The 142457-nt window shown below is 50.7% G+C and overlaps 2 protein-coding genes across 2 annotated transcripts; one reads left to right on the top strand and one right to left on the bottom strand.

The window, feature by feature from the left end:
- The first annotated feature begins 32818 nt into the window (after positions 1–32818).
- On the top strand, positions 32819–115454 carry SAMHD1 (SAM and HD domain containing deoxynucleoside triphosphate triphosphohydrolase 1). The gene is made up of 16 exons (XM_065414910.1): positions 32819–33035; positions 39564–39630; positions 61858–61930; positions 62557–62717; positions 64004–64119; positions 66338–66408; positions 67326–67481; positions 69333–69433; positions 69562–69670; positions 85427–85518; positions 87109–87224; positions 99447–99586; positions 103929–104024; positions 111266–111370; positions 111714–111851; positions 114648–115454. Exons 1-16 carry the CDS (start codon positions 32819–32821, stop codon positions 114774–114776), a joined length of 1887 nt encoding a protein of 628 aa, XP_065270982.1. The 3' UTR covers positions 114777–115454.
- A 2992-nt stretch (positions 115455–118446) lies between these two features.
- TLDC2 (TBC/LysM-associated domain containing 2) lies at positions 118447–141040 on the bottom strand. The gene is made up of 6 exons (XM_065414949.1): positions 141008–141040; positions 134928–135092; positions 133160–133312; positions 126626–126721; positions 120473–120546; positions 118447–118582 (listed from the first exon to the last, which is right to left on the bottom strand). The coding sequence occupies exons 1-6, from the start codon at positions 141038–141040 to the stop codon at positions 118447–118449; spliced, it is 657 nt and encodes a 218-aa protein (XP_065271021.1).
- Positions 141041–142457: the final 1417 nt, after the last annotated feature.

Here is a 142457-nt window from a genome sequence, read left to right as displayed (position 1 = left end):
TTTACTACAGCAATGGAAAAACCCTTTCTGTCGACATAGTGTCTTCACTCACCTCCTACAGCTGCATACCTGCAGCGCTGCAGCTGTAGCGCTTGTAGTGTAGACACAACCTTAGTTGGGACTTCTGGTGCTATTGTAGAACAAAATCATGAGTGGTGCCCTTTTGCCAAATAGTAGCAGATTTGGGGGTCTTACAGGTCAGGTTTTGGAGAAGGAGAAATTAGTAATGCAAAGTCAAGGTAGTTACATACTGCACAGGCAGAAACTTCAGCTAAGGCACTGCTGCCTGACAATGTCACTATCATACAGTGACTGGCCTCTCAAGGGAAGATGGGTGCGCGCACCCCACTTTGGAGACCACTGTTTTATAGGACCGGGATCTGTAAAAGCTACGTAGAGATTGAGTAGAATCTAGAAGTCGCTGTTGTAGATTTTTAAGAATCAAGTCTGTGTAGTTTTTCAGTTGTCTTAACAAACACTTCTTGTCCTCTTCACTTAAGGATTCAATATAAATGCCTTAATTAGTCGACTTCTGGACCGAAGTCTTTGTTTCTTCCAGTACTTTTTCAATGGATAGCTCTCTGATTGATCCAAGTGTAGCTTCTATTGCTGAACAAAGATCTACTACTGTTGTAGCAGATGCCTGGATGACATTGTTTAATGACCCAAGAGGTTTCAAGAGTAGACTTACAAGGGAGAGAATGGCAATAGTCTTCTCTGAATGTAGTAGAAAAAGTAATCCACGAGCCTCACTACTTAGATCCATCCCATCTTGGTAGATACTTTCCAAAACCAGTAATAATAGTTGGAGTAATTTTAAGACAACAGCCAAGGATCGCTCATGAGAAAGCCAGAGGGTTTTCCCAGGTTGGACTAATTTGAACTTCAGTCCCAGTGTATCTTCTATATTTTCCAAGATATTCAGTCTTTTTGGACTCTTGCTGAAAAAAGAATATAATGAAGACATTAAATGTATAGCTTTTTTTAATGTCTTTTGAAGAGTCTGCAGCTTGTATGAGTGTTAGTTGGAGTAGATGGCCTCTGCAGTGTGTATAGGAGAGATTAGGGTTACACTTTTCTCTGAGCAAAGCTTGTACTCCACCATGTCTTCCAGAGAAGTTTGCAGCTCCATCAAATGCACAAGTAGCCATCTGTTTGGGGTCCAATTGACAAGCATTTAACTCTTCTAAGATGTGGGTTGTCACAGATGCAGCCGATGTGTCTTCTATAACTTGAATATCTAGAAATGCATCCACTGGCCTACCACCGACATCAAGATAACATACACAATGACTTATACTTGATGCCCATTTGCATCGGTGCATTCATCAGCCATGTATGCAAATTTTTTGAATGTGGTGAGAGAGTTCTTCACTTTTTCAACTATTGAGTCTTTAACTCTTGCACCACATGCTTCTAGCCAGTCAGTTGAGTTTCTTGCAGAAAGATAGTGAGCATTTGCTAGTCTTGTTCGGAACCAGTGTTCAACTTCAGGATGAACAAGTGACAGTGCACTTAACATTGGCCTCCAGTTTGTAGTGTGTGGTATCTCTTCTTAAATAGAAAGTATGATGCCACAGCCATGTTTGTTTGCATGAACTGTGTTGTGTCTCCAGCATTCTTAACAGCCTAATTAACACTCACCGGTGTTGTCCTTGGTCAGTGGAGACTCAGAATTCAGAGGTGCTTTCACTAGGGTTACCATATTCAAACATTTAAAAAAGAGGACACTCCAGGGGGCCCCGGTCCCGCCCCCGGCCCTGCCCCAACTCCGCCCCTTCCCCGCCCCCGGCCCCGCCCCAACCCCACCCCTTCTCCGCCCCCATTCCAACCCCTTCCCCAAAGTCCCTGCCCCAACTCTGCCCCCTCCTCTGAGCACCCCGCATTCCCCCTCCTCCCTCCCGCTCTGATCTTGGTTGGGGGTTGCTAAGTGCTTCCCTGCTCCCCACTCGCCCCCCCCCCCGCCCCTGCAGCCTCTGCGCCCCCTGCTCCCCACTCGCCCTGCAGCCTCTGCACCCCCTGCCTGCCCTGCTCCTCCTCGCCCTGCAGCCTCTGCACCCCCCCGCCCCTGCAGCCTCTGCGCCCCCTGCTCCTCCTCGCCCTGCAGCCTCTGCACCCCCCCGCCCCTGCAGCCTCTGCGCCCCCTGCTCCCCACTCGCCCTGCAGCCTCTGCACCCCCCGCCCCTGCAGCCTCTGCGCCCCCTGCTCCTCCTCGCCCTGCAGCCTCTGCACCCCCTGCCTGCCCTGCTCCTCCTCGCCCTGCAGCCTCTGCACCCCCCACCCCTGCAGCCTCTGTGCCCCCTGCTCCCCACTCGCCCTGCAGCCTCTGCACCCCCCCGCCCCTGCAGCCTCTGCGCCCCCTGCTCCTCCTCGCCCTGCAGCCTCTGCACCCCCCCGCCCCTGCAGCCTCTGCGCCCCCTGCTCCTCCTCGCCCTGCAGCCTCTGCACCCCCTGCCTGCCCTGCTCCTCCTCGCCCTGCAGCCTCTGCACCCCCCACCCCTGCAGCCTCTGTGCCCCCTGCTCCCCACTCGCCCTGCAGCCTCTGCACCCCCTGCCTGCCCTGCTCCTCCTCGCCCTGCAGCCTCTGCACCCCCCCGCCCCTGCAGCCTCTGCGCCCCCTGCTCCCCACTCGCCCTGCAGCCTCTGCACCCCCTGCCTGCCCTGCCCCTGCAGCCTCTGTGCCCCCTGCTCCCCACTCGCCCTGCAGCCTCTGCACCCCCTGCCTGCCCTGCCCCTGCAGCCTCTGCACCCCCCCGCCCCTGCAGCCTTTGTGCCCCCTGCTCCCCACTCGCCCTGCAGCCTCTGCACCCCCCCGCCCCTGCAGCCTCTGCACCCCCCCGCCCCTGCAGCCTCTGCACCCCCTGCTCCCCACTCGCCCTGCAGCCTCTGCGCCCCCTGCCCCTGCAGCCTCTGCGCCCCCCCCCACCGCCTGCCCTGCTCCCCCCGCTCACCCGGCAGAGGGAGAGCTGCGAGCTCTACGTGGACTCAAACTCTGCCAGCTGCTCTGTGGGGGAGGAGGGAGCGGGGGAGGGGGAGGGACTCTGGCTGCTAGAGGCCCTAGTGGCTGCGAGCGGCTTTCAATCAGGCCAGGCGTCCAATCAGCTGCGCTGCACTCCGCAGGAGGGGAAGGGGGAAATCCCGGACATTTCTTCTTGATTAGAAATCTCCCCCCGGACGGCCATTTAACACTGAAAAACCCGGACATGTCCGGGGAAACCCGGACGGATGGTAACCCTAGCTTTCACATGAGTTCATCTCCCAGGTGGAGGTCAAGAAGACACGTTGCTTGTTCCTCTAGCTGCTCACTGTTTGCTCTGGCCACTGTTGTTCATTGTGCCACCGTTCACTCCATTGCTCTGTTGCCAATGACCCTGTGCCATCACCTTCTTCTGTCACCTGCCACTGTGACCTCTGCAAGTTGGTCGCTTGAGGTTCCACCCAGCTCTCAGTGATTTCAGCTGAGCTCTCAGTGGGGGAACCTCGCTGCTAGTGCAGACTGGGCCGTCTTTTCCACAGAAACACTGTCCCACAGCAGGTCTAAGCACTTAGACCTGATTATCAGTGATTTCAGCTGTAGTGGTCACTTAACAAAACAAGTTTCAGAGTAGCAGCCGTGTTAGTCTGTATCCGCAAAAAGAACAGGAGTACTTGTGGCACCTTAGAGACTAAAGCAACAGATTTCTCCTCCCTTGGTGTTCACACCTCAACTGCTAGCAGAGCACCTCACCCTCCCTGATTGAACTAACCTCGTTATCTCCTCACTGACTTATACCTGCCTCTGGAAATTTCCATTAGTTTCGTCTGATGAAGTGGGCATTCACCCACGAAAGCTTACGCTCCAATACTTCTGTTAGTCTCAAAGGTGCCACAGGACCCTCTGTTGCTTTTTACAGATTCAGACTAACACGGCTACCCCTCTGATACTTAGAGACTAACAAATTTATTAGAGCATAAGCTGGGTTGTAGCCCACGAAAGCTTATGCTCTAATAAATTTGTTAGTCTCTAAGGTGCCACAAGTACTCCTGTTCTTTTAACAAAACAAAAGACTATCTATGGAGCCTAATCAGCTCTCTCTTTAAACAGTGGAGAGGGGCAGGTCAAATAGTACTTGTGACTCAGGCAGACCATCAAGCAAAACACCTGTCCCCACCCTCTCTCCTGATGCTCTCAATCAGCACTGGCTAAGTACAGTTCTACTGCCCTCTATTCATACAATAAGAATAACAACATTTCATTATCCCCTCCTCCCCCCCCCCCCCCCCGCATTCAAGTGATTTGTAACCCCACCCCAGTCAAAATCTATCACTTGGGCAACACAGCTCTGTTTGCTGAATACCTAGGTAGATTAGGTGTGAATGTAAATACAATCTGGTCCTGAAGCCTTTCCCCCCAGCTCATCACTAGGTGTCAGGGAGAGCTCATTTAGACTTTGCTTACAAATCATAAATTATTAGGTTGGCCAATGTCACTGAAATGAATGCACTGACATTGTCATAAAAAACAACAGCTGTATAAGGAAGCTAGTCTATGTTCATACTTTTCAAATCTATTATACTTTTTCAGATATACGTATTTTATCATACACTGTATATGCTTTTAAAGTGTGTAGTAATGTTTCAATTCAAATTTCCAAACAATCACAAAATTGGCAACACTGCATGTAACTAGTTCACAAAACTGGGGGGTGGGGTGTTGGGGAAATTCAGCGGGGAGGTGTGGGGAAATCCCTGGCTTGGAGGGAAACTGCAAGGGGGTACTTGTAGGACCACTAGGGGGTGTCCTGGGATGGCACCTGTCTTCAATCACACAGAAGGAGCTGTCTTCACTCCCTGTCTCGCACTGTTCCCTGTTCCTGCCTCAGTCCCTGGGCTTTACACCTGGGAAATTGCTAGTCCAAGGCCAATAAGATAGGAACACAGTGCTTTGAAAGGTGGCCTGGCCATTAGCTTTCTTTTTGTGCAGCTGCTCTGCATGACAAAGGAACTCTAGAGAAGTTTAACTGTCCATGCAGAGGGTGATTTAACACACACAGTCCCCTTAACAACTATCTGGTTGTGGTCACTGCATGGTATCTCTATAACTCTTTCTATGGACAGTTTCATCCTGAATGACTCAGTGACTCACAATGTGCATGACATTAGCGACTGTTGCTATAACAACAGCAGGAAACAATGGGAAAGATTATTGCTGATCTAATTGTAAAAAGTGTCCTCTATGCCTTGGGGAAATGACCAGAATAGCTATTGTGGAATAACTATTCTGGAGTAAGTGTCCACCTGGGGAGCTATGCTGTAATAGCTAGTGCACGCTAAGGCCTTGGCTACACTTGCAGATGTACAGCGCTGTGAGTTAAACCTGACTTTGTACAGCTGAGTAGGGAAAGCGCTGCAGTCTGTCCACACTGACAGCTGCCCAGCGCACTGTCGTGGCCACATTTGCAGCATTTGCTGCGCCATTGGGAGCAGTGCATTATGGGCAGCTATCCCACAGAGCACCTCTTCCCATTCTGGCGCCGTGGGTTGTAGGAAGGGGGCATGGGTGCGGGGCATTCTGGGTCCTGTCCCAACGCCCCGTGATGCATCGCTTTGCATCCCAGAAATCCCTTTGTTTCCATCCACCTTTGGCGCCATTTTTCAACGGTTTCTGTGCAGCGCGATCTGTTGTCTGCGGGAAATGGAGCCCAAACTGCTGAGGCGTATGCTGACTTATCTCGCCAGCACGTCACGTTTGGCTGTCGAACTATTCCTTAAGATCCAAAGTGACAGTGAGAGTGAGGAGTCCGACGATGCTATCGAGCCGCGTAACACGTACGACACAAAATTGCTTGTGGCATTCATGGACATGCTCAGCACTGTGGAACGCCGCTTTTGGGCTCGGGAAACAAGCACTGAGTGGTGGGATCACATTGTCATGGAAGTCTGGGATGACGAGCAGTGGCTGCAGAACTTTCGGATGAGAAAAGCCACTTTCATGGGACTGTGTGAGGAGCTCGCCCCCACCCTGTGGCGCAAGGACACGAGATTGAGAGCTGCCTTGGCAGTGGAGAAGCGGGTGGGTATTGCAATCTGGAAGCTGGCAACTCCAGACAGCTACCGGTCGGTCGCAAACCAGTTTGGAGTGGGAAAGTGGACCGTTGGAGTCGTGTTGATGCAAGTTTGCAGGGCCATTAATCGCATCCTACTCAGAAGAACCGTGACTCTGGGTAACGTGCAGGAAATAGTGGATGGCTTTGCACAAATGGGGTTCCCTAACTGTGGAGGGGCGATAGATGGGACGCACATTCCTATTCTGGCACCACCCCATCTAGGATCCGAGTACGTTAATCAGAAGGGGTATTTCTCTATGGTTCTCCAGGCGCTTGTGGATCACCGTGGGTGTTTCATTGACATTAACACAGGCTGACCCGGAAAGGTGCATGACGCACGCATCTTTCGGAACACTTGGCTGTTCAGGAAGATGCAGGCCGGGACTTTTTTCCCAGAGCGGAAGATCACGGTAGGGGAAGTTGAAATGCCCATTGTGATCCTTGGAGATCCCGCTTACCCGTTAATGCCATGGCTCATGAAACCCTAAACAGGGAGCCTTGACAGCAGCAAGGAACGGTTCAACTACAGGCTGAGCCAGTGCTGAATGACTGTGGAGTGTGCCTTTGGTCGTTTAAAGGGCCGCTGGCAATCTCTGTATGGGAAGCTGGACTTGGCCGAAAACAGCATCCCCGCGGTTATATCCGCGTGCTGTGCCCTCCATAATATTTGTGAAGGGAAGGGTGAAAGCTTCACTCAGGCATGGACCTCCGAGGTTGAACACCTGGAGGCTGAATTTGCACAGCCAGAGAGCAGGGCTATTACAGGGGCCCAGCCCGGGGCTGCAAGGATTAGGGATGCCTTGAGGGAGCAATTTGAGGCTGAAAACCAGCAGTGATATCTGGTGCCCTGCACGGGAGTGAAGTGCAGTAGTTCCAATCTTTAGGAACCAGTGTTTGCTAAGCAGACAAGCAGACTTGCAGTGCCTGTTTATTTCCTGGGCTAAGGAGTCTTTTACTTTATGCAATAATAAAGAATGTTTTCAAAGCCAAAAAATCCATTTATTGAAAAGAAAAAAAATTATTTATTGAAAAGAAACAAGGGGGTGGAGTGGGGAACGGTACAATCACAGATTCGCATATGTCCCCTCTGGGGTGCTGTGCAGTGAGTGCTGCACTTCAGGACAGCTATACTGCATGGTGATGGGGGTTGAGTGCAGAGGGTAAGGGTCGTGGTTTTCAGGGCTGGGTGGTGAAGATACTGGTGTTGGAGGCAGCAGGTGGCGTGAAGAACACGGAAGTTGGGGAAAGTGGGTTGGAAGTGACAGTGGGGCCCAATGGAAAGAGTTTTGGGACAAGGGCTGTAGGGGAGGGTGGTGTTTGCGCTTGCAGTATTGCTCCTTCTGCATGGCTACGAGCTCCTGGATAGCGTCTGCTTGGCACTCAAGGATGCTTATGAGCCGATCCGTGCTTTGCTGCCAGTGCTCCGTGCTTTGCCGCCGGTGCGCTGCATTTTCCTGGCGGATCCTGCTTTCTCTCTCCCTCTAGTTCTGTGCTTTCTCCTTCTCTTTAATAGATTGCCGCATCACTTCTTACAGCATGTCAGGGGGAGGGATAGCTCAGTGTTTTGAGCATTGGCCTGCTAAACCCAGGGTTGTGAGTTTAATCCTTGAGGGGGCCATTTAGGGATCTGGGGCAAAAATCTGTCTGGGGATTGGTCCTGCTTTGAGCAGGGGGTTGGACTAGATAACCTCCTGAGGTCCCTTCCAATCCTGATAGTCTATGATTCTTTGCTTTTTCACGGTCTCTTCCTGAGTCTTTGCAGTCTCTGAGCAGGCGATAAGAGGGACGGCTGAGGTCTCAAGGTTGATGCAGCTGTATAGGCAAAATGCAACATTTAACAGAGGCAGCATTGTTTATACCAGACAGAGTAATGATTCCCCCCGCACTTAAGGAGTAGAAAACACACAGGGTCTACACAATAGCATAATTTTCCCATCCGAAACAGAGCACACATTTCCCACGGGAGCCTCAAAATGGTGAGTAAGGGGGACTGATTGTTCCAGGGCTGCACTGTCCTCTGGGTTTCTGTGCCTTGGGGAGAGCCAACAGCTTCAGGGGGCACCTACACTGAACACTGTCCCAACATTTTCCACAGGAGTTCGTCCTGGACGATATCTCGCTGCTGAGGGTGACCTGGGAAGCAAGAGAGGGTCTTCTACTGCAATGCGGCTTCCGCTCTGGCCCATATGCAGCTTGCCTGTGTGCAGCAGTGGTCCCCCCGCCCCTCGCGGCACAGTGGTGCGGACATGTTAGCCTGGCTGGGACAAGGACCACGGTGGCTCTCCCGATAAACCTGCACAAGCGCATTGCACACGTTCTGGATGAGACATTTGAGGAGATTACCGAGGCCGATTACCGCGATGTGATAAACCATATCAATGCACTATTCCGCATCTAGGCATGCATGCCTAACCCTCCTCTCCCAAAGAGCCCACACCGAAAAAATTCCTTCCCGAAAAAAAACCCGCTTACCGGGAACCTGCTCTTCTGTTTGTCCTCCACCAAGTACCAGCCGCTGCGACTGGCTACCTTCCTCCTGGCTCGAGAAGAGCTCCTGGCTGCATGGCTCCAGGGATTCCGGGGTGTCTCCATCCGGCCCACCACCCTCACTCCCGTTTTCCTCCTCCTCCCCCCCCGCCCCACACCGGCTCTGAAGTGTCCATGGTAGTGCTCGGAGTGGAGGTGGGGTTAACCCCAAGTATCGCATCCAGCTCTTTGTAGAATCGGCAGGTCGTGGGAGGAGCACCTGAGCAGCCATTTGCGTCACGGGCTTTGCGGTTGGCACTCCGCAGCTCCTTCACTCTAATCCTGCACTGCAGGGCGTCCCGGTCATGGCCCCTTTCCATCATGTCCTTTGATATCTTCCTGAAGGTATCGTAATTCCTACAGCAGGAGCGCAGCTGGGACTGGACAGCTTCCTCCCCGCAAACACTGATGAGGTCCAGCAACTCGCCATTGCTCCATGCTGGGGCTTGCTTGGCGTGTGGAGGCATGGTCACCTGGAAAGATTCGCTGATAGCACTCCACGCCACGCCGGGCTGAGCAAACAGGAAGGGGATTTTTAAAATTCCCGGGGAATGTAAAGGGTGGGTCACATGGTTGGTTACCTGAGGGCAGGGCAGTAGAGTTTGAACTGATGACCAGAGTGGCTAGAACAGGCATTGTGGGATACTGCCGAATACTTCTGAAGGCCAGTCACAGCGCATTGGGCGGCCACCCTGGCGCCGCAGCGCTGCAGCGGCAGCGCAATACACGCTATTCCTCTCAGGGACGTGGAGTACATGCAGTGCTGCAACCATGGAGATACAGCGCTGCAAATGCCTTGCCAGTGTGGACGGGGAGTGAGTTACAGCGCTGGGGGCGGCTTTACAGCACTGCAACTCGCAAGTGTAGCCAAGGCCTAAATCTCACCCTGCCTAGTTAATCCGGAATAATTTTCCTATGTAGACAAGTCCTTAGCCAGCTCTGGAGGGAGGGTGGGAGGGAAACCATACTCCACAACTGATAGTTTTGATTACCTGAATTTTATTGTCAATGCACAAGAAGATATTCTCTTTCTTGATCCATAAAAACTGCAGTAGAAAGTAGCATAAATAAGCTGCTAAAGGAGAAAATACATTCTTTGCAAATCAGAGAGACTCCAAGCGTCTTGAGGTTTGTAGAAAATAATGGATCAAGTGTCTACTATCTGCTTCATGCCCTCTGTGACTTGGACTGTGCACCATGATTAAAGCACAACTGGACACCAAAGATGAGATAATGGAAACTTTAGACAAAACAATCAAGGTATTTGTGCATGCCCCATTCCCAGAATTGGCAAAAGTCTCTGCCAAGTGAGCTGAAGTGATTCTGCTTTCAGGAATTTTTTTGTTTTTGTTGTTGTTGCTAAAAGCAGAGAAAGAACCAAAGGAAATCTTAGAAACTACTGGGATGGATATAAACAGACTCTCCACAGAGTATAAAAAGGGGCAATGAACATTTAACATTAATTGTATATTTCTCAATTGGCCTGAGAAATTAAAAGACAAGGTCTTTTAAAAAAGACATTTCAGTGGAGTAACACATCAGACAACTTAAGCCTTCTTGCAGAGAGCTGAAGAAAAGATGATGAAGGACCTTATCATTTACGTGAATTTTTCCACTGCCTGTTTGAGAGGCAAAAAGTGGAATTTGTGAAGACAATAATACAATTCCAAGAAATAAATATCTGCCAAGGTTATATCAGTCTTGGCCTGCAGAGTGCTAGCCTTCAGTTTACAGTAAAGTACAAGTCACCTGATCCAGCATACAGCTGTCTAAAATCCCATCATATGCAAACCTTAGCATGGGGAATACAAAACCAAACATTATCTGATGACATGGAATAAGTCTCTATGAGATCCTTCTCTCATATACTTCTATCTTTCTCTAAGGTAAATGACAGGGCCATGGCCCCTGTGTGTTTCCTACCTCACCAAAACCTAATCTGCTTCTGGCCTAATGTTAAGGCCCAGGATGCTGCAAGGTTCTTGTGTTACCAGATTTGCCCATTACTTTGGGGTATGCTCATTTATTCGGGTTACTCTTCTGGGGAAGGGGATTCTGTAATTCTATCAATGTACTGCTTGTGTCACTTGTGCTTTCATATGGAGCTCTACTTCTCCCTTCTGCAAGTCCCCTCCCAGTGGAGCTATCCTGCAGGACCTAGGTTCCCTACGGCTGGGTTTCTCCAGCCCCAAAACCGGATGAACACACATCCGGTTAGTACTCCTGTTATTTTTACACACACACACACACACACACACACACACACACACACACACACACACACACACACAGAGTAACAGAGCAAGTCTGAGCGGACCAGGTCAATCAGCACTGTCAAGCTGACCCCTTATATGTCTCTGGACTCACTGGGCTGGATGAAGCAGCACTTTCAAGCTGACTCTCCTTATATGCCCCTGGGCTCCATGGACTGGGTCAAGCTGTTACCCTTATGCGTCCCACATTCAGCATGTCCCTATCCCCACTCTCACATCACAATTGTACTGGCAGTAACCTACTTGATGAGCAAACCCCACAGTATTTTGGGCACTGCAGGGATCTTTAGTTTAGGTAAAAGAAGCGTTGCTGTAGAGTGAACGGGGGAAGCTAAAAACACAGAAGAGTAAAGTTCAGCAAGAGAGAGAGAAGCAACCAACTTAACCATAAAAGTTATTTATTGAATAATAGTGATAACTACACAAGGAGGGCTAAACCAACATAACATATATTATTAAAGGTTAATACCTAAGGTAGAAAGGAAAACAGAGAGAGAGAAAGAGGGGGGATCTCACCCACTCCATGAGGCTTGAACTGGTTGGGGTTCCCAGGTGATGGTGGTAGCGGAGGGTCCTGAGAGCAGGAGACTGGCAGAGCCCCCAGCACGATCAGGCAGGAGAAGATGGAGTTCCAGTGGAACTGATGCATAGTTTGGATCTAAGCATCAGAACCCTGACTAGAGGGTGAGTAGGGGTTTTTGTAGAGAAAATACAATTGTTCAAGGGAGAACAATAGATTTGTTTATAGATAAGCTGATGACTCAAGGGTTTTCTTTAAACTAGACAATAGGAGCCGATCACTCTTGGCTATGGGTTGTGTTTTCTTCCAGGGAGCTCACAATGCAACTAGAGTGCTTCAGTATTTGGATCTCAATTAAGGATTCATTACTAGAATTGGTCTGATAATTGCTGAGCTGGGTATGTGCAGACATAGGTTCATTAGCATCTGGAGCAGAGATTCCCATGATGCAGTGCTTCCCTGCTTTTTCTGGTCCCAGAATTCAGTGTGGTTCTCTGTTCTCCCTTCTGTATGTAAATTGAGATGTCTTCCTGTCCCATCTTTCATGCAGATGAGGCTAGGGGAGTTGTCTCTGCTCTCCATTCTGTATGCTAATGGAGATGTCTTAATCTTGTCACCCTTGTCAGGAGGGATTTAGGTGTGTCTCCCAACGCCCTTCACTGCTCTCTGCAAGTTTTTTTCCCTCCGATGGGTTTTGGTTTAAGCAGAAGCTGGGGTGGGGAAGGGGGTGTCTTTCATGAGTCAGGCTGGATACTGCACCCTGGTTCCCCAAGAACACAGAGGTGTCTGGTATCACTTGGCACATCCACCAGTACCCTTGTCCTATTGGGCTGATGTCAGTGCACAGGTCTCTGTGAGGTCCCGGCCTCACCAGCATTGTCTTGCAGAGCTGATATGAGTTCACACAATTATGTGAGGTCATTTTCTTACCTGCCTCTCCCTTGCTACAGGGCTCAGAGCAAGACCTAGGCATGAGTGAGATCCCTGCTTGACCCATCTCTCCCTTTCTGTTGGTATGTTCATAGGACTTTTTAGGGCCTGGTTGTTGTGATGGGTTGCCCCCCCCCCCCAGGTGCCACCTGATGTACTGGGGAACCACTGATCCCCCCACCAGTCTGGGTTCCCTTACATTGCCCTGCTGAGCCAAGCCCTCAAGCCTCTGCTAGCACGCACGCTGGTAGGGCTACACCCAGCTGCAGAAAGACACAGACACGGAGATCAGCTCTGCATGGGAAGACTCAGCTTCTTAAGTGTACCCTTGCCCAGCACTTAAGTGTACACCCCTTCTGGAGTGTAAACCCAAAATCGAATTATCTTGCGCTGCACAGAAAACTGTACAGCGTAAGCTCATAAAATTCGCTCCCTTCCTCAATGTGGAGGAAGATATGCACAGCTTTTTGCCCCCCAGTTATGAAAACAAAAACAAGTTTATTAACTACAAAGGATAGATTATAAGGGATAGCAAACAGATCAAAGTAGATTACTGAGTAAATAAAGCAAACACACACATAGGCGCCGACTCTGTGGGTGCTCCTGGGCCTTAACATTAGGCTCCACTGCTGGAGCACCCACGGGGAAAAATTAGCAGATGCTGCGCACCTACCGGCAGCCAAGATTCCCTTCCCCCGAGCGCACCATGTCCCCGCTCCTCTCCCCCTCTCCCAGCACTTCCTGCCCTTCCACCATCTAACAGCTGTTTGGCAGCGCTTAGGACTTTCCGGGAGGATGGGGGAGGAGCGGGGATGCGGCGCGCTCAGGGGAGGAGGTGGAGAAGAGGCAGGGCAGGGGCGGGGACTTGGGGGAAGGGGGTGAAATGGGGGCAGGAAGGGGGTGGGGCTGGGGTGGAAAAAGACAGGGTGGGGCGGGGACTTAGGGGAAGGGGTGGAATGGGGGTGGGGTGAGGGCGGTGCAGGGGCAGGAAGAGGTGGTACAGGGGCGGAGCCAACTCCCCCCTTGCCCGCTGCATCCCTGCCTGAAAAAAAGCAGCGCGCCTCTCCCGTGCCTGCTTGTGCTGCCGGTGTAGCACATTTCTATGCGGAGTGGTATCCTACACTACACCAGCTCCCGGCATCAACTGCTGTCTGCTGCCCCAGGGTCCTAGTGTCCCCCAACCGCTAATGGCAGGGCAGGCTGCCCTTACCCTGCCCTTCCGCCCTAGCCCTGAACCTCTCCAACGCCCCAAACCCCTCAACCCCAGCCCCAGCCAGAGCCCTCATCCCCCCGCACCCTAATCCTCTGCCCCAGCCCTGAGCCCCCTCCTGCATCATGAACCCCTCATCCTCAGCCCCACAGCCCTCACCCCACACCCCAACCCTCTGCCCTAGCCCTGAGCCCCCTCCCACGCCCCAACCCCCTCATCCTCAGTCCCACATCCCTCACCCCTGCACCCCTCCTATCCCCAAACTCCCTCCCAGAGTGTGCACCCCCTCCCCCTTCGCACACACACCCTCCTGCCCCCAAACTCCCTCCCAGAACCTGCACCCCTCCCTCTGCACCCCCTCCCACTCCCAAACTCCCTCCCAGAGCCTGCACCCCTCACCCCCTCCTACGCCCCCACCCCCAACCCAGAGCCTGCACCCAAACTCCGTCCCAGAGCCTGTACCCCACACCCCCTCCTGCACACCCACCCCATGCCCCAGCCTGGAGCCTGCACCCAGTACCCAAACTCCATCCCAGAGCCTGCACCCCAGACCCTCTCCCCCACCCAAACTTCATCCCAGAGCCTGCACCCCTCCTGCACCCTAATCTCCAGCCCAGGACCTGCCCCCCGACCTCCTCCCCCCACCCAAACTCCCTCCCAGAGCCTTAGGCAGGTGGGGGGCGGAGTTTTGGGGGGGCGGGTTCTGGGCACCACCAAAATTTCTACAAACCTGCCACCCATGGAAGTCATGACTATACAATGCAGCTAAAGAAGCCTCCAGTTGCAACAGTCTGTGCCACTGGGCCAACCTTCAGCAGCTGAGAGAATGGGATTGTTCAGTGCAACGACTCTCCCATTTTAATCAACCTCATGCCCACATCATTCCCGCACATCTCTTTTCAAAAGTCCTGTGGTGATGGGGGAGTGGCAAAGCGACAGGTGAAGATGATTACTGGCAGTCATAGCCACAAGGATGCACGCAGGCAGCCTGGGACGTTGGTCGCCAATCCCTGACCCAAAGGCAGTGGGGAAGCTCGGCAACCCCCAGGAGACAGAGCAGCCCTTTTTAGGATTGCACTACTCTCCCTTTGTAAGGGAAGGGGCTGCAAGAGAAAAGCATTATACCACTGCTATTGCTACCAAGACACTCACCAATGACTTTATCTGCCCGATCTGCTCACGAGCATGCATGTCACGCTTTGGATTTCAGAGTCACTCCAGAATCCACAAAAAGAGACAGCATGAAAACGTCCTTGTCGAACCGACGGATTACACAATGATGAATTGGATGATATCCTGGCCACAGTGAAGTCAATGGCAAAACTCCCACTGACATGAGCAGGCAAGATTTCACCCACTGTGCCTAGGGTATTTGCATCTTTTACATTCTGGCAGAGCTAGTAAAGCAAGTGTGTATTGCTCCAAGTGTGTGCAATATAGCTCTTGCCACTTGTGGTACATGGTACCTGATGGAAGAGGTGACCGGTATGACTGCATTACAGCCACACCCGGAAGTAGAGGGATTGGGTACGCTATTCGGTCGTCTTTCACTCATTTCATATTGCAAGCCTCAAAGAATCATTTAGGCCAGAATTATTACAACAATCAGCAGGGTACCAGTGAGGGAGACCAGTGAGTGTCTCCCTCACTGGTACCCTGCTGGGCTGGTACCTACCATCTCTGATCCCATCTGAGACGTCAATACATACTTGGGGCAGGTAGCTCCTCCAGCCACTTGTAGTGCCTTGGCTAAACATCTATTTTTAGCATGCTGAATCAGAGCTAGTGCAGGTATGTCTTTCAGTTGGAAAGTACACCTCCAGCTCCAGTGTAGATATAGCCTTGCACTAAAGGAAGGAATCCTGCAGCATTTAAAATTTTCTGAAATAACAATATTTGTGTGCCCCTTGTTGTGACACTTCCTGAGGGTACCCAGGGCGGAGAAGCACCTCACTACCATCTGCCCTTAGTGCGAGGAAGACTTGGCTTTGCCTGCCAGAGGTCAGCTCCCTGACTACACCAGCTACAGGCAACACAAGCACTCCCCTCTCAGCATACTCAGACTCTGCTGTCCCTCTGCAGGTAAGCAATAGGCACATGCCAATCCCCAAATACTCCAAGCGTCCCTGTGGAGTGTCCAGCCCCTGTTCTACTGGACTTTCACAGAATTGACAAATCTGTTATTCCCAAAGGAGCAGTATGGCACAGCTTACCAGTTATACCTCAGATCACCACTCTGTTTAACACGGAGCAATTAGATAAGTTTATAGTGATAACAAGTAAAAGTTTATTTAACAAAATATAGAGATTTGAGTGACAGCAAGTAGAAGTATTGGAAAGAGGGTTACATATAAAATAGATCATAACACACATTCTAGAACCTAGATTTATTTAACTAGATACTTTTTTGTCTTATGGAGCAATGCTCAGCCGAATACCTTCTAGTGTCTTACAGCCAGACTTGGCTGTCATCTTCCCTTCATGAGATGCACATTGTCAGCTTGCCTCCTAATTGAAAGATGCAGAGTGTCTCTTGGTATCCATATATCAGGATAGTCCTTTGTTCTTTTTCATAAGCAGGACACCCACTGCTGATTATTTGTTTGGTTTTTTTTCCCTGTAGCCTTCCTCTCTGTTGATTTTTGCAGTTTTTCAGTCAGCATCTGGCTCTGTATGCAAGTAGCCTTACATTGTGAGACATACAACACACAATGACCAAATGGGGATAAGTGTCTGCTACCTCCTGCTTGAAAGAAACCTGATAAGTTACCTCTTGGTTATCTGCCTTAACGCCAAGGTTTTGAGAACATAATTTTCTGTAAAAACAACAAGGAGTCTGGTGGCACCTTAAAGACTAACAGATTTATTTGGGCATAAACTTTCGTGGGTAAAAACCCTCACTTCTTCAGATGCATAGAGTGAAAGTTACAGATGCAGGCATTATATAATGACACATGAAGAGAAGGGAGTTACCTCACAAGTGGAGAACCAGCGTTGACAGGGCCAATGTGATCAGGGTGGATGTAGTCGACTCCCAATAATAGATGAGGAGGGTACATTCACTCCCTTCTCTTCATGTGTTCCCCACCCCTGCACTATAGTGTAGACACTCACTACAGCAATAGGAAGGGTTCTCCCATCATTGTAGTTAATCCACCTCCCTGACAGGCAGTAGGTAGATCAATGGAAGAATTCTTCAGTCGACTTAGCACTGCTTACATCAGGGGTTAGGTCGGCTTAACTGTGTCACTCAGCTGGAACGACCTAACATTTAGTATAGGCCTCAGAAATGCTTATGACGATCAGTGGGCTACTGGCTCTTGATAGAAACCTTACCTGACATCCTTTGGTGAACTATTATACATATATCTGACCCAGGTGATTCCTAAAAAACTCTGTGAATCCCCTGTGCCCTCTGCCAGTTGGCATCAATAGGTTCCTGGGCCACACTCATTTAGGTTCTTTTGTCATACGTCTCTCACATTTGGGCCTTGGCAAACTGAGAGTTACAGATGTTGGGGGGCGTGTCTGTGAGGGTCATTGGTGTCTCTGTGGGCTCCAAGTGACAGGGGCATTGATATCTCTGTGTGTTTCAGTGTCTGTGGGGGCATCATATTGGGGGGTGTCAGTGTCCCTGGGGGCATCAACGTCTGCAGGGGGCTTGGAGTCCCTGAAGGCATGCATCAGGGGTGTTGGTTTTGCAGTGACAGTGTCTGTGAGGATGTCAGGAGTCTCAATATCTGTGTATGTGTCAGTGTCCCTCAGGGCACTAAAGGTGTCACTGTGGACATGTTAGTGTCAGTAGGGGGCTAGGGTTGCCAACAGTCCATATTATAAAGGGCATTCCTTACATAAATAAAAAATTGCCTGTCCTGTACTAAATCCGTATGGGATGCTTTTTATCCTATATTTCAACCAGGGATGAGGATGCTGCTCCTCGAGCGATCTGAAACATCTCTCCAGCATCTGAAATCCAAAAGGGAGCAGTGTGCTGGCACTTTGACAACTTGACCTGGCACATGGGGTCACAATGCCACTCAAATATGGCCCTGATGCCCTGCTGAAAGTTGCCCCTCCCACTGAAATCTGAAATGGCGCCCCTGCTGGTTGCAGTGATGCCTCCTCCAGCTGCTGCCTTCCTTCAGTGCACACCCCTTCTAACAGCCCCAACCCCTGGTGGCCCACAGTGCTGCAGCCGGCAGAGACCAGCAACTGCAGCCTCTGACTCCGATCCCCGCACCTGCATGGCACCTGAACAGTAGTCGCAGCGGCTGCCTGGCCCAGAGCCTGAGGTCCTGGTTTCCCTGCAGCACTCAGAACCGGAGAGAGAAAACCCCTAGGAAGGACAGGGGAGGAAAAAGGACTTACCCCCAGAGCCTTAATACAAGACTAGGACCATGTGATGTTTGTGCCATATTTTTGAAATACAATAATGGCAACCCTTGTGGGAGCATCAGGGTGTCAGTGCCTTTGGGGACTGGGGTGTCAGTGTTGGTATGGTGCCTTGCATTTTGTGGGGCTGGAGCTGAGTGTGTCGGTGGCAATATCAGTGACTATGTGATGTCATTAGGGGCGATTGCTGACTGAGGGGTGCTGGTTATTGAGGGGTGTCCTCAGGGCCGGCTTTAGCAAGTGCGGGGCCCGATTCCTGGGGCTGCACTTCCGATTGCCAGCTGGGGGAAGGGGAGCCGCGGGGCTTGCCGCGCTCCGGCCGGCGCTCCGGCTGGGGTCGCGGGGCTGCCGTGGTCCGGCCAGGGTCATGGGGCTGCCGCGGTCCGGCTGGGGTTGCGGGGCTGCCGCGCTCTGGCCGGAGGTCCGGCTGGGGCTGCGGGGCTGCCACGCTCCGGCCGGAGGTCCGGCCGGGGTCGCGGGGCTGCCGCGCTCCGCCGGAGCTCCAGCTGGGGTCGCGGGGCCACGGGGCTGCCGCGCTCCGGCTGGAGCTCCAGCCGGGAAGGCTGCAAAGCACATGTGCCTTCTCCCCTCCGCCCCCTTCCTGACCTGCAACAGCCCCCGCTGCCTCTGCCTCAGCCCTAGCCCTCTGCCGGCCAGCGTCTCTGGTTGCCTAGCAGCAACAGCTGCTGCTTCCGGGAGAGCTTCAGGCAGTAACGCTGCCTGATCTGTGCGGTGACCTCTTAGGCGCGGGGACCAATTCGGGGAAATCCGTGGAATCGGCCTAAAGCCGGCCCTGCAGGGGTTGGCAGGGCTGGAGACAGAGGAGTGCACGACTGGCTGGCTTCAGGCAGGGGGGTGCGGCAGGGGTTGGCTGGAGACAGGGCAGGGGGTGCGGGGCTGGCTACAGGCAGGGCAGGGGGTGCAGGGCTGGTACGGGCAGGGCAGGGGTGCAGGGCTGGTGCAGGCAGGGGTGTGTGTGGGGCTGGCTGGCTTCTGGCAGGGCCGCAGGGTGTGCGGCAGGGGTTGGCTGGAGACAGAGCAGAGGGTGCGGCAAGGGTTGGCTGTGGGCAGGGAGTGCAGGGCTGGCTGCAGGCAGGGCAGGGGGTGCGGGGCTGGTGCGGGCAGGACAGGGGGTACAGGGCTGGTGCGGGCAGGGGGTGCATCAGGGGCAGGCTGCGGGTAGGGGGTGCAGCAGAGGCAGCTGGAGCCCCGGCCCTTTAAATAGCCCCTGAGTCCCTGCTATCCCAGGGCTCTGGGGGCTATTTAAAGGGCCCAGGGCTCCCTTGCTTCTACTGCTCCGGCCCTTTAAATAGCCGCGGGAGCCCTGGGGAAGCGGCGGGGCTCCGGCAGCTATTTAAAGGACCGGGGCAGCAGAGGCAGCTGGAGCCCCGGCCCTTTAAATAGCCCCCGGAGCCCCCTGCTACCCCAGGGCTCTGGGGGCTATTTAAAGGGCCCAGGGCTCCCCTGCTTCTACCGCCCTGGCCCTTTAAATAGCCGAGGGAGACCTGGGGAAACGGCGGGGCTCCAGCGGCTATTTAAAGGGCCGGGGCAGTAGAGGCAGCGGGAGCCCCGGACTTTTTAAATAGCCCCCAGAGCCCCGCAGCCCTACACCAGGGCTCCAGCAGTGGGGCTCTGGGGGCCAGGGAGTGTCGGGAGGGGGGTGTCGGTGACTGAGGAGTGTGAGGCAGGGTGGGCAGGGAGTGTCAGGAGGGGGGTGTCGGTGACTGAGGAGTGTGAGGCAGGGTGGGCAGGGAGTGTCAGGAGGGGGATGTCGGTGACTGAGGAATGTCAGGAGGGGGGTGTCGGTGACTGAGGAGTGTGAGGCAGGGTGGGCAGGGAGTGTCAGGAGGGGGGTGTCGGTGACTGAGGAGTGTGAGGCAGGGTGGGCAGGGAGTGTCAGGAGGGGGGTGTCGGTGACTGAGGAGTGTGAGGCAGGGTGGCCAGGTACTGTCAGGAGGGGGGTGTCGGTGACTGAGGAGTGTGAGGCAGGGTGGCCAGGGAGTGTCGGGAGGGGGGTGTCGGTGACTGAGGAGTGTGAGGCAGTGTGGGCAGGGAGTGTCCGGACGGGGGGTGTCGGTGACTGAGGAGTGTGAGGCAGGGTGGCCAGGGAGTGTCAGGAGGGGGGTGTCGGCGACTGAGGAGTGTGAGGCAGGGTGGCCAGGGAGTGTCAGGAGGGGGGTGTCGGTGACTGAGGAGTGTGAGGCAGGGTGGCCAGGGAGTGTCAGGAGGGGGGTGTCGGTGACTGAGGAGTGTGAGGCAGGGTGCCCAGGGAGTGTCAGGAGGGGGGTGTCGGTGACTGAGGAGTGTGAGGCAGGGTGGCCAGGGAGTGTCAGGACGGGGGGTGTCGGGGACTGAGGAGTGTGAGGCAGGGTGGGCAGGGAGTGTCAGGAGGGGGGTGTCGGTGACTGAGGAGTGTGAGGCAGGGTGGGCAGGGAGTGTCAGGAGGGGGGTGTGGGTGACTGAGGAGTGTGAGGCAGGGTGGCCAGGGAGTGTCAGGAGGGGGATGTCGGTGACTGAGGAGTGTCAGGAGGGGGGTGTTGGTGACTGAGGAGTGTGAGGCAGGGTGGCCAGGTACTGTCAGGAGGGGGGTGTCGGTGACTGAGGAGTGTGAGGCAGGGTGGCCAGGGAGTGTCAGGAGGGGGATGTCGGTGACTGAGGAGTGTGAGGCAGGGTGGCCAGGGAGTGTCAGGAGGGGGGTGTCGGCGACTGAGGAGTGTGAGGCAGGGTGGGCAGGGAGTGTCAGGAGGGGGGTGTCGGCGACGGAGGAGTGTGAGGCAGGGTCGGCAGGTACTGTCAGGAGGGGGGTGTCAGTGACTGAGGAGTGTGAGGCAGGGTGGCCAGGGAGTGTCGGGAGGGGGGTGTCGGTGACTGAGGAGTGTGAGGCAGGGTGGGCAGGGAGTGTCAGGAGGGGGATGTCGGTGACTGAGGAGTGTGAGGCAGGGTGGCCAGCTACTGTCAGGAGGGGGGTGTCGGTGACTGAGGAGTGTGAGGCAGGGTGGCCAGGGAGTGTCAGGAGGGGGATGTCGGTGACTGAGGAGTGTGAGGCAGGGTGGCCAGGTACTGTCAGGAGAGGGGTGTCGGTGACTGAGGAGTGTGAGGCAGGGTGGCCAGGGAGTGTCAGGAGGGGGGTGTCGGTGACTGAGGAGTGTGAGGCAGGGTGGCCAGGGAGTGTCAGGAGGGAGGTGTCGGCGACTGAGGAGTGTGAGGCAGGGTGGCCAGGGAGTGTCAGGAGGGGGGTGTCAGCGACTGAGGAGTGTTAGGCAGGGTGGCCAGGGAGTGTCGGGAGGGGGGTGTCGGTGACTGAGGAGTGTGAGGCAGGGTGGGCAGGGAGTGTCAGGAGGGGGGGTGTCGGGGACTGAGGAGTGTGAGGCAGGGTGGGCAGGGAGTGTCAGGAGGGGGGTGTCGGTGACTGAGGAGTGTGAGGCAGGGTGGCCAGGGAGTGTCGGGAGGGGGGTGTCGGTGACTGAGGAGTGTGAGGCAGGGTGGGCAGGGAGTGTCAGGAGGGGGATGTCGGTGACTGAGGAGTGTGAGGCAGGGTGGCCAGGTACTGTCAGGAGGGGGGTGTCGGTGACTGAGGAGTGTGAGGCAGGGTGGGCAGGGAGTGTCAGGAGGGGGGTGTCGGTGACTGAGGAGTGTGAGGCAGGGTGGCCAGGGAGTGTCAGGACGGGGGGTGTCGGGGACTGAGGAGTGTGAGGCAGGGTGGCCAGGGAGTGTCAGGAGGGGGGTGTCGGTGACTGAGGAGTGTGAGGCAGGGTGGGCAGGGAGTGTCAGGACGGGGGGTGTCGGGGACTGAGGAGTGTGAGGCAGGGTGGGCAGGGAGTGTCAGGAGGGGGGTGTCGGTGACTGAGGAGTGTGAGGCAGGGTGGCCAGGGAGTGTCAGGACGGAGGGTGTCGGGGACTGAGGAGTGTGAGGCAGGGTGGGCAGGGAGTGTCAGGAGGGGGGTGTCGGTGACTGAGGAGTGTGAGGCAGGGTGGCCAGGGAGTGTCAGGACGGGGGGTGTCGGGGACTGAGGAGTGTGAGGCAGGGTGGGCAGGGAGTGTCAGGAGGGGGGTGTCGGTGACTGAGGAGTGTGAGGCAGGGTGGGCAGGGAGTGTCAGGAGGGGGTTGTCGGTGACTGAGGAGTGTGAGGCAGGGTGGCCAGGGAGTGTCAGGAGGGGGATGTCGGTGACTGAGGAGTGTCAGGAGGGGGGTGTTGGTGACTGAGGAGTGTGAGGCAGGGTGGCCAGGTACTGTCAGGAGGGGGGTGTCGGTGACTGAGGAGTGTGAGGCAGGGTGGCCAGGGAGTGTCAGGAGGGGGGTGTCGGCGACTGAGGAGTGTGAGGCAGGGTGGCCAGGGAGTGTCAGGAGGGAGGTGTCGGCGACTGAGGAGTGTGAGGCAGGGTGGCCAGGGAGTGTCAGGAGGGGGGTGTCGGCGACTGAGGAGTGTGAGGCAGGGTGGCCAGGGAGTGTCAGGAGGGGGGTGTCGGCGACTGAGGAGTGTGAGGCAGGGTGGCCAGGGAGTGTCAGGAGGGAGGTGTCGGCGACTGAGGAGTGTGAGGCAGGGTGGCCAGGGAGTGTCAGGAGGGGGGTGTCGGCGACTGAGGAGTGTGAGGCAGGGTGGGCAGGGAGTGTCAGGAGGGGGATGTCGGCGACTGAGGAGTGTGAGGTAGGGTGGGCAGGGAGTGTCAGGAGGTGGGTGTCGGCGACTGAGGAGTGTGAGGCAGGGTGGCCAGGGAGTGTCAGGAGGGGGGTGTCGGCGACTGAGGAGTGTGAGGCAGGGTGGCCAGGTACTGTCAGGAGAGGGGTGTCGGTGACTGAGGAGTGTGAGGCAGGGTGGCCAGGGAGTGTCAGGAGGGGGGTGTCGGCGACTCAGGAGTGTGAGGCAGGGTGGCCAGGGAGTGTCAGGAGGGGGGTGTCGGCGACTGAGGAGTGTGAGGCAGGGTGGCCAGGGAGTGTCAGGAGGGGGGTGTCGGCGACTGAGGAGTGTGAGGCAGGGTGGCCAGGGAGTGTCAGGAGGGAGGTGTCGGCGACTGAGGAGTGTGAGGCAGGGTGGCCAGGGAGTGTCAGGAGGGGGGTGTCGGTGACTGAGGAGAGTGAGGCAGGGTGGGCAGGGAGTGTCAGGACGGGGGGTGTCGGGGACTGAGGAGTGTGAGGCAGGGTGGGCAGGGAGTGTCAGGAGGGGGGTGTCGGTGACTGAGGAGTGTGAGGCAGGGTGGCCAGGGAGTGTCAGGACGGAGGGTGTCGGGGACTGAGGAGTGTGAGTCAGGGTGGGCAGGGAGTGTCAGGAGGGGGGTGTCGGTGACTGAGGAGTGTGAGGCAGGGTGGCCAGGGAGTGTCAGGACGGGGGGTGTCGGGGACTGAGGAGTGTGAGGCAGGGTGGGCAGGGAGTGTCAGGAGGGGGGTGTCGGTGACTGAGGAGTGTGAGGCAGGGTGGCCAGGGAGTGTCAGGAGGGGGATATCGGTGACTGAGGAGTGTCAGGAGGGGGGTGTTGGTGACTGAGGACTGTGAGGCAGGGTGGCCAGGTACTGTCAGGAGGGGGGTGTCGGTGACTGAGGAGTGTGAGGCAGGGTGGCCAGGGAGTGTCAGGAGGGGGGTGTCGGCGACTGAGGAGTGTGAGGCAGGGTGGGCAGGGAGTGTCAGGAGGGGGATGTCGGTGACTGAGGAGTGTGAGGCAGGGTGGCCAGGGAGTGTCAGGAGGGGGGTGTCGGCGACTGAGGAGTGTGAGGCAGGGTGGGCAGGGAGTGTCAGGAGGGGGGTGTCGGCGACTGAGGAGTGTGAGGCAGGGTGGGCAGGTACTGTCAGGAGGGGGGTGTCAGTGACTGAGGAGTGTGAGGCAGGGTGGCCAGGGAGTGTCGGGAGGGGGGTGTCGGTGACTGAGGAGTGTGAGGCAGGGTGGGCAGGGAGTGTCAGGAGGGGGATGTCGGTGACTGAGGAGTGTGAGGCAGGGTGGCCAGCTACTGTCAGGAGGGGGGTGTCGGTGACTGAGGAGTGTGAGGCAGGGTGGCCAGGGAGTGTCAGGAGGGGGATGTCGGGGACTGAGGAGTGTGAGGCAGGGTGGCCAGGGAGTGTCAGGAGGGGGGTGTCGGCGACTGAGGAGTGTGAGGCAGGGTGGGCAGGGAGTGTCAGGAGGGGGATGTCGGTGACTGAGGAGTGTCAGGAGGGGGGTGTTGGTGACTGAGGAGTGTGAGGCAGGGTGGCCAGGTACTGTCAGGAGGGGGGTGTCGGTGACTGAGGAGTGTGAGGCAGGGTGGCCAGGGAGTGTCAGGAGGGGGGTGTCGGCGACTGAGGAGTGTGAGGCAGGGTGGCCAGGGAGTGTCAGGAGGGCGGTGTCGGCGACTGAGGAGTGTGAGGCAGGGTGGCCAGGGAGTGTCAGGAGGGGGGTGTCGGCGACTGAGGAGTGTGAGGCAGGGTGGCCAGGGAGTGTCAGGAGGGGGGTGTCGGTGACTGAGGAGTGTGAGGCAGGGTGGCCAGGGAGTGTCAGGAGGGAGGTGTCGGCGACTGAGGAGTGTGAGGCAGGGTGGCCAGGGAGTGTCAGGAGGGGGGTGTCGGCGACTGAGGAGTGTGAGGCAGGGTGGGCAGGGAGTGTCAGGAGGGGGATGTCGGTGACTGAGGAGTGTGAGGCAGGGTGGCCAGGGAGTGTCAGGAGGGGGGTGTCGGCGACTGAGGAGTGTGAGGCAGGGTGGCCAGGTACTGTCAGGAGGGGGGTGTCAGTGACTGAGGAGTGTGAGGCAGGGTGGCCAGGGAGTGTCGGGAGGGGGGTGTCGGTGACTGAGGAGTGTGAGGCAGGGTGGGCAGGGAGTGTCAGGAGGGGGATGTCGGTGACTGAGGAGTGTGAGGCAGGGTGGCCAGCTACTGTCAGGAGGGGGGTGTCGGTGACTGAGGAGTGTGAGGCAGGGTGGCCAGGGAGTGTCAGGAGGGGGATGTCGGTGACTGAGGAGTGTGAGGCAGGGTGGCCAGGTACTGTCAGGAGAGGGGTGTCGGTGACTGAGGAGTGTGAGGCAGGGTGGCCAGGGAGTGTCAGGAGGGGGGTGTCGGTGACTGAGGAGTGTGAGGCAGGGTGGCCAGGGAGTGTCAGGAGGGAGGTGTCGGCGACTGAGGAGTGTGAGGCAGGGTGGCCAGGGAGTGTCAGGAGGGGGGTGTCAGCGACTGAGGAGTGTTAGGCAGGGTGGCCAGGGAGTGTCGGGAGGGGGGTGTCGGTGACTGAGGAGTGTGAGGCAGGGTGGGCAGGGAGTGTCAGGAGGGGGGGTGTCGGGGACTGAGGAGTGTGAGGCAGGGTGGGCAGGGAGTGTCAGGAGGGGGGTGTCGGTGACTGAGGAGTGTGAGGCAGGGTGGCCAGGGAGTGTCGGGAGGGGGGTGTCGGTGACTGAGGAGTGTGAGGCAGGGTGGGCAGGGAGTGTCAGGAGGGGGATGTCGGTGACTGAGGAGTGTGAGGCAGGGTGGGCAGGTACTGTCAGGAGGGGGGTGTCGGTGACTGAGGAGTGTGAGGCAGGGTGGGCAGGTAATGTCAGGAGGGGGATGTCGGTGACTGAGGAGTGTGAGGCAGGGTGGCCAGGTACTGTCAGGACGGAGGGTGTCGGGGACTGAGGAGTGTGAGGCAGGGTGGGCAGGGAGTGTCAGGAGGGGGGTGTCGGTGACTGAGGAGTGTGAGGCAGGGTGGCCAGGGAGTGTCAGGACGGGGGGTGTCGGGGACTGAGGAGTGTGAGGCAGGGTGGCCAGGGAGTGTCAGGAGGGGGGTGTCGGGGACTGAGGAGTGTGAGGCAGGGTGGCCAGGGAGTGTCAGGAGGGGGGTGTCGGTGACTGAGGAGTGTGAGGCAGGGTGGGCAGGGAGTGTCAGGACGGGGGGTGTCGGGGACTGAGGAGTGTGAGGCAGGGTGGGCAGGGAGTGTCAGGAGGGGGGTGTCGGTGACTGAGGAGTGTGAGGCAGGGTGGCCAGGGAGTGTCAGGACGGAGGGTGTCGGGGACTGAGGAGTGTGAGGCAGGGTGGGCAGGGAGTGTCAGGAGGGGGGTGTCGGTGACTGAGGAGTGTGAGGCAGGGTGGCCAGGGAGTGTCAGGACGGGGGGTGTCGGGGACTGAGGAGTGTGAGGCAGGGTGGGCAGGGAGTGTCAGGAGGGGGGTGTCGGTGACTGAGGAGTGTGAGGCAGGGTGGGCAGGGAGTGTCAGGAGGGTGTTGTCGGTGACTGAGGAGTGTGAGGCAGGGTGGCCAGGGAGTGTCAGGAGGGGGATGTCGGTGACTGAGGAGTGTCAGGAGGGGGGTGTTGGTGACTGAGGAGTGTGAGGCAGGGTGGCCAGGTACTGTCAGGAGGGGGGTGTCGGTGACTGAGGAGTGTGAGGCAGGGTGGCCAGGGAGTGTCAGGAGGGGCGTGTCGGCGACTGAGGAGTGTGAGGCAGGGTGGCCAGGGAGTGTCAGGAGGGAGGTGTCGGCGACTGAGGAGTGTGAGGCAGGGTGGCCAGGGAGTGTCAGGAGGGGGGTGTCGGCGACTGAGGAGTGTGAGGCAGGGTGGCCAGGGAGTGTCAGGAGGGGGGTGTCGGCGACTGAGGAGTGTGAGGCAGGGTGGCCAGGGAGTGTCAGGAGGGAGGTGTCGGCGACTGAGGAGTGTGAGGCAGGGTGGCCAGGGAGTGTCAGGAGGGGGGTGTCGGCGACTGAGGAGTGTGAGGCAGGGTGGGCAGGGAGTGTCAGGAGGGGGATGTCGGTGACTGAGGAGTGTGAGGCAGGATGGCCAGGGAGTGTCAGGAGGGGGGTGTCGGCGACTGAGGAGTGTGAGGCAGGGTGGGCAGGGAGTGTCAGGAGGGGGGTGTCGGCGACTGAGGAGTGTGAGGCAGGGTGGGCAGGTACTGTCAGGAGGGGGGTGTCAGTGACTGAGGAGTGTGAGGCAGGGTGGCCAGGGAGTGTCAGGACGGAGGGTGTCGGCGACTGAGGAGTGTGAGGCAGGGTGGGCAGGGAGTGTCAGGACGGAGGGTGTCGGCGACTGAGGAGTGTGAGGCAGGGTGGGCAGGGAGTGTCAGGAGGGGGATGTCGGTGACTGAGGAGTGTGAGGCAGGGTGGCCAGGTACTGTCAGGAGGGGGGTGTCGGTGACTGAGGAGTGTGAGGCAGGGTGGGCAGGGAGTGTCAGGAGGGGGGTGTCGGCGACTGAGGAGTGTGAGGCAGGGTGGCCAGGGAGTGTCAGGAGGGGGGTGTCGGTGACTGAGGAGTGTGAGGCAGGGTGGCCAGGGAGTGTCAGGAGGGAGGTGTCGGCGACTGAGGAGTGTGAGGCAGGGTGGCCAGGGAGTGTCAGGAGGGGGGTGTCGGCGACTGAGGAGTGTGAGGCAGGGTGGGCAGGGAGTGTCAGGAGGGGGATGTCGGTGACTGAGGAGTGTGAGGCAGGGTGGCCAGGGAGTGTCAGGAGGGGGGTGTCGGCGACTGAGGAGTGTGAGGCAGGGTGGGCAGGGAGTGTCAGGAGGGGGATGTCGGCGACTGAGGAGTGTGAGGCAGGGTGGGCAGGTACTGTCAGGAGGGGGGTGTCAGTGACTGAGGAGTGTGAGGCAGGGTGGGCAGGGAGTGTCAGGAGGGGGATGTCGGTGACTGAGGAGTGTGAGGCAGGGTGGCCAGGTACTGTCAGGAGGGGGGTGTCGGTGACTGAGGAGTGTGAGGCAGGGTGGGCAGGGAGTGTCAGGAGAGGGGTGTCGGCGACTGAGGAGTGTGAGGCAGGGTGGCCAGGGAGTGTCGGGAGGGGGGTGTCGGTGACTGAGGAGTGTGAGGCAGGGTGGGCAGGGAGTGTCAGGAGGGGGATGTCGGTGACTGAGGAGTGTGAGGCAGGGTGGCCAGCTACTGTCAGGAGGGGGGTGTCGGTGACTGAGGAGTGTGAGGCAGGGTGGCCAGGGAGTGTCAGGAGGGGGATGTCGGTGACTGAGGAGTGTGAGGCAGGGTGGCCAGGTACTGTCAGGAGAGGGGTGTCGGTGACTGAGGAGTGTGAGGCAGGGTGGCCAGGGAGTGTCAGGAGGGGGGTGTCGGTGACTGAGGAGTGTGAGGCAGGGTGGCCAGGGAGTGTCAGGAGGGAGGTGTCGGCGACTGAGGAGTGTGAGGCAGGGTGGCCAGGGAGTGTCAGGAGGGGGGTGTCAGCGACTGAGGAGTGTTAGGCAGGGTGGGCAGGGAGTGTCAGGAGGGGGGGTGTCGGGGACTGAGGAGTGTGAGGCAGGGTGGGCAGGGAGTGTCAGGAGGGGGGTGTCGTTGACTGAGGAGTGTGAGGCAGGGTGGCCAGGGAGTGTCGGGAGGGGGGTGTTGGTGACTGAGGAGTGTGAGGCAGGGTGGGCAGGGAGTGTCAGGAGGGGGATGTCGGTGACTGAGGAGTGTGAGGCAGGGTGGCCAGCTACTGTCAGGAGGGGGGTGTCGGTGACTGAGGAGTGTGAGGCAGGGTGGGCAGGTAATGTCAGGAGGGGGATGTCGGTGACTGAGGAGTGTGAGGCAGGGTGGCCAGGTACTGTCAGGACGGAGGGTGTCGGGGACTGAGGAGTGTGAGGCAGGGAGGGCAGGGAGTGTCAGGAGGGGGGTGTCGGTGACTGAGGAGTGTGAGGCAGGGTGGCCAGGGAGTGTCAGGACGGGGGGTGTCGGGGACTGAGGAGTGTGAGGCAGGGTCGCCAGGGAGTGTCAGGAGGGGGGTGTCGGTGACTGAGGAGTGTGAGGCAGGGTGGGCAGGGAGTGTCAGGACGGGGGGTGTCGGGGACTGAGGAGTGTGAGGCAGGGTGGGCAGGTAATGTCAGGAGGGGGATGTCGGTGACTGAGGAGTGTGAGGCAGGGTGGCCAGGTACTGTCAGGACGGAGGGTGTCGGGGACTGAGGAGTGTGAGGCAGGGTGGGCAGGGAGTGTCAGGAGGGGGGTGTCGGTGACTGAGGAGTGTGAGGCAGGGTGGCCAGGGAGTGTCAGGACGGGGGGTGTCGGGGACTGAGGAGTGTGAGGCAGGGTGGCCAGGGAGTGTCAGGAGGGGGGTGTCGGTGACTGAGGAGTGTGAGGCAGGGTGGGCAGGGAGTGTCAGGACGGGGGGTGTCGGGGACTGAGGAGTGTGAGGCAGGGTGGGCAGGGAGTGTCAGGAGGGGGGTGTCGGTGACTGAGGAGTGTGAGGCAGGGTGGCCAGGGAGTGTCAGGACAGAGGGTGTCGGGGACTGAGGAGTGTGAGGCAGGGTGGGCAGGGAGTGTCAGGAGGGGGGTGTCGGTGACTGAGGAGTGTGAGGCAGGGTGGCCAGGGAGTGTCAGGACGGGGGGTGTCGGGGACTGAGGAGTGTGAGGCAGGGTGGGCAGGGAGTGTCAGGAGGGGGGTGTCGGTGACTGAGGAGTGTGAGGCAGGGTGGGCAGGGAGTGTCAGGAGGGGGTTGTCGGTGACTGAGGAGTGTGAGGCAGGGTGGCCAGGGAGTGTCAGGAGGGGGATGTCGGTGACTGAGGAGTGTCAGGAGGGGGGTGTTGGTGACTGAGGAGTGTGAGGCAGGGTGGCCAGGTACTGTCAGGAGGGGGGTGTCGGCGACTGAGGAGTGTGAGGCAGGGTGGCCAGGGAGTGTCAGGAGGGGGGTGTCGGCGACTGAGGAGTGTGAGGCAGGGTGGCCAGGGAGTGTCAGGAGGGAGGTGTCGGCGACTGAGGAGTGTGAGGCAGGGTGGCCAGGGAGTGTCAGGAGGGGGGTGTCGGCGACTGAGGAGTGTGAGGCAGGGTGGCCAGGGAGTGTCAGGAGGGGGGTGTCGGCGACTGAGGAGTGTGAGGCAGGGTGGCCAGGGAGTGTCAGGAGGGAGGTGTCGGCGACTGAGGAGTGTGAGGCAGGGTGGCCAGGGAGTGTCAGGAGGGGGGTGTCGGCGACTGAGGAGTGTGAGGCAGGGTGGCCAGGGAGTGTCAGGAGGGGGGTGTCGGCGACTGAGGAGTGTGAGGCAGGGTGGCCAGGGAGTGTCAGGAGGGAGGTGTCGGCGACTGAGGAGTGTGAGGCAGGGTGGCCAGGGAGTGTCAGGAGGGGGGTGTCGGCGACTGAGGAGTGTGAGGCAGGGTGGGCAGGGAGTGTCAGGAGGGGGATGTCGGTGACTGAGGAGTGTGAGGCAGGATGGCCAGGGAGTGTCAGGAGGGGGGTGTCGGCGACTGAGGAGTGTGAGGCAGGGTGGGCAGGGAGTGTCAGGAGGGGGGTGTCGGCGACTGAGGAGTGTGAGGCAGGGTGGGCAGGTACTGTCAGGAGGGGGGTGTCAGTGACTGAGGAGTGTGAGGCAGGGTGGGCAGGGAGTGTCAGGAGGGGGATGTCGGTGACTGAGGAGTGTGAGGCAGGGTGGCCAGGTACTGTCAGGAGGGGGGTGTCGGTGACTGAGGAGTGTGAGGCAGGGTGGGCAGGGAGTGTCAGGAGGGGGGTGTCGGCGACTGAGGAGTGTGAGGCAGTGTGGCCAGGGAGTGTCAGGAGGGGGGTGTCGGTGACTGAGGAGTGTGAGGCAGGGTGGCCAGGGAGTGTCAGGAGGGAGGTGTCGGCGACTGAGGAGTGTGAGGCAGGGTGGCCAGGGAGTGTCAGGAGGGGGGTGTCGGCGACTGAGGAGTGTGAGGCAGGGTGGGCAGGGAGTGTCAGGAGGGGGATGTCGGTGACTGAGGAGTGTGAGGCAGGGTGGCCAGGGAGTGTCAGGAGGGGGGTGTCGGCGACTGAGGAGTGTGAGGCAGGGTGGGCAGGGAGTGTCAGGAGGGGGGTGTCGGCGACTGAGGAGTGTGAGGCAGGGTGGGCAGGTACTGTCAGGAGGGGGGTGTCAGTGACTGAGGAGTGTGAGGCAGGGTGGGCAGGGAGTGTCAGGAGGGGGATGTCGGTGACTGAGGAGTGTGAGGCAGGGTGGCCAGGTACTGTCAGGAGGGGGGTGTCGGTGACTGAGGAGTGTGAGGCAGGGTGGCCAGGGAGTGTCAGGAGGGGGGTGTCGGCGACTGAGGAGTGTGAGGCAGGGTGGGCAGGGAGTGTCGGGAGGGGGGTGTCGGTGACTGAGGAGTGTGAGGCAGGGTGGGCAGGGAGTGTCAGGAGGGGGATGTCGGTGACTGAGGAGTGTGAGGCAGGGTGGCCAGCTACTGTCAGGAGGGGGGTGTCGGTGACTGAGGAGTGTGAGGCAGGGTGGGCAGGTAATGTCAGGAGGGGGATGTCGGTGACTGAGGAGTGTGAGGCAGGGTGGCCAGGTACTGTCAGGACGGAGGGTGTCGGGGACTGAGGAGTGTGAGGCAGGGTGGGCAGGGAGTGTCAGGAGGGGGGTGTCGGTGACTGAGGAGTGTGAGGCAGGGTGGCCAGGGAGTGTCAGGACGGGGGGTGTCGGGGACTGAGGAGTGTGAGGCAGGGTGGCCAGGGAGTGTCAGGAGGGGGGTGTCGGTGACTGAGGAGTGTGAGGCAGGGTGGGCAGGGAGTGTCAGGACGGGGGGTGTCGGGGACTGAGGAGTGTGAGGCAGGGTGGCCAGGGAGTGTCAGGACAGAGGGTGTCGGGGACTGAGGAGTGTGAGGCAGGGTGGGCAGGGAGTGTCAGGAGGGGGGTGTCGGTGACTGAGGAGTGTGAGGCCGGGTGGCCAGGGAGTGTCAGGACGGGGGGTGTCGGGGACTGAGGAGTGTGAGGCAGGGTGGGCAGGGAGTGTCAGGAGGGGGGTGTCGGTGACTGAGGAGTGTGAGGCAGGGTGGGCAGGGAGTGTCAGGAGGGGGTTGTCGGTGACTGAGGAGTGTGAGGCAGGGTGGCCAGGGAGTGTCAGGAGGGGGATGTCGGTGACTGAGGAGTGTCAGGAGGGGGGTGTTGGTGACTGAGGAGTGTGAGGCAGGGTGGCCAGGTACTGTCAGGAGGGGGGTGTCGGCGACTGAGGAGTGTGAGGCAGGGTGGCCAGGGAGTGTCAGGAGGGGGGTGTCGGCGACTGAGGAGTGTGAGGCAGGGTGGCCAGGGAGTGTCAGGAGGGAGGTGTCGGCGACTGAGGTGTGTGAGGCAGGGTGGCCAGGGAGTGTCAGGAGGGGGGTGTCGGCGACTGAGGAGTGTCAGGAGGGGGGTGTCGGTGACTGAGGAGTGTGAGGCAGGGTGGCCAGGTACTGTCAGGAGGGGGGTGTCGGTGACTGAGGAGTGTGAGGCAGGGTGGGCAGGGAGTGTCAGGAGGGGGGTGTCGGTGACTGAGGAGTCTGAGGCAGGGTGGCCAGGGAGTGTAGGGAGGGGGGTGTCGGCGACTGAGGAGTGTGAGGCAGGGTGGCCAGGGAGTGTCAGGAGGGGGGTGTCGGTGACTGAGGAGTGTGAGGCAGGGTGGGCAAGGAGTGTCAGGAGGGGGGTGTCGGTGACTGAGGAGTGTGAGGCAGGGTGGCCAGGGAGTGTCAGGAGGGGGATGTCGGTGACTGAGGAGTGTGAGGCAGGGTGGCCAGGAGTGTCAGGAGGGGGGTGTCGGCGACTGAGGAGTGTGAGGCAGGGTGGGCAGGGAGTGTCAGGAGGGGGGTGTCGGTGACTGAGGAGTGTGAGGCAGGGTGGGCAAGGAGTGTCAGGAGGGGGATGTCGGTGACTGAGGAGTGTGAGGCAGGGTGGGCAAGGAGTGTCAGGAGGGGGGTGTCAGTGACTGAGGAGTGTGAGGCAGGGTGGGCAGGGAGTGTCGGGAGGGGGGTGTCGGTGACTGAGGGGTGAAGGGGGTGTGAGTGACCGAGGGTGTCAGTGACTGAGGGGGTTGGGTGTCGTTGACGTGGGGACTGTCGGTGACGTCGGGGTGTCGATCGCTGCGACGACGAACGAGGCGGAGTCGAGCACAGCGCTCCCTGACGCCCCCCATTCCGAATGGTCCCGGCCGTGCTGGCGGCCTTGCCCCTCCCCCGGGCGGGGACAGGCGGAAGTCGCGACAATAGGCTGGGCCCGCCTGTCGGCCCTGGTGAGCGCGAGCGAGGGCGCCTTGCGCGCCTGCGCGGGGGGTAGTGGGGCTGGAGCCGGCGGCTGTGGCGATGAGCCGGAGCGGGGCTGCAGTGTCCGGAGGCGTCGCCAAGCGTGGTCGGCCCGCCAGCCCGCCCGATGGGTTCTGCACCCCCGAGAAGCGGGTCTGCGCCGGGTGGGCCATGGGCCCGGAGGGGCCCCACCCGCGGCACTGGGGCACCGAGCAGGTCTGCGACTTCCTCTGCCGCAACGGCTTTAGCGAGCCCGGCCTGCTGCGCTGCTTCCGAGGTACCGCCCGGGGCGGCAGGACCCTGGGGGAGGTCTGGGGGGGCCGCTCGGCTGGTGTTGCGGGCGGAGGGGCGCAGTGGACGCGGGGAGTTGGGCGGGCGCGGGGAGCCGCCAGCCCAGCTGGGCGGAGGGCGGCGCTGGGTGGAGCTCGCCGCGGCGTCTCCGCCTGAGCCCTTCGATTAGAAACCAGACAGCGCCGGCCGCGCTCCGTTCCCACCCAGGCAACGCTTGGCTCAGTGCTCCAAGCCTGTGTCCGGCCCTTTCTGACTTGTTACTTCTTACTGTGCTGGAGCTACAGGGAAACCCCCCAGAGAAAACAACCCGTACCAGATCTTCGCAAGCGCCGGGCTTTCTTTGCATGTTGCTATTACACACTATATCTATATCTATATCTATAGGGCTTGATGTTAGCCAGGAGTGGGCACGCTGATGGAGCTATACTGGGCTCCGTTCGTTTCTGTGTGGTTTAAACTGACGTTTAAAGTTGTCTAGGGCAAGTCCTATAGTACAAAATTAAGTCCACCTAAGTTATGTCGATGTCCAGCCACCACAGTAATTAAATGACTTTTGCATGCCCACACTGTGCTTCTTGTGTTGCTAGTGCTTGTCCTCACCAGGAGTGCTTGCACTAATTTAATGGTCAGTGTAAGGCATTGTGGGAAGGCTTCTGAAAGGCAGCAAGGGTGGATCTCAGCAATGCAGTATCTTCAGTGACACTGACCGGCCTAAGAAAAACCCAAGGAGTCCTTGTGGCACCTTAGAGACTAACAAATTTATTTGGGCATAAGCTTTCGTGGGCTAGAACCTACTTCATCAGACTCCAACGAGAGACTGCTGAATTGGAATTGATTTGCAAATTGGACACCATTGAATTAGGCTTGAATAAAGACTGGGAGTGGATGGGTCATTACACAAAGTAAAACTATTTCCCCATGTTTATTCTTCCCCTCTACTGTTTGTTCCTCACACCTTCTTGTCAATTGCTGGAAATGGGCCATTTTGGTTACCACTACAAAAAGTTTTTTTCCCCCTCCCCTGCTGGTAATAGCTCACCTTAACTGATCACTCTAGTGTGTATGGTAACACCCATTGTTTCATGTTCTCTCTCTGTGTGTGTATATATATCCTCCTACTGTATTTTCCACTGCATGCATCTGATGAAGTGGGTTTTAGCCCCAAAAAGCTTATGCTCAAATAAATTGGTTAGTCTTTAAGGTGCCACAAGTACTCCTGTTCTTTTTGCGGATACAGACTAACACAGCTGCTACTCTGAAACACTTCATCAGATGTATGAAGTAAAAGATACAGCAGCAGGTATAAATACATGAAAGGATGGGGGTTGCTTTACCAAGTATTAAGTCAGTCTAACAAGATAAATCAATTAACAGCAGGTTACCAAAGGAGGAGAAATAACTTTTGAAGTGGTAAGAGAGTGGCCCATTACAGACAGTTGACAAGAAGGTGTGAGTAACAGTAGGGAGAAATTAGTATTGGGGAAATTAAGTTTAGGTTTTGTATTGACCCAACCACTCCTATTCTTTATTCAGGCCTAATCTGATGGTATCTAGTCTGCAAATTAATTCCTGTTCTCCCGCTTCACATTGGAGTCTGTTTTGGAAGTTTTTTTGTTGAAGAATTGCCACTTTAAGGTCTGTTATTGCGTGACCAGAGAGATTGAAGTCAAGTATCAGGGGGTAGCCGTGTTAGTCTGTATCTACAAAAACAACAAGGAGTCTGGTGGCACCTTAAAGACTAACAGATTTATTTGGGCATAAGCTTTCGTGGGTAAAAACCTCACTTCTTCAGATGCAATCTGAAGAAGTGAGGTTTTTACTCACAAGAGATTGAAGTGTTCTATTGGTTTTTGAATGTTAGGATTCCTGATATCAGATTTGTGTCCATTTATTCTTTTGCGTAGAGACTGTCCGGTTTGGCCAATGTACGCCATCATGTGCCAGCAATGCCCTTCTGCCTCTTGCAGAGATGGAGTTATTAAGTCAGCATAGTGGGTGAGTTACGTTGGTGGGAGCTACATTTTAGTGTAGATGCTTACAGAGTTAGGTCGATGTAAACTGCCTTATGTTGACCTAACTCTGTAGTGTAGATCAGGCCTTAGTAAAATCTTCCAAATGCAGCTAAAGAATTGTTTTCCTTCTGAATCTGTAGGCAGCCTGAGGCAATAGCCTTGAGAAATGTGAACTCCTCCAGTTTTTTTGTGGGGGTATTAAGCCCAATATCAATTTAAATAACTAACGATTTTTTTTTTTTTTTACACTTAAAACGCTACACAGGTGCAGCTGTGCCACTTTAGTGCTTCAGTGTAGAGACTACACATGCTGATGGGAGGGGTTCTGCTGGTGGCATAGGTAATTCGCCTCCCTGAGAAACGGTAGCTAGGTCAGTGGAAGAATTATTCGGGCAACCAAGTGCTGTCTGACATGGATTTGTCAGCTTAACTATGTCATTCATGGGTGCGGGTTTTTCACACCCCTGAGTGACATGGTTATGACCTAATTTTCTAGTGTAGACCAGACCTTTTACTGATGATAACTTTAAGAGAAATATCCAGTTACCCTGAGTTTGTAGTTTGAGTAGAGTATCTGCATTTTCTTTCTAAATTGAAGCTCTCTCTTCACTAGAAATGCTGCAGCCCTAAAGCTGTAGCACTTCAGTGTAGACACTTACTACAGCAGTGGGTCTCAAACTTTTTTACTGGCGACCCCTTTCACATTGCAAGCCTAATAAATTAAACACCCGTTTTTAATATATTTAACACCATTATAAATGCTGGAGGCAAGCGGGGTTTGGGGTGGAGGTTGACAGCTCACGACCCCCCTTGTAATGACGTCGCAACTCCCTGATGTGTCCCGACCCCCAGTTTGAGAACCCCTGTACTACAGCAAGGGTCACTGTAATTAATCTCCCTTCTCAAGAAGTGGTAACTCGGTCGATGGAAGAATTCGTCCATCGACCTACCCCCGTCTACACCAGGATTTAAATCAGTTTAACTACATCACTTGGGGTACGTCTACACTTACCGGAGGGTCCGGCGGCAGGCAATCGATGTTCTGGGATCGATTTATCGCGTCTGGTTTAGACGCGATAAATCGATCCCGGAAGTGCTCGCCGTCGACGCCGGTACTCCAGCTCGGCGAGAGGAGTACGCGGCATCGACAGAGGAGCCTCCCTGCCGCGTCTGGACCCGCGGTAAGTTCGGACTAAGGTACTTCGAATTCAGCTACGTTATTAACGTAGCTGAATTTGCGTACCTTAGTCCGAAGTGGGGGGGTTAGTGGGGACCAGGCCTTGGAGGTGGATTTTTCTCTCTCTTGAGCGATGTAGCTGAGTTGATCTAAATTCCTGGCCTGAGGCAATGTCTACACTAGGAAGTTGTACCACTTTAACTTCACAGTTATAGTTAAAGTTGTACCCCCCCCCGGTCTTGGTACAGATATCGATGGTAAAGTATTTTATCCCAGTATAGTTATTCCAGTACAGGAAGATGAATAAGTTATACCAGTATAACAGCGTCTGCACTAAGGGCTTGTCTACACTGGCAAGTTTTGTCCCCCAAAACTGCCTTTTGGCAACAAAACAGCAAGACTGTACACAGTACAATGGGACTTTTGTTGCAAAAAACCACCCAGTTTTGGCAACAAAAAACTTCCACCCCTATGAGAGACTTTTGTCTTTTCTTTCCCCTTTTTATTGTTGACAAAGAGCCAGTGTAGACACTGCTGATTGTTTTGTGGACAGAACTGGCTTCCGTCAGTATCCCACAATGCCTACCCTGATTGCTCTGCTCAATGTTTTGAGCTCTGCTGCACTGCAGGCGGGCACCCCTCCCTTTTCAAAGCTCAAGGAAGTATCTGTGTGCTGCTCCCTTTGGGGAACAAACCAATAGCAAATCATTGGAATGCTCCTGTTCTGCCCTGCACTAGGAACACACCAGCAGGCAGACTGCTGCTGCAGGGGGAGGGGGACAGACTGCTATGCTGCTTTGCCATTCCTCAGCACGGAGAGCTCACAGAGCTACTCCTGATGCTGCTTTCGGTAGCTGAGGGGGCTGTGGGAGAACTCGGAGAGAATCCCAAGATGCGCAGGGATCATCTCTTCTTTCCCACAACACTGCTCTGTGGGATACATACCTACGGTACATTGCTTACCCTGTCGATGATGGTGTCCCCAGTGTGGACATGGTCTGTTGACAGAGGGAGCAAGTGTAAACACCCTTTGGCAATTTTTGTTTTGTCGACTCTTCGGTGTTGACATAAGTTTTGTCAACAAAACTTGGTAGTGTAGACAAGCCCTACGGGTTGTACCAGTATTCATCAGTAAAAAATCACACCCCCTAACTGATGTCGTTATACTGGCACAAACTCAGTGTGCAGACTAGGCCTAACCCTTGATGTTTGTGCTGATTTCACCTTCACTGCTTGTTGCTCTGATCACATCAACCTCTTTGAATACCTTACCAAAAGCTTGTCTCTTTCACTAACAGAATTTGGTCCAATAAAAAATATTACCTTGTCTCTCTGACAGCCTGGAGCCAACACCGCTACATCAACATGCAAACACAATACTCTTCCATTATGTTAAAGTCAAGCTTCTTGCCCTAACTTTCAAGGCCCTTCATAGCTTTATTCTTACTGTTCTGTTTTAGGGTTTTATATGGTGATCCTTAAACATAGTGTTGAAGAGTTTATCTAATCCTCTCATTGTATTGAACTCCACTCTGCCAGTTTTCCCAGCCTGGACCATCTACTTGTCTGTTCTTCCATAAGCATCTCTGTGCTTTCTTTGACATCACCTCTTTTACTTGGAATGCCACCTCCCAGGCTAGTCTATAGAGTTACTATTCATTCTCTTCTTTTCCCTTCCCTTCTCAGGATCTACTTTTACCACAAGAAATATGTTGCAATAAAACAGCCAATATACGATGGCTAGTCTGAGGGGCAATTGAGGAAAGTTGATAGTTAATTACATATTTATGCAAAGCAAAACATAAGAACATAAGAAAGGCCGTACCGGGTCAGACCAAAGGTCCATCTAGCCCAGTATCCTGTCTACCGACAGTGGCCAATGCCAGGTGCCCCAGAGGGAGTGAACCTAACAGGCAATGATCAAGTGATCTCTCTCCTGCCATCCATCTCCACCCTCTGACAGACAGAGGCTAGGGACACCATTCCTTACCCGCCCTGGTTAATAGCCATTAATGGACTTAACCACCATGAATTTATCCAGTTCTCTTTTAAGCTCTGTTATAGTCCTAGCCTTCACAACCTCCTCAGGTAAGGAGTTCCACAAGTTGACTCTGCGCTGTGTGAAGAAGAACTTCCTTTTATTTGTTTTAAACCTGCTGCCTATTAATTTCATTTGATGACCCCTAGTTCTTGTATTATGGGAATAAGTAAATTACTTTTCCTTATCCACTTTCTCCACATCACTCATGATTTTATATACCTCTATCATATCCCCCCTTAGTCTCCTCTTTTCCAAGCTGAAGAGTCCTAGCCGCTTTAATCTCTCCTCATATGGGACCCGTTCCAAACCCTTAATCATTTTAGTTGCCCTTTTCTGAACCTTTTCTAGTGCCAGTATATCTTTTTTGAGATGAGACCACATCTGTACGCAGTATTCGAGATGAGGGCGTACCATTGATTTATATAAGGGCAATAATATATTCTCAGTCTTATTCTCTATCCCCTTTTTAATGATTCCTAAAAAAACCAGATGTATGTAAAACAAAATTGTTTCTTTGTCTGCCTTTGTATGTTGCTTGTCCACTTAGATTGTAAGGTTTTGGGGACTGGAATCTACCTCTTTGTGTTCAGGGCCAACAAGGCCCTGATCCCAAATAGCCTCTGGACACTACCATAATGTAAACATTATGGAAATGTGTAATACTTAATAATTCAACAATACAGACTCTAGCTCTTTTGATTTTTCTGTTAATCTAAAGCTCCCATGACTTCCATTGTTGATGTTGGTCAAAATACTCCTTGTTGCTGATTAATTTGTATATGAATTTAGGCTCTGTCTAACATTGAAGGCCAAATGTTTTGCTAAGTGAATTTTTAAAATAAAGTAACAAATGGGTGAAAAGGATATTGTGTGCGGCATTATAAATGGGGAACTTTTAGAAAATGTAATAACTATATTAGAAAATACTTTACAAATCTTACAATTTTGACCTTATCTGGAGTTTTGATTTGACCAAGGCTGGACACTATCATTGTTGCTTAACTGCATATGAATATGATTTTTTCCCCTCAAGAACTTAGAGCTTTAGTAAAATTGAAGTGGAGGCACTTGTTTCAGATGTCAAGATCTGAAATCTCATCCTACATGTGGTTCATAAATGAGATCTGGATATTTTAGGAGGATCCTATTATAAAGTGGACTATTTAGCTAAATTAAAGTAAATGTTAGACAGCAATGCGTAAATACTTCCATTGTAAAGTATTCCAGAAGCTTAAATACTTATGCGAAAGCCTAGAAGTAACAGTTGTTCCTTTAACTCTTCAGAAAATCAAATCACCGGGGCAGTGCTGCCTTACCTCACTAAATCTGAACTTAAAGACCTAGGAGTTGGGTAAGAACAACTTTTACTGATCTAGTAACATGAGCTAAGTGAATTTTTGAGAACGTTTCCTGTCTGAGAAATTTTGGTCATTTAATAACTCTGGGATCTTTATTTCTCATCATTGGCTTTGTTTAACTGTCCTAAGTTTTGTCTATGCCTTAAAAACGATGGCGGTGGTATAAAGGATCTGTTGGTGCTGATCTTCACTGAAACTAACCAAGGTTTAATACTACATCTTGGGGAAGAAAAGTCATCCGGTGATTCATTGCAAATGTCCTTTTGATTCCTGTGGTGTGATATTTCAGTATCTTGTCTTGGTTAGCTCACCTCTTATTTGCTATTGTGTAATTTCAGGTATTCATGTCAAGGCTGTCAGCCTGTTAGCATATCAAGGTGTTTCATTTCTTGGAGTGATGTGTAAAAGTGTGTACATTTTATAAAATACTTCTTGATCAAAAATAGGGGTTGTAATTATTTGAAAAGAGGTATATGAGCCAATTGTTAAACAGAGCTAAAAACTGATTGAGGATGTCATTTTATGTGCAGCTGGCTTTGTTCTGCGACTGTTGCGTTATTTGGGGGTAATATTGTGCCCTATGGCAGAACGTATAACTATCACAACTATTATAAAAGAGGTGTGAAAAACATTTGCAAGAAGAACAGGTTAAAGATGCATACGGAGATAACTGGAACATAATTTGGGTTATTTGTTTGTAAACCTCTACCCCGATATAATGCAACCCGATATAACACAAATTCAGATATAACGCGGTAAAGCAGCACTCTGGGGCGGGGGGCTGCACGCTCCGGCGGATCAGCGCGTCCGCATGTCTGGCTCCGATACACTGCTCTGAGCGGCGTGTTAAGGGTGCCGGGCCGGGGCCGAGGGATTGGATAAGGGGCAGAGGGTCTCGGGGTGCGGTCAGGGGACAGGGAGCGGGGGGGTTGGATGGTTCGGAGGTTCTGGGGGTGGGGCGTTCAGGGGACGGGGAACGGGGGGCGTTGGATAGGGTGTGGGAGTCCCGGGGTGGGTCTCTGGAGGGGGTGGTCAGAGGACAAGGAGCAGGGGGGCTTAGATGGGGGTGGGGTCTCTGGAGGGGGTAGTCAGGGGACAAGGAGCGGGGGGGTTGGATGGGTTGGGAAGTAGGTGGGGGGTCGGATAGGGGGCGGGGCCAGGCTGTTTGGGGAGGCACAGCCTTCCCTACCCGGCTTGATTTGCTGACTACTAATAACGGAAATGCTCGAGGCCAAAGCAAGATCGATATAACGCGGTTTCACCTATAACACTGTAAGATTTTTTTTTTGGCTCCTGAGGACTGCGTTATATCGGGGTAGAGGTATAGTTGTGTGTATATTATCAAGTGTGGGGATGCTGGTATATTCCATGTGTATGGCTCAGCGGAGAGGGTGCAAACTTTAGGAGGCATGTTTAAATGGGGTGGCTAGTGGACAGCATTCATTAAACAAATTAGAATTTAACACTCGATTAAATACAAAACTGACTTTAAAGTTATTTGTGCATCCGAACAACACCTTGATATACACTGATTGTACTTTGCATTAATATAACACCTTTGTAATTCCAGGATCTCAAAGCACTTTACGAACTGAGAATCTTTAGTTACGTGATCACATATTATTTTTTTTTCATAGGATCCCTGCTCATTCAGTGAACAGGCAGGATCTGTTCTGGGGATGAATCAGGTTTATACTGTAAAGGAGGCTGTTGTCTGTAAGACTCCTACTTCATTTCTTACTGAAGTTGGAAAGTATGTAATGAATGAGGCTGAGGATTACAGCAATGAGATGGTCTCAAAGTTAGTCAGTTGAATACTTCCCTGGAGAATGGGATTCTATCTCTCCCTCTGCCACAGAGTTCCTGTGTAGTGCTGGGCAAGTGACTTATACCAAACTGGTCACAGGTGCTCACTGTGTGATCCTCATCTGGTGCCTGATTTGAGACCCTTGCATCTGATTTGCAGAAGTGCTGAGCACTCACACCTGAAACTGCAGTCACTGGGAGTTAGGTGTTGAACACACTAATTCCTAGTTCTCTGAAGAATCAGGTCTTGGGTAACTCAAATTAGGCACCCAAAATTAGTGGACAGTTTTGACCTTAATCTCTCTGCCCCATCTATAAAATGGGGGATAATACCAACTCTTCACCTCAGAAGAGTGTTGTGAAAATCAATTAATATTTGTGCAGGACTCAGATACTATAGTGATAAGCACCAGAGAAAAGTCCATGAGGAAATTAATAATGCTATCTTCAGAGTAAGATTTGAAGAGTGTGCAGTAAATAAAGCCTGAAGCCATGCACTGAACAACAAGGAGAAAACCCAGGAAATGAGGAAGTCCTTCAGAAAATGAATGCACTGAGTGACCACCTGTAAAAGTGGTCTTGATTAGCATCACATAGGAACTCTGTGGCAGAGGCAGGGATAGAATCCAGTTCTCCAGGGCAACATGTAACTGCCTTACCAGTGAACATTTTCCATTCTTTGCATGGAATGAGGTAGGAGTCCTGTGGAAAAAGTAGTATGTGATCATGTAATTATAATGGTTCTGTAGTTCAAGAAAGGTGAATTTGGTTGCATTAGCACCCTAATTCTGGCATTTCCTAACTTGAGTGCCTAACTTGCAAATTTAACACTGTTTTTCTCGCAGGTTTTTTTTTATTTTTTACACAAAAAAAGATGAAAAACCTGGTTAAACTTTACTGTGTAGACAAGTCCTTAATCTTATCTAGGAAGGGGAATAGGCTGGACCAATATAAGCCACCTTATACCAGTATAACTACCTCCACAGTATGGCTTGTATTGGTATAAGTATTTCCATAAAAAAATCACCACCTTAAACAAAAAAAGTTATACCTCTACAAAAGCTATGTGTAGATCAGGCCCCAGTCTCCAATTCAGTGTCTAGGAGAAATGAATGCTATATTATGTAGTTTTATAAGAAGTCCTTTCCTGCTAGGGCACATTGTCCTTATGCTTCTTCTTTGTGACTCATGTTTTCTTTTGTTATCAGAAACAAGTCTTAGTAAAAAGACTTAAAAGCAGATTTAAATTCTTTCACCTTGGCTTTTGGTGATTAGCCGCCACATCACCTTATTCATAATAGTTGGTAAAAAAAACTACATTACTGTAGGTAAGTTTGGCTGGTGATACCTTGTGCCCTCCCAAAATGTCAAATTCAGCAAAAATCAAACTTGTGAAAACCAAGAAATACATGCTCATGCAACCGTAACTCTGCACCCCCTTGGTTGGCAACACACACTGGTAGTTAGGTGTATGCTCTCCAGCTACATTTACTTACTGTTTTGGGGGTAGCTGTATTGAATGGTGGAGGGAAGCTTTTTTTCTGTTTGCTTTTACATTATAAACTCTGGTCTTTAGCCCCAAACACTCTACATGAGTGATCTATGCTCTCAGATTTAGTGTGTTTCCGCAGAGAGGCAGTAGTACTGCTGCTACGACTAGTACAGACAAGGTTCAGATGTTTCGAGATGCTTCTACAAAACAAGGGAAGACTAATTTTGACATTTCTGAATGGTTTTTTTGTAAAGGACAAAATAAGCAAATGGGCCAGGGGGAAAGAAACAAACCACACTCTCCTTCCTCAATTCACTTTCACATCCCTGATGCTATCAGGTTTCTTCCCTCCTGTTCTCTCTCTCTCCTCTTCATGGGTTTTCTGCCGCTGGATTAACACATTCTTCAGACTCTCTCATTGTCACAGAACCTTTTGATGCCGATATTCTGTTCCCTTTCGAGAGAATCTCCTTCCCTGGAGGTTTGCCGAAGGAGGCTGGAGAGCCATCTGCTTTGGATGGTTTAGACACAACAAATCCTGCATCTTGGCTCTTGCAAGTCCCGTTTAACCCTATGATTCGAAAGGGACCTGCAGCTTGTTCAATGGTGGTAGGGGTGGGAAAGCATCCTTCCACGTGTACTTCATTGCACACGGACCAATTAATATATCCGTGTGAGGCTAACATTGAAAACTGCCCCATCTTCAGTTTCCACAGGCATGCAGAAGAAATGGGTAACTAAAGACACCCAGCCAATCACTTCACTGAACTCTTCTTCCGGCTCTGCTCAGCCAGTTGTGCCCGTGCTGCACTTTGGGAAGGGTGCAAGTTACTAGTTCTGGATGCTCTTTCTGTAGTGCAGTAGAGGCAGAGCTGCCTTTCATTGGCATTTAGAAGAAAATCAAGTTCAGAAACCAGCTTTCATGTCCAGTTTTGGGCTGCCTCTGCTGACCAGGCAGTATTTCTAGGATATTTGAATGTGGGTCAGGTCAGATCAGCAGCTTCTCCTGGAAGGAGGGAGCCTATAATTTTTTGTTTTTAATGTGATTGTTTTTAAATTCATTTGAGATCCAAGTTGTCCTTGCTCAGACTCTGCTTGTGGGAGAGGCTAGCCTGTACTGCATGTATGCTGTGAGAAGGGGAAATTCCTGTTCACACTGTAGCATAAAATCCAGTTACCACAGTGCAAGCACAGCCATGTCTGAGCATAGTCCTCATGCTCAGCTCTTCCAGAACTTTGTTAGTGAGTTGTTTTGAACATGTTTTTATCTAGCAAAATTTTTTTGTGCTACTATGGACAGGGCTTGTGAATAGTTGTATTTAACGATTGTATGGTATAGAATGAACCCACAGAATTACCGTGTGCTTCTCCACCATCTGGCTGATGTGTTCAGTATTTTTAAATAAATGGAGGAAAAATGTTTCAGGCATTTTTTGCTTCATTGTGATGTAAAGGAACACCAAAGGGTATCCTGCCCCACCCTTTAGCTCCTCTTCAGCACAGGATTCTCTGAGGCAGACTATTGGACCTGAAGGTTCTATAACAATTGGCAAATCTCAGTTGATAAAATAATAGGTTTGAAACCTTCAGCATCTTTGATCATCCCTATCAAGGAGCCATTAATTCGTTGACATCGTAACTTTATATCTGTGCCTGATTTTATTTTCTGAAGCAGCCAATGCAGTCGTGGCACTTCTGACTTTGCTCACTGAACTGGAATATTACTTTCTGTATCAGTTGACTGAGCCTGATGGAAATCATTGGAGCTGGACTGGGATTTGTAGATAGATATTCTAGCCCTCCTTGTGCATTGTGGTGGGATCCTGAACTATCCCTGGCAAGTATAAAGTCTCAGCTTTGGGTATTTCTTGTGGTAACTCCACTACTTTCCTTGGTACACTTGGTGACATGAGACAAGCTTTCTTAAATTGTACTTAACTTTTCTTTGCTTTAGGTTTAAGCCCATAACTGTTATTTCAGGTCTCATTTACAAATCAGATTCTTTAGTTCCTGTCCTCTTTATAGCTGCCCTTTTCTGTTGATAGATAGTTACCATGTGTCTTGTCACTGCTATTTTCTCCAGATTAACCATGCCCAACTCTTAACTTTTTCTCATATAGGCTTATTTTTCCAGTCAATTTTAGCATTCCCTGAATTTTCATGTAATTTTTGACATGCCTTAAACTGAACATGGTACACCTCTAACCATTACTAGATACAACATGTTAATTGTTGCCTGTTTCACTCAGGATAGTCTGAGTTTATACACGGTGTTTTAAAAAATAGTGTTGGATAACTCCTTTTCATTCCGTTGTCTTGTATAACCCCCGAGGTCCTTCTCAATGACACTATTGTCTAAGCAGAATTACTCTCTCTAAGATGGTGTCAGTGTACTTTTTTGCATTGTTCAAAACTCTTCTTAAATCCATTATTATAGCTTTGCTATAGTTAGATTAAGACCAGTTTTCTCTTTAAAGCTTGATCCTTCTAAGGGCTTGTCTACACTTAAAACACTACAGTTGCACCACTGTAATGTTTCAGTGTAGACACTGCCTAGGCTGACGGGAAGGGTTCTGACGGTAGTCTCTTCACTGAAGAGCTACAGCGGTGCAGCTGCAATGCTGAAGGGTTTTAAGTGTAGACAACCCCACAGATTTCCTTGAAACTTGGTGCCCCTCCTAGGGGCATGGAAGTCTATTTTAGCGATTCAGATTTGGGACCATTCACCATGGGGCTCCTGAGATACAGCACCTGAAAATAAACAACCCAGCTTTTCTTAAAAGTTGAGAGATTCCGGAAACCTTTCTTTGGTCACAGGTAGAGATCAAACTAGGGCTTAGATCATTATACCAGGCTTCTAGCAGTTGTAGGTTACTCATGTCATGACATTACCCTTGTTTTTCCTTTTATCTTTACCCCAAGACTTTCAACAGGTCTGCACAAGGCAACACTTCCTCCCTTTTTTCCTGCCTCTCCTTCCTGAACAAGCTGTACTCTTCTATACCAATATTCTCCAGTCAAGTGAATTATCCCCCCTGCAAGTCTCTGTGATGCCACTTATGTCATAATTTTGAGCAGGGCCGGCTCCAGACACCACCGCAGGAAGCAGGTGCTTGGGGCGGCCAATGGAAAGGTGCAGCACGTCTGTGAAGTGGCACAGTAGAGCTGCCACCGAAGTGCCGCCGATCGCGGCTTTCTTTTTTTTCTCTCCCCCCCCCCCCCCCCTTCGCTGTTTGGGGCGGCAAAAAAGCTGGAGCCGGCCTTGATTTTGAGTATTCATTAATATTTCTAGCTCTTTCTGTTTATTCCCCATACTTCTTGTATCAGTATAGAGATATCTAAGATGTTCATTAGATTTCCCCTCTATTCCTTTTGACTCTTCTCTGCCCCTGCTATGATTGCCCCCGCAGATTCCAATCCTTCACCTATGTGTCCATGTTCTGGACTTATCTGTGGGCTTTTGTCTGCTATCCATCAAACCTACTTTAAAGCCCACCTCACTAGGTTAGCCAGTCTGTATCCGAAGATTCTCTTCCCTTCCTTGGTAGGTGGAACCCCATGTGTTCTCAGCAATTCTTCTTCCTGGAACGGCATTCCATCGTCGAGGAAGCTGAAGCCCTGTGCAACTCATGAGAAAGATTGTTATAAATTTGTAGTGCCCTTTAAAATACCAGCATTATCTTATTTAAGGTTTTGGTTGAGCAATAGAAATAAAAGAAATATGGTTAACTGAGTACCAGGTGCACTAAATAATTGATTATATAAGTTTGCTTAGAAATAAATGTTTAGTTCAGTAGCTAGGGAAAAATATAGCAAAGTGAGAAAAGGAAAAAAACCTTGAAGAGAGCAGAGTGTAGCCCTAAACTGCCTCAACTGTCTTCGCTGGTTATTGGATGTTAGCCAATGACATTGTGTATTATAGTGTATAAAAAGCAAGGTTTTTCTAGGGGTTTCTTTTGTCAAAGTTTTCCTTACCCATCTGGAGTTACACAATGATGGGAATGTACCTCCCAGGCCTGACCCTGTTGTAAGTATGTTGGACAATGCTTATATTATTGCTAGGATATAGAATATAATATTGTATATTCTTATATTGATATTTTGGTTGTAACCATCACCAGGTGACCAATGAACTAATAAAGAAGTGCTGGTGTGGAAACGGAGTCTTGATAAACATTAATAAACTTACTATGAAAATTATTTCAACAGGGATAAATGGGAATGGGTGACAGGGAAGAGAAGAAGAGTTGGGGGCTTGGGTAAGGGTATTTTAGAGATATACCTACCTATTTCATAAACTGGAAGGGAAAGGAGGTAGGAACTGGTGGAGAAGGAGGGAAGAAGACTGAAGGGGTCGGAGAATGTGAGGGATAGCAGAAACTAGCTGGGGGCTTAGGAATAGGGGGACCTGTCAGCCCTGAATTCTCCCCTTCCCTGTATTTGCTGGGATCTGGGGAAGCTCTACGCGCTGTTCAGGGGTTTGAGTCACTCTCCCTTCTTGCTGTGTGTTCTGGAATCTTGGGGTGTGTGAGCTCCTTCCCCTGCTGCTCCATAGGAGCTGGGGCCTGGGGTGGAGGAACTAAAGATAATGTACGTTTAAAAATATGAATTCCAGAAAATGAATAGTTAGGATACATCTCACCCCTGTGTGGGGAAAGAGGGGCTCGCCAGAGTGCGGGGGAAGGACCCAGTTTGGAGGAGGGGCGGACTGCGTGGCCCTGTGGGACATGGCTGTGGAAGCCTGGCTGAAGCAGGGGAAGGAGTCCTAGCTGGAGGTAGGTAGCAGGAATGAAGGGCCCAGCTTGAGCTACATAACTGGTAGAGTGCGGCCCTCCAGTAAGCTGTTGCCTGTTAAGTGTATAGAGCAGCACAGGGCAGGAGACAGCAAAGAGCAGCTTCGTATAAGCTAATGGTTTCTATGGTGCCAACTAATGGTTTGGTGGGAAGGGGTGGGGGAGCTTAAATGTTGGATTGGGGTGGGAGGGGGCCTACATCATTGGCTCTCAACCCGGAGTACATGCACCTCTGAGGGAACTCAGAGGTGGTCCAGGGGATACATCAAATCATCTAGAGCAGTGGTCTCCAAAGTGGGGTGCGCGCACCCCAGGGGGTGCACAAGAGGATCCTTCGGGGTGCGCGGCAGGAGGAGCGCCGCCAGAGCAGTGCTGCTTTTCTCTCCCCCCCCCCCCCCCTTTCCGGCAATTCGGCTGGGAGGCCGAGCGGCCTTTTTTCCCCCCCCCCCCCCCCCCTCGGCAGTTCGGCTACATTTGGACTACATTTCTGCAGTGCTGACAATTTATTGCCACATCATGCAGTATATTTAGATTCAAACCCCATAAAGGAAATACCTGAGAAAGGAACACAGCTTCTAAGAATACAATTCTACTTGATAGTACAAAATGGTGAATTTCAGAAGTGAAGTATTCATCATAAATCTGTTCTGTTGTCCTTTTTGTTAATGATATGGTTAAAACAAAAGCTAGTATGTCCTAATTTTGACACCCTCACTCATGTTGCTTATCACCTTACTCTAAGAACAGTCACATTGCAATCAGTGATGCTACAAAACAGAAGAGCTGAGTAAGGGGATCAGTATCTAATCCTCCAATAAACATCAGTATGATAGTTTTGTATTCAATTTTAATCAAAATTAATTAGATAAATTTAAGAAATTACAAAAAGCCACCATAAATTCTTAAGATTTTTCTGGCTTTTTTAAACTAAACAAGAGGATCCTTCAGGGAGTGCGGCAGGAGCAGCGCCGCGCCCCCCCCCCCCCCCCCGCCCGGGCAGTTCGGCCGGGAGTCCGAGCGGCTTTTTATTTATTTATTTATTTATTTATTTTTGCTTCGACGGTTCGGGCGGGAGCAGGGTGTGTGTGCTGAAAATTTTTTTTACTGATGGGGTGCGCGATCAAAAAAGTTTGGAGACCACTGATCTAGAGATTTGCCTAATTTTACAACAGGCTACAGAAAAAACACTAGCAAAGTCAGTACAAACTAAAATTTCATACAGACAATGACTTGTTTATACTGCTCTGTACATTGAAATGTAAGTACAATATTTATATTCCAGTCAATTGATTTTATAATTATATGGTAAAAATGAGGAAGTAAGCAATTTTTCAGTAATAGTGCACTGGGACACTTTTGTATTTTTAGGTCCAATTTTGTAAGCAAGTCGTTTTTAAGTGAGGTGCAGCTTGGGGGTTTGCAAGACAAATCAGACTCCTGAAAGGGGTACAGTAGTCTGGAAAGGTTGAGAGTCACTGACCTCTGTGTTGTGGGGCAGAGGGGGAGAGTAAGAGAAACACCAGTCATCTCTCACGTGTAACGTTACTGTGACAACTATGGTTAGGGCCCTACCAAATTCACGGCCACGAAAAACACGTCACGGACTGTGAAATGTGGTGGTTCCCCATGAAATCTGGTGTTTTGTGTGCTTTTACCCTATACTATACAGATTTCATAGGGGAGACCTCAAATTGGGGGTCCTGAGCCAAAAGGGAGTTGCAGAGGGGTGACCGTTATTTTAGGGGGGTTGCGGTGTTGCCACTCTTATTTCTGCGCTGCCTTCAGAAGTGGGTGGCTGGAGAGCAGCCGCTATTGGCCGGGCACCCAGCTCTGAAGGCAGTGCCCCGCCATACCATGTCACCCCTACTTAAGCGCTGCTGCCTTCAGAGCTGGTTGGCCGGAGAGTGGCAGCTGCTGACTTAAGGCCCAGCTCTGTAGGCAGCAGCGCAGAAGAGTGGCAATACCATATCAGGCCATCCTTTCTTCTGTGCTGCTACTGGCAGTGGCTCTGCCTTCAGAGCTCGGCTCCTAGTCAGCAGCCGCTGCTCTCCAGCTGCCCGGCTCTGAAGGCAGCGCCACAGCCAGCAGCAGCGCAGAAGTAAAGATAGCAGTATCGCAACCCCCCCCCCCCCCAACAATAACCTTGTGACCCCTCCCCCCCACAACTGCTTTTTGGGTCAGGACCCCTACAATTACAACACTGGAATTTCAGATTTAATTAGCTGAAATAATGAAATTTACAATTTTTAAAATCCTATGATCGTGAAATTGACCAATATCGATGTGCCTTTGGTAGGGCCCTAACTATGTTATATGGACCATGGATTAGATTTCTCTCACCAGCCCAGTTAGTAACTACACTTTGCAAACATTTCAAAGTATGACCATTATCACCATTCCTCTGTATCAAAAGCATACAGGAGCGGGGAGGAGCACTGAGGAATCACAACTGTGTGGCCTAGTGGAAAGACCACTAGACTGGAACTATTCGTAGCTCTGTCACTGGCCAGCTGGGTGACCTTGGGCAAGCCACTTCAGCTCCGTGCCTCCCAGCTGTAAAATGAGGATAATGATGTAAAGTTCTTTGAGATCTACTGATGGAAATCACTGCATAAAAGCTAGGTCTTTTGATTATTGCCTGGCCACAGTAGCATATCAGCTGCAAACCTACATGAGGCCTACAACTGTCTAAATGACCATTAACTCCTGCCAACAAACATTTTTCTTTCTGTTTAAATAAAAAAAAAAAAAAAAAAAAACCTAGGAAATGAAATGGCAAAAAAATTAGTTAATGCAGAGGTAAGGTCGCCTGGTGATGGCTTGTGCACTTCCAGAACATAAAGGTCAGCAAAACTTAGACTTCTGAAAACCAGGAATTATAGTTAATGTGTAAACGCCTAGGCAACCTTAACTCTGCCCTCTTTGAATGATGCCCCAAAACAGCCATAACACATGTACTTGCACTCTCTTTTCACTGTAATGGACAGGCACCACCTACTCTTGCCTTATCCTCAAAGACTGAGCCTCTTCCCCCAACAGAATACTACACTGTATTTACAGCTGTGAAATTTAACAGCTCCTTCATACCCTTTTAGAACCCCTTCACTCTTGCAGTATCCTGTGCGCAAAACCTATGCTTTCCCTTACCCATCACTAAATCCACAGACTGCTCGACAATCCTACCTCATGACTGACAATATCCATGGCAAGAAGATCCCAGTGCCCTGCTACTGATACAACCTGTACAATTCTGTATTGAAAAGAAGCAGACTGGAACCCCAAGGTATATGTGGAACTCTTTCCTTTGGTAACACAAATGAGAGGAACTCAGACCCAGATCTCATATCACAATCACAAATCTTCCATGTTGCTGCAACTAATTCCTCCACCATTCAGTACAGCTACACGAAACCTGGTGAATGCAGCTGGAACGCATGCAGATAATTCTCAGTGGCAATTGCCAGTTCCAAGGGGTCAGAATTAAGGTTGCTTGGGCATTTACCTTAACACTACTTCCTGGTTTTCAGAAATCTGAGGTTTTGCTGACCTCCATATTCTGGAGCTATTACCAGGCAACCTTAGCTCTGCATTAAAAAAGTTTTTTTTCCAATTCAAAGTGTAGTGTATGTGTGGTGTCAATTGGATTGTCCTCCACTGGACACATCTGTTTGTATCTGTCATAGTATAGCTGTTCATCGCGTACACAGGTAAAGTTGGAATGGCAACTATTTTTTCTTGGGTTCTGGATCCTTCTCTAGGTTAGAGGTTTTCTCTTCGTCTTCACCTACCCCGACCTTAGCTTTGTTAAAAATGTATATCTTGAGGTTGAATACTGACTGATTCGAAATAAAATTAATGTAGATTGCTGCAAGAATTCTCTCCTGTACTACGTCCTGTGGCTACTCCCACTCTGGGATGTTCCCTGTGGGTAGGGGCAGAAGAACTTGTTTAGGCCATGTCAGCAGTGCAAACTTTGGTTGATGCAACTTTCAAGTGGCACAAAGCCCCCACAGTTAACATGTGGCTCGGACACGTGCATGCTTGGCCACTTATATCAGCACTTTGCATCAACAAGCACTCCTGGTAAGTATGCAAAGTGCAGTGCATCATGGATAGATACCCCAATGTACTATGTACCACCTGTCGGTGCAGTGCCTTTTGAGAGATTTTCACAATATTTTGTGGAGTAGAAATGAGCCCCTTTGGGAGCTAGGGGTCAAGTTCTCATAATGCAACTGTCGCTATTACATAATGCCATCCCTATCTCATAACTTTCATTTAAAAAAAAAAAATCCCACGAACCTGTGTGGCGCTTGTCGCTGTCTATCTGTGGTAGAAACATGGAGCTCACACAGCTCTGCACTGTTGTCACGAACAATGCAAACACAGGATGCATGATCTTCTGGTGTTTTCAGAACTACAGGAAGTACTCCAACAACAGACGTGACAATTTCTTAAGCACAGGTTTTTAAGGGCCACAGCGAAAAACAATTCCATTGTTGGCATTTGCAGAGCAGCTGTAGATGGTGGAGCACCACTTTTGGGCCTGAGAAATGAGCACTGACTGGTGGATTGCATTGTAATGCATGTTTGGGATGACGAGCAGTGGCTGCAGAACTTTCAAATAGGAAAGGTCATGTTCCTGAATCTGTGTGCAGATCTTGCACCAGCCCTCCAATGCATGGCACCAGAATGAGAGCTGCATTGCCTGCTGAGAAGCAAGTGGTGCAATGCTGGATTGCCACAGGTCAATGGGAAATCATTTTGGAGTTGGAAAATCCACAGTGGGGGCTGTTTTCATGCAAATGTATAGGGTACTAATAATCTGCTATGCAGGACTCTGGCTCTCAGTAATGTGTGGGACATCATAGATAGATCTGCAGCTCTGAGGCTTCTGTACTGTGATGGGGTGATAGATGGCGCACACATCCGTATTTAGGCCCCAGCCCATCTTGCCACAAAGTACATCAATAGAAAACAAGGGCTGCTTTTCAATGGTTATGCAAGTGCTAATGGATCACTGGGGATGCTTCACTGTTACCAGTGGGGGCTGGTCAAGGAAGATGAATGATGCTTGGGTTTTTAAGAACAGAAAGCTGCAAGCAGAGACAGTTTTTCCTGACTGCCAATGGTAATCTGCCAAAGTTGAAATGCCGATAGTGATCCGGCTCATGAAGCCGTACACCGGCCACCTCAACAGTACTAAGAAAGGATTCAGCTACCGGCTCAGCTGGTGCAGAATGACAGTGTTTACGCACATATTTTTCTCACTAAAATCTAATTATCCCAATGGCTATAGCTGCCTGTCTTGCATAATAATTGAGAAGCAGAGGGGGGAAAGTTGCTCTCAAGGTGGAGGTGGAGTGGCTGTCTGCTGAGTTTGAACAGCTATACACGAGGGCAGTCAGAAGAGCTGAACACAAAGCTGTTCAGCTGATGGAGTCCTTGAAAGAGCACTTTAATGACCAGGCACATTAATGTGCTGTACCTCCCCAGAAGTTCTGGGCAGTGTTAGGAATTGGAATGTACATTACTGAATATATCACAGTCTTTTAATGAGCCTATGTATTATGTGGTGCTTACAGTATGTTTATAATTACTATGTATTTTCCACTGAACTTATGAGTTCTGTGGTCCTGTTCAATTACAATGAATGTGTGCTTTTGGTAGCACTATGGTTTTAGCTGATTTTTCACTCCTGAGGGTAACAAAGGCACAGAGCACAGCTGCTACTGATGTCCTGAAGCTGTAGGGGCCCATATGCCACTAGCCCAGTGGTGCCAGCCAAAGTCACTGTGGAGCGGCATGGGAAAGTGTCCTACCATGAAGGAAGAAATAAGGCAGCCATCCCTAGAAATCTTCAGGAGAGGATTGCAGAGTACCTTCATGAAAGTTTCATGGAGATCTCAGGAGGACCCAAGGGACATCCCTCTGTACATGAACTACTCCACATGCCCCACCCCTGGCCCAACCCTACAGGGAAATGACAAGCAGATAACACTACCTCTGTTTTCCAATCTTGGCTGCAATATATAAATGAAAAGTTAGGCATGCACCACCGTTATCTTCAACATGCAGTTCAGACTCTGCACCAGTACCAGCACGGCCCCAAAAGGATCAGACATCTACTCTGACCAGGGAAGCACCACTGGTTCATCCTGCACTCTAGAGCAGTCTGAGACCTACAACTCCCCAGAGACGTTTTTGCTTTCCTTTGTCCTCAATCTCATTTCAAATCTGACTTTAGAGAGAGACATTGTTACATCAGAAGAAGATACCACCTTGAGGACATGGGTCTGCTCTCCTCTTCCATCTGCAAACCTGAGTACCCATCCATTGGTACCAATGGTTCAGCTGGTCGACCGAGAACCAACCTTCTTATATGGTAAGTTGGAGGACCCAGATGAGACTTCAACCCTACATAGGGAAGTGAGTCTGGACAGAAGCTTGAGGTTCCATTCTCCACCCAGATATGATTTTCTAAGGGATGAGTGTTCCCAGTGCCCTGGGTTCCACCCCAACTGGTTGGCCCTTTAGACTGGCATTACTGGGGTCTTGGCATTCCGGTTCCATGTGTGCACCTTATCTACTCTCTCCAAGCCAACACCAACCAGGTTTCTTGGACTATGAGGAAGTGGAGCCGGATCCAGCGGTTAAGACAGATCTAGCAGCTATTTCATTGTTTTCCTTGAACAAGGTAGTCACCCCATCTTTGTCTCCACCGGATGATCACAAGTAATATGAGGAGCTCTTACAAAGAGTGGTGTCCAAGCTCCAGATCCAGCTCTGAGAGGTTCAAGAATCTGAACGTGAACTGTTGTAGTTCATTGCAATCCTCTGGTCCCAGCCAAGCGGCCTTTCTGGTCAACAAGGTTATTATAGACCCAGCCAAGGTAACATTCCCGCCTCCTGCATTCCCACCCCAAAAAAGGCTGAGAGGTGCTATTTCAATCCACCTGTAGAAGTAGAGTTTTTGTTCACACCCAGTAACTCTGGTTGTGATTCAAGGAGCTACTGAGAGATGCAGGCTGCAACACCCCAAGATGACACTTTTGGACAGTATGCTAAATGCCTTGACCTCATAGGGAGAAAACTTTTCTCCTTGACAAGCTCCGATTCAGAACTGCTAACCACTAGATCCTATTCGCATAATTGGTGAAATAGTATTTTGCTACGTTGTTGAACTTCAAAGACCCATTCTCTCAGGAGAATAGAGCTCAATTCCAGAACTTAATTGACAAGGGTGGAATAACTGAACAAGAAGACAAAGATCCCCAGAGTTATTCTGGGTAACCGTGAAAAGACTTTTGGGAAACTGGCAGATCACTACATCTCTACTATCATTTTAGATTTACAAACTTTGACTCACCTGTTAATATATTTTACCTGCTTTAATCCATCAATAACTCATATTTCTTTTCTTAGCTAATAAATCTTTAGTTAGTTTTACTAGAGAATTGGTTGCCAGCATTGTCTTTTTCATGTGCGATCTAGAGTACCAAATTGATTTGGGGTAAGTGACTGTTCGGGATTGGGAGTAATCTAATGTAATATGATTTTTGGTTTTAATAACCTTTTATCACAAAGTTCAGTTTGTCTGGGTGGCAAGATAGGCTGGAGGGTCTAAGGGGACTGTCTGTGACTCCATGATAAGACTGGTATAGTGATCCAGGGGTTCACATTCGTTACTGGAATGGTGAAATCTAATGATAGAATATACCAGCAGTTTGGGATATCTCCCCTTGTTTTTTGACAGTCTGCCCTGAGATGGGCACTCTCAGTTGTGAGCCACTCCAGACAGCGTGACAGTGGGTATGAACTGTTGAGGTTCTCCTGTGCTCCCATCCCATCCCTAAGGGCTCATTCAGCTGCCCTGCACTGGATTTATGAATCTGACAGGCTAAGAACTGATGCCAGGTCGGAGAATCTCATGGGATGGGATGGGAGGGTACTATACCCATCTCAGTTCTGTTGATTTTGAAATTCATGGATCTGAAGACTTCTTTGCTACACAGCCTCTGTAGGAGATATGGTGTCACAGGATCCATCTCATAGACTCGTAGACTTTAAGGTCAGAAGGGACCAATATGGTCATCTAGTCTGACCTCCCGCATGATGCAGGCCACAAAAGCTGACCCACCCACAACAGAATCTTCCAGCCTGCGACCCCTGCCCTATGCTGCGGAGGAAGGCGAAAAACCTCCAGGGCCTCTGCCAATCTACCCTGGAGGAAAATTCCTTCCCGACCCCAAATATGGCGATCAGTAGAACCCCGAGCATACAGGCAAGATTCTACAGCCGGACCCTCATTTTACCCGCGATGGCACGTTAATGCCTAATTGACTAAAATCACGTTATCTCATCAAACCATTCCCTCCATAAACTTATCAAGCCTAATCTTGAAGCCAGAGAGGTCTTTCGCCCCCACCGTTTCCCTCGGAAGGCTGTTCCAAAATTTCACCCCTCTGACGGTTAGAAACCTTCGTCTAATTTCAAGCCTAAACTTCCCCACGGCCAGTTTATATCCATTCGTTCTCGTGTCCACATTACTACTGAGCTGAAATAATTCCTCTCCCTCCTTGGTATTAATCCCTTTGATATATTTAAAGAGAGCAATCATATCCCCCCTCAGCCTTCTTTTGGTTAGGCTAAACAAACCGAGCTCCTCGAGTCTCCTTTCATAGGAAAGGTTTTCCATTCCTCGGATCATCCTAGTGGCCCTTCTCTGTACCCGTTCCAGTTTGAGTTCATCCTTTTTAAACATAGGAGACCAGAACTGCACACAGTACTCCAAATGAGGTCTCACCAGCGCCTTGTATAACGGAAGCAGCACCTCCCTGTCCCTACTAGAAATACCTCGCCTAACGCATCCCAAGATCGCATTAGCTTTTTTCACAGCCACGTCACATTGCCGACTCATAGTCATCCTGCGATCAACCAGGACTCCGAGGTCCTTCTCCTCCTCCGTCACTTCCAACCTATGCGTCCCTAACTTATAACTAAAATTCTTGTTCGTCATCCCTAAATGCATCACCTTACACTTCTCACTATTAAATCTCATCCTATTATTGTTACTCCAATTTACAAGGTCATCCAAGTCTCCCTGCAGAATATCCCAATCCTTCTCCGAATTGGCAATACCTCCCAACTTTGTGTCATCCGCAAACTTTATCAGCCCACTCCTACATTTGGTTCCGAGGTCAGTAATGAATAGATTAAATAAAATCGGACCCAAAACCGAACCTTGAGGAACCCCACTGGTGACCTCCCTCCAACCCGACAGTTCACCTTTCAGTACTACCCGCTGCAGTCTCCCCTTTAACCAGTTCTTTATCCACCTCTGGATTTTTATATCGATCCCCATCTTTTCTAATTTAACCAATAATTCCTCGTGCGGCACAGTATCAAACGCTTTACTAAAATCGAGGTAAATTAGATCCACCGCATTTCCTTTATCTAGAAGGTCTGTTACTTTCTCAAAGAAGGAGATCAAGTTGGTTTGGCACGATCTTCCTTTCGTAAACCCATGTTGTAATTTGTCCCAATTGCCATTCACCTCAAGGTCCTTAACTACTTTTTCCTTCAAAATTTTTTCCAAGACCTTGCATACTACAGAAGTTAAACTAACAGGCCTGTAGTTACCCGGGTCACTTTTTTTCCCCTTCTTGAAAATAGGAACCACATTAGCTATTTTCCAGTCCATCGGTACCACCCCCGAGTTTACAGATTTATTAAAAATTATCGCCAAGGGGCTTGCAATTTCTCGCGCCAGCTCCTTCAGTATTCTAGGATGAAGATCATCCGGTCCGCCCGATTTAGTCCCATTTAGCTGGTCAAGTTTGGCTTCCACCTCTGATACTGTAATGTCAATCGCCCCTCCTTTATTCCCCTCTGTCCCGCTCTCTCTATTCCTAAGCCCTTCATTAGCCTTATTAAAGACCGACGCAAAATATTCATTTAGATATTGTGCCATGCCTAGATTATCCTTAATCTCCACTCCATCTACATGCTTCAGCGGTCCCACTTCCTCTTTCTTTGTTTTCTTCCTATTTATATGGCTATAAAACCTCTTACTATTGGATTTAATTCCCCTCGCGAGGTCCAACTCTACACGGCTTTTGGCCTTTCTCACCGCATCCCTACATGCTCTGACCTCAATAAGGTAGGTTTCCTTGCCGATCTCTCCCCTCTTCCATTCTTTGTACGCTTTCTGTTTTTTCTTAATCGCCCCTTTGAGACGCCCGCTCATCCAGCTAGGTCTAATTCTCCTGCCTACTAACCGTTTCCCCTTTCTCGGGATACAGGCCTCGGACAGCTCGTGCAACTTCAGCTTGAAATAATCCCAGGCCTCATCTGATGCTCCAATAAGGACCACCTATAGACCCTTGAATGCAAAGACAACAGGATACCTGGAATCCTTCAGAGAATTAAAAGGCGCATTGCAGAGAAGATACAAAGTGCTGTATGTCCTATTTCAGATTTAGAGCTTGATATGACAGGCTATGAGAACCACTTTGATATTCCTTGAATCAGACATCATAAACATGCTGATGGATCTGTGCCTCTGATCTCTCATAGGAGGAAATTTTGTTAGCATATTATTGGTCTCTGGGTTACCTACCTTCAGTTATAATTAGTTTGTGGTTCTAAGCCAGGAGACTTTCCAGGTGGCTCCATTATGGAAGACAAAGTGTCTGGGTTTGGGTAGTGTCTTTGGTAGTCCCTTTTATGTGTAGTAGAAACACAGAGGGGCACTCATCCTTAGCTTTACTAAGCCTTCTTTGGAACCAAGGACCACATGGGTTCAATGGAGCATTTGGCCCAGCATCTCATGAGGTCTCAGTATACATAGCTTTGATTTCTCCAGTCTTGGCAGGAACAGTTGCTCCTAATGATTGAGACAGCCATCATCTACACCTAATGGTGTATGAGGTTTGTTTCCTGGCCACAATGTGAATGAGATTTGCTACCTATCATATAATGTGGACAGTGAGGTTCATTGTATTTGGCTCTGGGTTCCAGAGACAGAGCGCTTTCTAATTTTCAGAAGTGAAAAAGTAATTCTAATTTTCAGAAGTGAGTCCCCTTCTGTACCTTAGTCACGTTTGTCTCTTTACACATACCTGTGGAGTCAGAGTTGACCTCTGTCAATAAAACTAAACTGTACCTTACCCCTTGGTCTTTCTATGGCAGCAGGTGTTCCATTAAATTCCTGGCTGTCATAATTAGTCTTCCTGAATGGTTGGGTGTCTCTTTGTGTGTAGATCTGAACCTCAATAGAGTGTCCACATAGTTCTCCCCTAATAATTTGCATAAACAAGGCTATTTTCGTACTATTTAGAAGACATGTGGTCACTGAAGCCTTGATATATTCCAGACCTCGAAACTTTCCTAAAATGCACAGTTTCCTTACTGGTGCAGTTACATGATAGCTCTAATACCAGGCTATATCTGTGGCCTCAGCATGGCTCTTCATTACTTTACCAGTTTTTATTGACATTAGGAACACCTGAGCCACAATGTCTCAGTACATTTCAGATGCTTTATTTCGTAAGATGGGGGAGAACATGTCCTCCAGGGAGTTCCCTTATTTTCCTGCCACATACAGTAATAGTCCTAGAAGGTATAAGGGATTATTCACCTTGATTTCCATCCACTCCAAGGTTTTTGATCTCAGTGGGAGATGTGGCTCCACATAAAGGTACCAGAGCTGAGAGCTGTTTCTCTGACTTGCATGGCTTTTCTCCCCTCATAAAATCTGAATCTGTTTTAATTCTGATGGACAACAGTATGGGAATGTATTACACAGACCACCAAAGAGGGGTTTGCTTTAGTCCAGCTGTTCTCAAACTGTGGGTCCAGGACCCCAAAGTGGGTCGCGACCCCGTTTTAATGAGGTCGCCAGGGCTGGCATTAGACTTGCTGGGGCCTGGGGCTGAAGCCCAACCCCAATGCCCAGGGCCAGGGCCAAAGCCCAAAGGCTTCAGCCCTGAGTGGCAGGGCTCAGGTTACAGGCCCCCCCCACCTGGGGCTGAAGCCTTTTGGCTTTGGGCCCCCTGCCCGGGGTGGTGGGCTCGGGCAGGCTCAGGTCTTGGTCACTCCTCCTGGGGTTGTGTAGTCATTTTTGTGCTCGGAAAGTGGTCGCGGTGCAATGAAGTTTGAGAACCTCTGCTCTAGTCAGTTGTATCCAGGAAATTTCCTGTTCATACAGTTCAGTGTCGTCATTGGATGTCTCCAATATCTCATCTACCAAGGAAAAATGATGTATTGATAGCATATTTGAAAAGAGTTTTTCACTCAGTAGTACAAGTGCAAGGGGTCTATTGTATATTATCTTGTTCTACAGGTGGGGTAAATATCCCTGGGAAAAGGTTTGAGGTACTCTGCTTGTGTATGGTTCTGATCCAAAGACAAGCAAGTCGTAACATCAATATTGCACTTTCTTCCTACACCAAGAGCAGGAACTTGTTACGAGGTTTTTTGAATATTGGTCCAATTGGTACCAAGTTGATGTCATTAGCTATGATTCGAGATGGGCAATTTTGTCATCAGTATCATGGTGTATGCTATTAATATCCATAAAGTCCTGCTTTCCAAACAGCTGGGTCTACTGCCTGTGAGAGAAGGCAAGAATCTTCACCGAGGTTCATAGTTTCTCTGGTCAACACCTTGACTCTAGATTGCTTAGTTTCTTGATTGTTATGCTGAGGTCTAACAGAAAAACAAGAGTTTGTGATCAGTTAAACCTGCTGTGTCTTGAAAGAGATCTCTCATCTGGGCAGTGGACCTGATTAAGTCCTTGGTGGTTGTTTTAGACTGTTTAAATGAAGATGCCATTCTTGATAGCTTAGCCATTAGGCATGTATCTCAGTAACTATCTCCTTCAAGTTGCATTTTTACTGAACAAGTGGTCCTGCTCACATCTCTGTCCCAACAGTCTAAAGTGTCTGAGATTTCCATTTCTCTCAGACCTCTGGAGTGTCTGTATGTTCCTGGGCCTCCTTACCTGTCTCCCTGAACGTAATCATACATTTGCATATTCAGAGCTTATCTACAAGTTTCTCCCATCACTTGGCGAAATGGAGCTTAACTGAGGAGCCAATCCATCAAGGTCCAAAGATTGTCCATTTATCACACTATGTCAATCACAGCTAACGTGATCTGACAGGGCTTTATCTTCCTGGAATTCAGTCCTCATCCAGGACAAAGGCAGCATCCATGGCATGCTGTCATGTTGTCTTAATCACATCATGTTGTATGACTGATATGTGTGTGTTGGGAAAATTTTTCCTTCATTAAGACTTCTTTTGGGAGAGCAAGATCAGTCACTTCTATTCACTCTTGACCTGGCATCCAGAGCTGATTTTTCTTTGACAGTGCTGCTGTGCTTTTTTACCTAAAACTCCTCAGCCCACCTTCCTGAGGGTTGTACTGCTTGCTAAATCCCCACAAGTGGGAATATACACAGGCCACTTGAGGAAATGAAGGTTACATACCCTGTAATCAGAGTTCTTTCAGATGAGCCTCTGCCTATTAACAGTCCCTGCCCACCTTCCGTACTTCTTCAGAATTCCCGAATTAGTGGAAGGAACTGACTGGTGGTTGGAGCCACTCACCCTTTTGTACACTCAGAACCTTTCAATATGCAAGGGAGCAGGAGGGGGTGAGTGGGCCCCAATGGTGACTGCTTTTGAGAAGGTTCTGGAAGCTCATGGCATTGGTGCCATGATCCCAGAAGTGAATGTGAAGAGGCTCATCTCGAAGAACTCTGTTTACAGGTAAGTAACCTTCATTTTCCTTGTGTTCATGGTTTTGAGTTGTAGAACAAGTGGATTTAGCAACCTTCACTGTTTGCAAACCATTTTTTTATGGGTATACATGTGGTTTATTTTCCTTGCCTATCTTAACCTCAGTGAGGTGCTAGCTTTTATAAATGAATGTTTTTAAAACTGTTTGAGATGCTTTCCTGAAAGCCATAATAGAAGTGCATATTGCTATTTCGTATTACTACAGCAAATGTGGTAAAAAAATAATGAATTTATATAAGCAGCTTCGTAAATAGTTAAATTAGTGTTAGTTATTTTGCTTTCCAATTTATAGTAATTTTCAAATCTTCTTGATATTTCCAGACCCTTGGACTTGAGATTGAAATTGATTGTTTGCCTGCAAAAACTAGATCAAAATCGTGCTGATATAATGAAGGTAAGTGTAATGTCATGTTGATCTGGAACGAAGATCTAAACTCTCAGGATTTTATTCCTACTTTGAAGATGGGACTTGAATTCCCCCCCCAGTGTCATTTGAGGAACTGTTTTAATTGTATTTACATAAAGAATCTCAAGGTAATGTGTTGTTGGAATAATTATATTTACGTGATATAAAAGTAGGCAAAGGAAGATAAAAATAGAATCTCTGCTTAACATATCTGGGCACGTTTCTATACTTGCAATGGTGTTGTGCAGCTGAGTCCTTTCCAATCAGTGAAATAGCTTCTTGCAGCTCCCCATTTAGTATTATGTGACAAAATGGCCGATGTTGGTATGGTGCGTTCCACGCTTTTCTTGGCAGGGGGCTAAGATGCCACCTCTTGCCCCTGCTCTTGGGGCACCGAGGGCCCTGCTAGTGGCCCGGGAAGGTGGTGGGGAAGGGGTCGGAGTTTGCGCCTCACTCTGAGCCCCAGCCCCTCTCAACCCCTGCAGGTTTCTTACTCTCTTCCCCCTTGGGTAGGGCTACCCTCGGTCCTTGATGCTGGGGGAGGGAGTCTGCCTGCCCTGTTGGGGTCATATTTTTAAACCTTTTTAGTTTCAATGGTGTTTGAAATTTTCTAGGTTTTTAATGATCCTATTCACGGCCATATTGAAATACATCCTCTCCTCGTTCGAATCATTGACACTCCTCAGTTTCAACGCCTGCGATATATAAAACAGCTGGGAGGCACTTACTATGTTTTCCCAGGAGCATCGCACAACCGCTTTGAACACTCCTTGGGGTAAGGCAATATTCTCGTGCATATAAATCTCCTCCATTTTGATTTCTCTGCCAAGGTTATCTTCCTTTCCACCAATCTGGAGTGACTGTAAGGCTGGTCTGGTGTATTGTGTCTAGTTGGAACTTAAAACTAGCATTTTAGACAATGAGTATACACTGTCTGAATTGTTACTTGAGGTTTGTTTCTAGAGGTGGGCAACAAAAATTACTATAGGCTTTGAGAAACTTCTGTCTGAGAGTGAAAAGATGGTGGTACTTCAGTTTAGAGATGAGGATATGATAGAGGTAATAATATAATATGTAGAGAAGGTAGATCATGCATTAATCCTTCCCTTTTTTCATAACAAGAATAAGGGGTCATTCAATGAGATTGAATAACGAATGTAAAGTTGATAAAAAGAAATATTCTTCTATAATGCATAATTAACCTATGAAACTCATTGCCGCAATATATAATTAGGGCCAAGAGGTCAGAAGAATTAAAAAATGGTTAGGTATTCCTGTGGATAATGAGAACGTCTACAGTTGCATAAAATAGGATTCAAAATAAGGGATATAAACTCATGCTCCAGGGCATAAGCCAATCAATAACTGATTTGTGTTAGGAAGGAACTTCCATAATCAGGTTATTCCCTAGTTGTCCACAGCGATTTATTTATTTATTTATTTATTTATTTATTGGTGCATCCTCTGAGGCATCTGGTTACTGGCCATCGTCCGGGTACTGGATTGGATGGACTGGTGTAAACAATTCCAGTGTGTCTCTGGAGGTTGGAGGAGTTGAAGGAAATAAGGGCAGTGATCCAAGCAGGAGCAAGCTTGTGCAGGGACTTGAAAATGAGGAAAAGGACTTTGACTTTGTGGTAGGCGACGGAAGCCATTGAAAGGGTTTGAGTTGGAGTTACAAGAGGAAGATGACTTTGGTAGCAGAAATTTTGACTGAGTAAAGTGGAAAGAGGGGAGAATAAAGTCCAAAGAGGAGATTACTGTAATCAAAGTGTATTCTTATGAGGTCGGGATGGAATTCTTGAGGTAAGGACTCCTTGGATGTGAAATCTGTTGCTTGTTTCCTTCAAATACTTTTTTCCATGGTGTAGGTTTTAAAAAGGGAAGTAGCTAGCTTCCATAACTGGACTGAAGTTTAGGTTTTGAGCATCTGTTGCTGCTCTCTACTGCACTAGAGCTATGGTTTACAATAGCCAAGGCAGAATTGAATTGGCAATTTCTCTTGTTTGTTTACTAAACCTCAAATTATTAACTTTGTCTCATATTTTCTGTCTGGAACAGGGTAGGCTATCTGGCAGGATGTCTGGTCCGGGCATTACACGAAAGACAGCCAGAGTTGGAAATAAACCAGCGAGATATTCTCTGTGTTCAGATTGCTGGACTTTGTCACGATTTGGGTAAGCTGCTCTTTAGAACAATTGTTTGGTAGCTTAAGTGGTTGCTGGGTGTGACGGAATGCATCCATGTATTCATTCCCTACATGCTATATCTTCGTACAAGGTATGTGGGTATGATTTAAAAACTCATAATTTGCTTCTCAGTATTGTCCTAATAAAATGTGTGGTAATGCTGTATGTGAAGTTATAAGATTCACCTGTATGATGTTGTTAAGACCTGTTCCAAACCACACAGCCCTGTCCAAGCAGAAGTTGGCAAATAGGTCTGTCCTAAACAAAGGAATGTGTGCTTGCCTTAATTTGCATTTAAGCAGTAAACAGAGACTCCAAGCAGGAAGGGAAAACAAAGGAAGCTCAAACAGGTGGGGGGGGGGAAAGAGCAGGGATCATCATTCCACATAGACATTTTGTCTCTTGGTTCTCAGCTGGAAATGTTTTTCAAGAGGGTAATTGCAACTATAAAAAGCAAGGGAAAACACCCCAAGACACCCTCCCTCTGTCTGTCTCTGGCATCACACCTAAGAAGACAAAGGAAAATAGCCATTGGACTCAGGGAAGGGGAGAGGTCCTGACCTGAAGAGTTTGGTCAGTAACCTTGCTGGAACATGTAATGAGAAGTTTTGCTTGAATCTAATATAGTTTGTTAGGCACTAGTAAGCATTTTGTCTTTATTTTTCTTTTAACCATTTCTGACTTTTATGTCTTATTACTTGTACTCTTAAAATCTATCTCTTTGTAGTTAATACACTTTTTTTATTGTTTTATCTAATCACAGTGTTTAAGTTGAAGTGTCTGGGTAACTCTATTTAAAGTAATAAATTGGCATATTATTCCCTTAAAAGAGTAACAAACTTAATATATTTGTACTGCCCAGGAGAGGGCTGGGCAGTACAACCATACATGTTTGGGTAAAAATCTGGGCCTGGGAGAGTGTTGGTGTCACCGTGCAGTATAAACAAAGCTGGTGAGAGCCAGGGTGTAACTGGCAAGCTGAAGTTACACACAGACACTGAGGGTGTTTCTGGAAGGCTGTTTGTGAGTTGTCTAGGTGGGAGCTACTACCAGTAAGGTATTGTAAGGCACCCAAGGTTGCAGGGCAGAGGTGACACAGCTCCCCACTGGTTTGAATTGTACCCTGGTATGTCACACTGGGTCACTGTCCACCCCTTCAAATTATTATTGAAATTTGGTATGTGTGATTCTTCCATGGATGGTTTGAATGTCTCTATCCCTTCAGAGAGACATGGTGGGAGGTAATATCTTTTATTTGATCAACCTCTGTTGATAAGCGAGACAAACTTTTGAGCTTACACAGAGCTCTGAAGTGACCTGAAGAAGAGCTATGTGTAAGCTCAAAAGCTTGTCTCTCTCACCAACAGAAGTTGGTCCAATAAAAGATATTACCTCACTCACCTTGTCTGTCTTAATATTCTGGGATCAACATAGCTACAACATTCTATATCCCTTCTGACTTATCTAGTAACATTTCAAAGTGAAAGTGTTTAATAATAATAATTAATTAATAGGTATATCTCCATATATTATTATATCCTAGAACTGGAAGGGACCTTGAAAGGTCATCGAGTCCAGCCCCCTGCCTTCACTAGCAGGACCAAGTACTGATTTTGCCCCAGATCCTTAAGTGGCCCCCTCAAGGATTGAACTCTCAGCCCTGGGTTTAGCAGGCCAATGCTCAAACCACTGAGCTATCCCTCCCCCAAAAAGTAATAACTATTAATTGCTTTCCAGATGTTTAATACATCTTTAAATTTTACGCTGCTCATCCACTGCATTGCTGACACAGAGCACCTCCTCTGTGCTCAGCAGTACTGGAGCTCACGTGCAGCACTGGATATTAGCTCTGGGTTTATTGAGTTGAAGCAGTGATTAGCCAGAACACTGCAGTTTTCCTGACGCTTCTTGGAAAGTGTGCTAGGATCTTTGATTTCCACTTGGACAGAAGGGAGAGAAGATGAAGATGGACAGAAGGACCTTTAGTTTAATCTCCTATCTGAAGAACAGTCCCTGTAAAATTGCTGTATCCATTCTTACTCCAACGTCTGTGTTCATATAGTGTACTTACTGCATTTGAATCTTATTCTCCCATTCTGTGAAGAGCAGTACAATGAAATGAGAGAATACAAATTCACACAGTTCCTACTTACATTTTTGCTGACAAACATGTTTCAGATTAAGCCTGTACACTCTTATTTTTAAGGTCATGGACCATTTTCACACATGTTTGATGGAAGATTTATTCCACTTGCTCGCCCAGATCTGAAATGGAAGGCAAGTATTTTACACCGAGAACAATATGCAAGTGAAATATGCCTCTTAAATATTTTTTGAAAGGAAAAGGTAATTCACCTTTAAATATATGAGCAGCCAATAGTGCCTGCTTTTGTGAGCAGACAGTGGTGTTCTAATCTGAGTGACAAGCATATTTACCTTGATTAAATTTCAAAAAAGCTTTCTCTCTTCCAATCATGGTGATACCCTGGGTGTTTTTATTCTGTCTCATAATATCCAAGCTGGGAAGGAGCAGAAGGAATTTTCCTTTTCTTTGCACATACTCCTGGCCGTTCGTTCCTCACGTGAGCCTGGGGCAAGAGGGACTGAGAGGAGCATTGGGGGCAGTTCCAAGTTGGCATAGTCCCTTAATATATATGGGGTAGCTTTGCCCACATCCCAGATTTTATAGGCATAAAATATTAACTGTAGACAGAAATCTAATATAAAAAGGTAAAAGTATGTTCAAAATTTAGATTTCAATTTTTTAAAATTGAAAGGTTTTCTAGTACTGTTTGGAATTTTTTTTTAAATGTAACAAAAATGTTTCCCTATATTCTCTGCAACCCTCATTGTGCTAATACATGAGAAATGGAAAATTAAGCTAACGGAAAATGAAGATGGTCAATATCAAAATTACCTTTCTTAGTATAGTAACTTTCCCAGCATTGAACCTCCTGGATATTAAAATACATGCTTAACAGCCCAATAGTCAAAATTTGACATACATGCACCGTGGACAAGTTGACATTGGTATGAGAACCTTAACTTTTTGCATTTCTTGAAGACAGCCTGGTCCAGTGGCTAGAACAGGTACTTGAAGTTAGTCTATTCCCAGCTCAGACATTTGACTTTGGCTAAATCTGATAGCAGCTTGTGTGTTTTGATAAAGTAACATTTATACATACTTTCTGCAGCATGAAACTGCTTCTGTTCAGATGTTTGAACACCTGATTACTTCCAATGGGCTAGAAAAAGTCATGGAAGATTATGGTTTTGTCCTGAAAGAAGATATGGACTTCATCAAAGAACAAATAGGAGGACCCCTAGATACAACCCCATGTCGGGGTTTGGTAAGTCAGTTCGCTGCTTCTGTGGAAGTTATTTTAAATGCTCTTCAATTTAAGTGAAATAAAAATATCATTTTTGCTGCTATTCTCGTTTTAAGCTCTATCTGTGTAGTTTCTGGGACACTTCCAGGCACTAAAGTTAGGAGGTCAGTGTGAAAAGTTGTCATAACGTTACTTTGAGCATGTTCCATCCAAGCATCTCAAAGTGCAGAGTGCATTGTTGTTTGTGGATTGTTAGCGGTTGGTGGATTCACTGATATGCTAGGCACTCAAGCCTTCAAGAAGTACAGTCCCTGCTCCAAGAAGCTGAAAATCTAAGGCCAGATTGATAAGTAGACAGCTACAGGGAAAGGAAATGAGACAGTTTTTGTATACAAGTCAACTTGTTCATGGTAAACAACTTTGTTGAATTGGGTCTTTAATGGGAACTTACATGTGGACAAGGTAGGGGCCTTGATGAGCTTGGAGTTCTGTCATGCATAGGGAGCCACAAGGAGGTGATTCAGCAAGAGGCTGACAAACAGGTGAACAAGGCTGGAAGTACTAAAGCAGAGGACGCTTGACCAGAGCAAGGGGCAGAATTGTGTAAAATCTTGAATGTGGTGACCAAAAGGAAACTTGATGAAATGGTGATTGGGGAGCCAGTGGAGGGATTCAAAGAAGGGAGTGATGTGATCGAATTAGGCAAGGAGGGAGAGTTTACAATTATTAATCTTCATAACCCAGCGAAACAGCCAAGCCTTATCCTGTTATGCAGATGAAGACACAGAAGTACAGATGTTGAGTGACTTGCCCAAAGTTATACATTCAGTCATTGGCAGAGCTGAAACTAGAATCTAGACATCCTACCAGCATGCTTCTCTGATGACCAGACTGTTCCTTTAAAGGGAAACTGTTCTAGTAGGGGAGATACCAATCACTGCAGCAAATTACAAAGGCTTACACAAAAAACATATACGATAAATGGAAAGCCTCTATCTTGACAGCTTGATACAAAATAGAATTCAAAGATTCAGCTTTGTCGTGACAAACATTGGCGTTTACAGATAATTATTTGTATTACAGTAATTCTTAGAGGCCACCATCAAGATCAGGATTCCCTTGGTAATAGGCAGTATACAGACACTGGTGCATGCCCCACAGAGCTTATGTTCTAAATAGAAAAAACAGACTGATAAATAGACAACATAAAAGCAAAACATTTTTTAGTTGCATTTCCTTTTTTCAGGATCTCGTTACGGAATTTTAAAGTTGCCATGAAGGATAATATTTGGTTAAACTCACAAGAAATACTAATACACGTGAACCGTGCATCTTACAATAACTGACATTCTCTGATTTTTTTTTCCAGTGCTTGGTAATGGCTGACTTCTTGAGTGCATCTGGCCCTAGACTGAAGGGTGCAAATTTTCCAAAATAGTCATCCCTGGCATTTGAACAGTACAGAGAGAATCTCTCTCCTCTTCTTATGGTTGGCAGCTTGTGTCAGAGCTTGGAGGAGCCAGCGGGGACACAAACTGTCATCACTATAAACTTCTATCAAGTGGCTTAAAGCTGCAGATTTTCCTTAATTCCAGTATAACTTGCAAATTAAGCACTCTTGTACCCATTTAATCATGTTAGGGGAGTTTGCTGCTTAAACACCAGCTCTAGATACTAATGTCGCAAGCTCGGTTTCTGAAAGTTAGTTATTTCTTTTTGTCAGATTTTCTTCATTAAATCAGTAGTTTTGATGTATTTATCCATACTGTCATGTGCAAAATCAAAATGTATTTCTGACGTCTATAAACGCATTCTGAAATTGCTGCTGCCCGTGAGTTAACCTATTCTGAATAAGCTGTTCTGGTTTTCCAGTGGCCATACCGTGGTCGACCAGAAGAGAAAAGCTTCCTTTATGAGATAGTGGCTAACAAAAGAAATGGCATCGATGTTGACAAATGGGATTACTTTGCCAGGTACAAATCTTCCTGATTTTACTTTTATTATAATCCTAAAAAAAAAATTGTCCAATGCTGCTGCTTTTACTGTAAGTAAAATTTCATTATTGAATGCTTTTAATTCATTCTCTCTGGAATACTTTTAGGGATTGCCATCACTTAGGAATCCAGAATAATTTTGATTATAAGCGCTTCCTTAAATTCGCTCGGGTCTGTGAAGTGAAAAACAAGAAGCATATCTGTACCCGTGACAAGGTAAACTGCATGGGGGAGAACAGAGGATGTTAACTTGTGAAGTATTATACCCTTGTAGCAGCAGATTGAAAAGCATAACCTGTAATGAAATGAACATGAGGTCAGTGCTGCTCAGCTAATGGAATGCAGCCCTGAAGTGGGTTGCATGAAGGAGCCGGGTGGGTTTGCTAGCGTACTTGTGGAGAAAGGAAAGCAGCAAGAATCCCTGGGTTGATGGGAGCCTGAGGAAGCTGGGCAAGGAATTGAAGAAGCAGCTCATTCCCTCCCCTTTCTCTTGTTGCTTCCAACATTTCCTTCAGAGCCTTTTGTAGTAAAGTGAGTGCACAGACCTGGAGCTGAGCACAATGCAGGGACGGGGGGAGGTGCCTCCAGCATTAGCATCCCACCCCATGCCCCTGAGGACACACAAAGTGATGCCACAGTGTGAATTTTTTGGCTGCTTTGAGTCATGAACCAAAAATGGATAAACTGCTGTCTTAGGTCGGGTGCTTAGCAGGAATGGGAGCCGGGAGGAAGTAGTCACTGCCCCAGGAGATGCTGTCAAAAGTACCACCAGGTGGGAGGGGTAGGAGCAGCTCCCGCTGCCACTCTTCTCATGGGGGGAAAGGGCTGGATGCGTAGCAGTACTTTAAAGAGGTCTGACTGAGAAGCTGGAGCCCTTGGGGTGGTCTGTACATCTCACACTGCCAGCCAGCCAGTCACCCTTATATCTAGTACCATGGAAAGCAGTTGGTGAGTTGGCTTTTGGATGGGATTAAAATCATAGCCAACCAGTCTTGAAGATAGAGGGTAGGTTGGAAGCCATCCACCAGTTGCTACTTTCTTGTCTCTTTCCCAGCATTGCTACAAGTAGCACAGCTTTGTGAACAAGAGTAGCTGGGAAACAGACATCCCCTTTCCTGCCAAATTATGCCTTGTCTGAGGGAGTGGTATTTCTCCTTGACTTTCTAGGTTCAGGGATCCAGCAAGGATTCCAACCACTCTCAGCAATTCCTTTCAACTAGTTATTCTCAGGGCCATATGTATTCTACCATGCTTGAGCTATGTAACTTGCGAAATCTACTTGTGCTGCCGAACTTCTTGAATCTAAGATTTCACTTTTAGAAACACAAGTTTTGATTGTTCATGGCTGAGAAGAGAACTAGTAGTTCAAGCCCTTCCCTCCCCAAATATAGTCATTTCCACCTTTGCCCACATGATGAATTCCTTACCAATGTCAAAAGCCTCAGCCAGTTCCCTAGTGCCAAAACCCAGCACCCACACATTCCTGGGTGCCCAAAGCACTCCCAGTACCGACAGCACCGGCACTGACGATGCCAAAAAGCATAGAGCTCCTTAAACACTCGAGCTCTGTCGCAAGTGCTAAGGGGAAAGTTAAACCCCACGTCTCGGCACCTACAACAGCCAGTAAACCCTCGGCACTGAGCATTTCAACACTCATGCTGCCACCTACTGTCGGCATTATGAATTTCAGCCAGACACCTGTGAGTACAATCCAGCATACGGTACCGTGTTCCCCGTCACACCGGTACCGACCCTGCCTCATCACAGCAACTCCTGCACCACAGAGACTTACCTATCTCATCGGTACCTCAGTCCCCCCTCCTCAGTACCGATGGCGCCTTGATACACAGGGCTCTTTCCCAGCCCAGCTCTCCACAGTTGTCAACACACTGCTATAGTGGGGAGGACGAAGGAGAAGAGGATATGATAGGCTCGCCTCGACATTCATTTCCTGTAATTTAGTCCTGCCACACCGGCACCACCAGCCACTGGCTTCCCTGCAAACTTTACAAACCAACCCTGGTTCAGCCAGCCTTGGATGCCTCCTATGCCATTCCAACCACAACGGCCATTCTGGCAACCGTGGGAACCATACCAACAACAGCAGCAGTGAATACCCAACACTCTGCCCACAATTGGTGCACACCAACCACCTATGCTGCCTTCACACGCACCTCCTAGTGTCCCTGAACAGGGGACCAAAGAACAGGAGGAATTTTCAGACCCAGATGTCATAGCTGACACTCATTTTTCCTCTTTCTCGCTGGGTGACACAATTATGTCTCCTATCACAACGGAGGATTTCAGGCAGTTTCAGGCTCTCTACAAGAGAGTGGTGGGTTCCCTTGACATTTCTCTGGAAGAGGTCCAGGAATTGCGCCACAAGTTAGTGGACATACTACATACGTCCACTTCATCCAAAATCGCCCTCCCTGTGAATGAGGTGATTATGGATCCTGTCAAATTACTCTGGCAAACCCCAGCAGCGATTCCACCTACCTGTAAAAGATCTGATAAGAAATATTAGGTAACAGCCAAAGGCACTGAATTTCTCTTCTCACATCCAGTACCAAATTCGTTGGTTATAGATGCAGTAAATAAAAGGGGCAAGCAACAACACTATAGGAATACCCCATACGATAAAGACTGGAAACGACTTGATCTGTTCGGTCGCAAAGCATACTCAGCTGCAACGTTGCAATTGAGAATTGCCAATTATGAGGCCCTGTTGGTAAAATACGATCACAATAACTACGCCAGCCTTTCTGAATTTACAAACTTTATTCCTGAAGAGAGCAGTACAAAGCCATCATTATGGAGGGTCACCTTATCACTAGAACAGCGCTTCAAGCCGCCCTCGACTCTGCTGATTCCACAGCAAGATCCGTAGCCATAGCGGTCGTTATGAGGAGAGCTTCCTGGCTTTACCTGTCTGGCTTTCCAAAGCCAGTACAGTCCATTGTAGAGGACATACTGTTTGAAGGTGCCAAGCTCTTCGCGGAAAAGACGGACGAGTCATTACACACACTGAAAGACTCCGGGGCCACTTTACGATCCCTAGGTATCCACACACCTAGGAACAAGAGACGACAAACCAATTACCAAACTCAGCAGCGATTCCGAACCCCTTCATACACTCAGCGCAACAGGTTCTACGACCAGCAGAGCCGCAGACAGAAACACCCAGGAGAAGGCAATCTGCCTTCTCGACTACTGCTTCCCAGCCATCAACCTCCAGACAGCAGATTTGAAGTCTTGGTCGAGGGCTCGAGAACCCCATCGTGCTCAATGCTGGCACCATCTCCCAATGGCAAAATCTTTGGAGATCGCCTAATCCCATTTTACCCCATCTGGAATTCCATCACCAAGGACAGACGGGTATTGGAAATAATCAAAACTGGTTACTCCATCCCCCTTACCTCCAAACCCCCTACCCATCCCCCTTCCATCTTATATCCCTGGGAGCTGTGGAATCCGTACCAGCCGAGTACAGAGGGAAAGGATTCTATTCTTACTACTGCCTCATGCAGAAAAAGACAGGAGGTTGGAGACCTATTCTAGACTTAAGGTGACTCAAACAAATTTATAAAAATACAAAGATTCAAAATGTTCACGCTAAGCACCATAATCCCAGCATTAGAGAGGGAGGACTGCTTCTCAGCCCTTGACCTCCAGGACATGTATTTTCACACATCCATTCACCCATCGCATCGGAAATTTCTGCGATTTACAATAGCACAGGACTATTTTCAGTACAAAGTCCTACCCTTTGGCCTTTCCACTGCGCCGACGGTATTTTTCAAAGTACTCGCCATAGTATCAGCACACCTACGCAGAGAGGGCATAATGATATTCCCGTACTTGAACGACTGCCTGCTGAAAGCACTAACACTGCAGACAGCCATACAGACCACCCAACTTACAATCCATCTCTTTACCTCCTTAGGTCTTCAAATAAACTTTCAAAAGTCAACCCTAACACCAGTCCAGCGCCTCAGATTCATTGGGGCGGACCTCCACTCCCTCGAAGCAACTTCTTCCCTTCTGTAGCTGGGTGGTCACCCACTCCTGCCTTAAAAGGCTTAAAACAGCCTGGGGAGAGGGCTGTGGCAGGGAAGGAAAAGCGGGGCTGATTGGGGGAAGCGGCCTCAGCTGGGGGCCACGCCCCAATCAGGCCACGGCTGGCTTAATGAGGGCCCAGGTGGCCCTTATAAGAGGGCTGGGGCCAGAAGCCAGAGACAGTCTCTCTCTCTAGCTTCTTGAGGGAGAAGGGCCTGGCTGCCTGGGAGGTGACAAAAGATACCTAGAGTGGAGCAGGGCGGGGGAGTTCCAGCCTGGAAAACCCCCAGGCTGCAGGCCTTGTTAAAGGCCAAAGAAGGGTACTGGGGTTGCAGAGGGCAGCCCAAGGGTAGGCAGAGGCAGCAGGTCCAAACCCCCTTTGCCGGTGATGAGTGGCACTTACGCTGCAGTCTGCACCAGGGAATGGGGGGTAGGTGATGACTGGCAGTGGCCATAGATTGAGGCGAGGTGGGGATAGAGGGTGGGGGTTCCCCAGAGAGGGGCAGCACCAGGGGGCAGCACCCCGGCATGAGAGGAGCACCGGGGTCCAGGAGGGACTCGGGCCTAGCGGCAAGCGGGAGACCGGCCTGCAGAGGGCGCTCCTCGGTCGAAGAGCCAATTCCCAGGACGTCCAACAGGCAGCGCCGCACCGGTGAGTCCAGCCCCGAGACACCTTCCAATAAAATGCTTTCAGACTCTAGCTACCTTAGTCTCAGCAGCATGGAACAGACCGCAGGTTTCTGCCAGGATGTGCCTACAGCTTCTAGGCCACATGGCCGCTACGACCTGTGTCGTCCATCATGCAAGGTTACACATGTGCTATCTTCAAGCCTGGCTACGGACACAGTACGTCCCTCACAGGCACAGCATGCACAAACTCCTCACCATGCCCAATGCTGTCAAGGATTCCCTGTTATGGTGGACCAACCCAGACAACATCTGCACTGGAATGCCCTTCATACAGAATCCGCCTGCCATTACCATTACTACGGACATGTCCCTCCTAGGCTGGGGGGCAAACCTACAAACGCATTCTGTTCAGGCCTGCTAGTCTACAGCAGAGTCCCAACTTCATATCAATCTGCTGGAACTTTGCACGGTTCGCAATGCCTGCTCACACTTCCTGCCATTGATCTGAAACAAAATGTTACAGATCCTCATGGACAATGTCACCAGTATGTTCTACATAAACAGACAAGGGGGAGCACGATCACATTCCCTATGCATGGAAGCCATGCACCACTGGGAATGGTGCATCAAACACAACGTCCACGTGATAGCATGGTACTTACCTGGCTGCCAAAACAACATGGCAGATGCTCTGAGCAGGAGGTTCTATCAAGACCACGAATGGGAGCTGAACACGTGGGGCATCCAAGAAATCTTCCAATTGTGGGGGCTCCCAATGATAGACCTCTTTGCAACCTCACGAAACTCCAAATGCCCCCGATTCTGCTCCAGGGCAGGACTTGGCCATCACTCTCTCGGCGATGCCTTCCTCATCAAGTGGAATGCCCCCATCCTCCTCATACCCCGAGTACTCTACAAGATAAAACAGGACGGGGACAGAGTGATTCTAGTAGCCCCCACATAGACACAACAAATGTGGTATCCATACCGTTTCCACATGGCAGTCTGTCCACCGCACAAGCTCCTGCCTCTGCCTCGACTCCTGTCGCAGGCCGCATCCTACATCTGGATCCCCAGAAACTTCAACTCAAAGCATGGTTACTCCATGGCTCTTGGGATCTGAAATGACGTTCTACAGAATTACAGAGCCTATTGTTAAACAGCCATAGGAAAACTACCCGGCGCGCACACACAAGTGGAAACGTTTTGAATCATGGTGCCAACGTAAACTTGTGTCGGCCTCTTTATCCCTTATTCTAGACTACCTACTGGAATTCAAACTAACTGAATTTCTATACCCTCAGTCCGCGTCCACCTGTCAGCCGTTACGGCTTTTCATCATAAAATTGAAGGATTCTCTATTTTCACACACCCCATCACCAAACGTTTCTTAAAGGGCCTCTTGAACTCCCATCCAGACATGAGAAAACATGCCCCACCAAGGGACCTTAGTCTGGTCCTCCACGTCCTCACCGGACCCCCTTTCAAGTCCTTAGCTATAAGCTCCTTATTACACCTGTCTATGAAGGTTGCGTTTCTAGTGGCCATTACATCAGCCAGACGTGTGGGAGAACTAGCGGCTGTCATGGCTGACCCACCCTATACCATCTTTTTTTAAAGATAAAATGTGTGTCAGACCACATCCTAAATTTTTAAAATCTTGTTTCGCAAGTCTCCAAAACTATTTCTTTCTATCACTGATTGATCGATCCAAAGGACACACCATTTCTTAACAACGCCTGTCCAAATGGATATCAGACTGAATCAAACTTTGCTATCTCCAGTACGAGCGACAACCCCCTACAGGGATCTGCCCATGTTCTACTAGGAGTCTCTCAACATCGATAGTCTTTCTCAACAACATCCCTATTGGGGAAATGTGCAGAACCGCAACCTGGACTTCACTGCACACTTTTACACAACACTACGCGTTGCTACAACACGTATCTTCTGACACCCTGTTTGCTCACACGGTGCTCTCATCCGCTACGACTTCAACTCCGAAGCCCCCTCCTTCCTCCAGAGGGCACTGCTCTAAAGTCACCTAAAGTGGAGCACACACAGGGACAGCACTCGAAGAAGAAGAAGAAGAGGAAGTTGCTCACCTTGTGCAGTAACGGAGGTTCTTGGAGATGTGTGTCCCTGTAGGTGTTCCACTACCTTCCCTCCTCCCCTCTGCTTCCGAGTTTTCTCCTATACAGACTCTGCAGTAGAGAAGGAAATGGGGGAGGGTTGGCTGCACAGCATCAGTTAACAGCCTGAGGCAGTGCGAGACGGGGTCTGCGTATGTGCGGCCCAACTGGGCACTGCTATCTTAAATCTCCAGCTACGAGTGCAGGGGCACGTCAACACCTAAAGTGGAGCACCCACAGAGGGACACATCTCAAAGAACCTCCGTTACTGCCTGCACAAGGTGAGTAACTTCCTCATGTCAGTGTGGCTCCAGAAGTATTGTGGACTTTTAGATGAGCAGTCTGCAAGATGAGCAAGTAATGGAGCTCTGATCTCCTGGTTGACACAGAAACCTCGTTTATGTGTAGCCTATAATATGGAGATGAAACACTCATTCCTTCTGCCTCCAGAACCTCAGAAATCTTTTAGAGCAGGGGCGGGCAAACTTTTTGGCCTGAGGGCTGCGTCGGGTTTCTTAAATTGTATGGAGGGCTTATTAGGGGAGAGGGTTGTGGCCTGGCCCCGCCCTCGCCCCCCGGGACTCCTGCCCCATCCAACCCTCCCTGTTCCCTGACGGCCCCTCTGGGACCCCTGCCCCATCCACACACCCCCATCCAACCCCTCTTCTCATTCCTGACGGCCGCCCCGGGACCCCTGCCCCATCCAACCACCCCTTCTCCCTGTCCCCTGACTGCACCTGGAACCCCTGCCCCCTGCCACCTCATCCAACCCCCCCTCCTTCCTGACTGCCCCCCAGGGCCCCTGCCACCATTCAACCCCCTGTTTCCCCCCTGACCACCATCCACACCCCCGCCCCCAACTCCCCTGCCCTCTATCCAGCCCCCCCCCCCCGCTCCCTGCCCCTTTATCGCGCTGCCTGGAGCACCGGTGGTTGGCGGCGCTACAGTCGCGCTGCCTGGCTGGAGCTGGGCCATGCCGCTGCCACCACGACCACCACCACCGCCATGCAGCTGCACTGCTCCAGGATCTCACAGCCCTGCCGCCCAGAGCATTGCGCAGGCGGCGGAGCAAGGGAGCTGAGGCTGCGGGGGAGAGGGGACAGCAGGGGAGGGGCCAGGAGCTAGCCCCCTGGGGCAGGAGTTCGGGGGGCGGGCAGGACGGTCCTGCGGGCCGTAGTTTGCTCACCCCTGATTTAGAGGAAGCAGCAGAGCAGAAAAGAATAAGTTCTTCTTCGAGTGCTTGCTCGTATCGATTCCAATTAGGTGTGTGCGCGCCGCGTGCACGATCGTCAGAAGATTTTTACCGTCGCAACTCTCGATGGGTCGGCTGAGGCGCCCCCTGGAGTGGCGCCCTCATGGCACTGGATATATGCCCCTGCCAACCCAGCGCCCCCTCAGTTCCTTCTTACCGCCCGTGACGGTCGTTGGAACTGTGGAGAGCGGCATAGCTGACCTCCACATCCCTAGCTTACTCGTTGTGTTATAGATATTTCTTTAGTATAGTTTAACAGTTTTAGCAGTTTTAGAGTAGTTCTTAGTAAGTTTTGTATATATAGTGTATATAAGTTGAGGAAACGGGGTTTATCCCCGTTCCTCCGCCCTGGTACAGGGCTCATGCCCAAGTCTCCGGGTTTCAAGCCTTGCTCGGCCTGTCTCAAGCCGATGCCCATTGGAGACCCCCACGACTCCTGTTTGAAGTGCCTGGGGGAAGCTCATCAGCCTGACAAGTGCTGCATTTGCAAGGCTTTCAAGCCTCGCACAAAAAAGGAGCGGGACTTCCGTCTAAAACAGCTCCTAATGGAAGCGGCACTTAGCCCGGTGCCCTCGGCACCGCACCCAGACCAGGCGCCATCGTTCCGAAGCTCGCCTCCGGCACCGGGGCAACCCAGCACCAGCAAGGTCCCTTGGCACCAGACGTCTCCGGCACCGGTACAGACGCAGCACCGCTCGCTGTCTCCGCGGCCCAAGAAGCAGCACAAACCACCTGCTGCTCCTTCCCAATTACAAGCGCCGCCCGTGGCCTCGGGGAACAGCAACCCTGCTGGATCACAACATGAAGGCGCTAACTCCGGCACTGTCGATTCCGGTGCCGCAAGCGCCGTTGAGTCCGGTGCATATACGCTCCCCGGTGGCACACCGTGGTTGAGCTGGGCCTACCATCCACTCCGAAGATCTTCTCCACCGCTTGAGACCTGATTGCGCTGACTGAACCTGGACCGTCTCAGCCTCCTGCACCGCCGGTGCGGACTGTCCCATCCATAGGGAAGCCCGCCTTCATGCGACCTCCATCGCAGAGCGAGACAGCTCGGCACCGCTCTCGATCCCAGTCCTGGTCCCGCAGATGGTCCCGGTCTCGGCACCGCTCGCAGTCCCGGCACCGATCTCCATCTCGGCACCGGTCGCACTCGTGGCGCCGCTCCACCTCCCGAAGGTCCCCCTCCCGGTACGATCGGTACCAATCCTGCTCCTGGCACAGATCGCGTAGCAGATCGCGGTACCGCCCGCACCGTCGGTCTTCGTCCAGATCCAGATTGGCCTCCCGGCACCGTTACGACCGTCAGTCCCGGTCCCAATCACGGTACAGCTCGGGGCCCCGGCACCGGTCCCCAGCTCCCAGGCGTGCACCGGTAGACCGTGACGGTACAACGCAGCAAGCGCGTTCGGCACCGCCTTGGCCTTCTCGTCCTAATTTGACGTCATCCCAAGTGGCGAGTAGCTATAACGTCCAGGGCCAGGACGCGGATGGCGCTAGCCAGGGGCCAGATGAAGGACTGGATCCCGACCACGGTCCCCCACAATGGTCATTCTGGACCCCTTGGGCATACCACCAAGCCCAAGGTGTCCCCTCAGGCGCTTCTCGCTTGGCTCATTCGGAGCCTAGAGTACCTGAGGCCACTGTTAGCCGTCCTCCCCCGATAGCTTCGGAAGTGACTGCCCTGCCGCCTGAACAGGCTGATGTCCCTACTGACGTGGACCTAGGGCAACCGGACCCTCCTCAACCTGACCTTCTCCACAACCCACTAGTCCAGGGATTGTCTTCGTCGCCTGACGAAGCCGTGGCAGGCACGTCCTTCTCTGGCCCTCCACCTATAGATCTTCGTGTGCACCAGGACCTGCTGCGTAGGGTAGCACAGAACATGAACCTGCAGGTGGAGGAGGTGACGGAAGTTGAGGACCCTGTGGTGGACATTTTGTCGGCCGATGCCCCCACGCGGGTAGCTTTACCCTTCATTAGGACCATTCAGGCTAATGCCAATACTATCTGGCAGTCCCCGGCGTCCATCCCTCCCACAGCCAGAGGGGTGGAGAGGAAATACATGGTGCCCTCTAAAGATTCAGTATTTGTATGTGCACCCCCCAACCTTGCTCCCTCATTGTCTGTAAACGAGAGGGAGAGGCATGGCCAACAAGCGCCCGCCCCTAAGTCCAAGGACGCTAGGCGCCTGTATCTGTTTGGGCGCAAGATTTATTCAACTGGTGGCCTACAGCTCAGGGTAGCTAACCAGCAGGCCCTCCTGAGCCGTTATAACTAGAACACCTGGAACTCGATGGGGAAGTTCAAGGAGTTGGTTCCCCAGGAGTCCAGGGAAGAGTTTGAGGCCTTGCTGGAAGAGGGCAAGAAGGGGGCAAGGACATCCCTGCAGGCGTCTTTAGACGCAGCTGACTTGGCAGCTAGAACCCTAGCCTCGGGAGTAGCTATGCGCCGCATTTCATGGCTACAAGTGTCCGGCCTTCCACCGGAACTGCAGCCGACTATACAGGACCTGCCCTTTGAGAGCCAAGGTCTCTTTTCAGATAAAACTGATCCCATACTGCAAAGTCTGAAGGATAACCGGGCCACCATGCACTCATTGGGCATGCATACCCCAGTGACGCAACGCAGGCCCTTCCGGCCCCAGCCGCAGCACACTTACTCTAACCCTCGACCGCGGCAAGACTTCTCTAGAAGGCGTGGTCGTGACAATCTGGTTCGCAAGCAGGCCAGAACCAGGGCCCCCATAGGCCATCAGCGGGGCCCAGACAAAACTTTTGAAGCTGCGCTCGAGGACGGAGCACCAGTCTCCTCCCAGGATCCTTCCCTACCTTTCTCCAACCGCCTCTCCTGTTCCCTCCCTGCGTGGTCCCGCATAATGTCAGACCACTGGGTCCTACGCACGGTAGAAACTGGATACCATCTTCAGTTTGTTTCGCCCACTTCCCACCCTCCCTCTTCAGGGACCCTTCTCATGAACATCTCCTCTTACAGGAGTTACAAGCGTTCCGGTCTGTTGGAGCGGTGGAAGAGGTACCGAAGGACTTGAGGGGCAGGGGTTTTTACTCCCGCTACTTCCTAATCCCCAAGGCAAAGGGGGGACTTTGGCCCATCCTGGACCTACGCGGACTCAACAAATTCATGCTAAAGTTGAAGTTCCGCATGATTACCCTGGGAACCATTATCCCTTTCCTGGAGACTGGTACGCTGCCCTCGACATGAAGGACGCGTACTTCCATATAGCGATTTACCCACCATACAGGCGGTTCCTTCGCTTTTTGGTCGGACAGCAGCATTTCCAATTTACGGTCCTCCCCTTCGGCCTGTCCACAGCACCAAGGGTCTTCACAAAATGTATGGCTGTCGTAGCGGCCTGGCTCCACAGACATCAGATCCAAGTGTTTCCGTACCTCGACGACTGGCTCATTCGGGGTTGGTCACAGCTACAGGTGCGGTCTCATGTTCGGTTCGTTATGACCTGCTTCAGGCAACTGGGCCTGCTGCTCAATGCCGAAAAGTCCACTTTGGAGCCAACCCAAAGAATAGACTTCATTGGGGCAGTCCTGGACTCAAATCTCGCCAGGGCATGCCTACCGCAGGCCCACTTCCAGTCCATGATGACCATTATCCATGGCCTCTAAAGCTTCCCGACCTCGACAGCACGCACGTGTCTCGGTCTTCTGGGCCACGTGGCCTCGTGCACCTTCGTGACCAGACATGCCAGACTACGCCTCTGCCCGCTTCAGACCTGGCTCTCGTCAGTGTACCGTCCAGGCCGGGACAGTTTGGACACAGTACTCACGGTGCCGTTGGAGGTCTTATCCTCTCTGGGTTGATGGCTAAACCCCAGCCTTGTTTGCGGGGGGATGCCATTTCATGCTCCACAGCCCTCTCTAGCCCTCACCACGGACGCGTCATCTCTGGGCTGGGGCGCTCACCTCGCGGACCTTCGCACACAAGGCCTTTGGTCCGCACAAGAAATAACCCTGCACATCAATGTCAGGGAACTGAGAGCAGTACGTCTGGCGTGTCAGGTATTCCGCGAATCTTCACAGACAACACAATGGCCATGTTTTACATCAACAAGCAAGGCGGAGCGCGGTCGTCCCTCCTCTGTCAGGAAGCCATACATCTCTGGGAATTCTGCATAGCCCACTCAATCGACCTGGTGGCGTCTTTTCTCCCAGGAGTCCAGAACACCTTAGCAGATCGCCTCAGCAGGTCCTTCCTGGCTCACGAGTGGTTGATACGTCCGGATGTTATTCATTCTGTTTTCCGGAGGTGGGGATTTCCCCACATAGACCTTTTCGCCTCTCGCGAGAATCGGAAGTGCCAGGTGTTCTGCTCTCTCCAGGGACGTTCCCCGGGCTCCCTGTCGGACGCCTTCCTGATACCGTGGAAAGACCACCTGTTCTATGCCTTCCCTCCGTTTCCGTTGGTCCACAAGGTCCTTCTGAAGTTACGCAGAGACAAGGCCCGCTTAATCTTGATTGCTCCAGCGTGGCCCAGACAACACTGGTACACCACACTCCTCGATCTGTCGGTGACCAAACCAATCACTCTACCATTGTGGCCGGACCTGATTACTCAGGAACACGGCAGGTTATGTCATCCGGACCTGCAGTCCCTCCACCTGACTGCTTGGATGCTGCATGGCTGACTCAATCCGAGCTGTGTTGCTCCACTTCGGTGCAGCAAGTGCTCTTGGGGAGCAGAAAGCCCTCCACTAGGTCCACATACCTGGCCAAAAAATGGAAGCGCTTCTCCTGCTGGTGTGCCCTAAACAACACTGTCCCTATGGGGGCGCCAGTACCTACCATCCTAGACTATCTCTGGTCCTTGAAACAGCAAGGCCTAGCTGTCTCATCTATCAGAGTCCACCTTGCAGCGATTTCAGCCTTCCACCCGGGCGAGAACGGGAGCTCAGTCTTCTCTAGTCCCATGGTAAGCAGGTTCCTCAAGGGCTTAGAATGCCTGTACCCACCAATTCGTCAGCCGGCCCCTACGTGGGACCTCAATCTGGTCCCATCTAGACTCATGGGTGCCCCCTTCTAGCTGATGGCCACCTGCTCGCTTCTGTACCTGTCCTGGAAAACAGCTTTCCTCATCGCTATCACATCAACGAGACTAGTCTCAGAACTTAGTGCCCTCACATCGGATCCACCGTATACGGTGTTCCATAAGGACAAGGTACAGCTGCGACCACACCCTGCCTTCCTCCCTAAGGTGGTGTCTGCCTTCCATGTCAACCAAGACATCTTCCTCCCGGTCTTCTTCCCGAAGCCGCATGCTTCGCGAAGGGAACAACAGCTACATTCCGTAGACGTTCGCAGGGCTCTTGCCTTTTACATCGAACGTACGAAGCCGTTCAGAAAGACGTCCCAACTGGTCGTAGCGGTGGCAGACCGGATGAAAGGCCTTCCGGTCTCTTCGCAGCGAATCTCATCTTGGATTACATCATGCATCTGTGCATGTTACGACTTGGCTGGTGTCCCAGCTCCACGACTCACTGCCTATTCCACTCGGGCTCAAGCTTCGTCCTCTGCCTTTCTGGCTTATGTGCCCATACAGGAGATCTGTAGGGCAGCGACTTGGTCATCCGTGCACACTTTTGCTTCCCACTATGCCATAGTGCAGCAGTCCAGGGAGGGTGCGGCATTTGGTTCAGCGGTCCTTCACTCCGCAACATCTAACTCCGACCCCACTGCCTAGGTAAGGCTTGGGAGTCACCTAATTGGAATCGATATGAGCAAGCACTCGAAGAAGAAAAGACGGTACTCACCTTTGTAACTGTTGTTCTTCAAGATGTGTTGCTCATATCCATTCCAAACCCGCCCTCCTTCCCCACTGTCAGAGTAGCCGGCAAGAAGGAACTGAGGGGGCGCTGGGTCGGCAGGGGCATATATCTGGCACCATGAGGGCGCCACTCCAGGGGGCCCCTCAGCCGACCCACCGAGAGTTGCTAGGCTAAAAATCTTCCGACGATCGTGCACGCGGCGCGCACACACCTAATTGGAATGGATATGAGCAACACATCTCAAAGAACAGTTACAAAGGTGAGTAACCGTCTTATTCTACAGTGTTGATCCTTTTTGTTGAAAACTTTATAGAACAGAAACAAAGTTACACCTAATAAAACCATAACCTCAAAAATAGATAAAACATTTTAAAAGCACAAAAATTACTTCCCTCACTTCTCCAGTTACTTATGCATAGGGCCCTACCAATTCATGGCCATGAAAAACGCGTCATGGACTGTGAAATCTGGTCTTCTGTGTGCTTTTACCCTATACTATACAGATTTCATGGGGAAGACCAGCGTTTCTCAAATTAGGGGTCCTGACCCAAAAGGGAGTTGCAGGGGGGTCACAAGGTTATTTTAGGGGGGTTGCAGTATTGCCACCCTTACTTCTGCACTGCCTTCAGAGCTAGGTGGTTGGAGACTGGTGGCTGTTGCCCGGGAGCCCAGGTCTGAAGGCAGAGCCGCCACCAGCAACAGCGCAGAAGTAAGGATGGCAATACCATACCATGCCATCCTTACTTCTGCGCTGCTGCTGGTGGCAGCCGGCCAGCCACCGCCACTCTCCAGCTGCCCAGCTCTGAAGGCACCGCTGCTGCCAGCAGCTGCGCAGAAGTAAGGGTAGCAGTACTGCAATCCCCCCCACAATAACCTTGCAACCTCCCAACAGTTCCTTTTTGGGTCAGGGCCCCTACAATTATACCACCGTGAAATTTCAGATTTAAATAGCTGAAATCATGAAATGTCAGATTTTTAAAATCTTATGACCATGAAATTGACCATGAATTTGGTAGGGCCTTACTTATGCAACATAGAACCTGCAAGGCCTGGGTGTCTGCTCACAGGACCGAGTAGAATCTAGTGGGACTTCTGAGACGACAATAAATCCCAGCGAGATGGGTAGTGGGAAGCTGATGCACTTATAGGTATGTGGATAACTTTATCATGTGCCTCTGCAAATTACCACATGGCTGTTTCCTCCATGTATGAGGTTTGTGTGTACGTATATTGTATTATAACATGTATGTGTGTATACCATCAGATATTGCAGCGTGCCTCTCCATACTAGAGTGGTAGCCAAGGAATGCAGAAGAGTGTTCAGAGCTATTAAGTCAGTTTGAATAATAAATTAATCTCCTTTAGTTGAGAGGTTATTTTCTTTACTGTTTGCATACTTCTAGAAGGGTAGCTATAAAAAAATAATCACAGATGGTATTTCTGATCTTATTGCTGGCAGTAACCATCTGGCTGAAAAGTCAAATCATTTGTAGGTTTAATAGTGCAGCAGCCAAATGTCCAGGAGTGTAACCATTGATTACACTTCATTCTGGATCTAACATCAGAAAAATTTACTGTCTGCTTTGTAAACATGAAACAGTTTCTTGAAGATACTAGAGTGTTAAAAGTAGGGCTTAGACATCATTGCTTACAATGAACTACTTCCAGCAGGGAGATTTCACACTTATTGCATGTTCATACTGTCCATTGATTATGGTGCTGATCACTTTGTAAAGCCTCAGGCATAAATCTGTCAAATACAACGTTCAACACTTTTCTGTTGCATTGTTTACAATGTAGTATTTGATACCTTCAAAATTATTTTCAAAATGTATCCTCTTTGTTGATCAGTCACCTTACAATCTCTTTAATTGCAACTACAGAAGCTAGAGTGGAAAAAGCATAGTAAAATTGGGACTGTACTCACATTATTACAAATCCAGGTGTAGAAGCTGCTCCTGACTTCAGAATGGTGAAAATCACCCATTCCGTTGTACAGTGGAAACTGAACCGTGACAGTTACTTTCTTTGAATCCTCAGTGCAGTATCCAGTTGACTTGAGTCAATATACAAATGAAAGGTAACTTCATCTTTCGTTGCAGGAGGTTGGAAATCTGTATGACATGTTCCATACACGGAATTGTTTGCACCGCAGAGCTTACCAGCACAAGGTTGGCAACATCATTGAAACAATGTAAGTGTCCATTGTGTATTTTGATTGTTCATGGTTAAGGCTATGATTTTCAGTCTGTGGTGGCTGGGAGCTGCTGGGTACCATGGGTGGTGGGGGGCCCCCAGGAGCTCTGAGCCGCCAATGGTGGCAGGGGGACCATGGAGCTCTGAGCTGTCGATGGTGGCAGGGGGACCTGAGCTCTGAGCCGGGGTCCCCGCAGCTGCCCAGCCGCTGTGGGCGGTATGGGGACTCTACAGCTCCCCTTTTTGTCATGGATATTTTTAGTAAAAGTCGGGGACAGGCCAAGGGCTTCCATGAATTTTTTTTTTATTGCCCGTGATCTGTCCATGACTTTTACTAAAAATGTCTGGGAGAAAATCTTAGCTTTATTCATGGTGAGTTGCTGAGATGAATGAAAACCTGTTGAGTTAGGATTTCTGTGAAACCAAGCACGTCTTTGTGCCTCTGTAAAAGGCACAAATGAAGTTTTGTATATGCAGTTTTACAGGACCCTATCTGTACCCTAATCTGTGAGCATGCCTTGGTCATTCATCACACCAAGGAAATTTGGCTTATATAGCCTTCTGCCTTTTTTGGTTCTAGATTGATTTTTTTTTTTTTTTTTTTTTTTTTAAATAGACAATCTGAACCCAATAGATTTCCAACTACTAGAAATAGCTTCACTCCTCTGAACTTTACTAGTCTTAAAATGTTATGTTAAATCCATTTTGGAATATGTAAATAATCAATAAGGTATAAAGTGGTGTAAAATCCAGCTGATTTCCATACTCAAGACTTAATTTTAAAATAAGCATTTAAAGTTCTGCAGTATGGTGGTGGTTGTGCTTTTGTTCATACATATAAATAAAAAAAAAATGAAGGAAATAAGAACTCTCCCCTACCACACTGAGAACCAGTTGACAGCAGATTGATCAAGCTCAGTAATAGAGCAGATGTCCTTTTCATACTGTCTTTTTGTCCATAGACACTGGATGTCTTTAAACTGTTAAAATTTAGGAAGAGCCTGACTATTTTAGAAAAACTGTATTTTTAAATAATTTTTTGCCACGTGCAGTGGGTGAATAGCTCTGACAGACTGATGCACTAATACTTAGAACTTACCTGGCAGCTTACCTCAAAAAATGCTTTACAAACATTCATCCAACTTAGTTATTAATTCATGGAGCTATTTAGTCACCACCAAGTGTGTTCTGCTGTGCAGTACTTCTACATTATAACAGTCCGAGTGTCGGCCACTGACTTCCATACTCCTACAGTCAACCAAACAGTAATGTCAAACATGCAGTCGGAAGCACTGCATAATGGCAGATTTCTAGTTCATCAGAATTATGAGGGTTTTAAGTGAAAGCACTCTATTAACTAGTCGAAAGGTCAGTTATTTACTGTCTGGTTGCTTCAGCTTCTGCATTGACTCACCCAGTTACGAGCCCGGTTTAGGCAATGGGAGACGTGAAATGTTACAGTATAACTGACTTCTTCTGGCTTCATGCTTGGAATGCTTATTAGCTAATGGTCCTTTATTTGTAAACTTTGTGGCTTTTCATTTTCTCTTTTAAAAACACTAAATCCATATCCTATGTCTCAAAATAGGATTACAGATGCCTTCCTAAAAGCAGATCCCTATATTAAAATAGAGGGCACTGGTGGAAAACACTACAAGATTTCTACAGCAATGGAGGATATGGAAGCTTACACTAAGCTAACAGGTAAGCTTTCACTGATGGTGACATGTTCGTGCCAGCTTACATGGGGTATCTGTTTATAAGTAGGCTAGGCAGAATTTGATTTTTTTTTTTTTTTTTAATTTGGACAGATAGATTTTTATCTTTAAAATTTCACAGTTCACAATTATGGGGGGTGGTGTGTATCAGACATTTACTGACAGTAGACTCGTAGACTTTAGGGCCAGTAGGGACCATCGTGATGATCTATCTGTCTGATCTCCTGCACATTGCAGACTACAGAACCTCACCCACCCACTCGTGATATAGGCCTATAACCTCTGGGTGAGTTACTGAAGTCCTCAGATCTTGATTTAAAGACATCAAGTTACAGAGAATCCACCATTTACTCTAATTCAGGCCAGCAAGTGACCTGTGCCCCATGTTGCAAAGGAAGGTGAGAAACCTGCAGGGTTTCTTCCAGCCTGGCCTGAAGAAAAATTCCTTCCTGACCCCAAATATGGTGATCATTTAGGCCTGGAGCATGTGGGCAAGACCCACCCACTGGACACCTGAAGGAGAAGTCTTTGTAGTAACTCAGAGGCCTCTCCATCTAGTGTCCCATCTCTGGTCTTTGGAGATATTTGATAGTAGTCACAGATGGGGCGTATGCCATTGAAGGCAGCCTCATCATACCCATCCCCTCCATAAACTTATCAAGCTCAGCCTTGAAGCCAATTAGGTTTTTGCTCCCAATACTCTCCTTGGAAAGCTGTTCTAGAACTTCACTCCTCTGGTTGTTAGAAACCTTTGTCTAAATCCAAGCCTACATTTGCTGGTCAGTTTATATCCATTTGTTCTTGTGCCAGCATTGGCCCTTAATTTAAATAGCTCCTCTCCTCTCCCTCCCTATTTATAGTAGGGCTGTCGATTAATCGCGGTTAACGTAAGCGATTAACACAAAACAAATTAACTAGATTAAAAAAGAAGTCACGACTAATCGCAGTTTTAATTGAACCGCTAAGAATAGAATACCAATTTTAATTTATTAGAAATATTTTTGGATGTTCTACATTTCAAAATATATTGATTTCAATTACAACACAATACAAATTGTACAGTGCTCACTTTATATTTTTTGATTACAAGTATCTTTTTACAGTGCAAATAAAACAAGAATATTTTTCACTTCACCTCATTTAAGTACTGTAGTGCAGTCTCTTTATCATGAAAGTGTAACTTACAAATGTAGAATTTGTGTTGTTTTTGAGTGCTATGTTTAAAAAAAAAAAAAAATGTAAAACTTTAGAGCCTACAAGTCCATTCAGTCCTACTTCTTGTTCAGCCAATTGCTAAGACAGACAAGTTTGTTTACATTTACGGGAGATAATGCGGTCCGCCTCTTAATTACAAAGTCACCTGAAAGTGAGAACAGGCATTTGCATGGCACTGTTGTAGCCAGTGTTGCAAGGTATTTACGTATGCACTGGCAGCCAAGCTCCCCCCTCCTCGCCGCCTCCTTCCCCCCAGCACTTCCCACCCTCACCCTCCGCCGCCTAACAGCTGTTTGGCGGTGTTTAGGACTTTCCAGGAGGGAGAGGGAGGAGCTGGGACACGGCACGCTCAGCGGAGGCCTCCATTGGAAGAGGCAGAGCAGGGGTGGGGACTCGGGGGAAGGTGGTGGGGCTGGGATGGGCAAAGGCGGGGTGGGGCAGGGACTTTGGGGAAGGGTGGAATGGGGGCGGGGCCAGGGGTGGGGGAGAGGGTCGAGCACCCACCGGGCAGAGGGGAAGTTGGCGCCTATGGTGCCAGGTATATTAAACGTTCACATACCCCTTCATGCTTCGACTACAATTCCAGAGGACATGCTTCCATGCTGAATTTAAATTGGTATTCTATTATTGTTTAAGAGTGCAATTAAAATTGTGATTGATTATGACTATTTTTGTAATCTCACAATTAATTGTGATAATTATTTTTAATCGTTTGACAGCCCTAATTTAGAGTGCAATTGTATCTCCTCTGAGCCTTCATTTTGTTAGGCTAAACAAGCCAAGCGGCTCTCGTAAGGTAGGTACTCCATTCCTCTCATCCTAGTAGTCCTTCTCTGCACCTGTCTCAGTTTGAATTCATCTTTCTTAAACATGGTTGCACACAGTATTCCAGATGAGATCTCACCGGTGCCTTGTATAAAGGTAATAACACTTCCCTCTTGTGACATAGTGCACTCACTTCTTGTGAGTGCCTCCTCCTGTCAGCTGGGTGCTATCCTGCACTCTCCTTTCTCTGCTCCCAGCTGCCCCTGTTGGCTGTTAACCTCGTCAGGCAGGTCTTTGGTGGCTCAGCTCTCTGGCCAAGTTTCACAGAGTCAAAACGCATGAATGAACCCCTTCTGTGGTAACAAAGTCCAACAAATGGTTGGCCTTCTCTGGGGTCTTCAACCCTGTCTTAGGGACTGTTTAAATTCTAGCCCCTTTGTTGGATTTTTAGTACACAGTCTTATCCCCTTCTTGGGGCTTAGGCCACTTCCTCAGCAGCCCTTGGGGGGACCCTGGCCCGCCACTACTCCGGGTCCCAACCCAGGGACTGTATAAACCGCAGTTACGTACTGCTTCCCTTTAATAGTTGCTGCTGCTGCTGCATTCCCTGTGTTCAATCCCACTTGGTCCCATCACCTTCTGGGATCTCTGCCTATTCCCTGTTTGAGCAGGGTCTCTCCCAGTCCTCCTTGTCTGGACAGTTTCTCAGTCACTGTCCTGATTTCTAAGGGTTTTCTCTCAGGCCTCTTTGCTCGGAGAGCTTCACAGTCCTATCTCTGCTTGAGCAGGGCCTCTCCATGGCCTCCTTGCTGATCCATCTTCTTCCATTCCTTGTAGGCTTTCTGCTTTCTTTTAATAACCTGTTTGAGATGCTTGTTCATCCAGTTTGGTCTACAGCCCTTCCCTATGAATTTATTCCCCATTTGGGATGCAGGCTCCATGTTTCTGTTATCCCTATAATATCTAGTTTTACTTCTCACACGAGTAGTTCTAGTTCCTCCATTTTGTTATGCAGGCTTCTTGCATTGGCATACAGACATGCTGACTTTAGTTGTTTCTGCTTGGCTTCGCCCAGATTCCTCACCCAATTGGATACAGTCATTCTACTGCCAGTATCACCTATCTGACTGTTAATGTAATTGATATTGACACTCTCTTCCATCATCTTGTCCGCTTTCCTACCCTCTATTGTTTCTTTCTCCATTGCAGTATCGTTTTTTACTGGATTTCCTCCTCCTTAAAATCAGTCATGGAGATTACATGGGTCTCTCCCAACCTTCTCCCCTGAATTTCTGGTTTAAAGCTTTTTTAATCAGTTGTTCCAATCTCCATCCAGAAGGCTATTTCCCTCCCTTCTCATGTGGAGTCCATCCCATGAGAACAGTCCTCTGTCCGTGAATGCCTCCCAGTGGTCGAACATTCCAAAGCCCTCCTTGTAGCATCATTGCCTGAGCCATCTATTTATCATCGTCTTGTCTCACTTTCACTCTCGTCCTCTAGGGACAGATATAATCCCACTCAAGATCACCTGAGCCTCCATTTCTTTAAGCGTCTTCTCCAGCCTGGCAGTGTTCCTTGATGCACCCCAGTGAGAATCCAGCAGTATAAATTGTCCCCATGTGAAGGACAATCAGTGGATTCTTTCCTGTTTCTATTAGGATTGTATTACACCCTCAGGTCCACATCCTGTGTCTTCGCTCCTGGCAGACAGCACACCCTTCTGTTATCCAGATCAGCACTGGTGACAGGCCTGTCTGTTCTTCTTAACAGGGAATCCCCAGTCATGTAGGCCTGTCGGTTCCTGGTTTCGGTGCAATTCTCTGGCCTTCCCCCTTCTGTTCTTTCTAGCTGCAAGTCATCTTGTCGTCTGTTCTCACTTGCAGTCTTCTGTGAGTCATTCTCTATCCTCCTGTGGCTCCAAACTCTGGCTATGTCCATTATCTCAGCCCCTTTTCTTGTAGGACTAGCCACTCTTCTCTTGTTCCTTGCTGTCCCATTTTCTGTTACTGCCTGCCTCTCCCATTCACTTTCCAACTTAACGAACCTGTTCCTCAGTTCTATTTCTCTTTTGCCAGCCGATCTTTGCCTCTGCCTCATTCTTGTAGTCACATGCTTCCACTGGCCACTTTCCTCATCTAGCAGTCTACTCTCACAGTTCTCTGGTCCAGCTTGCATCTGCAAGTCTTGAGGTTTCCCTTCAGCCTCCTCTCTCCTTCCCTCCATCATCCGTTCAAATCCCTTTCAAAATTCAGTCATCATTTCTAGCTGTAGCTCCAAACCTTGAATCTTCTCTTCTGTCAGATCTGTCAGGCAGCACTTCATACAAATGGAGCACCTTTCAGGTACCCGCTCCAGAATAATGTACATGCCGCAGCTTCCTCATTCATTTATCTTTGTTGTCTCTCCCATTATTCAGGTTACTATCACTGCTGTTTCTGTAGATGTCCTAGTCTCCCCTCCTAAGCTCCTGTCAAGAAATATCAGTGGGGGAAGACACACACGGGCATCCTCTCCCAAACTGCCCTGTTTTCAGCTCTGATTTGCTGGCTCCTGTGCCTCTGGCTAGTTGGCTGGCAGCCTTTATAGGCCTGCTGATTAGGGAAGCCCCCCATTAAGATTGATCTGTGATCAATGGCTCTGATTCTCTCACAAGACACTACCCCCACCAGACTATGCAAACTGAAAACCAGCTGAAACTAACATTGGGATTCAAAAAGTTAAAGCTTTATAAACTGTTAAAACACAAATTATCAACATCATATGTCAAAATATACCAAGTAAATATCCTTAAATCAATAATTCACACCTGTTGTACAATTTGCTTGCTAGTCCATTTGTAACAAGCTTATTGGCTGGTCTGTACTGAAAAGTTACATGGGCATAGGTACATCTCTCGGGTATGAAAAATCCAAACCCCTGAGAGACTTAGATAAGACCACCTAGCCCCTGGTGTAGGCAGTGTTAGGTTGACAGAAGAATCTTCCATTGACCTAGGTAGTTCAAGGCCCAGGAAGGGGTTCCTCAGGTCACCATGCCCCCGTACTGGCTCTCTTAGAACACCATATATCACCTTGTATTGATAGCATGGAGGCCCCAGTACCAATATTTTCATAGATTCTAGGACTGGAAGGGACCTTGCGAGGTCATCGAGTCCAGTCCCCTGCCCTCATGACAGGACCAAATACTGTCTAGACCATCCCTGAATTTCAGTAGGACCACTGTGGTACGGACTCCTGCAAGCGCCGACAGTCTTGGTATTGAATTCTTCACAGTGTTAACTCTTTCTGTAGAACCAGAATTACTGCTGTTGTCAGTGGTTAAACTTTCATCTGTGTTACCAACTGCTGCTACTTGGGTACTGAGCACACCTGCGGTACCAAGTAGACAGCATACTGAGGATTTGCTTAAAACCCCAACTAGAATTGCTCCTCTTTTGGTTCAGACAATAGCAGGGAGGTGTTTCCATCTCCTTCCTGGGAGATGGTGTCATCTCATTCCCTGGGGTCTAGGTTCTTTGACCCTGACACATCAAAAAGGGGTTCTTGAGCACACTGCTATTATCCAAGGCTTAAGAATTCTAGGAGATACTACTACTTGGTACTAACGGCCATGGTCCCCTGGACTGTATCCTTACCCAACAACTTTGGCCATACTGGACACCATGGGGATTACAACCTGCCAGGAAGCCAGCTTCTACAGCCCAGTGTAGGGCTAGGTTTCCCTCTCCACCATTCACTGGGGAGCTTAATAGCAGGAGCAGGGCTCTGGGGAGGACTTCCAAACTGATGATCAGACCAATCATTTCCACCTCCTGATGAGGCTGTGCTGCCTTCAACATCCAGTATTCATCAATAAGACCTTTCAGGATGGTGGAGATTCCAGTGGAAGTTGTCCAGGACAAGTCTTGGAAGCTCCTGGATATTTTACATACCTCCATGCCAGGGCACCTTGTAGTGCCCATCAGTGAGGGCTTTTTGGAGCCAGCCAAGCTGCTTTGGCAAATGCCTGCTTCCTTGGTGCCAACACCAAACAGGCAAATTGGTGTTGCCGGGTGCTCCTAACAGCCTTTGAGCAATTCTGTACTCGGTGTCTGGCTCACTGATTGGAGCAGCAAGTCCATAAGAGGACAAAGCATCAAGGTCTGCCGAAATCAACAACCTGAGACAAGGATCCCAAAACATTAGATTTATTCAGATGCAAAAATTACTCATCAACCAGCCTGCAGATGAAGATTGCCAGTTTACTGATGAAGTGGCTAATTAAATTGGGACTCTTATCTCCCAATTTTCTGACATGATCCCTCTTGACCTCAGAGGAATTAAAATCTTGGTGGCGCAGCTTCTGATACGTACTGATCTTCAAGCATCCCACACAGCCCCCAGATCTATGGCCACCTCAGTTGCCATGAGAAGGGTCCTCTTGGTTCCAATCTGGCATCCCAAAAGAGGTGCAAACAGTAGAAGATCTGCTGTGTGGTGGATGCACCTTCTTAACCCAAGGACTGATCATCCTCTAAAAGACTCTAGAGTAACCCTCAGGTCTCTGGAATACTTGCTTCAAAAAGGAAGCAAATCAGGCCTCAGCCATACTCCAGGCAACCCTACTTTGCACAGCTCAGACCATCTGCATCAGCTGTTTCAAAGGAGGAAATCATCTGTTTTGACTGCATCATCTTCCCATCCTGCAGCAACTTCGAGGCAGCAAATTTGTCTCCTTGGTCAAGAGCGACATACAACCCCTGCTGGATCTTTCTTTTATGTCCTTACAGTTAAGGAACTATTTGCTTTGTTTTCATGGGGTCTGGAACACCATCATTATGGACCGCTGGGTCCTAGAAATCATAGAGATGAGATATGCCATCTAATTCCAGACTCTCCCCATCACTCACCCACCTTCCTTCTCCCTTGTCAGGGATCCCTCTCAGACAGTATGCTGCATCAAGAAGTGCAGTCACTTCTAAATCTCTGAGCAGTAGAAGTAGTAGCTGAAGAGTACAAGGGGAAGAATTTTTATTCCCATTACTTTATCTAAGGAAAAAAGGGGGATGTTGCCCTATTCTGGACTTGAGAATGCTGAACACCTTCATTCAGATTCAAGCTCAGGATGGTTACCCTGGCCTCTATAATTTCCTCTCTTGATCCACAGGACTTGTACACAGCTCTTGACCTCCTGAATACTGACTTTCATATAGCAATCCACCTGACCACAGGAAATAACTAAGGTTCCAGGTGGGCAATTCGTGCTACTAGTACAGAATCCTGCTACGTGGTCTATCCATAGTGCCCAGGGTATTTATCAAACGCCTTGTGACAGTGGTACTTTACCTGATGAATTGAGAAGTCCAGGTTTGCCCCTGTCTAGATAACTGGCTTATTTGGGGAAAGTCTCTGCAAGAGGTGACCAACTCCATACAGCCGACTCTTTGTCTTTTTGCCTCCTGAGGACACAATGTCAGCAAGAAGTCAGTGTTAATTTCTGCTCGAAAAATAGAATTTATAGGTGTAGTTCTGAACTTTATTACAGCAATGGTCTGTCTGCCCTAGGGCAGACTCTAAGCCATAATAAATCTGGTCAACCACCTACAAGTACCTCAGATGTCTGTAAGAACGTCTCAGACTTCTGGAGCACATGGTTTCCTTCATCTACATAACTCAGCATGCCACACTTCACCTTTGATGCATATAAGGGTGGTTGACAGACACCTAAAGATGAAGGGTACAGGTCCTTCCAGAAGTTCTGTCATTGAACTGGTGGAAGGATCCTCTAAAAGTATGTAAGGGAGTGTCCTTCTCTGCACCATTGCCATAGAAAACTCTGGTAACAGATGCCTCCAGGCTGGATGGGGAGCCACCTATGCAATCTTCTGACACCAGGTTTATGATTTCAGGAAGCCTAGTTACATATAAACATCCTAGTGCTAAGGGCTGTTCATCGAGCTTGTACAGCATTCCTACCAGCTCTGAGAGGTTTAACTTTTCTGATCATGACTGACAACACTACAGCAGTGATTCATATCAGTAGGCAAGGAGGAGCAGGATTCACCCCTCTTTGTCGAGAAGCAAATTACCTTTGGAATTGATGCCTGTGACATGAGATTACTCCCATAGTGCTTTTAGCAGGCTGGCAGGATGTTCTGGCAGATCACCTCAGCAGACAGTTTTCAAGCAACCATGAATGGTCATTGTAGCATGTGATCATTCAGGACACATTCACCAGGTGAGGTCTACCTGCTATAGATCTATATGCAACAGAACAAAAAAAAATCATAAGTTCTGCTCCAGAGGAGGCCAGGATCAGGGATCTCTGTCGGATGCTCTGGATCTAATGTATGCATACCCTTCAATTCCACTAATCCCAGGAGTCTTTGGGAAACTGAGACAGGATTCCACCAAGATGACCATGCTGGCATCTGGCTTGAAGCAGTTCTGTTTCTTAGACTTCGTGACTCTCTCCATTTGACCTCCAGTCCAGTTACGTCTTCAGCCATAAGTGATATTGCAAAGGGAGGGGCAGATCCTCCATCTGGATCAAACTTCCCTTTACCTCACAGCATGGATGCTGGTTGGCTAATAGCAGTAGAGAGGAGCTGCTCGTCAGAAGTACAACATATTCTTAACCACAGCAGAGAAGACTCAGCGAGGCATGCTTACTCAGCCAAATGGAAGCTGTAGTAGAAAGAGAGCCTGGAACACGGGGCCTGGTGCAAGAACCAAAATCGGCAAGAGTCAGGCCCTGTTACAAAGCAAATGCCTGCTTAAAAGTTTGCTGTCCAGTACGTGAACTTTGCAAGAATATGGCTGGCGTTGCTAAAACACAGGCATTCCTAAGAAGTACTGGGCACTAGGTATTCACATAAATACATCCCAGAAGGCTAATACAAGCACATCCCGATATAAAGTTGTGGTATAAACACATTCCCCGAAGATGGTACACAGCTGACCCCTCCTAAAGATAAGGTCAGGATGACAGGGTAATGAATAGGAGTACTTGTGGCACCTTAGAGAGTAACAAATTTATTTGAGCTACAGCCCACTTCATCGGATGCATAGAATGGAACATATAGTAAGGAGATATATATACATATACAGAGAACATGAAAAGGTGGGAGTTGTTCTACCAACTCTAAGAGGCTAATTAATTAAGAGAAAAAACTTTTGTAATGATAATCAAGATAGCCCATTACAGTTAGTTTGACAAGAGGTGTGAGAATACTTAACATGAATAATGAATGGAGATGTTTTGTTTGAACCAACAGGTACAAAGTGTAGGGTGGTAACTAACCACATCAGAGGAGTAATACGTAACTTGTTTGTATCAGTGTATAAAAGAGAAATCATAGGAGGGGCGTCTTTGTCTGGCCTAGGGGGCAGTGGAAAGTCCTGTTGCTGATAGCTGAGTCCTTGCCACTGGGCACTTATGTGTTAGTGTCCCCGTAGAGTCTGCTGGGCGCTAGTATTGTGTCTTGAGGGCAATAAACCTGCCTGAGCTCCTTGATCACCGAACTGAGTGTCTGTGGGCTTAGAAGGGCTGTCGAGGTCTGCTGGGCCAGCTATCTGTGCAGGGTTGGTATAGCATATGGAGAGAGCACACACACGCAGGCCAACTGACAACAGAAGCCAAGCTTCACTGTTGGACTCATCATCAGTTACCTTCATCTCAAGCTCAGATACCTGATATACTGGAATACCTCCTGTCCTTGAGGAATTCAAGATTGTCTAGAAGTTCCCTTAAGATCCACATAGCAGCCATTTTAGCTTCCCGTCCTCCCATGCAGGGTCACTCAACATTCTCACACCCCGCAGTAGCTAGGCACTTATGTGCATATATTCCACTATTCAGGAAGTCTCCCCCTCCTTGGGATCTCAACCTACCGATGGGTTTAATGCATCCTTTGAGCCCCTGGCTGTGTTTCCTCTTCCACTTGTCACTAGCCTTCCTAGTGGCAGTAACATCAGCTAGAAGGGTGGGAGATTACAAGCACTCATGGTGGGCCCCCCCATACACAATATTTCTTAAGGACAGGGGGGCTCACCCAACATTTTTACCAAAGGTTGTTTCTGACTGCCATCTGAATCAACTAATACACCTGCCTGTGTTCTTTCCTCAAGCCACATTCCAACAAGGGAAAAGCTAAACTTCATACCTTAAGTAGGATAGCACCCAAAATACATCTCGATAGGACTAAGCCATTCGTGGCTTCACCTCGGTTAATTGTAGCTTTTGTACATCAGGCTATATAACCCAGAGATGACGGAATTGGATTTTTACTTGCATTAAATTATGCTATGAAATAGCTTATTTAGACCCACCATTGAGGACTACAGTCCACTCCACCAGGGCTCAAGCAGCTTCTGCAGCTTCTTTGAGAAGTGTTCCGGTGGTGGAATTCTGTGCATATACTTATGCAACATTACTCCATAGCAGAATCATCAAGATCTGATGCTCACTTTGCTACAGCTGTATTACAAATAGACTCCTAGCATCCACATCCTGTGATCTGGGTCACTGCTTGTGAATCAAACAGCGGAATCTGTATGGACAAGCACTTAAAGAAGAAATGGTTACTTACCTTACAGCAACTGTGTTTTTTTGAGATGTATTGTCCATATATTCCATGACCTTCCCTTCTTTTCCTGATACTGTGCTTCCTGTCTGGTAGGAGCAGGATTTTGTATTAGCAAAGGAACTGAGAGGATGGTTGGGGTAACCCACCCTTTAGGACTCTCAGGGTACATGCACAGCCCCACGCAGACACTGCTACCTGAAAGAATCCAAGCACAAGTCTGCAGGGCGCATTCTTACCAACAGTGTGGGGGGGAAATACATTATACATATAGACAATGCATATCAAAGAACCAGTTATTCCCCTGCTGTTTGGAAAGCATGTCTCAGGTAAAAATGTATCCGGCACTGTTTGCACTAGTGTGCAGTTTGCTGTTTGGGGGGGTTAGAAATGGAGTTTGGTTGCCAGCATCCATGGTCAGAAACATTGTATCTGTGTATATAATAAAACTACCCTATATACTTGATCATAAGCCAGTTGGTTTATAAGCCGACCTCCTCACCCCCCCCCCCCCCCCCCAAGATGGATAAGTAAAATAGAAAATTTTTATGACCTGTTCATAAGCCAACCCTATAATTCAGAGTTCAGCAAACTTTGGCTCCCGGGCCATGAGGATAAGCCACTGGCGGGCCGAGATGGTTTGTTTACCTCGAGCGTCCGCAGGCACGGACCTCCTAAGTAACCTAAGTAAACAAAGTGTCCCGTCCCGCCAGCTGCTTACCCTGACAGGCCGGGACAGCAACTGGTGGGGAAATTTTTTGGGGGGGAGAAGCTGGGGAGGGCCAGGGGAGGATGTGTCTGGCCTGGCTGGAGCTGCTCCGGCAGGCTGGGCAGCGTGGCTGCAGCCTGGTCCAGCAGGCCAGACCAGGCAGCGGGGCTGCAGCATGTTCCAGTGGGCTGGGCCGGGCGGCATGGCCGCAGCGTGCTCCGGCGCCTGGGTGGCGCAGCCACAGCCTTCTCTGGGGGGTGGGGCTGAGCAGCGGGGCTGCAGCCTGCCAGCCCCGGAGTTGCAGCTGCTTCAGAGGCTGGTGGGAGAGCAGCGTGGCCAGAAGCGGAGAGACTCTGGCCCCGCCTCTTCCCTTCTGGCTCTGCTGCCTCTCCTTGCCCCCTCTGTTGGGGGGAGGGGCTGTGTCCCACCTCTCCCTCTCTATACCCGTTCATAAGGTTGTTAACGCTGAAGCTGTTAAACTTTCCATCCTGGGGTTGGGAAGTCAGGAAACCTCTTCTTTCAATCTGATGCTAATAGTATTGTGAAAAGCCTGTGGCAGCCCACACTATTCTGAAAGTAACTGAAATAGTTAGGTTAGTTTTCAGAGTAGCAGCCGTGTTAGTCTGTATCCGCAAAAATAACAGGAGTACTTGTGGCACCTTAGAGACTAACAAATTTATTAGAGCATAAGCTTTCGTGGGCTACAACCCACTTCAGTTGGGGTTGTAGCCCACGAAAGCTTATGCTCTAATAAATTTGTTAGTCTCTAAGGTGCCACAAGTACTCCTGTTATAGTTAGGTTAGTGTGTTGGGTAACTCTTTGAAAATAGTGTTTTCATTTCTTGGCACATGGGTTAGGCTTTCTATATAGATATATGTGCATAGATGCACAGCTTCTCTCTGCTGTAACAATTGGATACATGGCTATGTAAATGAAATGTATTTAACTTTGACAGATAACATCTTTCTGGAGATTCTGTACTCTAGTAATAAAGAGCTGGCTGAGGCACGAGAAATTTTGCATAAAATAGAGCTTCGCGATCTATATAAGTATTTGGGAGAGACTCGTACTGAACCAGGAAAAGAAATTACAGAGGTAAACAGCGTTCTCAATCCAATCTCTATTGATAGAGGGCTCCAAATTCTGCAGACTCTTTTAAATATGCACTTCTGACTATTCTGCTGATTTGTCTCTATTCTACTATCATTCCTAAAACTGCCTGGGCCAATGGTAAATTGCCTGTCTTCTTCAAAACTCAGCCAGTAAGTATGGGAAGGGCTGTTACATGGAGGAAACCAGGGGAAGGATAAGAGATTTGGATAAAAAAGATCAGCTGCTGAACTGAGGACTATTTCAGGATATTTTTATTTGAAATAACATGTGTTCTGCAAAAATATAGGGAATTGCATGTCAAAAAGCATCACTTGGGCCAAAAAACCATGAGAACATTTGAACACAAGGAAACAGTAAAACCATTCAGCAGAGTAATGAGACTCTGGTGCAATTTTGGCTCCAAGTTGTTGTCAAAGTGGCTTTAGTGGTATGGCTGAGTTTACATTCATGCGAGATATAACTTCTGAATTTCTTGACTTTCAGGGTTGTAAATTCTCAACCTTAGTCACTATCTACTTCGCAAGCTCAGCATAGCTGTTTATTTCAAAAACAGTCAGTATCAATTTAATATAGTACACTGAAATATTCTAGACTGAGCTGCTAGTGCTGCCGATATTTAAAGTTGCCCTGTATGTCCCATTATAAAACACTATTTTCATTGGTTTATAACTTTGCCAAACTTAAACTGTTTGGGCTGAAATTTTGCATGCTGGGCGTCTGCCACTGTCTGAACTAGTTTAGAAAATTTCGGCAAAAATGATGTGGTTGTTTCAGAGAATAAGAGTAGATGAAAATGTTTTGCCCATTTTTTTATTTTAAAAACCCTTCAGCTACTTTATTGATAAGCTCTATTGCACACATGCTTTGGTGCAGGGATTTGAAAATTGGCAAGGGAGATTCCCTGGAGAAAAACTGCCTGTAGTGGGGCGGCTGCCCCACTCCCTGAGAGTATGGGCTGCGGCAGGCCAGTGGGCCTGTGCAGACTGGGAGCCAATGGGAGAAGAGCTTATTGAGAGCCAATCAGGGCCCAGGTTGGAGACAGCCAGTCAGGGCAGCGGCCGTCAGGGAAGCAAACAGACGAGGGGAGAGAAGGACAGCGAGGCTGCCACCAGAGGGTCCCTGGGTCGGGACCCAGAGTAGAGGGCGGGCCTGGGTCCCCCTCTTCCCCCCCCTTGCAGTACACCCAGCCATTGGCCGTAGGGAACTGCCATTACAGACCACGCCAGATCCCTGGCAGGAGGGATTAGACTTTGGGGTGTGTGGTTGACCACGGTGGCTGGACAGAGAGACTGCTGATTGACAACCCCCCTCCCCCCCCCGGAAGGGGGTGTGGAAGGACTAAGGGGCACTGCCGGAGGGCAGTGGTCCTGAAGAGGACGCCGCGAGTTGGTGAGCGACGTGGGCTCAGAAGCCAACCGAGGGCAAGACAACGGGCGGGATACCACCGAGAGGGGACGCTCCACTGGACTGAGCTAATTCCCGGAGTAACCAGTAGGAGGCGCCGCGGTGGTGAGTCCCAACCCTGTTACATTGCCCAAATTGGGTCAACTTAAAAACCTTTGAAAAAATCTCGACTCTCACGTGCTCAGTAGAGACTTGCTTACTTTGAGCACAAATTTGTCCAAAGGTTCTGTCAAATTTGTCCATGACTGTAGGGGCTGAGCAGGACTTTGCATGCAATGGCTGCTGCCAGGGGCCTCTGAGCACGGGAACTAAGAGCAGGGAGACTGTCCTGTACTCCAAGTACTCCTCTTTCTGTCTCCCAAGCAGCATGGAGAAGGAAACAGTCTGACCCAAATTCAGCTGAGGGACAAGAGCCAGTCCTGGGGAACAGAGAAGAGAGTAGTTTGGAATAAGGAGCCTGTGGGGATGAGGGGGGAGACTGACTGAAATATTGGGGGGGGGGGAGGAGAGACTGGGAGCCAGTGGATTGGGGAGAAGAATGAAGAGGAGCCTGAGGTTAGGAGACAGGATGGGGACAAGGATAGGTTGGAGGGGACAGAGTAGAAGGGGTCATGCTTGGAGCTGGAGGGATTGGACAATAGTTTGTGACCATTAAAGCACACTCCTACAGAACCTGGACTTGGATCCAAAATTCCAGAGATTCTTCATTTGTCTGCTGTCAGCAAAATCTGTGAAACCCACTGGCAAAATATCTCATCACCCTAGTGCTTGTCGACATAGAGAATGACAACCTACTACTGCTATCATTAGCTCAAGTGGCAGAGGTCTGTGTGGTGGATCTAAAAGTTTAAAGCTGATGAAATGTGTGGCTATCAATGTGATGCTACATGATGACATTTCTTTTACACTTTGCTTTTTTAAAAGCCTAGGAAATTACACATACATTGACTTTGCAACCTTATCTTTTAATTTAATCAATCATGTTAGAAATTACTCTTTCTGTGTATGTGTTATGTATGATACAGTCTTTTATTACATGGTCAAATACTATTTTTTCCATGGGATCCCTCCCTCATTCAGTGCATAGAATGGACGATGCTCACTAAATGAGACATTTAACATTTTGTTTTCTCATCCATTAGTGTGTGGTTTCCAGGCCTTATTTATTGCACACAATTCAAATCTTGCCATGAAGACAGAATTACTAATTTCCACCCCTCAGCTGCTTGTCCCAGTTTTCTTGCCTAGCCAGTCCCAGTCTCCTTGTCTGCCCCTACAACTTTGCCAGCTCCCAGTACCAGTAAACCCCCTCCATTGCCATGCCCGGGTCAATGCTTTGTCTTTTCTGCATTCCAGTCAGGCAGTTTCTACCTCCTCACTGCCTGGGTGCCAGCAGTGGAAGCATTGAGAGCACAGGGGAGAGAGTCTCAGCTCTTAGTTCTGATGCCTGGCCCCACAACAGTCCCCAGCAACTGGCAGTAGCAACTGCAAACAAGTCTTGCTTAGCCTCTGCAACCCTGATCTGGAGCATGCTCAGTACAGACAGAATCTTCATATAATTAGGTGCCAAACTCTAACCAGTCTCTACTAAGCACAGGCAAAGAGATTTTTCAGAGGTTTATAACTTGATCAAATTGTGGTCCGTTTGTGGTCAGGAACAGCAAAAGGCCTATCCTTGACACCAGAGTCGTCACCCCTTCCCCCCTACCCCCCCCCCCGGTTCCCTCTCCACCCCCCCCCCCTCCCCAATTTCACGCTCTTCCTTCAAAGGCTGGAGGTGCAAGAGCGTCTCAAACAAAATGGTTATACAGTTTTTAACTGGGCAAGGGGAGGGCGTAGGGGGAATGACATTTTTCCCTAGTCTCAGTAACAGCTGAACCCTTTTTGCTGAAACCTTCCAAACAAATTCAGTCTGAGGGAAACACCTGGCAGGGAGAATTTCAGCCCAAATCGTTAGTTTGGCAAAGTTTTATAAACTCCTGAAAACAGTGTCTTATAGTGGGATTTTAATCATAGGCATTCCTATCAACTCCACCTATAATAGTTCATAAGTCAGAATTTATCTGGTTGGAAAGAAATTCAAATTCCAAACCATTGTCTTTTACTTTTAAAGGATGGCTTTCATTCTAGAGACGCTTGTTTAAAAAGTGTTATAGGTAACTACATCTAACAGTTCTTGTATTAAATTAAGTTTGTTTGGGGAGTAAGAGCTCTCTCTTCAACAGCTCTTGCCTTCATTGTGTGATGATGCCCTGATAGCAGCAGAAACAGGCAGATTCCCAGCAATTATGGAATACATACTTGTATCCATTGTCAATATTGCAAACAAACTCTGTAAGAAATATTGAGTGTGTCTGTTTTCCGGTGTAGAATGAGAAGTTGAGGAAGTTGACCCGTTCAATAGGAACATGGATAATGTGCTTAAAGGCACATGTTCAGGGCACTGTAGCCCCCCCAAGGTCAACTTCTTTCTATTTGAAGGCTAGTAGATTGCCCTAGGCACTAAAGATTTTTGTGACTCTCTAAGGGCCCATCTAAAACCACCAACATAGTAGATTGTATCTCTGGCTAAAAGTCCCACAATTATCATGGAAAACGTACATACCTCAAAGTTATAGTCTTTCGTGCAGGTTTTATTCCCTCTGCTGAGGTACTTTCTGTATAGTTTCACCTGGTCACATGACCAATCTTCAGCTGTAGTCCTGGTCGATTAATGCAGGTGAAAATCTTCACTTGAACTTTTCTTTTGAAAGGTGAATTATTTACATTAAAAATGCTGGTATTTTAAGTAGTAAAGTAATCTAGCCTTATCTCAACCAGCCTGGTTGTATGACAGCGTTCTCTCCAGATATATGGGTTCAGTTGCACAGGTCTGGAACTGGAAGTGCTTGAATAGAATTAAGTGTTCGCTCTTTCTCAGGATCAGTATGACATGCTGCCAGCTCACATTGTTGCTTCCAGACCAAAGAATGCACCTCAGGATGTTGAATTGAATGCTGAAGACTTTATAGTTGACGTAAGTGTGTCCTTTCATAGCAAACTTAGTGTAAAACATACTCTGTCTTCATTTCTGTATCACAAAGGGCCAAGTGTACCATGTAAAAGTTTGCACGTAAAGCTGAGTACACTTTATATTCAAAATAAGAAAGCAGTGTGTCCCATTCATGCTCTAATTGCACAATTCAGGGATATTATAAGGCATAAGGTAACCCTCAGTGCATTCCCATGTGTGGAGTATGCAGTTGGTATCTGGTGCCTAGCAGTTTCCCTGTATGTGTTACTCCTGAAGCCTATAGATCAAGGGTTCTCAATTTTTTTCATAATGTGGATCATGTGCTAAAAGATTATCTCGTGGACACCTCTCTTCCCAGGGATTGCATGGACCATTTCACTCTCCAGTTTGTCGTCATGTAACATCCCTGTGGCAATGGAAAAGTAATGTTAGGAAAACATTTAGTTACTTTTTTAGCTGTTCCGTTGCTGGCTCTGCTCCTGTGGTGGTAGACTTGCACTTTGGTGGTGGTGGTGGGGGGAGCGGGGGTAGGGGGTAGTTTCCTCCTGGAATATTTAGACCTCGAAAATGGATAGCTACCAAAGACTGGAACAAAGACAATGTAACTGAAATATTACATCTGCAAGTAGAAAGAGACTGAAGCATTCCTTATCCCTTGGGTTGTGCAATGTCCAGCCACATCTTTGTGACTGGAATATGTCTTCCTATAAGTCATTATTCCTGCAGACAGGCAGTGTGACCTTGGTCAAGACCCTTTCAGAGCAGCTCTACTTGGAAAAGTTAACTTTGCTTAAAAAAAAAAAATCATTAGGGTTTAACATTTGTTTTTCCATATCCTATTTACTGCGTCTGCACGTAAAATGTGTCATGTAACGGCCAGTCCTGCAACCAGAGGTCTTCCTGCTCTATGCATTCCCACCAGTACTAAAGATTCTGCAAGCCAGTTGCTGCCCTCAGGCACACTGATGTAATCCTATTGCCCTCAAATTGTCTTAATTTACATCTGAGTCATTGGAAAAAGGGAAATGCTTCTCTGCAAGTATTTCACTGCTGAAATTGATTTGGTTTCTCCTCTCACCTTCTGTGCCTATTCCTCTCCACCCTAAAAATTCTGTTTTCTTAATTCAGATATTCTGGAAAGCAAATAGGAAAATTATATGTACTGGATGGAGGAAGCACTGGTGTGTTAAAATTGTCTTGGTTCAACTGCCAAAAATATTCTAGTGGCAACACTGTCAAGTTATCAAGGCAAAATTAAAATTTAAGGGCTACCACTACATATAGACAGATCTGAAGCATGTCTGAAAGGTAATTTGTAAATCACTTTAGATTTCTCTCAACTCTGTTTGCTGGACGCCTCTCTGATTGCAGGTCACTTTTAAGGTGATACAAATTTCTTGAAGCTCATCACATCAGTGAAACTAATTTCATGAAACAATAGAGACAAATTTTAGTTTTTTCATAAAGATGAACTATTGTAGTTAACTCCAAATATTTTAGAATAATTCTTGCTATTTTCTAACTACTAATAATTATTTTGTTAGAATCTTGGTAATCTCAAGTCTAGAAAGCTACCCAAAAATATGTTGTATTCTTTGAGTGCTTGTTCGTGTCGATTCCATTCTAGGTGTGCACGTGCCCATCTGCACAGTCGTTGAAGATTTTTGCCTTAGCAGTATCTATATGGTCGGCTGTGGCACCCCCTTGAGTGCCACGCTCATGTGTCGGTATGTCAGGTGCGGCCAGCCCTACGCCCTCTCAGTTCCTTCTGACCGCCCATGATGGTTAGTTGGAGTGCCTTTCCTTGCATAGCAAGGGCTAGCGGTTTTGTCTCTTCTGACTTCAAGCTGTAGGGCCTTGTAAATAGTTTGTTTATAGTAGTTAGTGTTAAGTAGTTGTTAAGTGTAGTTAGAATGTAGAGTCCCAGCGGGGACTTCACCCCAGGCGGGGCGTGCCCCAGTCTCTGGAGCTTAAGCCCTGTGTGGACTATAACAGGCCTATGCCTATAAGTGACCCCCACAGCAGCTGCCTCAAGTGCTTGGGCGAATCACATGTGAAGGACGAGTGTCGTATTTGTAAACATTTTCTACCCAGGACTCAGTGCAGTATATTCGTTTGCGGGCTCTCCTCATGGAGGCTGCTCTCCACCTGGCTTCTGAGCCTTCCTGCCAAGACTCACCTAATACCTCGGCCTCAGTGCGCAGCGCACCCCCAGCACTGGTGCCCAAAAAGAAAAAAAGAAGAATGGCTCCCTGGCACTGGGCAAGAAGGGCCATGGGACATCGGGCAAAGGACCCACTTCTGGCCACCCGGCAACTCTGAAGCCACATGTATGTGCCTGCCTGGTTGGGGCCCCTAGCTGCTTAAAAGATCCACCACCAACTCCCGGGAGCGATAGGGGACCCAAACTCCTGACAGCATCGATGCCTTCCCAAGCTCCCCTGGCGCCAAGAGAGCAGAGACGTCCGCCCATGCCACCAGCACCGCGTGTGCCGCAGGAAACAGCGAAGGCTGCCTATGAAGGCAAGCCAGCCGCTAAGACCCCTCAGGGGGCAGTGGAGCGCCACCAATTCCCTGAGACAAGGCAGCGCTCTCCTCCTCTCGCCCCAGATCTCTGGAGTTGTAGCCAAGCTCCTCTGAGGCTTGCCCTCGGTCACCGCATCACGGTCTCCGCCGTCTCAATGCAGATTGCCTAAGGGGAGGCGCAAGTCCCCTTACTACCGGCACCGTTCGCCCTCCCCTGGTTGTCCTCTCGCTGCCGATCTCGGTCACCTGTCCCATGGGAGGGCTCCCTGTCACAACTCCGGTCCCCTCGATATCGGCACCGATCCCCTTACTCCAGGCACCGGTCTCCGGCGGCAACGGTCAGCAGGCAGACGCAGGCATCAATGGCTCCACCATGGTCACCGGAAGAGGATTCTTCTGGCACAGAAGGGCAGTTCAGCCCCTCGCCCAGACTCCACCAGCGCGATTGGGCACGAGAGGCCATGTCGACATCGGCACCACATTGGAGGCATAGCCAGTGGCCAGCACAACAGTGGCCTTATTGGAGTGCATGGGGCGTGCCAGTCATGACGATGCCCCTTTCGCACTGCTCATCTGCCGCTGCCTCGGAGCAACAGTTTGCAGCACCGACCAGTTCATGACAGGGTCCTCAAAATTGCCAAGGCCTCTGGCAAACCCCGTCTTCTATCTCTCCCACCTCCAAAAGGGTTGAAAAGAAGTACTTTGTCCCAGCCAAAGGGTTTGAGTACCTTTATATCCACCCTCCTCTGGGCTCGCTGGTTGTCTCTGCGGCCAACGAAAAAGATAAGCAGGGGCACACCAGCTCAACTACCAAAAATAGAGGCCAAAAGACTGGACCTTTTTGGGAGAAAAATGTATTCCACTGCCAGACTGCAATTCCGGGTGGCGAACCATCAGGCCCTCTTGGGCAGATACAATTTTAACTTATGGGACTCCCTCTGTAAGTTCAACGAGTCCCTCCTGCAGGGTTTGGCTCAAGATTCAGCACCCTGGTACAGGAGGGCATGGCGGCAGCTACGTGCTCCCTCCAAATGGTGTGGAATGCAGCAGACTCAGCAGCTAGGGTGGTCGCAGCGGCAGTGGTTATGAGGTGCAACTTCTGGCTTCAAACCGCCAGTCTTTCCCTAGAGATGCAGCCCACGATTTAGGTCCTCCCGTTCGCTGGGAACGGTCTCTTCTCCAAATAACGCATGCGAGGCTGCATGGGTTAAAGGACACTCGGGCCATCCTTCGCTCACTGGTCATACATATGCCGCAGTCTTCCCAGAAGCAGTTCCAGCCGCCCCTGCCACCAAGGCCTTGGCAGCCTCGATGGGTCTGCAAGGAGAAGGGATAGAGACACAAGTTTTAGTCCTCGCTGCCCTTCCTCCTTCTACCGGGGAACCCCGCCTGGCAAAGCAGCCCAGGGGCCAGAAGCGCTCGTTTTGAAGGTGCTCTTAAGAGTGATGCCCTGGTCAGTTTTCCAGATCCACCTTGTTCTTTCCTCAACTGTCTTCGTCCCTACCGTTCGGTCTGGTCGTGAGTCACCTCGGACTGCTGGGTGCTGGACATAGTATCTCGGGGCTATACCCTGCAATTTTCGGCTGCCCTTCCCTCCCACCCCCACTCTTCCCCCAACCCTCTTCAGGGACCCTTCTCACGAGCAACTCCTTGTTCAAGAGGTTGAGAACCTCCTGCGCCTGGGGGCGATGGAGGAGGTCTCTCAGGACATGAAAGGAAAAGGGTTCTACTCCCGCTACTTATTAATCCCCAAGGCAAAAGGGTGCCTCAGATCCATCTTGGATCTGCGTCGCCTCAACAAGTCTCTCAAAAAGCTGAAGTTTCATATGGTTTCCCTGGCCTCCATCATCCCCTCCCCAGATCTGGGAGACTGGTATGCTGCCCTCGATTTAAAGGACGCTTATTTCCGTATTCCCAGGTCACAGGCGCCTCCTCAGTTTCATAGTGGGCAGACGCCATTTTCAATTCACAACACTAGCCTTTGGCCTCTGATCGGCCCCAAGGGTGTTCACAAAACGTATGGCGCCAGTGGCTGCTTACCTGAGACGTCGAGGGGTCCAGGTCTTCCTGTGTCTCAACCACTGGTTCATCAAGGGCCCATCTCGTGAGCAAGTGCAGAGGAGCCTTAATCTGTTGCGTTTCACCTGCCGCGACCCGGGCCTGTTAATAAACGAGAAAAAATCCATCTTAACGCCCGTCCAGCGAGTAGAGTTCATTGGGGTGGTTCTCAACTCCATGCGAGCCAGAGCCTGCCTTCCAGGAGCGTGTTTTCAGGCCATGTCGGACAGACCTGATCTCTCATGTAAAGAACCACCTGCTCACCATGGTTCATATCTTCCTGTGGCTGTTGGGCCGCATGTACATACGTGGTCAGCCATGCTCGACTTCATCTTCGGCCCCTGCAAGTGTGGCTGGCATCCGTCTACATTCCCAACAGGCACGACCTGAACTGGATAGTCTGCGTGCCGGACCACATCAGGTCGTCCCTGAATTGGTGGTTGGACCTCAGGTCGATGTTGGGAGTCCCCTTTGCGACCCCGTCCCCGTCGCTGAGCCTGGTCTCTGATGCTTCAGACCTGGGCTGGGGAGCCCACCTGGGCGAGCTGAGCTCCCACGGCCACTGGTTGTGGGACGATCTGGCCCTCCATATCAACATTAGGGAGCTCAGAGCGGTTCGCCTGGCCTGCCAGGCTTTCTTGCCTCACCTGAGGAGCAAGGCGATGCATGCAGGTCCTGATGGACAATACTGCCGCGATGTATTACATCAACGGGCAGTGCCAGGTCTTTGGCCCTTTGTCAAGAAGCTCTCTGCTCTTGGGACTTTTGTGTGTGGCATGCCATTCATCTGGTAGCCGCGCACCTGCCTGGAACCAGGAACGTCCTGGGGGATCATCTCAGCAGGACTTTCTCATCTCGCCACAAGTGGTCACTCCATCCGGAGGTGGTCAGCATAATTTTCCAGAGGTGGGGGACTCCCCAGGCGCACCTGCTCGCGCCCAGGCAGAACAGAAAATGCCACGTGTTCTGTTCGATCCGGGGAATGGAAAGGGGCTCCCTGTCGGATGCCTTTCTCATCCCATGGTTGGGGGTGCTGATGTATGCCTTCCTGCCAGTGCCATTGAGTCACAGGGTCCTTATGAAGATCAAGCAAGACAGGGCGAGAATTATCCTAATAGTCCCCACGTGGCCTCGCCAGCACTGGTTCGGCATGCTGCTGAACCTTTCAGTAGCCGTCCCTCTGGCTGGATCTGCTGTCACAGAACCACAGCAGCCTTTTGCAGCCGAACCTGGCGGCACTGCACGTGACGGCTTGGCTGCTGCATGGCTAAGCATGAACTAACAGCCATGCTTGGGCTGTGTCCAGGAGGTCTTGCTGGGTAGCAGGAAACCCTCCACCAGAGCGACTTATCTGGCCAAATGGAAAATATTGATATGCTGGGCCTCGGAATGGCATATTTGGGCCGAGCAGGCCCCGCTGCAGGAGATACTGGATTATCTGCTGCACCTCAAACTCCAAGGCTTGTCCCTGTCATCGATCAAGGTCCACCTGGCTGATATCTCGGCTTTCCATCCTCTGTTCCAAGGCTCGCAACATGACGGCATGGTCCCCCACCCAGGACCCAAATCTCATGCTGTTGAGGCTCATGGGGTCTCTCTTTCAGGCTCTGGCTTCCTGCTCTCTCCTACTTCTCTCGTGGAAGGTCTTGTTCCTGGTTGCGATAACGTCGGCCCACAGGGTGTGCGAGATCAGGGCACTTATTTTGGAGCCGCCCTATACGGTCTTCTACAAGGATACGGTCCAGCTGTGACTGCACCCAGTGTTTCTGCCCAAGGTCGTTTCCCAGTTTCATACTGGCCAGGACATATATTTACCTGTCTTCATTCCAAAGCCTCATATGTCTGATGAGGAGCGCAGGCTACACACCCTGGACATCAGAAGGGAACTGGCCTTCTACATAGATAGAACAAAGCTGTTCCGTAAGTCAATGCAGTTGTTCGTTGCGGTGGCGGACAGAATGAAGGGTCGCCCAGTGTCTGCTCAGAGGATTTCGTCCTGGATCATGGCCAGCATCCGCTACTGTTACGAGCTGGCGAAAGTGCCTGCGATCGTAGCGCCACACTCGACTAGGGCACAAGTGTCATCAGTGGCCTTCCTGGCGCAGGTACCAATCCAAGAGATGTGTAGAGCCACTACCTGGTCGTCTGTCCACATGCTCGCGTCTCATGCGCTTACCCAGCAAGCTCGAGACAACGCTGGCTTTGGCAGAGCAGTGCTGCAACCTGCAAGACCGTGAACTCTGAGCCTACTTCCATTGATACTGCTTGTGAGTCACCTAGAATGGAATCGACACGAGCAAGCACTCGAAACAAAAGAGGTGGCCACCATTTTTTCTTCAAGTGTTTTTTTTCGAGATGTGTTGCTCATGTCCATTCCATTCCCCGCCCTCCTGCCCCTCTGTCAGAGTTGCTGGCAAGAAGGAACTGAGAGGACGTAAGGCCAGCGGCTCCTGATATACTGACGCATGAGCGCAGCGCTCAAGGGGACTCCACAGCTGGCGCTACGGATACTGCTACAGCAAAAATCTCCGACCGCACATGTGGGTGCACGCACACCTAGAATGGAATGGAGCAACATCTCGAAGAACAACAGTTACAAAAAAGGTGGGTAACCATTTTTTTTGTTCATCTGTATCCATTTCTGAATTGTCTCCATCCAGGTTATTAATATGGACTATGGAATGAAAGAACAGAACCCTATCGATAAAGTTCGCTTCTATTGCAAGTCTGACCCGAGCCAGGCAGTCAAGATTTCGAAAGAACAGGTAGCTATCGCTTTGCCAAAGGCCTTACCAAACATGCTTCTGAAGGAAATTTTCATATAACAGGTTGTGGAAGCACTTCTGTGCAATAATGTGGTGGTGGGGTACAGTTTTACCAGAATTCAGAATCTTAGTATTTAACACAGTCCATCCAAAATCCATTCCTCATTAGCTTCAGATTGACTAATTTTTCCAGTCAAACTCCCTAACTTCGTGGTACGCATTATGCTTTATAATGAGAAGTTACATTTTTCTACCTGATATTTGGAAATATTTTGAAGTTCATTGATGGGTTGGCTCTAGATTCCAAGAAACACAGTACAATTTCTTTTCCTCTATTCAAAAGGTTTCCAGGCTTCTGCCAGAGACATTTGCAGAGCAGCTGATCCGGGTTTATTGCAAGAAAAAGGATGAGAAGAGTTTAGATGCTGCAACAAAGTGTTTTATTCAGTGGTGTATGGACATGGATTTTACAAAACCACAGGTAACATACTACTTCATAAATACCCCTACACACAGATTCATCCATTCCCAGGCCAAGGGATCATCTAGTCTGACCTCCTGTACAACACAGGCCAGAGAACTTGCCCAAAATAATCCCTACTCCTGGAGCGTCTCACCTTGGCACATGGATTTGGGACCTTCAAAATCTGTGCATTGTTAGGGATTTTTACCTGTAAGGCCATGTCTACACAGGAATGCTGCATGTTCTAACCAAAGCAGTGAACTTAAACCAATGCAAACCCATGTGGACACTCTTATTTCAGTTTAAGGGTAGCTTTTATCATAAGCTGATTGGGAACAGGTTTAAACTGAACTGAAGTGAGACACTTTTATCCTGAAATAAGCGCATCCACCCAAGGGGTTTGCATCGGTTTTGGTAACTGGTGCAACTTTTGTTTGTAGACCAGCCCTAAACCACCACGGTGGGGCTCAATGGCATCTCTTTAAGGAATCACTCAGACCAGTTCCCCCTGCTTGTCCCAGGCCTCTAAAGCGTCCTGTTTCCCCAAGAGAATTTAATTTGTGGGGGGGTTTGATGATCATTTATGGACTCCTGTTCAGGAGCCCCAGTCTCCTGGGGAAACAAAGCGACTTGAACAGGAAGAGGGTAGAGACCCCCCAAACATTCCTGGTTTCTAAGGTCCCTGCTGCTGTGTGTGGGTAGAGCCTGTTGCCCCTGCTGCCTGTCAGACCCCAGAGCATAGATACCACAGGGCATGATGGGGATGGAACCCACTGTAGCTCCTTTATGGAGTTTTGGCTTTTGCAATGGGGGCAGGGTCAGAGACACTTCTGTGGTCCCAGCTCTTGGGGATGTTGAGCCAGTTGGTCAAAAACAGTCCCTGAGAGAGACGGAACCTGATCCTGAAGGAAATAGGAACCTTGGACTCCTGCCGGGGCGGCACCTATCAATAGAGCTAACTTGGCATTTCTGTGGTATGGCTGAGACAGCATTGCTGCCCCTGGCCTACCCCTCCTCTGTCATTTCTCCCACTAAACTTGTTTCTTTCAGCTGATAAAATTATTTATGTCCATCACTGTAGCAGAGCAGTTAATATGATGGAAGCAAAGGACATTTTTGCCATTATAAATACAATGAGAATGTAAATTAGGTATTTCACATTTATTAAATATGCAAATCGTTGCATTGAACCTCTAGTTTTCTGGAGTAAGCCTTAGTAGGTGTGACTTGTCCATCAAGTTGGGTACGGACAGTGTGATAAGGTGTCTTTTTCCAGCAATTAAAGGTTTTCTCTTAGCGGTTGGTTTTGAATGCTAATAATGCATCTGTATTTAGTATTAAACTGCCCCTCTTTCTGTATCTGCTCTTTCAGGTCTAGATGTTTTCTCAAATACCTTTCCCTGCATGAAATGTAGTCTGGAGGAGCTCTGAGAGAAACGTGCTCACATCACAAATCAGTTTCATGTCCTTTAATAAAAAATGTAGAGCTTTAAATCCCTTCAGTGTGACAAAGCATAATACCTTGTATTGCGCATTTTTAAAACTAGTGTGCTAGGCCCCAGGGCTTGTTTTCCAGGGGTGCTGAGTACCCACAGCTAATCTCGGCGGTCGCTCAGTACCTCCGGAAATCCAACCACTGGAGTATGGTTTCCACAGGCATGATCTGCAACCATGGGCATGTGAGTCACCTTAGGGCTCATCCTTTTGTAACAGTTCTGGGTTCTGAGAGCAAAACAGAGTTAATTTATCCAGTGTGCTTTGCACGTGAGATTGGTAAAAAGCTTTCCCTGTTTCTATTAACATCCCTATGTAATATCAATTTCATCATGCAACCAACTTTACAACCACCACACCAGTTCATTTCACCATAGTAATGTGTCTTAACAGGTGAAACATGGCCAAGTCTGTAAAACTGAATGTGGGTAATCCATGCCACAGGTATGCCACGGGTTCTCAGCACTTCGTTGTGGCAGTGTTGGACAACTGAATTTCAGATGGACAGTGGGATCGTTACTGGGCTCACTCTTCAGAGTGGTAACGGTGTTAGTCTGTATCCGCAAAACGAACGAGGAGAACTTGTGACACCTTAGAGACTAACAAATTTATTTGGGTTTTAGCCCACGAAAGCTTATGCCCAAATAAATTTGTTAGGCTAGGTCTACACTAGGAGGGGGGGGTCAACCGAAGATACGCAACTTCAGGTACGCGAATAGCGTAGCTGAAGTTGGCGTATCTTAGGTCGATTTACCTTGCCATGAGGACGGTGGCTAGTCGACCGCTGCCGCTCCCCCGTCGACTCTGCTTCCGCCTCTCGCCGTGGTGGAGTTCCGGAGTCGACGGCAGAGCAATCGGGGATCGATTTTATCGCGTCTACACTAGACACGATAAATCGATCCCCGATATATTGATCACTAACCGCCAATCCGGCGGGTAGTGTAGACGTACCCTTAGTCTCTAAGGTGCCACAAGTGTTAGCCTCTTTGGGCTCACTTTGTGTGATAATACACTAAGTATTTTCTGGCTCACCTACTTCCTGGATTTTTGGTGACTAAGCTTTGGGAACCAGCTGAACAACTTGGGTACGTTTGTACAGAGTTCTCACCTACAAAGTTTTCAGTCATTGATAATGACCCTTTTATGGCTCAGTTCTCATCCTTTCTATTCATAAGCCTAAAATTGAGCTGCTTGTTTTGTTCTGTTTGTACAGCACCTAGCACAATGAGGTCCTGGTTCCCACAGTAAGACAAATAAAGTAAGAATATGCTTGTAAAATTCGGCAACTTTTTTCTCAACTTCCTTTCAATGACTTTCTAGGATGGTGATGTGGTCGCCCCTGAACTAACTCCAATGAAAGCAAGCTGGAATGACCCTGATGAGGATGAACTGCAAAGTCCAAAGGACCGCAGGGAAGCTTCAAAATCCAGAACCAGACTCTTTCAATAACTGATTTGTTAAATGGAGTTTATTTGCATTATTTAAAGCCTTTCCAGTAACAGTTTTGCGCTGTCCCTTCTATCCCTTTAAAAGATACTTGAAAGGGAACAGCACATTGTATAAAACCTACTTGAAGAGCTTTACAGAACAAGTTTACAAGAATGCATTTTTTTAGGTTGCTGTACGTTTCCTGTACGTAACATAGCGATTTAAAAGCCCTGCGAGCATTGACATTCAAAGGGGAATTTTATATGTGATCAGTGATTACTTGCAGCAGAGCAAACACTGTGTTTGACTTGAATGTATGGGGGCTGTGTAGCAAGAGTTCCTTTAAAAATGAAGGCTTTTGAAATACCCCAAAATTCCATAAAATTCCCAAAGGAAATCAGTATTTTACCGTTGTCGTAGTGTAGCTAGCATTGCACTTCAGCACAATTTTGACTTCCCTAAAATCAGAGAAATGTGAGCAGCAAGTGCCCAGCTCCCTTTACTGGGGCAAATGACATAGATAAAAGAGAAAAAAAAAATTGGAAAGATCTGTACTATGTCCCCTATTTCAGATCCCTTTCTTTTAAGATAATTGTGATGTCACATGTTCTGACAGAGCAAAGCCTATAGCTCAGATTTCTTAAGCCTTACTGAAGTGAAAAGTGCGTCAGTGAGGTGTGGCTTTTTTTTTTTTTTTTAAACACTGTTTTTTAGATTGTGTTTTTGTGGCTTTACAATCACTTTTTCCTGCCATTTAAATGTTCTTTCCCCTGGTTCTTTTCATACAGCACAAATGGGGTGGGAACCAGATTTGACTACTGACAAATGGCCGTCCAATACAAAGGGCAAACAAACTAGGCAGATTTTTCCTCCAATCTTTCACTTAGAGATCCCTTCCAAACAAATTAAGTAAAAAAAAATCTTCATACAGAAATGGGATTTTTAAGTGCTTGTGTCCTTTTTTTAAAGTAGTACCTGAAACATGAAGAAAACAAACATGACCTCTTTTTCTGAATCTTTGACTTTAGAAGTCAGATGTTAGTCACTAGTGGGTCTGAATACAAAATCAGTGCCATAAGAAGTCTTCATTGAGAGTCCAGTTTTGTTACCTGAGATTAATTAAACTGTCACTTCTAGAGATGGCATCTGATAATCACCAGATGGAGGCAAGGGAATTGATCATGCCATAATTCTTCTGGTCTGCTGTTCTCTTAATATGCACAAGCCCATGTGTTCACTAGAGGGGGGTGTTGTACAAACCCCCTTTTCAGTGCAGTACCAGTGATTCAGATCTACAGGTGTATGAAATGGCTGTTGTCAGAAATCTTCACTGACTTGGGAAGCATATCTCTAACAGTTCTGGAATAAGCCTTTTGTACTTGACTTCATCAAACTGAAAGAGTGAAACAATTGTGTTAAAACCCTGTGATTCAAGGCAACTTGAAACATTACATACAGAATAATGTATTCATTTCACAGCTATAACTTCAACGTATTTGCTTATTTGAAACTATTTGAAAAGGTGTTCTGTAGAAAATCTTTTGCTTGAGAGAACCGTGCTCTTTGCTTTTGAAAGGTGAAACTTTATCTGTGAACTGGATCATTTTTATTTTTTTTTAACAGTTCAAATTGACTGAGCCTGAGTTGACTGAAAAAGAATGTATACAAATATTTTAATACAACTTTTTTAATGGAATTGCAGCGTGGATTGTTTGTATTAAAATCAATACTACAGTTAATGCACAGTTAAAATGAAAATTGCCAAATGCATTCTTAAAAGGACAGAGTTCATAGCTAAAGCAAGTCTGTTAGATAAGGGAGCCCAATTTTGAATGACTTTTTCCATCAATTTGCTGTGAGGCCCCTTTAGCTTTGGAAGATCTTCATGCTGGAAGAGAGGCATTGGCTCTATTCCCAGTCCCTATAATAGAGCAGGAATAATTTTGGATTGGAGTCAAATTCAGGTTTAAGGCACCATGAAGGGTAATAAGGATTCAGGCTAAGCAGAAGGCCAAGGAAGCAGTGTCATGTGCTGAGACGTGGCAGGTTCCCAGAGCAGCCAGGTGGCAGACCTGAGTCTAGCATGATGTTACTGAAATGCTGTCACAATGTCATGATGGCTCAAAGTGACATCAAATTCTCAGCTATTGTAAGGCAGTAATAAGTAAAGATATAAATGCAGGGGAGATAACCAGCAACGCTTTACCATCATATGCTACTGGTAGAGAACGTTATGTTTGGCCTATAGACATGAAGATTGCATTTGAAGACTGGAGGGGAAGGGATGCTAATAGGCAGATAAGAAAGGGACTGGGAATCTGCCAAGGGTTTTACATAAGTACCAAAGCTCCTTTTGAGAGTGTTGAATGTATCCAGTAATGGGGCCTCATCACATTCCCTTGGTGTTGCATTTCATTGCCCAGTAAACCTCTCTGTGCTTCCCTTGCTCTGATCCCAGAGGGTTTGATTTGGATTCTTCTGCCTATTTCTTCAAGTTTTAAAAGCAACTCTGGTGTTTGAATATGTGGAGCCACACAGTCCTTGATAGACTACGTCCATGACAGCCACCAACTCCTCATCTCTTGGGGTTCAGCTTGCTGTGAGGGGATCCAAATGCTGAATCCCATGTGCTTTAAGCCTCCAGAGTCTGAACAGAGTTCACAGCTCAGAGACAGCTGGCTGGAAGCAGTGCTGCCGTTTCACCCCGAGTCACCCCGGCTGTGGTGAGAAGTCTGATGCCATATCAAGCCAACAGCTCATCAGTGCTGCAGGCTCTCTGGGTCCACAGTGGCAGTCTCCGGGCATTGATGCCAGCCTTTAGGCTGGGTCTGAGCCACCATGCTCTGCTCAGGCCCTGCACTGCCCCATGACTTCATGGGAGGAGGAGTCGGGAGGGATTTTGCTGTGGGATTTGTTTTGGCCTGTTACAGGGACAGGAGGCAGTGGCAGAGTTTGGACCTGAGCTCTCCTGCAACTTGGGGTGCTGGGATCGGGGCTTTGATTCAGGCCCATCTCCTTACAAACAACAGAAAAACGTGCGTTCCTTGTGCCCCTTTCGTGTAGCTTTTCAGGCACCACCGATACTGGTCTTGGCCTAACTTCAATAAGCTTCTCTGAGAGCAGGGACAGGGGAGGGGCCATGGCCCTGGCCCTCACATCTCATGGAGCTCTAAATGCTGGCAGTGCCCAGCAAGCCCATGTCAATACCCTCATGCTGCCCCTGTTCTCTCTGCCTTGAAGGGGGGGTTGCCTCACTCACTGAACAACAGCTGAGCTCACTTCCCAAGTTCATGGCACTGACTGGCAGAGCATGTCCCAGCAGGCAGCTCCCCTGCTGCTAACACTCAGTCACTTCACATGGGAATTTTATTTTTAAATCGCCCAGTTGCCTGTGAGATTCCGTTTGCATTGAAATCCAGTGCTTGTGGGAGCCACCCACTGGGGCTGCTCTGATCCCCCACGGCGAGCGCACTGACGGGAAAATGGGTGGGAACGTCTCTGCTGCTCTCGCTGGAGCGTGAGTGCGGGCCGGGGCGGAGAAAGGAGCACAGGCTGGCAAAGCCCTGTGCGTAAGGGGAAGAGGGGCTGAGCACCACCCTCTGGAAGGGTTCCAGACACTGCTGGGAACAGCTGTCAGGCCCAGCCAGAGTCCATTCGAAAGCAGTCAGTTCCCACGGTCCCCGGTGTGGGCTCAGGTCAAGGCCCAAACCTCCAGGTCCCGAATGAAGAATTGCTCCTGGGGCGACAGGATTTCATTGTCAAATGTCTCACATCGGTGACTTCCCCCATGGTACAGGTCCCCGTCCAGCCACAGGCCGAATTTGCCACTGAAAATAAAGGGAAGACCCAGCTGAGTATCAGACAAGGGCTCCAGTCCGGGGCCAAGACAGGCAGGGCAGGGGCCTCTCTGACTGTGAGCTAACGAGGGTTCCCTGCCTCTGTCCCCATGTGGAAGGACAGCTAGTGGGCCTGATCCTGCCAAGCACAAGGCACCCCTGCTCTCAGTGACTTCAGGGTGCTCAACACCTCCCAGGATTGGGCCCAGCATGAACGCTGCCCTTCTACCATGTTTTGCACTAGGCTCTTGATGAGCATTAGAGATGCCTCTCTGAGCACCCAGCCCAGCTGCTCCCAATTGTGCAGCCCCGTGCAGGGTAAGGAGATGCACTGAGGGAGCCGCTGGAGGCTAATGGGCTGCACAGGGGCCCTGTGCTCCTGACCCGCCCTGCAGCACCTGTGTTACTAGCGAGGCTGCAGAAGAGAGAAGAGCCCTGCCTGGCTCTCAGACCCTGGGGCAGGATGCAGGGCTGGTGGAAGAAACCGCTTCTTCCTTCACATGATACAGAATCATTCAGAGCCCCACAACACCCCTTGTTACAGCCGCTTCTCAGGGCAGAGTGGCTTTGTAATGGGCTTGTTTCACAGCTGGGTGAATAGCGCAGAGAGGCTGCGTAACCCGCAGGGAGCTGGAGCTGGAGCCGGAGCCACGCTCTCGCCAAGGCTTCCTGCAGCCATGGCCGTGCTCCTTGGGCATGACCAGGAAAGATGAACACCAGGGCAGGAGGGGCAGGGCCATGCACACGGGGAACACTGGAGGGAGCAGGGCATGGGGCTGCTGAGCGCTTTTGCTTTGAGTTCACTTCTGTGGGTTTTTCTAGGCTAGGGAAGGCGGGTGGGGTGGGGTGTCAGTGCGAGCTAACATGCTGGCTAGCCCCAGTCCTCTTCCTGGTGCACATGCAGTGTTTGCCTCGATTTAGCTGGTCAAGGTCAACTCCGGGGGAGCCCTGGTGCAAACTGGTTCTGTCAGGTACATCCCTGTTATTACTGGCTGGATGACAGCGGCAGGTAGGGGATGCGGTCACTCACAAAGCGCTGGGTTGTGGCAGAAGGGAAGGGCCCAGCGTCTCCCAAAGTGCTGTGGCCATGACCAGGCTGGGCATGTGTGCCCCACACAGGGGTTCAGTGCTGGCAGAGGGGTTTGCAGTCAGTCTGTCAGGGGACGCACAGCTTCATGGTCTGTGCTACCTGACTCCTCATCTTGGACTGGGGGGGAGGGGCTGTTCAGCCTCCCCAAGACCCCCTTCCTGTTAGTACTGAATGTCTCTGCTCCTGTTGGAATGGCCTTGTCTCCCCTACACTTCTAGTGTTAGTGTATCAGCTCCATCACAGCTAGCCCAGGGATGTCTCCTCAAGCTGGAAATTACACCTCCTGCTCCAAGTGTAGACATACCCTGAGAACAGAGCAACCAGTGCAAACACTTCTGCAACCCTTCACTCACATCTGAGCACGGACGTTGCAGAAGGGAAATCAGCCAGATCCATTCATTGGTAGGAATCATGCACTCGACTCCCCTGGAGCCTCCTTCCTTATACTGGGCTGGGCTGAAGGAGCGCTAGATGAGCAAAGTCATTTACACTTCCCAAGGCTACCCAGCGCAGCAGATCTCAGAACAGCAGCTAGGTCTGTCTCCAGCCTCCAGGAGGGCAGCGTGTGTGAGCGGATACATCCACATAGACCCCATGTGGCTGGATGCAGGACTCCGCTCGCCTGCTCTGGCTGCTGGCTCAGGACGGGCTGTGCTGTGCTTGGCTCGGAGTACTGCAGCCCCTGCCTTCCCCTACGCTGTGAGGGCAGAAGGGTCTCGAGGAGCATCGAGGCAGAACAGGCCCCAGAAGTCTAGCCAGTGAAAGGCAGCTCTGCCCAGTCAGCTACATACCTGCCCCCGCCAATCACTAGCAAATCTGCATCTCCTTTCATGAAGAAGGTGTTGCTGCCTGTCCACTTAAACACCTGCAAGGAGAAGCAACCATTAGCAATCAGAGCAGGGGTGTAGGGACAGCTAATTACACCCCCTGAGTAGCACCTGGCACAGGAACGGGGAGCCCTGCTGCAGTGTGGAGGGAGCTGGTCAGCGGTGGCTTGCCATGACTGCTAGGGTCACCGGTGCAACCCCGCTCACCAGGAGCTACTTAGCCCAAAGTACTGACCAAGACTCAGCCTAGAGCGTCACTGATCCTCTCTGCACTGCATTCACCAGCTCCCCAACCCTGACCAGCTCACTGTAAAACCTGGTGTGATGCTCTGTACCGCAAAGCAACATCCTGGCACCCCCACATTTACCATGGTGATTTAATTATGATGTATCTTGTACAAAATGTGTCATGTGAGGAGTCTATGGAAAAGTTATTGTTTGCTGAGTATGGTTATCCAATTTGCATGCATGTTTCATTTTTGTATCTGAAGTTATGAATATTGACTATGGATCTGTATTTCAAATGTGTTTTCTACTGGGTAACTCCCACAAGGTAGTTTACAACCAGTCTAACCAGCAGATTGTGAATGAACTATTCAAGTTGATGGCTCATCAATGGGCCATGGAAGAAGCTTATCCCCACCTGATGGCCCGTCCTGTGAACGTTCTAGCCAGAATATGGGTAATGGCCCCTGCTCTGACTCGAAGCATGCAAGGACATGTGACACTGGACTCCATCTTGTGCCTGTACTTTTCCACTAACTGTGCTGGGGGCTTTGTTTGGAAAAATGAAGTTCCCTCCACATGGGAGAAGCTAAAAAGGGGGAAGTGACATCATCACTTAGCCTCTCCCCCTACCCCTAACTCAACACCAGGAAACACCTCAGGGACAGAGACTGGACTGGGGAGGTGGTCCCAGGTGGGAAAGGAGGAATCCCAGCCTGTGTATGGAAGATTGATGAACTGTTTGTACCATCAGGATGAGCCACTGCTTGAGTCAAATCCTGGCTAGTTTATAGAACTTAGATTGCAATTTTGTTTTATTTCTTAGCTAATCTACGTTGATCTGTAGACTTATTACTTATAATCACTTAAAAGCTATCGTTCTGTAGTTAATATATCTTTTTTTATATTTCAACCTAAAAACTGTGTGTTGTTTGAAGTGCAAAGGGAAATTTGCTTAGGAACAGAGGCTGGTGCATTGTCCTCTCCACATTGAGGGAGGGGCGGCCTGGGTAATAACATACACTGGTGAGGCTTCTGACCAGGGCAGGACAGGACCAGGACGGGTCTGCAGCTTGTCACAGCATCACAGTGAGAGAGGGAGCCCAAGCTGGTGAGACAGAAGTCTCAGCGGTACCCCAGTTCCAGGTTGCACCCCAGGGAAGTACGTCACACTTGGGGCGGAATCTTTTCTAGCTCTTCCAGCGTCCTGGTTAGCAAAATGTAGGCACAGGCTATAGTAAGGGGAGCGTGGCTCCCCCTCCGCTCTGTGTGGCTGGGGCAAGCAGCACCCCACAGTGCCTCTCCTCCCTGGCTGGAGTGGTGAGAGCTCCTCCCCCGTTCAAGCTACTTTATTCTGCCTGTAGGGGCGCTCTCCGGGGCATTGCAGTCACCGCTGGGGCTGTGCAAAGCCACAACCCACAGCAGGCAGGCAGCACTTTGGGGGAGCTGTGCCAGCTGATATCCTTGTTCCCAATGCGTCCCACCGCCTGTGAGTCAGCATTAGCCATGCTGCCATTGCGCACAATTTTATAGTGACTCTTGTGATGTTTGATTTCTTCAAGCCCCAGCTCCTGGAGTCACGTCAGCAGCACATCAGCCTCTCGGCTCTCCTTAAAAATATGTCAGCTTTTGGCTGGGGAAAGCTGGTGACTGTGACCCGAATGTGCCCCCAGGGGGGCAAAGAATAAGAACTGACATTTGTTATTTTTCAGCCTCTCATGATTCCCTGGGGGCTGACTCATGCCTTTGGGTCCCTGAGGCTGGCGATGTGTCAGGATGATGAATGCTACTGCTGGCGAGGAAAGGGAGAGCCCCATTGGACTGCACCTTTGGCCAGTCACAAGTGTGTCAGCAGTGCTGGCCAGAGAGCAGGTTCTCACACAACCACCTCATGTTCCAGTCCTGGTGGCACTTCGTGCCAGGAGCCAGCATTTCCTGTGCCTTGCTTAGCAGAGGGTGCGCCAGGCCTATAAGGGGTTAAGTGAGTAACTGCCCAGGGCTCTTCTTGGTGTGGACAATTCCCCTAAATGTTGGGGTGGAGCTGAACTCCACAGGAAGGGAATGGGGGCAGGACATGAGGCTGATAAGGTGCAGGGTTTGAATTAGCTGTACTGGGGGCTGATAATTCAGTTCAGTGCTGCTGGTCAACATGGCTTGTGGGAGGTGATGTGCACAGAGTTCCCCAGCCCCAGAAAAGGAGAAAGACAGAGCGAACTGGGAGGAGGAAAGAGGCCCTAGTGCAAGGAGAGGCTTCTCCTGAAACTTGGCCTGCATTAGCCACACCACCCAGCACTCAGCCCACATGTGATACAGCAGCCCCATCCCTGACCCAACACAGCCGTAGCCGCTGTACAGGATCACAAACGAAAACTCTCTTTGCTTCTGTGTTTGGCTTTCCCAGCGTGTGGCCTTAGGAAAAGGAGCTGATTTTGAAGTCAGAGGAAGATCTGGCCCCCACATGCAGGCAAGACTGGACTCCAAGGGGGAATTCACCCCTGTGCCAGAGCTGCGTGCTGGATTGTTCCCCACGGGGGCCTTGCTGCGGCTTATGGCACCTTCACGCTGGCTCTGCTGGCGTAACGCAATGGGAATCTCACCAACAGAACAGTCTGCGCCGCAGTCGAGACGGGACTCGGTTTGACAGCCCTGTTCCCGGCTGCTTCCGGGTGAGGCAGCAACTGGGCTTGGTCGTTCCCACATGTTACTACCCCCATGAGCCCAGCAAGCGTCCAAGTGAGACAGGCTGAGGGCCAACGGCCTGAGCAGGTTGGGGAGCAGGAGATACCTGAATTCTGGACCAACTCCCCTCCATCCTACTGCATTTTGTCTATGCTGCCTTGTTAGATCATTATGAAAACCAAGGACTTCCCAGTCGCTGTTTCCCCCTGCCCCAGCAACATCTGACGTAGCCAGGTATTTGGGCACATTCCCCCAAACAAAACACTTGGTTTGCTGAGAATGAGGGTTTCTCCAGTACAGATCCCAGCAACACACTCACTAAAACACTAGGAAATACCCAGGTACGTTCTTCCTGTTCCTGCCTGGGACACACTGCTCCTCCTTCACCCATCTTTCCAGCCCCTGTAGCATACAGCCCCCATGCCCCACACCAACAAATGTGCAGCCTGGAGGCCAAGCTCGGCAATCCAACATGGCAGCCCCCTGGAATGCGACTGCCTAACACAACACAAAACCTGTTTCACAGATGTTTTTACTAGGGCTGCTCAAAAATGTCCCATCAAAACTGTTTTTGATAGAAAATTGGATTTTCAAGCAAATGAAGTGTCTGCCTCTGGAAAATCTCAATATTTTGTTAGCAAAAAGAGGCGAAAATCCAAAATATCCTGGTTCAAAATACCACCACAGTGTCTCATGGGAGTAATAGTTCAGGTGCCTTATGCTCCCACCCTCTTCCATGGATAGGGCTTTCTGGCTAGACTACATCACGCATGATGCATCATTACCAGGGACTTCTATGCACCTCCACCCATCACCAAGCGGGGAGACAGTAGTGCATCATGGGAGATGTAGTCCAGTCAGAAAACCCTGCCCGTAGACTAGAATGTGAGCATTAGGCAACTGAACTGCAATGCCCATGAGGCACTGCGGCTCCAGTCAGAGTAGAAATTTTCAGTTTTCAGCCAACATTTTTCACCAGAACGTTGAAATTTTCAGTGGGGGGAAAAAGTCTATTTTCTAAGCAGCTCTAACTATCACCTTCATGCACCAAACAGTTCCTAAAATCTCTCTAGTGGTTTCACAGAGCCACGTCGGTACTTAACCTGCTCCTAATCTCCCAACACAAAGCCAGAGTCCAACACAGTATGACAACAACAATCCAGCCCAAACTACTGTCCGCCTGCCCCAGAGCTACCACCCATGCCAGGCAATGCCAGCAGCATGCTTAGCATGGCGCAGGCTAAGGTGTGTGTATGCTGGATGGTGAGGTGCTAGGGACAGAGAAGGGCGCATGTACAAAGGGTGAGGAGGAACGTACTTGAGGGTATTTTAGCAAGGCACTGCAGTAGGATTTGCACCTGGACAACCTTAGCTCTAAAGCACCAAAGGTGTTTTATTTGTGGGAGTGGCTTTCCCAGTTCTTAGTATGTACATAACAACAAGTATTCCCATCCCCCCTGCCCCTCAGCACGCATTGGCTATTGCTGTGTCCAGCCATCCTATGACTGGAAAGGAGAAATAGTCACCAAACCGCAGGTTACAGGCAAGCAAGGAGCAAACCTCAGCTCTGATGTTGGTGGGTGCAGCTTACACCAGGGCTGGAGCTGGCTGCACAGAGGAGTTTTAATGCTTCTGATTTGATCAGTCACCAAACTGGCATCCCAGGCTGGGGCGCTGCAGCAGTATCTGCCGGGGCTCGGGCAGCGAGTGTTGTGGGGGGGGGGAGCGGCGCATGCCTGTCTGGGTGACACCTACCTGGGTGGATTTGTCAGGACCTGAGAAAAGCATTATGGACTATTGGGATTTCTTAGGGCCTGGCACCTGCCCTCCCAGAAGCCAGGCGGAAACACCGCTGAAGCCAGCCAGGCCACAAGCCCTAGGGCTTTGTAGAGGCCCAAGGAGGAGGTTTCCGCCCAGTTCTTCGGAGCCTCAGCTGCCAGAGGAGTTGTGCCTCGCAAGCAACGCTTGATTGCGCCCTCAGGAGCGTGGGTTAGTCTGACTCTGCCAGTCACTAGCAGGAAAGTCAAGTGATTTTCCAAAATCAGACGCTGAATTATTCAGTTACTTAGTTCTGTTGTTACAATTAATTCACTATTTAATGACTAAGGAGAGGAATTACTTCCTGGTAATTATTCCTACTAATTAAACGCTCCTACTAGGTAAAGGAGCCCTGAGGCTGGGACTGGCTTGGGAACGGGGTTACTCAGCCGTTTCCAGAGGCAGTGAGGAAGGAATGGCTGTGCCCTGCTGAGCTCAGGCGGTGCCTGCAGGTTGGGAAGGAAGCTGTCTCCAAGATGCTTTGCAAGGTCTGACTCATGCTGCTTCAATCAGCCACATGCCATGGACTTTGGGCCCGCCAGGCCTCCTCTCACCTAGGCTCCCAGGAGCGGCCTGGTTGAGCAGCCTGCTTGGTTGCAGCAGTGGGCACTGACGGGCATAACAGGGCGGTCTAGGGCCTGCAGGTTTGTGTGATGTGCAGCAGGTTCCACAAAGCAGCTGTGTGCATTGCAGGGGGCTCGGCCAAAGCCAAGCCCAAAGCCCCTGCATGAGGCGAGAGCGCAGGGTGTGAAGGGGGTGGGTGGAGCATGGATGTCAGAGGAGACATGCAGCTAACGGTGGGCAATGCCCATTGTGCTAAAGAGGGGCTTAGTGACGTGCTCCCTTCCTCACAGCAGCAGCCTCTCGATCCCTCCACGCTCCCGCCTGCTCAGCACTGAGCAAGAGAAGTACTAAGGACTCATTTGGATGCCAGGCGGGCGCTCCAGGAGACACGGGACCCAGCACAGGCCCAGGGCTCCCAGGAGTGCAGAATGCTCTCCCCACCGCTGGCTCAGCTCCCAGCATGGCTACCGGTGACACTCTCTGGGGAAGGAAGGTGGGAGCAGCTGACCAGCACTATGGGGCCTTTAGGGTGGAAGTGGAGGGGAAGTCCAAATCCCCCCCGCCCACGCCCACAGAGCGGCTGAGTGACCCAGAGCTCCTGCTGGGGGTGGGGTGGGGGGGCAGAGCCACAAGGGCACACTGCTGGCAGGGAAGGGGAAGCAGAAAGGCTGTGGACTTGTCCTCCCCCCACATGATTGCACCCCCACATGCCCCTGGGCCTGCGCCGCACTTGGGCCTTGGCCAGCAAAAGCCCCTGTCTCCGCTCCTGGGAGAGAGCGTCACAGGCTGATTCCAAAGCCCCCACACCGAGAATGTGAGAGTCACTGTTACCTTTAGCTCCGGGGAGAAGGAGAAGAGAAAAGTCTCCCCTGTGCCATAAAAGCAGCTGCTGAGTCGGATGGTGGTGGAGGAGAAGGCTCCAAACGTCTGGAATGGAAGCAGAGGAGAGAAGGTCACAGCACTGCCAGCGCTCGTGGTTTTAGCACAAGTTTTGCTGTAATTGGGGTTTCCTCAAAGTCCCAGCTCCCGGAGTCCTGGGATTCCAGGAGAATCTCAGCTTGCACTAGATACAAAACGAAGCCAGAAGGCAAAGAATCCAACATTTAAAAAAATCTCCTGATTTGTAAACCAATTGCATGAGTGATTTCTGGAGGCCTCACTTGTGATGTGTGACTGCTGGGGCTGTCAATTCTGCAGTTACCAGCAGCAGCAAGTGACCGGGGCAGGCCTGTTCACTGTCTTTACCTCTCCCAGCCATTTCAGCTCTCAGGGCAGGCTGTGTGTGCCCCAGCTCCCCTCCCAAATGCAGGGTATCTAGGACTCTGAGGCTGCTGGAATGTGCACCCAGGCTTTTAGGCACCATTATGAACAGTTACCCCACAGTCACTACCCAGGCCAATCCATGGCACCACTGCCCCCTCCACGGTCTCCACATCCCATGCTGGAGGTCCTGTGGGGAGGACCAGTGGCTCCAGGTTGTATCACTCAGTGAGGAGGTTCTGTAGCCTGTAACCGGGGCTCCAGCCAAGCTGGAAAGGGGCTGAGCAGACAGGACAAAGCCATCACTATAAGACTGAAAGGAGCCTCGCCCCTTGGATTCTCCCTCCAGCCAGTGCTGGGCTAATCCCTGACACTGGCAGGTGCTCCCTGAGGCCAGGTGTCTGCGTGCTACTCATGGGTCATGTGGGGCTGTGGCTACATGTACACGCATGCTCCGCCCACAGACCATTGCTGCTGGCAGGGCTGACACGTGGGACCTTGATTACCAGCAGCACAGGCCCTGACTGTGTGAGAAGGAGTCACTCCATCAGCTGTGAGCAGCTGGCTGTACAGTTACCAGAGACAACCACTGCAGGGAGACACAATCACACCCCAATGCCCGCCGTGGGCAGGTGACCTGGGGATGGGTCCAGAACAGACCCAGCCCCTTCCAAGGAGCGTTTTGGGGGCCAGACACAGGATGCAAAAGCCGCGGGGAATTGCGAGTGGATTATCTGATCCCCTCCAACAGCTCAGCCTGGCCCAGGTGCACTGCAGGAGTTACTGGCTGTAGGTGAACTACAGAGAGCAGACGTTACCTTAGCACTTCCCCACACCTGTACCCCACAGGCCCGCAGCCTAAGCACTGCCCCTAGGACTGCTGGCCTCCTACCCCTCATGTCCCCAGCACAGCGGTGTGCTACCCTACCACTACCGGCATGGGGGGAAGTCTGGTGAAGGGGTGTGCTGCAGAAGGAGGGGGGGACAGCCGCAGGGTGCGTGTGTGCTGTAGTTGTGGGTGCGATATGGTGAGTGGGGGCGCACAGGGGATGAGCTCTCAGGGGTTAACTCCGTTTTCTTGCTGGGTTGGGGCTGAGCCAGGTGTGCAGCGTACAGAGCTGCCCATGGCACTACACAGTGGAGGGTTGGTATATTAACCAGCATGCGCTCCAGCTCTGCATGGCCCCCTCACTCCCTACCCTGGATGGCACTGCTCCTTGGATTGTGGGTACCGAGGCGTAGGGAAGATTTATGCCAGGTTTGGCTATCCAGGGCTAGATGAGTGCCATGTGCCGTCACCCCAGACCTGCCACCTGTGCGCGCCAGAGATGCTGGGTTAATTCCTCCGCTTGTTTAACTCTCCGGTCACCTCTGCCCTCCCTGGTTCAGCTGGGACAGGAAGTGGAGGTGCGGAAAAGGTTGGCATCTGGGGATTCTCTCTAGTCTGGCCCAGTCAAGGAGGTGCTGGAAGGCCTGGCTGAGCCCTGAGCCAGCCGGGGGCATGTTTCCCCTTCACTGATTGGCTAAGTTCACTGTGCACTGGGCAGACCCGGGGAAAGGAGCATCCAGGGGCAGGGGACATGCCCAGGGGCAGGGCAGGGCTCCTCCAGCAAGGTGTGGGACTAGCCTAGGAGAAGACCAGGAGGAGAGGTGGGTCAGGGAGCAACACACGCCTAGGGGGCCTGGGTGGGATGTAGGAGGGGTCAGGTGGTGAGGGGAGACCAAGGAGGGTGGAGATGGGCCAAACCAGCAGGGAAGCACTCTAGGGTCACAATGGATGTGGGAAGGGATGCTGGGGGAACTAGCAGGTGGAACATGGGGTGCTGGATGGCTCTGGGGATGGGGGGGGCGGCAGGAGGCGCACAGGCACCAGGACGCTATCGCTGGTAGCTAAGAGGCCCACCCTGCGATCCCTGGGACTATGGGAACTGCTTGCCACCCGCCTCTTCCCGGTGTGGCACTAGCTCCCTGGTGCCCGGAGCTGGCTGCAGGATCCTGCTGCAGCGTCTCTCCGAGTGGGACTGGTGCCCATTGCTCTGCAGCCTGGCAGCTAGCCTAGGCCCTGGAGCAGGACATTGCTGCTCATTCGCTGGTCGGCTCCTTTGTCCTTTTTCTTCTAATAAAAATCCAGACAAGGTGGTGCCGTCCGAGACGGACCAGAGGACGGGGGGCTGCTGGGTGCTCACTAGTGCCTGGCAGGCGAGCCCTGCTGGGAATGCCCGATTGCAAACAGCCCATGTGCTCCCCAGCAGTCGGCCAGCACCTCCCACTCCCCAGGCCTCTGAATGCATCCCACAAGCCCCTCGGGCTGGCAGGCTGGAGCCCTGGGGCTGCCACGGACCCTACAGAGTGGGGAGAGCCTGGGGCTTGAGCATGCGAGTGAAGTTAGTGGCCCAGAAGTTCAGGAGGTTTCACTCGCATCCTGGGCCAAGGCCGGAGCTTACAGAGAGACAGCAAAGGCCACAACAAACCCTGGCAGAGCTCAGCTACACCACCCCGCTCTCCTCAGCTGTGCCCTGCCTGCCCCTGGCCTGCTTCCAGCATCCCAGCCCCCTGCTCTGCAGGCCCTAGCCCAGCACTCCCCACCCCGCTACTGAAAGGCCCCTCTGTTCCTACCAATGTATTGGCGTGGCTGGGTTTCTCCCCCCAGACCAAGGAGAGTGCTACCCAGGAGGCCCTGCCAACCAGCCCCTCCTGCTCTCATCTGTGCTCCTGAGGGAGCTCTCTCAGCTTTTACCTGTTTATGGAGAGTTTCCTACCAACTCTCTCCCTCACTGACTCAGCACCATGCCTTTCATTGCAGCCTTTGCCATGGCCCATGGATGCTTCCTGTGCAGTGCTGGGGAATTAGTATGTTTGTACAGATGGGTTGCCAGTGCTTCGTACTGGCAGAGACACCAAAAAGCTCTCCAGATGGCCCGGTGTGTTTGAACAGGACAGTTCTGCCTGCCACAGTCAGCAGCATCTGTACTCCCGCTGGTGTTTGCTCAGCAGCAGGCTGACATAGTCAAATCCCATGTGATTCTGCAGCTGCTGGGTTACTCCTCAAGGCCAGCACAGAGCACACAGCCAGTTCAAAACAATGACAAGCGCCACTGTAAGGCCCCGGGGTTGTGTGCCAGGCTGCACCGAGCATACTCTGCATTTCGGATCTCCAGTCTGGGTACTGGAATTCCTTAACAAACCCTTCTCGTTCCAGACCTGCCGCTGCTCTGCTTAGTAGGGACAGCCCGGAACTGGAACTAACGGACGTTCCTTTCCGTTTCAGATCCAGGCTGTTCAGATTGGTGACCCCTTATTCAAAGTCAAAAACCTTCACAACCCACCCCTTTACATTAACTATAAAAGCAGGAGTAAAAAGTGGACCAATGAGAATGTGCTAAGAATTTCCTAGGCCTGGGGCAGGTTGTTTCCAGGGGTTGGCAGAGGATACTTCCCCTGGAAGGGTCAGGGTGTGCGGGGACTGAGATTTTGTTGCTTTACCTTACAGTAAAATTTTCAAGCATCTTGTGCTTTGATTGCCTCGTGGCCCCAAATCGCATGTAATGACATTTTCTTTTCACAATTTCTCATGAAAAGTAATTCCCCCAGTCCGTGCCCCCCGCCCCACCCCGGAACCAGGGCCAGGAGTGGGGCCACCAGGGGGGTATGCAGACAGGGGTAAGGGGGCTGAGGCAGGGCCGCAGCTGAGGGTGGGTCTGGGGCCAGGGGCTGAGGCTGGAGCGGGAGCAGAGCCGCAGCTGGGCCGTGGTGGAGGCTCGCAGCCATGCCTGTGGCTGGGTTCACCTCCTCCCCCACCCCCAGCCTCCGCCCCGGGCTGAGGGCTGGCAGATGGGCCCCAAGCCAGGTGTGGAGCCACAACAGGGCTGGGGACGGGGTCAGGTGCAGGGCCGGGAGCCGGCGCCAAAGCTGGGGGCAGGGCCAGAGCAGACGTGGAGCCAGGGCTGGGTGGCGCTCCCTTCCCACCCCGCTGGGGCCCACGCCCCACAGTTTGGGGACCTCTGTTGTAGGGGTTTCTTTAACTCTCTACTCCTGGGGGAGTCTTTTTTGTTGTCTGTATTGCTGACAGGTATTTTGAAATAAATTACCAAAATAATTGAAACTGCCATGATTCTATTGTGTTATTTTGAAAATAAAATATGCAGAATTTTACAGAATTTTAAAATATTGTGTGCAGAATTTTTAATGTTTTGGTGCAGAATCTCCCAGGAGTCCGTCTCTCTGGCTCTCTTCTCCTCAGCCCCCAGCTCACACACTGAGGTCAGGTAAACTTATTTGAAGCAGTGTCTCTGCCTGCTTCTTCTGGGATTCCCAGGGCAAATGCACTGAGAGCTCAGCACCATCCCCTTTAGTGCAGCTTGCTCAGGATAAACCGCACAGACCCCAACTCCAGGCCACAAACCCTCTGCCCAGCCAACTTGTCAGGTCACAGAGCAGAACCAGGCTGCAGGTTTTCCACCCAACCTAGGGACCAGGCAGTAGCTTCCCTGCCTTGTGTTTCTGACATGCCCTGGATGGAATGGGAGCCAGCACAGAGTGTGTGGGGCCGGGGGGTATAGGGTTACCATATTTCCACAATCAAAAAAGAGGACACTGGGGGGGAGGAGCCCCGCTCTAGCCCTGCCCCTGCCCTGCCCCGCCCCCATCCACTCCCTCCCACTTCCCACCCCCTGACTGCCCCCCTCAGAACCCCCAACCCCCCCTGCTCCTTGTCCCCTGACTGCCCCCTCCTAGGACCCCTGCCACTAACTGCCCCCTAGGACCCCCCCCCATCTAAGCCTCCCTGCTTCTTGTCCCCTGACTGCCCCCTCCTGATAACCCCCGACCCTAACTGCCCCCCTAGGACCTTACCTGTCCCCTGACTGCCCCGACCCTTATCCACCCCCCCCCATATTCACACCCCCTCCCCCAGACAGACCCCCGGGACTCCCACATCCTATCCAACCACTCCCCGCCCCCTGACAGGACCCCCAGAACACCCAACCCATCCAACCCCCTCTGCTCCCTGCCTGCCTCGACCCCTCTCCACACCCCTGCCCCCCTGACAGCCCCCCCGAACTCCTGACCCATCCAACCCCCCCTCCCTGTCCCCTGACCAGGGCCGGCTTTAGCAAGAGCCCAGGAATCGGGCTGCGCTCCGGCCGGGGTCGCGGGGCTTGGGGCCGGGCCGGAGGTGCTCGGCCGGGGCCGGGCCGGCGCACTCAGCCGGAACCGGGGCCGGCACCCCGGGGCCCGAGCCAAGCCGGGCCGGAGCCGCTGGGGCCAAAGCCGGGGGTGCTCGGCTGGCGCCGCTTGGCTGGGGCCGGGCTGGCGCGCTCGGCCGGAACCGGGGCCGGTGCCCCGGGGCCCGAGCTGAGCCGGGCTGGAGCCGCTGGGGCCGGGGGTGCTCAGCCGGCATGGCTCGGCCGGGGCCGGGCCAGCACGCTTGGCCGGAACCGGTGCCGGTGCCCTGGGGCCCGAGCCGAGCCGGGCCAGAGCCGCTTGGCTGGGGCCGGAGGGAGCTGCTTGGCCAGGGCCGGACTGGGCCGTGCTGCGCCTCTCCGGAGCCCTCCTCCTCGCGTCCCCCACCCCCCAGCTTACCTGCTGCTGCCCGCCTGCCCCTGCTTGTTTTCAGACTTCCAGCGAACATCTGATTCGCGGGAAGCAGGGGAGGGGGAGGAGCAGGAGCAGGGGGGCGGAGCATTCAGGGGAGGGGAGGAGGGGGAAGTGAGCTGGGGGAGGGGTGGACAGCTGCGGGGCCGGGCGGCGTGCTAAGGCTGCAGGGGATGGGGGGAGCCGGGAAAGGGCTTTGGTCTAGAAATAGCCGACCGGGGGGAAATCCCAGACATTTTTAGTTTTTTAGAAATCCCCCCCGGACGGCTATTTAAAGAACGAAAAGCCGGACATGTCTGGGGAAATCTGGACGTATGGTAGCCCTAGGGGGGTTTGTCTGGGCCCAGAAGGGGGCTTACAGCCAGGAAGGGGAGCCAGGCTCCTGGGCCATACCCTGCAGAATGGCCCTACTGTGCAGGGTCCAGAGTTGTGCTGGCCTGTAGCAGCTGGATGTTTCTCTCGCATGGGAACCCCAGTCCAACGCAATGTACGAGTCCATTTCCCTGGCCTCACCTGCCCGTCGGTATCTCGGATGACCAGCAGCACAGGAGAGCTCAGCTTGTTCATACTCCTGTACATGCTCTTCAGGCTAAAGCCATCCCTGGCGGTGCAGTAGAGCAGGTTCCAAGGGTACCCGGTCACTCTCGGCGGGAGGTGGGGAGCCAGCTGGGAACAGAGCCACAGGAATCAGTTCCCACCAGGGTCCCTCTCTGCTCCCTGACCTCTGGCAGGAGCCTTTCCCATTGGTCACTTCCACACCCTCCCTCACCCAACCGCTCCCTGCTGTCCTCTCCTGGGTGTCTGGCTTTGGGGCAGCACGCACAGAGCCCTCCCCACAGACCTCACCTTGCCCATGTGTCAGCTCCAGGGCTCTGTCTCCTCCCTCGTGTTCCCTGGGGGCTCTGCATGGAAGGGGCTCTGCTAGGGCTGGAGGGGTAGGCCGTAGGAGGGGAGAAGCAGGGCACAGGCTGGCTCATGGCATCATCTCCTACAGACCACCTCCACCCTCCCACCCCAGGACTTGTTAGTACCCCTGAGAGCTTTCCAGCTCAGCTGGGTCCCCTTCCAGCCTGGAGGGCCCCACCAGTGGTAGCACGGCCCTGCAGGCAGAGCAGCATGGGGGCAGAGGAGCGGGCTCCCCCCGTTGTGGCTCATTAGGGGTGGCCCAGCCAGGCCTTTCCCACACACACGCTCCAGGAAGACCAGACCCTACCCCCAAGGGGACAACTTCCAGAGGCCTCAGTGAAAGGGATCTGCAGGGGTCATCTCCCCCTCGCCTGTCCCAGCCGGGGCTTCTCCAGAGGAAAGTGATCTGCACAGACAGCCCAGCCCAAAAGGCTCCTGGCCTGCTGGCATCAGGGTGAAGAACCCACGCAGCTCCAGGGCGGCAGAGATGTTTGGGGTAACGTTTGCCAGAGCGTTGGCAGTGTGGGGGAGTGGAACAATCCCACTGACCCAATCCCAGAAGGGGGAACCCCCAGAACGGGGTTTGCCCGGGACGTCACCCCTCTTGGTGAACACGCCCTGTGGTCCAGGCCTGCCCTGGAGCTGGTGGAAGGCTATTCACTGAAGGGAGGAATGAGGGGTAATGGTCAGGTCGGGCGAATGATTTATTAGATGCATTTATTGCTCATTATTATTATCGTTTGGCAACGGGGCTCAGCTCTGCGGGGTGACTGGATATGTGGCTCTGTGGACTCCACATTCGCTGTCTCTCAGTGCATCCGTATCAGGTCTTTGCCTCCTTTCACAAGTACCAGGAAGTTCTCTCCAGCTGCCAGGCGGCAAACCCCTGGGCCCTGAGCCAGACGGGGCTGGTCCCTGCTCACCCACCCTCACCAGTGACACACTGTCTCTGGGGCGAATGGTCCCCTGAGTCCCACAGGGCAGAGCTCTGGAGCCAGTGGCGTTAGAAGTGTCGCACTGGGATCCCCAAGGTCCGAGCTGGCCCAGTGCTGGTGCACGAAGTGCCCTTGCAGGCCCTGTGCCGTGAGCCGATCCAAGGCTACGAACCAGGGAAATGACAGCAGGAGCCCACGGCAGCACTGCCCAGCCTGTTTCCAAGCCGGGAGGGCCGGGCTGGCCAGGGGAACAAGTTCCATGCCCTGGGGTGCCCACCGGAATGCTCAATACCACTGAGGAGCTGTCCAGAGGACGGGGTGGAGGGGCCAGCTCCAGGCCAGAGGAGGCTCTAGAACTGCCAAGCACCTGGCCACAGCCTGACCCAGTGAGGTTACCTAGCCCTGCAATGGGGTGAGCCCGCAGCCTGCACTGAGCTCACCTGCTGGACCTGCCCTGCACGCAGGACGTTGCTCTCTCCATTCAGCACCGGCTGGTAGGGCTCCTCTGGGGGTGATGCTGTCACCCCCGCACCTGCCCGGCCTGGCTCCTCCTGCTCAGCAGTCTCGACACACTGCAGGGGCTGGGCTTCCTCCAGGCAGCCAGTCTGGGGGGAGATGCCCACGCCGTGTGGGGAAGAGATAAGGGACCCCAGCACAAAGAGCAGCACTTCCCCCTTGGGCCCAGTCACGGCCCTCCTGGCCATCCCATCCGGAGAGCGCTGGTGCACAGAGAATAGGCTGGCATCACCCACGCCCTGCCTGGTGAGCCCTTCAGTAGAAGAGGGCATTTTAAGCCCACTGGGCAGGGTCCAGCCTGTGCCTCTCAAGGGCCCAGTGTGTGGGTCAGACCCTAGGCAGAGGGGGCAAAGGTGGCTTTTAGCTTCCCCAGGTCTGGAGAGCTCCGGGACACAGCACTGCCTTTGGAGTGATAGAGAGCAACCCCAGGGCTGCTCCACAGCCCAGAATAGCTGAAACACAAGTGCCCACTTCCCAGCCCAGCCCAGCCCCACCCTCTATCACTGCCCTACACTGGGAACTGTGGGAGTGAGGGGCATATAGGGCTGTGTGTTGGGCCAGTGCTCTCCCTTTGTATGGTCCCTTTCTGTTCCTGGCACAGAATAAAGAGGCTGCCAGACCCGCCCCTCAGTCTGGGCCTGGCTGCCATGTCCCAACTCCTGGGCTTGCCCCACTAACCATGCTCTGTTTCACTGTGTGCATGGATCCCGAGGGCTCAACACCAACTCTGTCCAGTGCAACAGCTTCAACAGGAGAGGTTGAGGGAGCCCCACATGAGAATACCCCATAGCCCTTCTCGCCCTCAGCCAGTGGGGGGACTTGAACCAGGAGTCTCCCACACTCCAGGTGAGTGCCCTAACCACTAGGCTAAAAGACATGCTGGAGGCCTGCTCCCCGGCTTCTTGCTAACAGCACGGGCACCTACTGCTAAGTGAGGGTTTGCAGCTGAGAATTGCAAGCCGAGAGAGGGGCGGGGCTTAGCACACACCCTTCTCGTTGGCCTCTCCCATTGGCTAGTTTAGGTGGCTTCTCGCCTCCCCTGTTGGCTTTTGTGAATTGCATTGTGAGACACCTTTGTCTCCCCATTCATCACATAGGGAGCCAGGCGCATAATTCCCACTCTGGGAATCTCAGCATTGTTCTTGTGATTTTGTTACGCTTGCTGGCACCCTGCACACAATGCCTAGCTGACTGCTGCCCTCTGAGAACGTGACACCTGCCCTCACCCTCACGCCCCCAGGCTTCGATAAAGGGGCTTGCTGCCAGCATTCACCAGGCTTTGTATTGCCACTGGGCAAACTGCCCGCTGCTGCTCAGGTGCTACTGAGTACAACTCAAATGCAGGATGCGGACACCCAGGGTTGCATGGGCAAGCTTGATCCTGGCATTTCCTGGCTTTTGAGTGCCTGACTTGGCAACTTTAAGAGTCTTTTAACATGGTTTTGGGGGCATAATTTCCTAATTTTTTGAAGAAAAAACCTCCCTGAAAAACAGAAATTCCCTCATATTGCCCCCCAGTTTGGGTCAGCAGCAGGGCTTAGGTCTTTTGTTCCACAGCACAGACCTCTGCTACTTGAGTTACCAGAGGAACCGGTAGCAGCAGTAGTAGGCTGTTAACCTCTGTGTGGACCAGAGGAGGACAAGTGAGTTTCTCAGCTATTTGCTGACAGAAGAGGAAGGCTGAGACTCCTGGGTTCTATTCCAGGATCTGTAGGGGACTGTGATCTAGTGGTTGTAGATCCCTCTACTGCTGTTTCCCTAGCCTGTCTCTGCTCCTCCCTTCTCCCCTTGTGCTCCCATCCACCACCCCGGCTCCTGCCCCTCCCTTCTCCTATCCACTCCTGCTCTGCTCCTGTCCCCCAGCCACCTGCTCCCATCCCCTGGCTTCTGCTCTCTCTGCACCTATAGAGCCCTTAGCCCCATGACTTTTCCCTACACTCCACTCTGCTCCTATCCCACCTGCCCCACCCTCTTCACCCTCAGCATCTATATACTCCCCCTTTCCCTCCCACTCTGCTCCTCCCACACCCCTGGGTCCTGCTCCTGGCCTCCCCTCACCCCATTCAAATGTGGCTGGTTCCTCCTGCCCACCATGCTGCCTGGGCACTGGCAGAGGGAGCATTGAGAGCGCAGGAGACACTGGCTCCCAGCTCAAAGTTCCAGCACTCAGCACCAGGGCCGTCTCTAGGTTTTTTGCCGCCCCAAGCAAAAAAAATTTTGGCTGCCCCACCACCACCCCAGGGCTCTCTCTTCCCCCGCCCCACCCGCACCCCCTTCCCCCCAGCTCTGGGCTCTCTCTTTCTCCCTCCCACCACCACCCGCACCCCCTGCCGCCCCACCCCTGGGCTCTCTCTTCCCCCCCCCCACCCGCACCCCCTGCTGCCCCAGCCCTGGGCTCTCTCTCCCCCCCACCCGCACCCCCTGCTGCACCAACCCTGGGCTCTCTCTTCCCCCCCCCCCCACCCCCTGCCGCCCTAGCCCTGGGCTCCCCCCAAGAGTGCTGACTCCGCCCGCTCCCCCCTTGCCTCCAGCCGGTCCGGCACTGGCAGGGTCGGGGTAAGCAGCCTCAGCCCAGGGTCCCTCCAGCCAGGGCTCCTGCCTCCAGGACCAGCCGGGACCCAGGAGGGCAGAGCCGGGGGACTGCCCCGACAGAGGGTGGAGGAGCCGGGGCAGGGTAGCCCCAGAGGGAGCGGAGCCCCGGAGAGCGGGACGTGGGCTGCGCACGACAGCGCCCCGCCCTCTATGGCCCCGCTGCTGCTTCTGGCCACCCTGCTGCAGTCCCTGGGCGGCTCGGGCCGCTTTGCCTAGCCCTGGCTGTGGCGCTGGGGAGCGGTCGCCCTGCAGCACCTGCAGGTGGCTCCGTGTGCCCCGCGGGGCGGCCTCCAGCCCAAGTGTCCCCCACTCAGAGCCTGCCCGGCCCAGCCACAAGGTGCAGGCGCTGCTCCCCTGCGGCGCGAACCGCAGCGGCCCCAGGGCGCCCCCCACGCACGACGCACTGCTGCTGCCACGGCCGGCTCTAGGCTTTTGCCGCCGGAAGCAAAAAAAAAAAATTGCCAGAATGCCGCCCTTGAAAATGTGCCGCCCCAAGCACGTGCTTGGTTAGCTGGTGCCTAGAGCCGGCCCTGCTCAGCACCATGGAGGCCTTAGCAGCTGTAGGGGAACAATTGCAGGGAAAGCCCACCTCAACCTCTGCAATCCTGGGATGGCGCCTGCTCAGTCATGCTGGAGATGGTGCCTGTGCAGTTGGCACTTAGGCACTTTGAGGGAGTGGAACATGCTCAGTGTAGACAGAATCCTTAGAGAATTTAGCTGCCAAACTCTAACGAGTCTCTACTGAGCATGTGCAAACTGAGATTTTTTTCCATAGTTTTATAACTTGACCTAATTTGGGCAAATACTCAGGAGAACAACAAAAGGCACATACCTGTCACCAAGGTAACAACCCCATCAAACACACACCAGATTTCAAGGCCATGCTCTAACTCATTGAGGCCCCAGAGAGTCTCAGTTAAACAATTGCAAGAATATTTTTAGCACGGAAATTTTTTCCCCCCTAATCTCATTCTTGGACATGGCTGGACCATTTTAGCTGACAGGTTTTTTTGTTTTTAAATCAGCCTGAAGCAGAGACCTGAGAACAGTAAAAGTGTCGAACAACCTTTACTACAAGTGGCACTAGCAGCTCCGCCTATTAAACATTTATACGACGCTACGTGACCGGCTGTGACAAGTACTTGGACATTGCATAATTGTCGGGCATCTGCGGAGTCTGGAAGGGTCAGTTATGAAGGGAGTGTTTCCTCTTTGGTATAGTTTTCCTGCTCAATATTACACAAGAGATTTCAGCCCTGACAAATCTAAGGCCTCTTCACAGCACTTGTGCCACATGAGTCAGGCAGAAATCACTGCCCAGCCCTGCTTTCCCCCCGCTGGGATAGTTGGTCAGAAACTCACCTTCACCCCCTGACTCAGGGGAGTTCCCATCCCCATAGAAAAGGCAAACAAATAAACAAGGGGAAAATTGCAGGAAGCATAGATCAGATCTCCTAGAGTCACTAATATCTGCTCAAGTGAAGACTCAGGGCCCAGCTGGACTATGCTAAAGCCTGAAAGCAGAGTCGGTTGCTTTCCTGACTCATCTTTTCTCCTTGCCTCAGCATTTCCTTCTTGGGCTACTTGCAAAGCAACTCTCTTTCTGCACTATACAGAGGTGAAAGTAAGCCGGTACGGCGTACCAGCAAGAGCCAGTACGCCATGACGGACTGCACCGCCTTCTGCGGCGGGGATTTAAAGGGCCCGGTGCTCCGGCTGCTGCGGGGAGCCCCGAGCCCTTTAAATCCTGGCCCCAGCCTGGCTGCTGGAGCTGCGGGGGGGATTTAAAGGGCTCGGGGCTCCGCGGCGGCCGGAGCCCCAGGCCCTTTAATTTGCCCCTGAGCCCCAGGGACTCCGAGCCACCTCTGCAGCTGGGAGCCCCCGGGGTGATTTAAAGGCTCTGGGGCTCCCAGCCACAGCCCGTGTCCCAGGGCCTTTAAATCTTGAGAGACACCGCCTCTTCTGGTTGGGGCCACGCCTCTTCCAGTTGAGGCCACACACCCCCTCAGGACTCTGGCTGTACTGGTAAGTCCTGTAAGTTACTTTCACCCCTGGCCCTATATTAATGAGAACCTGCCTTCCCAGGGCACAGCTCTCTCCCCTTGCCTTTGCACGCATACTAAGAGAAAACACAGTGAAGGATGGACAGAAAATCCCACGGGCACCAGGAACAGAAAACAATTAGCAAGCAGCAGCATTTTGCACCCCGGCTGGGCTGCTGAAATCACGTTCCTTTCCAGGCAGAGGCCCGAGCCTTGGAGCAGTCAGAGAAGCCAGCACCCCTGGCTCTGGGACCCTGTTGATTCACATGCAGGTCAGAACCAGTGCTGATGTTTGGTAAACAGAGCTGGAGCTTGTCAGAGCCACATTGTCCCTGTTTGTTTTGATTGGCCTTGCCTGGCACCCAAGAATCACAATTTAAAAAGAAAACGGATCAGATTACATAGGGCAGCTGGCTGTGACTAAAAAAGCAGGTGGCTGCTGCAGGCTGGGCCCTTGGCCAGGGGAGCTGGGCCCTGTCTGCATTAGAGACACGGCACAGCTGTAGTGATACTGATAGTGCAAACCCCTAATATAGACACATGACATGGATGTGAAGTGGGGTTCAGCCCAGTGCAGGTGAATCTGGTAAATTACCAGGGTCTATCACACCATCATCCACCTTTCCATTGAGGCTACATCTACACTGAGGCTTGCACCAGATGCAGTGAGAGCAGGACAGATCTCTGTAACTAACAAGCACCCTTCACTTTCCATATTAAAGAAGAGGAAGAACAACCCAAACATTTACACCCTGTGTTGGCTGTCAGCCAGGGCACTCTGCCTGTATGTTGTATTGCTTTCTCCCCTTTGACTGTTCTTTTCCGTCTGCAGTCTCCGCGAGACAGCGAGAGTGTCTCTCATGTGTTTGTGCAGCACCCAGCCTGCCGCCAGTGCTGCTGTCAGATCACTAACGGAGAGTTGCAGGTTTGCAGGTGCACAGTTCAAAGCCAGCACCGGGATTTAGAGATGGGCCCAACCCTCTAAGTCAAGCTCCGGATCTCAGCTCCTGTAGGCCAGGGATGTTTGGAGCTAGATTGAGATGACTGGATCTGGTTCCCCCAAATCTGGGGACACTTGGATCCAGGGTTTGGGGTCAGGACTTTCTCCAGTAGGAGTAACACCAATCTGAAGGGTAACAGCCTATGCACACTGGACAAGGTCCCCTTGTTAAAATCAATGCGATCTAGCTGGTAACCGATGCCCCAGCAGCAGTAAATCTGAGCTAGCGTCATTGCACCATCTTACTGCTGGACCTGATCAGCCTGTTTCAGAAAGGAAAGAAGCAAGTTACGGAGCACAGCTGCCTGCGGTTTGTTCTGAGTGTCAGCCCCCATCTGTCTCCCCTGGGCACACGCGGTGCGGTACATACCAGGAGAGTGTAGCCGCTGCGGAGAGCTTTCATGGTGTGTGGGCGAGTCCTGCAGCAGGTGCATGGAGCTGTGCTCACTGCTGAGAGCTGCCCAGGGGAGGGGAAAGCAGGTGCCTGCCAATGGCCTGTTGAGAACACTCCCATCTAAACAACACAGATTTTACTGCTTCCCTCTATCTGGACTCTCCCACCTCCTGGTACAGCAGTCAGCTCATCAACCGTGGGTAGCCTCTGCTGCTCAGGGCCCCATTGGATAGCATGTGCCTGCTGAGGGTTTACCAGACAGATCAAACCCCTCCTCTCCAATTGGAAAAAGGAGTTTAAAGGCCTTTGAACTCTTTGTAACTGTACATGAATGTCTTCCTGATGGTGGTCTCAAAGAGCTCTTCACAAAACTGCAGCAAAATTGGGTTCCTAACCACAATGCTTGTTCCCTCTGTTGCATGCAGCTGGCTCTGTTATTGTAGGGTCTCACATGGGTACTGACCTGAGCACCCTGCTTTGGTATTGGAGGACTGGTTACATGTACTTTCATACTCAGGTTGCTTATGAATGCTGAAGGTGGATTTATTTTTTTAAGGAGAAAGAAGTGGTTGAAACACTGGGGTTTGGTTTAGTTCTGTTTTTTAAAGGCATAAGAAATACAGCAAGTCTGCAAACGGAAATTAGAAAGTGAACCTGGGCAAACAGACGCTAAGGTGATTAGGAGCAAAGTCCCCACCCCGGAGGGCTGTTCTGACAGCAGTATAAATATTGTAAGCATCAGCAAGAGCTGCTGACAACTTCCGAGAAAGCTTCAACCCGGAGACTATTTGAGACAACAGAAACACACACCAGTGCTCACGGAATACAGTCAGCCCCACAAAGAGACCCAGGAAACGGCAGAGCTTCCCAGATTTGTCTGTATAGTGCCCCGCTGCTCTGTAGAGAGATGATCTCACATACGGCTCCTCTTCCACTCCACACTCACTGGCCTGATCTTCCCTGCCATTCCCCAGCAGCTGGCCCCCACTTTCATTCCTGTTCTCTCTCAACCAGACCCCCTCCCTTTCCGCATGGCCCAGCCCACCCCTCATTTCGCATTCCCCACCAACTGGCACACTTCCCCATGGCCCCATTCCCCCTGCCTGGCCTCCACCTCTCATCCTGTTCCCCATTGCCCATCCCATCCCCCCTCCTATTCTTAATCACACAACATCCCTAGAGCAACGGCCTCACTGGAGCCTCTAGGACAGTAATACTAGAGCTGTGTGAGTGCAAACTAGAAGAAGCCCTCTATCTCCTGTTCCTCTTCCTTTCTCCTCCCCATCCCTGTGATAAACGAAGGGGTGGGAGGTAGCTCCCTTTTATGGACACCCACCCAGCCAGATGCTATAAAATCCCTCTTAGTAGCTGTTCTCTGATTGCTCTACCTGTAAAGGATTAAAAAGTCTCACTGCTATGCATAGGT

Source organism: Emys orbicularis, chromosome 12, assembly GCF_028017835.1.
Source record: "Emys orbicularis isolate rEmyOrb1 chromosome 12, rEmyOrb1.hap1, whole genome shotgun sequence".
In the NCBI taxonomy this organism is placed as follows: Eukaryota; Metazoa; Chordata; order Testudines; family Emydidae; genus Emys; species Emys orbicularis.
The sequence above is the reverse complement of the archived record's forward strand: the minus strand, read 5'-3'. Positions and strand labels throughout refer to the sequence as shown.

Coding starts and splice junctions, on each gene's coding strand:
- SAMHD1 (XM_065414910.1), top strand. CDS start 32,819: ATGAGCCGGAGCGGGGCTGCAGTGTCCGGAGGCGTCGCCAAGCGTGGT. Junction 33,036..39,563: donor CCTGCTGCGCTGCTTCCGAG/GTACCGCCCGGG, acceptor TTAACTCTTCAG/AAAATCAAATCACCGGGGCA. Junction 61,931..62,556: donor ATCGTGCTGATATAATGAAG/GTAAGTGTAATG, acceptor GAAATTTTCTAG/GTTTTTAATGATCCTATTCA.
- TLDC2 (XM_065414949.1), bottom strand. CDS start 141,040: ATGAAAGCTCTCCGCAGCGGCTACACTCTCCTG. Junction 135,093..141,007: donor GCAGCGGCTACACTCTCCTG/GTATGTACCGCA, acceptor ATCTCCCCCCAG/ACTGGCTGCCTGGAGGAAGC. Junction 133,313..134,927: donor GTGCAGGGCAGGTCCAGCAG/GTGAGCTCAGTG, acceptor CTCTGTTCCCAG/CTGGCTCCCCACCTCCCGCC.